General features: G+C 38.0%; 4 protein-coding genes across 6 annotated transcripts; 2 read left to right on the top strand and 2 right to left on the bottom strand.

The window, feature by feature from the left end:
• Window positions 1-2433: 2433 nt before the first annotated feature.
• LOC121373437 (talin rod domain-containing protein 1-like) lies at window positions 2434-9585 on the top strand. Of its 3 annotated transcripts, XM_041500094.1 has the most exons (5): window positions 2434-2569; window positions 4117-4313; window positions 4898-4957; window positions 5349-6190; window positions 8227-9585. In XM_041500094.1, exons 4-5 carry the CDS (start codon window positions 5380-5382, stop codon window positions 8472-8474), a joined length of 1059 nt encoding a protein of 352 aa, XP_041356028.1. In that variant the 5' UTR covers window positions 2434-2569; window positions 4117-4313; window positions 4898-4957; window positions 5349-5379; the 3' UTR covers window positions 8475-9585. The 3 variants fall into 3 exon arrangements, with proteins under 3 accessions (XP_041356028.1, XP_041356027.1, XP_041356026.1); XM_041500093.1 differs by having other exon boundaries at window positions 4117-4957; XM_041500092.1 differs by lacking the exon at window positions 2434-2569 and adding an exon at window positions 2664-2728 and having other exon boundaries at window positions 4117-6190.
• A 13998-nt stretch (window positions 9586-23583) lies between these two features.
• Window positions 23584-36700, bottom strand: LOC121373800 (leucine-rich melanocyte differentiation-associated protein-like). The gene is made up of 5 exons (XM_041500574.1): window positions 36396-36700; window positions 33406-33548; window positions 31432-31552; window positions 27390-27489; window positions 23584-24027 (listed from the first exon to the last, which is right to left on the bottom strand). Exons 1-5 carry the CDS (start codon window positions 36548-36550, stop codon window positions 23968-23970), a joined length of 579 nt encoding a protein of 192 aa, XP_041356508.1. The 5' UTR covers window positions 36551-36700; the 3' UTR covers window positions 23584-23967.
• Window positions 36701-36993: 293 nt separating this feature from the next.
• Window positions 36994-60479, top strand: LOC121373436 (WD40 repeat-containing protein SMU1). Its single transcript, XM_041500091.1, has 13 exons — window positions 36994-37106; window positions 38603-38669; window positions 40752-40895; window positions 45152-45304; window positions 46172-46322; window positions 48011-48099; window positions 50007-50147; window positions 51683-51778; window positions 52830-52957; window positions 55043-55144; window positions 56246-56438; window positions 57164-57316; window positions 58217-60479. Exons 1-13 carry the CDS (start codon window positions 37081-37083, stop codon window positions 58313-58315), a joined length of 1542 nt encoding a protein of 513 aa, XP_041356025.1. The 5' UTR covers window positions 36994-37080; the 3' UTR covers window positions 58316-60479.
• A 2199-nt stretch (window positions 60480-62678) lies between these two features.
• On the bottom strand, window positions 62679-89445 carry LOC121373498. Its single transcript, XM_041500168.1, has 8 exons — window positions 89386-89445; window positions 86342-86517; window positions 85324-85492; window positions 81767-81855; window positions 74775-75003; window positions 72424-72684; window positions 68444-68536; window positions 62679-64271 (listed from the first exon to the last, which is right to left on the bottom strand). The coding sequence occupies exons 1-8, from the start codon at window positions 89417-89419 to the stop codon at window positions 64117-64119; spliced, it is 1206 nt and encodes a 401-aa protein (XP_041356102.1). The 5' UTR covers window positions 89420-89445; the 3' UTR covers window positions 62679-64116.
• Window positions 89446-116091: the final 26646 nt, after the last annotated feature.

Raw genomic sequence — 116091 nt, 5'->3', positions numbered from 1 at the left:
GGGGTATTTAGTTTGTCGTGGGAAGATAACTGTCGCACGCGTAACAAAAGGTAAGTCAACCGGTCGTATTTCAAGTAATTATATGTAGGCAAAGAAGATCACAGTTCATTTGTATTACCTGAGATGTGTAAACTGACGACGAAAGGTATGTTTGTTTTGTTTAACGAAGCCACTAGAGCACATTGATTTATTAATCATCGGCTACTGAATGTGAAACATTTGATAATTTTAACCTGGAGTCTTACAGAGGAAACACGCTACACGGCATTAGTATAAAGGGATCTTTTATATGCACCATCTCACAGACAGGGTAGCACATACCGCAGCCTTTGATATACCAGTCGTGGTGCACTGGCTGGAGCAACAAAGATGACAGGTCGTATTTTAAGTAGGCAAAGAAGATTACAGTTAATTTTGTGTTGTCTGAGATGTATATATATATATATATAGCTTGAAAACGTCGTCAGTTTACACATCTCAGACAACACAAAATTAACTGTAATCTTCTTTGCCTACTTAAAATACGACCTGTCATCTTTGTTGCTCCAGCCAGTGCACCACGACTGGTATATCAAAGGCTGCGGTATGTGCTACCCTGTCTGTGAAATGGTGCATATAAAAGATCCCTTTATACTAATGCCGTGTAGCGTATATATACATACCTAAATAAATAAATGGATGTTGTTGTTCACTAAAATAGCGCAGTTTAAATTATAATAATAAATAAAAATTAAATAAAAAAGTGCGTTTTGCTTATAAAGATTTAGTGCCGCACACATCCCCCACCACACTCACACGCACGCATCCCCCCCCCCCCCCCCCATATGGATGCGCGGTTAACGTTGTCATATCACTGTCATATTTTGTTTGTTTGTTCATATATTAATTAGTGGTGTAACAATACATCGAACTATCGATATGTTGCGATAGTCAGTACCTCGATAGCAATGCATCGCTAGTTAATTTAACTATCGATAACTATCGCAATTGTTTACTCAACTATCGGTAGTTTCGATAGTATGCAGAGTGAAATCCTTTGATCTGGTAGAGTAAAAGTATCACATATATCTATCGTTATCCATCATTGGAAAGAAGTATCTCTGCATCCCTGCTACGTCGGTAAAATTACCAAATGTTTGACATCCAATAGCCGATGATTAATAAATCAATGTGTTCTAGTGATGTCGTTAAAAAAAGAAACTTTTTTTTTTTTTTAGCAGGACGCATGTCAGCTTTATTCCCGTTTTAACCACTGCTACATAACTAAGATATTAATTAAAGGGCGTGGTTTGTGATCTCTTTTAGAAAAGCAAGTTTGATATATTTGCGAGTTTCGTAATCTTAACGAGGAGATAATTAGATAGCTTCCTTATTATACCATATAAGGTCCATCTGGTGCCCCGCGACTAGTAAATCAAACTTTAAGGTCGTGGTATGTGCTGTCTTGTTTGTGAAAAAGTGCATATAATTTAAGGTCTTTTACTGCTAATGAAAAACGAGAGAGAGAGAGAGAGCGAGAGAGAGAGAGAGAGAGAGAGAGAGAGAGAGAGAGAGAGAGGAGGGAGGGGGGGGGAGGGAGAGAGAGAGAGGGAGAGGGGAGGGGAGAGAGGGGGGGAGGGAGAGAGAGAGAGAGAGAGAGAGAGAGAGAGAGAGAGAGAGAGGGGGAATTTTCTTTGAAGAATGGAACTTGTGTTTTAAAATTATGATATGTTTTATATCTAATACTCAAAGACGTGTTATTATTTTTTTTAGTACAGGGCCTTAGCTAGGATTTTTTGTTGGGAGGGGGAACCGAGTAGGAGTTTTTGTTTGGGGGGGGGGGGGGGGGGCAACTGAGTAGTTAATAGTCTAAAACTCCTTTTCTTTAAGTTTCTATAATGCTTTCCGAAAATTTTTCTTGCCCCGTTGCTAGCTACAGCCCTGTAGTAGTAGTAGTAATATATTTATAAATTACTTTTATTGTTAAACAAGACACGTTTACAAATTTTATTTAATCACGTGGGGTCGACAAACGATACCGTACTGCGTTTGTGTCAAAGTGTCTAGAGTAATATGTGTATATTGCTGTTTTCTTTGTATGCAAGGTCCATGATTTTTTTTACCTTAGTCCATTTTATTATTTTATAAATATAAGCCCATATGCTTTTATAAATTAATGTCCATATTATTTTATAAGTATATGTACAATAAATCTTCCTTGGGGAAGTATTATTTAAACGTTAACATATTTACCAAATTCTTAATTTTATGGCGGCTGGAAAAGTTTTTAATGCCCCTCTCAACTCTGTATTAAATTCTAGAACTGACCATAAAGTTGTACGACATTTTTTTTAACTCGTCGTGTAGGGAATCGCTTGACCTATTTGCATATTTATGTTAGAACTGTATCTCCGTGGAACGTTCCGCTTCAGTGTTTCTGGCTTTTGAATCAGTCACAAGGCTTTACCAGTCAATTTGCATATGGAGACCACACCCAAAGATAAACATGCCTAACCGTCAGCTTGCTTTTATCAAATATCTATAGCCCAGCCTATTCAATAATTCAAAATGTGAATCTTTATGTTTCAGAGTAAGTATTCTTTGCGCAAGAACAATCATTTTAGTTTTTGCACTGAAAAGGAATTGTTGTGGTTAGATCAAATATTTCAACCAATCGCGTTAGTTTTTAAGTTGGTTTGTTTTGCTCATTTGCATACTACACGTGCTTTGTCGGTTACGCAAACATAAGGTAACCATTTGCCAACGCTTTTTGTGGAGTTTCTGGTGTAGTTGAACTGTTTTTTGTTATAGTATTGTTTGATTATGAATCAGAATTTAATTCTTGATTTAGAATTTATACAATTTTTTTTTTTTTTTTGAAAATTACAACAGTTGACGTTTGGAGATTTTTATTTTCGATTTTGACGCGTAGTCTTGTCATTTGTCAGTGTGTGTGAGAGAGAGAGAGAGAGAGAGAGAGAGAGAGAGAGAGAGAGAGAGAGAGAGAGAGAGAGAGAGAATTTGAAAAATCTATATTACTCAGACTATAAAACTGTAGGAATTGTTTTTGTAGTGAAGCTATTTTATACTAACTGTGTAACTGTTATAACTTATATGTCAAACTCACAATTAATTTTTTTTAAATATAATTGTTGTCCAGTTCCCTGTTTAGGTGTGGAGCACACATGTTAGTGTGTGTGTGTGTGTGTGTGTGTGTGTGTGTGTGTGTGTGTGTTGTAAAGATTTTTTTCTGAAATTAATGATGAGTCAACATAATTATAATACCATTCTACAATTCAATTCAATTTACAATTCAATTCATTTATTTCCGTATATGAATTATACAGACATGAATAATAATATCAACGTCAAGAAAAAAGAAAAACAATACATGTTATAATGATTACAACATCCTAGCACAATTATAATTTATATACTAGTAACAATATTTAACAAGTGACAATATTCTAAACAAGAAAATGTATTAAATATAGATAATTTTGGCCCTTAAATAGACTGCTACATGGAAACATTCAATCTGATTAAAATTAGCTCTACTGGTCTCACCAGTAGATCTAACAGCATTGCGTGGACTCCCATGTCCAGGTGACATTTCATCTATAAATAACAATTTAAATATCGACCAATTACACTTCACCTTTTATAACGTTATTCGGGAGCATACAAATTCTAAAAATATCGGTTGAGACTATTTATGCAATAAGCGAACTTGTTGGTCTTTTTCAACAGTGAAAAAAACAGGGGGAAAAGTGAAGTAATAAACTCTGGATTGTATACTAGTATAAACAGATTTTATGGCTATACCATAACGTTTTTTTTTTTTTTTTGCCTTGTAACAAATTTTATATAAAATTTATATTGAAAGTAGTTTCCGGCATACTTCGTAATTCACCCAAATCATTTTGTATACCCTCGGCATAATCCCAAATGTTTTCAAATTCTTTTCAAATCACTGGCATGATTTTGCAAGTAAGGTTTTGATTGGTCGAATGAAAGGTCAACTGGACATGAGCGGGCTGCTGTTAGATTCACATGTAATAGTGGAGCTAATTTTAATTAGATTGGGAAACATTACAATGGCAGCAAACTCATGATTTGTGTATATTAATTTTTCAGGTTTGCTGTAATCACATGTTGGAATTCATAAACTGTAACCAGATTGAGATAATGACAACCAGTCAAGCATCATGGCGGAAAGCATGACATGTCTGTCACCATGACTCCAGTTCAACCAGAATTCTAGAGATTGACCTTGACCTTCATGGCTGATAATGATGAACTGGAAATACCCCTGATCTTCCAGGGCTTATTTTGTACTGAATAATCTTCAACAGTATCAAAGTTTTGCATTTAATATAACTCAAGAGAATTACTTTCATGGTTTAACACGATTTTCATGGTTTAAAATTAACATGACTTTCATTTTTTAACACGACTTTCATTTTTTAACACAACTTTAGTGTTTTGACACAACTTTCATGTTTTGACACACCTTTGTACAATAACGGGCAAAACATATCTGGTTTACGTTTATATCTTATTGTCTTTAAATTTAAAGAGTTTAGCATATGATATAGCTCAAGAGAATGACCTGTTAGTGATCGACTTTCGTGTTTGAACACATCGTTGCAGAAGAACTAAATGTAGCCAATTTCTATTAATTTGTGCTCTCAGTCTAATGCGAAATATGGCTGCTGTCTGCATATTAGCAGCTTAATATTAAAAATAGATGATTTCTAACTATATATCACACTTTTATACATGAATCACAGGTTAATGATAAAGAACTTTCTATGTAGCAATCACAGCTCTAATTTAAAGACCGTGTTTTTTATGTATTAAATGTGCAGTAACAAATTAATGCTAAATATAGCAAAATCCTTTGTACTTACTACAGCCCATGGTTTAATGCAAAATATTACTGATGTCTCAAGTATAAAACGCAGTTTTATCACAGGTTAGTGATCAATATAGACAGTTTCTGTGTATCAGTCACAGCTTTAAGACAGTTTTTTGTAACATATTAAATGCAACAGAAGCAGTTTAATACTAAATTTGGCTGAATTCTATATGTATGAACTGTAAACCCCAGTTTTATCGCAGGTTAATGATAAATATAGACAGTTTCTGTGTATCAGTCACATCTCTCAGCTTTAGACTAATTTGTTATATATTTTAATGATAAATACAGCTAATTGCTTTGTACTTACTACAGCCCATGGTTTAATGCTAAATATTGCTGACTTCTATGTCTTTCTCACAGTTTAAAACTAATTGTTTATATATTAAATGCAACAGTAACAGTTTAATGATAAATACAGCTAATAGCTTTGTACTACTACCTGTAGCCCATGGTTTAATGCTGAATCTAGCATTGGTATGCATCAGAAGACGGTAATGAACTCCGACTCATCGCGCCTAGTGGTGACCACTTGTGACCTGTGCCACTCTAAACTCCAGACAATCGCTGAAATACTCCTTTTATCGTGCGAAGCCCGGCCCATCGTCTGCGATGAAATTACGCCGTTTTCCAAATCGTACTCCCGCTGCCGTGACGACATCTTCGAGAGGCTGAAGGTTCTCTCGAACGTCGTCAAGGACCTGATGTCGCAGATCTACACCGTCACGGTCCGCTGGCAGGATATCACGGCAGGCGTCGTCGAGATGACGAACTTCGTCGCGAAACTCGTCGAATGCTGCGACAACATCGCCTACCTGGTCGCGATCAGCTTCCCGAACTGTTCTCCCGCGTTGCCGGGTGTCGTGGACAAATACCAGGTCTCGTTGGCAAACCTCGAACTCAAGCTGTACTGTTCGAGGCTGAAACGGTCGCGGTTGGACGATCTCAATCCGCAGATTTTAGTTGAGACGTGTTCCAGCATATCAAAGTCGTTGGCCGTGATGACGGAGATCTGTCGTCAGGCGAGCGAGCTAACACAGGACCACAACGACCAAGAACAGTTCAAGTTGTGCGTGAAGAGCGTGACATCGAGCGCCAGCTGTCTGATTTCCAGCATAAAGTCGTTCAAGTCGCGGCCGAACGCTGTCCATCTAGGACGGATCATTGCCTTCTGTGATCCTGTGATATCATCAAGCAGTGCAATGGCTTCATTCTCCACCGAGCAAGGTTTCATTGGCACGCCAGCGGAGCTGACGTCAGATGCGAAAGATATACACAAGTCAATATTAGGTAATTTTTACAACTGTGTATTGATGGTTGATTTTATTGTTGGGTATATAGTACCCTGGACGTGACGTTAGCTGAGCCGGCGTCAGATGCGAAAGATATACACAAGTCGATATTAGGTAATTTTTACAACTATGTATTGATGGTTGATTTTATTGTTGGGTCACGCACTGTAGGTTTTAACGCCGGCTCAGCTAACGTCACAGGCTAAAGATATACACAAGTCGATATTAGGTAATTTTACAACAATGTGTTGATGGTTGATTTTATTGTTGGGTCATGTACTGTAGGTTTTAACATCAGAGACTAAAGTCAATATTAGGTAAATTTACAACTGTGTAACTGGTTGATTTTATTGTGAATACCTGATGTTTCTCCCCCAAGTCTATTCACCATACAACTGTGTGATGGTAGATTTTATTGTTGGGTCAAATACTGTAGGTTTTAATATGGCTGAGTTAACATCGGAAGCAAAAGAAATACCCAAGTCCATATTATGTAATTTTTACAACTATGTGTTGCTGGTTGATTTTATTGTTGGGTCATGTACTGTAGGTTTTAACGCTAGCTCAGTAATGTCAGAGGCTTAATATATTAGGTAAATTTTACAACTGTTGCCGGTTTATTTTATTGTTGGGTCACGCACTGTAGGTTTTAACATGGGAGGCTAAAGAGATCCACAAGTCAATATTAGGTAATTTTACAACTGTTGAACGTTGTTTTTATTGTTGGAGGTTTTAACATCTCTCACTCTGTCTCTCTCTGCCTCTCTCTCTCTCTCTCTCTCTCTCTCTCTCTCTCTCTCTCTCTCTCTCTCTCTCTCTCTCTCCCCACATTCTCTCATAACCTTTCTTTCCAGTCCAAATGTCAAAATAACCTTAAATACATTGTATATTAGACAACTCAACAGCCATAGTTTAAAATGTGCTGAGTTAGTATCATTAAATAAATATTCCTTTCCTTTTCTAAGTTTTACGAGTCCCCTATCGGTCCAACCAGAGGGGGCTATATAGACCTGTTTTTTGTCCGTCCTTCTGTCTTCCTCTCCATCCATCTGTCTGTCCCTTGAAATAATGAGCAGAAATTTTGTGTATGGCTTTATCATGTACTGTTACCAGATCAAGTTTGACGGTAATTGTGAATTACCAATTTTTGTACAGAGTTATGGCCCTTGAACTTATGACAAACAAAAATTAGTTTTTCAGGCTATTTTTACAGTGCCTCAAGATATGAAGCTGCAATTTTGTTAATAGATTTATCATTTAGCATGTTCTGTTACAGATCAAGTTTGACTTTCATGGTGATTTACCCATTTTTCACAGAGTTATGGCCCTTGAATTTAGAAGATAAATAACCTTGTCCCCGGCAAGGGACATATATTGCTTTAGCAGTACTCTCAGAATGCTCGTTTTAATTTAAGGTGATAGTTACTATTTAGACCAAATGTCGAAAGTAACTTATAATAACCATATTATGGAAGACACTGTATACATATAAGTCTAGCTGTACTTTGAAATATGCTTAGGAAGGAAGGAAATGTTTTATTTAATGACGCACTCAACACATTTTATTTACGGTTATATGACATCAGACATATGGTTACGGACCACACATATATTGAGAGAGGAAACCCGCTGTCACTATTTCATGGACTACTCTTTTAAACGAGTAACAAGGGATCTTTTATATGCACCATCCCACAGACAGGATAGTACATACAACAGCCTTTGTTACCCCAGTTGTGGAGCACTGGCTAGAACGAGAAATAGCCCAGTGGGTCCACCGACGGGGATCGATCCTAGACCGACCGCGCATCGAGCGACCACTGGGCTACGTCCCACCCCTGGGCCCCGGCTTGTTTTAATTTAAGATGATACATGTAGTCTATATTTAGACCAAATGTAGAAATAACTTATAATAACCATATTATGGAAGACACTGTTTACATGTAATCCTATAGCTGTAGTTTGAAATATGCTCAGGTATCATAAAACAAATACTACTTTCTGTTCCTTAGTTTTATTTTTTTCTCATTCTAGGAGCGACTCTGAGCGTCATCTCGTCGTGTATTCAGATCTGTAAGTCTGTCCGCGACCTCGTGTATGACATCATGAATTCGCGACACCGCGACCGCGTCATCATGTGTGCCGAGACCATCGACCGCGCATCGGCCAAGCTCAGGGACATCCTCAGCTGCTACAACCTCGACGACACCTCATCAAACAGCAGCAGCACAGGCACATCGGTTTCGACAAAATCGTCAACGGTGTCATCAAATTCGAGATAAATTGCATTACATTAATAATTATTCAGGGTCATACCAGTGTGATGGGTGTATGCAGTGTTCAAAATGTTAATAAGCATTTGTCCGTTTGTTCTGACAAGTGAAAACGTGCTTGGACAATTTGTTTTCTTTTCTTTACATTAATGGTTGTCCTATAAACAAGTAAAAATGTTCAATGCAATTTCATTTTGAGCAGTGAAAAACATTGTCCTTGCACTTGAAGTGAAGGAAACCATTTATTTGGACAAGTGAAAATATTTGCGGATAAATAGATTTCTAGATCGACTTGTCTGGTGGACTAGTGAACAGCTTTGCTTATTTCTATCACTGTGTATGGCAGTAGGACCAATTTGACAAAATCACTGATATCTTGTCGAATTCTAGAAGAAAAAATAATAACATATTATCAGGTGTGGATCCAATGTTTTTTCTTAGGGGGATCTGTAATATTAAATTAAATGTAATTTATGTCAATGTTGATATTAATAATAAACAAGATTATTCACTTTTAATGCAAAATTGATTATGTGAACAAAAATGGGGAGGGGTGAGACCCGAACTAAAACTACACCTGATTAAAAAATACTGTATACTTGCGGGATGGGAGTAGAAGGCCTGTAGGAATGATATCTGGAGTGGGGCGGGGGGTGGGGGGGGGACACAATCTATAGTTGGGGAGCAAAAGTCTGATTTTTATGTTTCTATATATAGAATATGACAAAAAACTTTTACAGTTTCATCTTCATGGGGAGGTGGGAGGGCCTCAGCCCCCTCTGGTTCCTACGGGCCAGAATAGGGGTCTGTACAAGGCTGTTGTATGACACTACATATACTATGTAACTCTATGCTTTCTTGAATGTTATGTAAATTGAATGGGTTGGGTGTGCGAAAACGTCCATTTCAATAAAATCACCCATTTAATGATTTATTACTCTCATTTCTGTTATCGTAAAAAACACCAAGTGTATTTGTTTAGTTTAGGGAGAGGCCTTTATAGAGGCATTATTTATAGCTGCATAAATTTGTTAGCCAATCCCAAACTGCTGTATTTCATTTGTGGAAATAATTTTTTTTTTTTTTTTTTTTTTAAATATTGCTTAAACCAACAAAATTATCAAATCTAGTCAGACCCTAAATGAAGTATTTTACTTTATTTGTACCATACCTAGTAGGGAAGACATTGAGGGGGTTTCTTTAATTTATAAGTTACCCCCCCCCCCCCCACCACTCCCTTTGATCTCTGTATGTACCCTATTTTAATTTTTACTGGCCCCCCATTATTTTAGGGTAGACATGGCCCTGATTATTTCACTTTATTTGGGCCATACCTTGTAGGGAAAACAAAGATGGGGGGGGGGGGGGGGGGGGGCTCTTTAATTTATAAGTTCCCCTTTTTGGTCTCTGGAGAAGATCCAAAATTGCTGTTTGATGAGAAGATCCAAAATTGCTGTGTGCTATTTTGATTTCCCCCCCCCCCCCCCCCCCCCCCCCCCATTATTTTAGAGTAGATATGGCCCTGATTATTTTACTATCATGAGGTATCTGCAGTGGCGTGGCGTGGGCTGGGCCACTGGGGACGTTGTCCTGAGCGCAAAATTCTGAACTGGTTGGGACTCTGGGAGTGCTAATGGTCCACTGATTAGGGGGGGGCACAATACTTGCCTTGCCCCCAGGCTCCTTGTCCCGGGGGCTGGCAACTCACGCTACACCACTGGGTATCTGATAACAGCAAGCCTGAGAGGATTAAACAGTTTGCGTAACCCAAATATGGGTCATGTAGGATGTACAGTTGTCGTATAAATGTAGGGTGTACAATTCTCAAGTGGGTTGTACATTTCCTGTGCAGAATGTTCAATTCCCATGTTTGATGTACAATTCCCATGTTTGATGTACAATCTTCATGTTTGATGTACAATCCCCATGTTTGATGTACAGTTCCCAGGTTTGATGTACAGTTCCCATGTAGGATGTATAATTCCCATGTAGGATGTACAATTCCCATGTTTGATGTACAGTTCTCAGGTTTGATGTACAATCCCCAGGTTTGATGTACAGTTCCCATGTTGGATGTAAAATTCCCATGTTTGATGTACAATTCCCAGGTTTGATGTACAATTCCCATGTTGGATGTACAATTCCCAGGTTTGATGTACAATTCCCAGGTTTGATGTACAATTCCCAGGTAGTATGTACAATTCCCAGGTAGTATGTACAATTCCCAGGTAGTATGTACAATTCCCATGTTGGATGTACAATTCCCAGGTAGTATGTACGATTCCCAGGTAGTATGTAAAATTCTCAGGAAAGGTGTGCACCTCTCATGTAGGGCAAGCAATTCTCATGATGTAAATTGTTGTGTAGGCTGGATAAAAAATGATTATATGTATGATGAACAATTCTCGTAGAATGTAATATTTTCATGCTGAATGTACCATTCTCAGGCAGGGTGTACAATTCTCAATTAGGATGTATTATTATGCTATTCTCATGTAGAATATACAATTCACATGCAGGATGTACTATTCTTGTGCAGGATTTACAGTTCTATAGGATGTACTATCCTCATGTAGGATGTAGAATTCTCATGTAGGATGTACTATTCTCATGTAGGATGTACTATTCTCATGTAGGATATACAATTCTAATGCAGGATGTACAATTCTAATGTAGGATGTACAATTCTCATGTGGGATGTACAATTCTCATGTAGGATGTACATTTCTAATGTAGGATGTGAAACTAACAACCTTAAACATGTATTTTGTCCACTCCGTCTGGTAAATAGGGCACAACCAATCATTCCTCATTAAACTCTCAGGTACATCAAAAAACTGAGCACATTTACTAACATCACCATTGTACTAGGATCACCTTGTTGATGTAGAAGCTAAAATTGCAGTCTCGCCTCATCCAGACATCGAAATCAGTTGAGAACAGTCATTAGGCCACCAGGTTAGGGATTTTCGAAGTTATCTTTGCACTACAAAATCATAAAAACCATCATGGGCTATGACGTCACTACTGCACATGCCATAATGACGTCATAGCTAGGGCTTCTAGATTATGGTAGCCTCCCCCCACCCCACTCCCATGGCTAGTGGTATTCATATTTTGTCGTTCAGTTACTGAAGCAAGTACATTTATTTTTATTTCAAGTATTTTTTTGGTCTTTAATTGAAAAATAAATGCCTTGAAAATGGTGAAAATGTCCCAATAATGTTTAGTCTGCCATGCGTAAGCCCTTGTCAAATTCCTAGGGGAAAACACTGAGTGAGCTGAGTGAATAACAATGTATCGGTCTGTCTGTGACGAGATTTTACATTAATAATAATGGAAATAAAAAATATGTCATAATCTATAGGTTACCAGGGCCCGTGCTTATAAAACTTAAAGTCTAGACTTTAATAAAGTCCAGACTTCAACGTCATGGCAACGCCATTAAAATAGCATTACGTTAAAGTTTGGACTTTATTAAAGTCTAGACTTTAAGTTTTATAAGCACGGGCCCAAGTCTGTGTTTTGTGGTAAGCTGTTCATGGGTTGCTTGTTTCGATACCTGGATGCTGGACCAGGTAGCTACATAATATGAACACGCACAGCTACGTTTTTAATCATCTTGTGTTATTGTTATCATCACACCCTTCATACGTGTAGACATACAACAGGGTTCATTTGGGTCGTGGAAAGTCATGGAATTTGCCACTCATTTTCTAGGCCTGGAAAGTCTTGGAATTTGCCAGTGATGATTTTCTAGGCCTGGAAAGTCTTGGAATTTGCCACTGTTATTTTCTAGGCCTGGAAAGTCTTGGAATTTGCCAGTGTCATTTTCTAGGCCTGGAAAGTCTTGGAATTTATTGATGTCATTTTCTAGGCCTGGAAAGTCTTGGAACTTTGATGTGTCATGGAAAAAGAAAATTGTATGAAAATTATTTCTTTCATTTAAAAATAACACGAAAAAGAGTGCATAGAAACAGTTTAATATCATGTTGATGATTGCATAAAAATCCCTGAACATCCTAGAAATGGTAAATACTTTTTTTAAATTCTCATGTAGGCTGACCATGTCTCATAGGATGTAATATTTTCATTGCCTTGAACATCCTAAAAATGGTTGTTAAAAATGTCTATAAAAAGACAGAATTTAGTTGATAAGGAAGTGTATGAACCCTGTTCAAATCGGTCGACATTTTTGTCAGATATATTGACCATTTTAAATGGTTTGAGCCAGTCTGTTTACTGAATTAATTGGATCAAGAAAAAATATATGTATTAAAATATTTTTATTTCTTTTTGTTGTTTAGTAAATGTTTTAACACAAACTAGTGAAATAGCAGTCCTCTCAGATTTAAAATGATTCTTTGGAAAGCAGTACACTTCTTGTAGACAAACCATTTTAAAGTGACAATCCTGAGTTTGCTGCAATGTGTAAGATGTTATTGACTAACACAGAGACTTTTTAACGACTGTTATTACATATCAAATATATTTTTCTGCATAAAATATTAGTGGCTGTATCGTTCTAATATTTGTACTAGGTTAAATTTCATTTTATTTCCTAAAAATTATTTTTCATACGTGCGAAATTATTTGAAGACAAAATCCAGTTTGGGCTTCTTAGAAATATATTAAGACGACCAGAAACACATTGAATAGACAGACACTGATATTCTAAACAAGAAAATATATTTAATATGTAAGTTTAATTGTAGAAATATTTTATTAGTCGGAAACATCTTACAATGCAGAAAACTCAGGAATGTCGCTCTAAAGGTATGTTGAAGGATATTACAATTTAGGGAAGGGCAGGCCACTCTATGTGGCTGTTTTATGTACACTGGAGTTGGAGCATTGATACTGGCATATTTTATGATTAGACATAATATCACGTTGGTCTCTTAAAGGTGCAATCTTAAAGTTGTAATGTTTTCAATGGGCTTATAGCTTACCATATATATTTTTTCTTATTAGTTGTATATGTTATATGTTGAGTACCATAATTTCAAGCCCTGAACATTTAAAAAAAAAAATTATTGAATGATTTATATGTTGACCCATGGAAAATGATCTAAAATTGGGAAACATTTTGTTTTTAAAATTTTGATCAGCAACATATCTGGTCAGTTGAAAATTTATTAGAAACTACTTTTTAATGTTTTAAAATTGTGTAGCAATCTCTGAAACTAGCGTAGCAAATCGCGACGCGATACCGAACTAAATGTTCCCTGAAAATATTAAAATATTTCATATTTCAGCAAAGAAGAAGCATGAATATGCAATATTTGAACAAAAGAGAATTATTTAACACTTTGCACATCAGTATCCCATTTAATGCAGACATTTCAAAGGAAAAGCTGCAACATTACACAGCTGTGGGTGGGGGTATTTTTTTGGCATGCTTCCATCACAGAACTGTTCAAGCACGCCTGTCGTGGGCACAACCTCTGACTTCGCCAGAGTGTTCTGTCCACGACAGGCTTACACAGCTTTGAGACAGCACCTTTAATACCTTTAAGGAACAAACTATGGGCTAGTCTACTTTATGGATAGGGTGAATTAGATAGCACCTTTAATACCTGTAAGGACCTTTAATACCTTTAAGGAACAAACTATGGGTAAGTCTACTTTATGGATAGGGTGAATTAGATAACACCTTTAATACCTTTAAGGAACAAACTATGGGTAAGTCTACTTTATGGATAGGGTGAATTAGATAACACCTTTAATACCTGTAAGGACCTTTAATACCTTTAAGGAACAAACTGGGTAAGTCTACTTTATGGATAGGGTGAAATAGATAACTCCTTTAATACCTGTAAGGACCTTTAATACCTTTAAGGAACAAACTATGGGTAAGTCTACTTTATGGATAGGGTGAATTAGATAACACCTTTAATACCTTTAAGGAACAAACCATGGGTTAGTCTACTTTATGGATAGGTTGAATACTGAACCTCAAGTCACTGGGCAGGTTCAGCTTGACATGTTTTTTTAAATTATTTTTTATCGATTGTCGGTTACCATTGACTGTTTATTTTCATAGCAATTATTACATGTATTACCATATTATAATATTATAGTCATAATAATATAATTATTGTAATCATACATATCCTATCATATTTTACTACAATTGTTGAGAAAAATATATAATGTTATGTGTTAATACTTTTACTCTTGTTCTCTGTTGATAGTTTTTTGTTTTGCTTCGCTTCCAATAATGGAAGGAGATTTAGTTCAGTGTATTTATTGTTTAGGGGTGTTCAACAGTGGATCATATGGTGGAAGGGTGCAGGGGTGTGGAAGACATTTAAAAAAAATATAAATGTTATACTCTCCACCCACAGAATAAAATTTTCAAAAATTTCCTACCTGCCCCCTTTTTCTTTTGCAGTACATAGCTAATCATCATGGCTAATCATGGGAATTTCCCTATTAACTCAGTTGGCAGAGTGTTGGGCTCAGATTTTCAAAGCCGTCTTTAGCTCTACGATATACAGAAGGTCCATGGTTCAAATCCTCGCAGTGTAAGTTACCTTTCTGTTACATTATATCATAAAACTGCTGTATGCTATAGCATTTGATGTGTAATCATTGTGCTAACATAGCTTCGAAAATCTTTGGCCTGGACTAGCTCCCATACAGAAGGTCATTGGTTCAAATCACCACAGTGTAAGTTGAGTTATCTGTTACATTATAATACATGTGTATCATAAAACTGCTGTATGCTATGATGTTCGACGTATAATCATAGCGCTAACATAGCTTTGAAAAACTGTAGCCTGGGCTCCCATACAGAAGTTCCATAGTTCAAATCCCCACGGTTCATTTCCCTACAGTGCAAGTTAACTTCTGTTACATTATATCTTAAAACTGCTGTATGTTATGGCGTTTGACGTATAATCATAGTACTAACATAGCTTCGAAAATCTGTAGCCTGGACTAGCTCCCATACAGAAGGTCCATAGTTCAAATCCCCACGGTAAGTTAAGTTAACTTCTGTTACATTATGATCCTAATTCTAACATAGCTTCGAAAATCTGTAGGTAGACTCCCATACAGAAGGTTGTTGGTTCAAATCCCCAAAGTGGAGATTGACGTATCCTTTACATTATGATGCCTTCCCTTTCCACCATGTGATCCATTTGTGATGAATAAATTAAACATGAACAATATTGCACTTGAAATCTCATTTTACCCTCTTCCGATTATTTTTGTTTTGTCTGTTAGCATGTCCAGCAATATATTCCATATACTGTATACAGTACTTAAAAAAATATCTGGACCCCGTTCCATTAAGCGATCTTACCGCTAAGATCGTCTTAAGTGCATAAGATAGTTATGCACTGAAGATGATCGTAGGGCTAAGATCGCTTTGTGGAACAGGGCCCTGGACTGTTCTGTAATTTATCACATTGGGGAATAAATAAGGAGGCAATCTTTCTTTTTTCAAGTTAAAAAAAAAAATTAGAATACCAATTACCCCAAAAAATACAATTTTACTATCGAGTATAGGTATGCATGGGGGGGGGGGGGGGGGGGGATTTATCTCAGTTGATAAATTCCGTACCAGTTGCTGGGTCGTGGGATCAAATTGCTTTGGTGAACCCATTTTCTGACTAGGATTTTTTTCCCCAACCACCAAGTGCCCTGTGACCGGTATATCAAATGCCATGGTATGTGCTGTCCTGTATGGGAAAAGTACATGCAAAAGATCCTTTGCTGTTAATGGAAAGATGTTGCGGGTTTGCACTGAAGACTTGTACTGGTAAATGTGTTGGAATTACCAAATATTTGACATCCAATAGTCGATTGTTACTCGGTGTGTTCTAGTCGTGTTGTTAAAACAAACTTTAACCTTTAGGTATGCAATGCATAGTGGGGAATTTTTTTGTACCATACCGATGAAACATGAAACATCCCATTTCCCCCCTTTGTGATAAATTATGGAACAGCCCTAAGTGAAAATGATGCTAGTCAGTAGAGTGAGTCCAGTCTGGTTTTTGTCCCTTTAATCTGTTGTTAAAGATGCACTCTCCTCTTAGTCAATCAAGATTTATGTCCCTTTAATCTGTTAAAGGTACATTCTCCTTTGTTGATCAAGAATTACATCCCTTTAATTATCTTGTTCAAGCTGCGGTCGTCTCTTAGTTGATCAACATAAAGTACAATATTACTACACATATATTATGTATATTCTAGTAGCTTATCTTAATATGTCAATGAGTCTGTCCTGTTTTTGCTACCATCGTTAACATGTTTCTGACTAGCTACATGGTCTCATGGCAGAACATTCTTGGGCACTATCTGATAATAAACTCGTGCAATAAATAACATGGCAAAATAACTGGTATGTGGTTCTGTCCATGTATTTAATATTATTTTAGTTATTAAAAAGGCTTGGTTAGGCGGAAACATGATAACAGTGGGAGTAAACTCTCTTTTAACATAATCAGGGATGTGATTTTTCAGATTTTTATTTTTTAACAGACTAACTTTCACAAATTAGATTAAGATTTGTTCTGAAAATGTCAAAAATTACCTTTATTTACATAGAGATTTCAGTATAGAGATGTCAGCTTAGAGATTTCAGTATAGATTTGAGCTTTTTAGAGATCATTTCAGCTGTTTTCAGAAACAGTATCGCATCCTTGTATAATGATAACCCTGTATTTGGCCTGGTGCTTGTAACACTTTTAGAGTCTAGACATAGCGCCATACAAATTGTATGCATGTGATGACATAGAATGAGTCTAGTCTAATGTCATGACAACACCATACAAATTGTATGCATGTGATGACATTAGAGATTGAGTCTGGACTCTTAATGCCATGACAACGCCATACAAATTGTATGCATGTGATGACATTAGAGATTGTGTCTAGACTCTAATGCCATGACAACGCCATACAAATTCTATGCGTGTGATGACATTAGAGATTGTGTCTAGACTAATGCCATGACAATGCGATACAAATTCTATGCGTGTGATGACATTAGAGATTGAGTCTGGACTCTTAATGCCATGACAATGCGATACAAATTCTATGCGTGTGATAACATTAGAGATTGTGTCTAGACTCTTAACGGTATTATAAGCATGTGCCCTGTCTACATGTTGTGCCAAGTGAACAGACGTTCACACGATAAAATGTTCTGTATGTTCACCATTGTGTACGTTGCCATGCATTTGTGGTGATCTGCACTCAATGACTGCCAAGTCAAAAGTTATGCCCAGGATGAATATGGACATGTGAAATTTTGTTTTGTTTTTTGATTTGCCATTGGATGAGGTCATAATAAAATAAATGCTACATTTTCATTCTTGCTCACCGCATGTATAAAAAGCAACCCCCATATATATATTTTTTTAATTATTATTAAAAACATTTTGCATCTCCTTCAAGGCCTGCGTCAGGAATTTCAGCAGGGACAGGTCTAGAAAGTGTTGAGTGAGAAAATATATTGATAAGATGAAAATTTGCTTGAGCAAGGAGTGGCTTAGACCCATGAAACCATCCCTTGCATTTGTGCCTGCCCCACCCCCATTTTTTGCTTAGTGTGCCGCATTTCCAATATTCTAAAAGTTTAGCCATTTCTTATTACAAACCAAGATTGGATAAAAATCTAGCATCTATTTTATTATGGCCCAATTATTAAGTTGTTGTTTTCTTGCATGCTCGTCTGTTTTTACAATATTATGACATTCTACTTGCCACTGTATATAAAATTATAACAATAAACAAAATTATTATGGTTTGAAAGACTTGGTTTATTGTTTTGTATATGACATTGTATACATACATAATAAAATTAAGTGAAAACCCTAAAACCCAGACCCTCTGTAAACCGGATTTCTATCATAAATGGAAATTTTTCATGGCCTTTTTAAATATAAGTACATATAACAAAACCTCTCTAACTTCTCTAAAGCTTGTGACAACTAACAATTATTTCACTCGGGATAAACATGATACGAAATGGTAGCGAGTTCAATATCCTATAAACCTCGCCCTTTTACTTCATAAACTATAAAGTCACAGACTCTAGTTTCAAGTCGTAAAAATGGACATTAAGTTTGATTAATTTACAAACCTGTAACACATTTGGATAATTTTACAACAGAGTGCAAGAAGAATCTGTGACGTTAAAACCGGGAAATATCCTTAAAAACATAGACTAGAATTCGAATCAATAACCGCCATTTCTCAAACGCGCGTACATTTTTAAAAATATGAAAAATGCATTTTGTGGTATTAGAAACACCAGAATGACTAGAAACACTTTGGTGTACGGAAATGGATAATCTAAACAACAAGATATATAAGTAATGTTTGATTTCAGTGATCATAAACGGTTCTAATTGTGAAAAATATGCCTTAGTGTTTAAATACTAGGGTCTGTCCCTTTAAAGACAAGACAAAAATGAGACATTAGTTTGAAATTTGAAAACGTTCTTCTTTGCAAACAACTTCTTTCTCCTCCATGTTTTGTGGTATATCCCATGATATTTTCTCCCTCCAAGAGCAGTATGTAATTGCTGAACAACTTATAATATGTATCCTGCAATCACTATGCAGGCAATGAATTTGGGGATTTTGATTTTAGGACTCCCATTAGAATCGTATAATTTCACACTTTCGAACCAAAATGTGGTATTCACAGGGGATTCGTCGCAAGTGTTTTTTTAATACTAGTACGGAAAATATCAACCGAGTCTATGTTAATCAGTATTTGTTGAGGCTCTGCCGAGACAAATACCGATTAACTAGATGAGGTTTATATTTTACATATTAAAAAACCATGAGTAGTGGATTCTATTTATCCTATAACACTTCTAAATAACATTTTAATTCGATATTTAGTAAATTACAGTATGAAGTTGCCTCCATCGGTAATATGACGTCATCGCGATTAGCACAAATTAGTTTGAAATCACGTATTTTTAACTCTTATGAAAACGTTACACTCCGGTATACAGGTCTTGTTGGCTTGTAAACAAATGACCCATTGACAGCAACACATTATTACCTTGACCTTGTAAATTTGGATATACCTTTAAATTTGCATACCATTATTAACTGGGTTAATACATAGATAATAATACATACATGTAAGTGGCCACTGGATACAATTTATCTCTCAACGAGTTGTTTTAAAATGTATCTAACGAGTGAAAGCGAATTTGATATGTTTTTAAACAATGAGTTGTGACATAAATGGTATCTTAACGGACACAAATGTATTATTCTATTTCTTACATATCCTCAAAAATCAGGTTTTAAGCAAATTTTAACATCTTTTTCGACTAAAAGTTATTTACAGCCGTTGCACTTTTAACTGACTTACGTGTCACAGACACATGAATGTCTGGTTAACTATACGTTCCAGTCTAATCAATTTCCACCGCGCTGTTTTTTTATTGGTGGTATGGCATTGGTGACCTGGTCATCACCTAGAAGCAGCCAGTCATATGTCTTGAAATTGTTAACACATGTTCATGTGTTAACATGTATGTGTTATCATAAATAACACATGGTGTTCTCACTAACGGGTGTGTGAGAAACTATTATCACATGGGTTTATGACATGGATATCATGGATAAGTAATAGAATAAATAGAATTACGCTAAATTTGCCACCTGCTACATGTATGTATATTAGCAAGATGTGATGACCAGATAAATTTCTACACTTCCGTTCACCAACCACATGTATTTTTACCCTGATTGTAATCCGTAAAGAAATGTTGACCTTTGACACTACAATGTACAGAAAGCATTTGATGTTAAAATATAATAGTAAACAAGCATTCTGAGAGTACTGCTAAAGCCTACCGCAGATGAAGAAGGAAATGTACCTCTGAGAAGTAATGGAAAGGAAGGAAGGAAATGTTTTATTTAATGATGCACCCAACACATTTTATTTATGGTTATATGGATTCGGACATATGGTTAAGGACCACACATATTGAGAGAGGAAACCCGCTGTCGCCACTTCATGAGCTACTCTTTTTCAATTAGCAGCAAAGGATCTTTTATATGCACCATCCCACAGATAGGATAACACATACCACAGCATTTGTTACACCAGTCGTGGTGCACAGGCTGGAGTGAGAAATAGCTCAATGGGCCCATCGACCCGAGACCAATCACGCATCAAGTGAACCCTTTACCGCTGGGCTACATCCCGCCCCAGTGAGCTAATCGGCTGATGCACGGTCGGTTTGGGATCGATCCCCGTCGGTGGGCCCATTGGGCTAATTCTTGCTCCAGCCAGTGCACCACGACTGGTACACCAAAGGTCGTGGTATGTGCTATCCTGTCTATGGGGTGGTGCATATAAAAGATCCCTTGCTGCTAATCAAAAAAAAAGTAGCTCATGAAGTGGCGACAGCGGGTTTCCTCTCTCAATATCTGTGTGGTCCTTAACCATATGTCTGACGCCATATAACCGTAAATAAAATGTGTTGACTGCGTCGTTAAATAAAACATTTCCTTTCTTCCTTGCTCAGCTGTTAACTCATACTAATTTCACCGCACACGATGAGCTATGTGCTGAGCTAGTTTGCTTACGACTGTCACAACAGGGCTAGCTCAGAGTGAGCAAAACATTTCGCCAAATTATCTCAAAAAATGCAAAACCCAGAGTTATTTTCCAACAAAACGGCAATTATTACAAATTAAAATAAAATTCGCCAATTGTTTCTAAAATTCGCAACTGGCGAATTTGGCGAATGGCAGAGCTAGCCCTGCAAATTGACGTCACTCTGACGCAAGTTTCGTATTTCCATGTAAATTCAGTTCAGCTGATAAGTCAAGTAACCCGCACATGGTGAGATTTTTACCACAATAGATAAGTTTCTCACGATGTTACGAGGCGAAAAACTCAGTAAAACTGCCCGCACATTAGAGCTATCAAAAGAGTTTGTTTTGTTTAATAACAACACTAGAGCACATTGTTTTATTAATCATCAGCTGTTGGATGTGAAATATTTCATAATTCGGACATATAATCTGAGAGAGGAAACCTGCTACATTTTTCCATTAGTAGCAACAGATCTTTTATATGCACCATCCCACAGACAGGATAGCACATACCACGGCCTTGTGTAGAGCTATCAATTCAGCAAAAAGTCACAAGTAACGTTTTGCTCAGCTGATAGCTCTCGTGTGCGGTAGGCTTTAACCAATACATGTCCCCCATATGGACTCAACAGATTTTCATATCTCCTAGGTTCAAGGGCCATAACTCTGTGAAAAATGGGTAAATCGTCATGACAGTAAAACATGATCTGTAAAAGTAAATGATAAAGATATATACAAAATTTCATGACAGTAAAACATGATCTGTAAAAGTAAATGATAAAGATATATACAAAATTTCATCTCAGTATCTTCTAACATTTTGGAGAAAAAAACAAGTTTGAAAAATAAATCTTCACATCTCCTAAGTTCAAGGGCCATAACTCTTGTCAACAGTGGGTAAATCATCATGAAAGTCAAACTTGATCAGTAACAGTACATAAAAAAGCTATACACAAAATCATATGTGGACAAACGGATGGACAGACAGACAGACAGACAGACGGATGGAGATGAAACCTATAGACCCCTCCGGTTGGACGGATAGGAGACTAATAACTTAATTATAAGATATTAATATTATTATATTTTATAGAGCAATCAATTCAACGTTACTCATTTCACTAGGTGGTAAAGTTACATAAAAATGGTATTACAGGCAAGCTAGTTTAGTTTTTTATTTATTACAAACCAACTGGAAACAAGCCGCAACGCAGAAGGAAGCAGATATTGAGACCTGCTACAGGTTATCTTTCTACGAAATGGGTCAGCAAGTGATCTACGTCACATGTAAACTTAAATGACGTCACAGTGAGCAATGAGACGTCATCAAGGTACAATTTAGATTTTGGCGTGAAGCTTACATTAATTGTTAGTTAATGAGTTTTTGAAATTCACAATAATGACTGAATTGTTGATTGGACAAGCAAAGATTGAACCGAGTTAATGGGATTGACTAGATGCGACGTTGACATTTTATACATAGGGTCGTAAAGAAGAGTAGCAGGTCGACAAAATTGTTTTGGCCTCGTACACAATAGGCCCAAATATAATGGCCTATCTTATCGCACTTTCATAATGGTACACTTTTAAATTACACTATTTTGTACAAACATGGTTAGATACATTAATAATCTGAACAAAACATTTTCAACAGCAATTTTGCACTCAATGTTTTCTAGCATTCGGAAAAAAGGACGCGTCATGCAACCAGTTTATTTTACTGCAGGGAGATGCAAAGTGACGTCATTCGAATACCGATGTCATTCATTATTCTGCAAGTCTGTGCGTGCCTACATTACAGTAGTTAGATATTGAGCAATTGTTATGACACGAGTAATATCTTACACTGGTGTGTAATAAGGCCTATTATTGCTGTGTGATATAAATAATGCATGATATTCTCATCAATAGTGTGTAAGAAATGTCTTCATCGATGCGTAACGGTCACAAACTGTATAATATAGCATGACATAGTGAAGCAGTTTTTTTAACTTTTATCACTTATACTTTGATAAATTCAAAACAATTACAAACAATTCTTATAATTACGAACACAACTTATTCAGTTAAAAATACACCTAAATTAGTTTCTAATGTACATTCTATGACCTGCTTTATGGTTGCACTATACCAATTAATTTCCGGCTGGGTCGAAGTTCGAGGTGTACCGAACTTTTGATAGAGAAGTTAACACCTCAAGTCCTGTGATTGGTTATAAAGGTGTGTGTGTTGGTTGTAAAAAAAATTAGTTTCATCTGGGCTAAAAATGTATGCAATTTTATTTGATGTAGTACCACCGTGTCAAGTAGCCTTGTGCTTGGAACATGTATGGGGTACCTGTAAAAAAAAAGTACTAAAATTTTGTGCGAAACTAGGGGTGTTGCAGAAACATCTGGTTATACCGAAAATGAGCCATGAAAGGTACCATTTTCTGCAGTTAATACTTTGAGGTAGGGGTTGTAGTACTGATATTTATGGGTCACAGTTTGGTTGATATATTGCATATAGTGTTTCTAAACACAAACGTTAACATGGTCGCCTATGGGATTTGAATTGGTATAGTCCAACCTTATGTAATTATACATGTATCTCATTTGATGTCATTTTCTGAGGTTTATCGAAGCATAACAATTTTTTTTAGCAACGTCGTCCCATCAAAATAGAGTTAATTGTATAACAGCTGCGGCCTAATTCACAACAGTCTCTTAGGCTCTGCTAGACAACAAAACATCCTCTTTGTAAGTCTTTTAGCACTGCACTCCGAGATCGCAAAGTTGCGAGAGTTTAGTGAATTAGGCCCCAGGTTTGTAACTATAACAAAATGTAATATACATGTATATACACTAAATTAATAACTTATAAATGTGCGAATGTACAGTAACAAAATGCAAACTCGTGTCCACGGCCAGAGTTATCTTTCTTCTTTTCTCTTCTTCTTATTTCCACTGGATACTTTTTTAGTTCGCCTCACCTGAAAAAATAATGACAGTTTAAGTTTATATTGTTTAACAACACCACTAGAGCACACTGATTTATTTGGTCATTGGCTATTGGATGTCAATCATTTGGTAATTTGACATATAGTCTCCGAAAGGACACCCATTGAAATTTTCCTTTAGTAGCAAGTCATCTTTTATATGCACCATCCCACAGACGATAGCACATACCACTGCCTTTGATAAATACCAGTCGTGGTGCACTGGCTGGAACAGGAAATAGCCCAATGGGCCCACCAATTGGGATTTACTAACAGGGCTTCTAGATTATGGTAGCTCCACTCCCATGGCTAGTGATATTCAATGTTGGGCTAGTAAATAACTACAATTGCCATGCCCGACGGCCAGTGAAATATTTCGGTCAAATGATGCAGTTATGTCTATTATCTAAATATGAATATCCTAGCCCCTAGCCCCCACCCCTACCCCCAATGTTAGTGTTTTAAGCTATATCTCTCTCTTTAGGTGACATATCTAGTGGCTAGTGGATTTTATAAAAATTCTAGAAGCTCTAACTAATGACAGAGATATGATGTCACAAAATAGGTCAGAGGCTGAGATAGCCAGACATAACATGCATGTGCATGTATATATCACTAAAAATTGTTTAGCATTTAACAAAATTAAATTTAAAAATATAATTTAAGTGTTTCACTCTAAAATGCATTAAAAAAATACTTGTCAGATATCATGTTCTGGAAGACAAAAAAATTAACAAGAAGCTGGCAGCAAATACTGCTCACAATGAAGAAGCTGGCAGCAAATACTGCTCACAATGAAGAAGCTGGCAGCAAATACTGCTCAAAATGCAAATGCTTTCTATTAGTTTTTGTGTGTGAATTTATATATAACAGACACATATTGTATAAAATCGCGTAGCTACTTCTATCAATACAGCAGCAAAGGATATTTATATGCACTCTGCCATAGACAGGACAGTACATACCACAAACTTTGAGAGAGATTGATCCTACAACCCACCACATCTCATGCAAGCATTCTACCACTGAGCTACATGTACATCCCACCTAGAACAAATATTTCTGTCTGCGTAAAGCTATGTTTCGTATCTATTTTTTAATTACTGTAAATTAGGAACTATTTCTGTCTGCGTAAAGCTATGTTTCGTATCTATATTTTAATTACTGTAAATTAGGAAATGTTTCTGTCTGCGTAAAGCTATGTTTCGTATCTATTTTTTAATTACTGTAAATTAGGAAATGTTTCTGTCTGCGTAAAGCTATGTTTCATATCTATTTTTTAATTACTGTAAATTAGGAACTATTTCTGTCTGCGTAAAGCTATGTTTCATATCTATTTTTTAATTACTGTAAATTAGGAAATATTTCTGTCTGCGTAAAGCTATGTTTCATATCTATTTTGTAATTACTGTAAATTAGGAAATGTTAGCAATCCTAACATTTTAACGCATTTAGCAAGATCATACAAGATGCTAATACTTGATGACGCCAAATTTAAAGAGACATTCAGCAGACTGCTCCAAAAATAATTTGTATGACTGCTTTGTGATTAACTGAACACACAACAGTGGTTAAATGTTATTGATTAAAACAAAAGAATAGTAAACAACAAAAATTAGTTAGCATGCACATTGCTGCAATTTTCTACCAAATGTAAGTTGTCCGTAAGCTGCATAATGTCAAATATTATGCAAAAACATCATTTCAATGCATCCCACATCTTAAGCATATTCTTTCTTTTTTATCAGTTTCTGCTATGACGTCGAACGCTAAAGTTTTATGTCGCTACCATGTTGATTATTTGGATTTCGCTAAATTTTGAGATCACTAGTATTTTATGATTTACAGAATTTGTCTAGTTTATATTTATTTCATGTTCAGTGGCTTTACTAATAAAGAAATATAGCTTTACAGAGACAAATACGTTCGGTCTACACCCTGCCTCATTTAACCAACCCCTGCAATTAAGAAAATGTCCACGGCAAAAAAACCCTCAATATAGTCCAAGGCTAAAAAGTGTGATTGAGAACTAAAAACTGCATGTCAATCTCTACGGCATTACCAACAGGGCTCAAACCTAGCGACGACACTGACAGCAATTGCCGTCGTTGAGATATAAATTACCGCAGGTAGAGAGCATCATCAATGGCACTTTTGTGCCGTCGGTAAACCTCCTCACCAATGGCGAAATGTATACACCTAGTGTACATTATCTGTCAATATTTAACATCTGCACATTTAAAAGATGTCTACATACAATAAGATAGCATTTCAGTCAGGTTTATTTGCTGCAAATGTCACTTTTAACCCTTTAATGCCCGTGACAAAACTAGCATGAATTCAGATAAAATATTGGCATAAACATAGCATCATTTAAAAACATGTTTGAGTATATTTGAAATCAATATTTATTTTTTATTTGTTTTTAAATGTACTCATATGAGTACATCGGGCTGAGTATAAAAGTAATTATGACATCAGATTTTAAAAATATTTATTGCTATCCGAGAAAAAACATCAAATTCATTTAACACACCATTAGAACAAAGTAGCAGATCTATAAGTGCAGATAAAAGACTACAAGATAAACATGTTGCCGTAGGTCCCTATTGTACTCAAACGAGTACACATTTAAATGTTTGGCTCTGTTCAAATATAACTTTAATCATTCAAGTAAATTGTACTCATTTTGAGGATATTAGACATATATGGAAATTCTCAGTATTTATTCATTAGAAATATTTCATTTTTGCAAATAGTGTTTGTGCTTATAAAGTGTGCACTCATTTGAGTACACTGGGCTTTAAAGGGTTAAAAAGATTGCCATAGGCAGGTTCAAAATTGCCATCGGTGGACTGTTTCACCCACTTCAATTTTTTTTAAAATTGCTGTGGCAGACAAATTCGTATGTTCAAGCCCTGTACCGATTGCCGTGGGCAATTGCAGGGATTGTTTAACTTACTTTTTTTTCTTTCTTTTTTTTATCTGGCAACTCCTCCTATCTTTCAACTTCTTTCGCTGTCCACCTCCACATCCCAGTCCTTATCTCCCCAACCGCGACAGGTGCTTGTCTCTTATGGCTATCTGTGACACACACCTGCTTTTAGCTGTGGGCTTAGTCTGACCACTTCGGGAAGTGTTCAGTAGTTACTTCTGGCATTGTTAAGAGGCACTTGTAACCACCTACTATGCACCCCTACTACCGGCGGTCATTAGTGCCGTGGGTCAGACCAGCTTTATTAGCGGCAGAGGACGAGGTGCAGGGAAATACACAGAGACTGCACCCGTGGAGGAAGTTGAGACAGGTAAGCGATGGTGTGGACAGCCCAGAAGACAGAGTCAGTTGTTTAACTTACCGGCATCCTGTAAATCCGTTCTGCCTCGGACCGTTCTTCAGGTGAGACTGGTTTGTCATCCAGCACCTGGAGATACGCAAGTTTACTGATAACAAAATATCTGAAACAGAAAGAAATACAAAGTTACACTTTGTATTGTTTTACGACACCACCACAACCCACTGATTAACTGATTGGAAGGAAATAGTTTATTTAACGATTCCCTCAAAACCAGACATTTTTAAGGGTCTCCTTTTAAAAAAAGAAAGAAAGAAATGTTTTATTTAACGATGCACTCAACACATTTTATTTACAGTGATATGGTGTCGGACATATGGTTAAAGGTAGGGTCAACTCAAACAAGAGCCGTGTGTGTTAGAAAGATGCATACCCGGACCACCAAAAAAACCGCGTAATTTTAGAGTTAATAAAAAACAATGATTATTCCTGCTAACTAGGGGCAGCCATTTTGTTTCATTCTTGTGACGTCCGGTGGGATAGCTTGGGGCGAAGTGACGTAAGCTCCTGACCATCTCCTGTATGTACAGTGTAAACAGAAGCAGTAATTTTCGACAAGGCGCTTCTCTTTTATCAACCTGACTTGTAAAACAGCATAAATGACGTAATAATATAATAAACTATTTAACTAAATAAATTTCAAGTTGCATTAACGGAACAAAATGGGGTTATAGTATTTTTCTCTGTTAAATAATCCAAAGGAAAAATGTACACTATTAGGCCTATTGATATGCTATGTTGGAGCAAAAACGACAACCCACGATACCCAAGTGATAATTTTCTTTTCTTTGGGACTACGTAATTGGTCAGTTCTGTGGTTTTAGATGGAAAAGTCTACTTAATCAATAGTTTTACAGAACTATTTACAGTAATAAACCATGTCCATTACAATTTTAGGGGCGACAGGTAATATTCCACAATACCGGTATATATTTTTGTGTCTAGACAGCGTCAATTAATTGGCTCGCCTGGTTACCAATTAAATACACACCTGCCAATCAGGAATTACAGGTAGAAGCAACTAACAGCATAGACCAATTAACTAAGAAAACACTCCGTGTATCATTTCAGTACATAGGTTAATGCATGGGCAAAACATTGTTAATTGTTTCGACTTGTTGTGTAGCCACTTTGACAATGGTATTTTATTTTGTATTGAAAAATAATATATATAGTGCTGGATATACTTATTTCTGGCTTACTGGGATGTGTATTATTACAGAACATTGCAATGTATGACTATTTATCATCCCGTAAAAAACAGGTAGATTGTGTTTCTCGTTACGCGTTATGTATTACGTAACCACCAGCTCGCCAGAGGGCGTACTCACTGAGATGGTACAAAATGGCTGCACCTATTATATATAATAGCTGTCATATTTAACCGTTTTATTAATTAACTATACGATTATATGTGTTGATACGTGCATTATATATCGTTGAATATGCATACCAGGCCAAATGCCATAATTGTCCTCTCCTTTAAGGACCACACAGATATTGAGGAAGGAAACCTGCTGTCGCCACTTCATGGGCTACTCTTAGCAGCAAGGGATCTTTTATATGAACCATCCCATAGACAGGATAACACATACCACAGCCTTTGATGATTAACTGATTGGCTGCTGATGTCAAACTTTTAATAATTCTGCCATTATATAGTCTTAAAGGGACATTCCTGAGTTTGCTGCATTGTAAGATATTTCCGACTAATAAAATATTTCTACGATTAAACTTACATATTAAATATATTTTGTTTAGAATATCAGTGTCTGTATACTCAATGTGTTTCTGGTCATCTTACTATTAGTAAGAAGCCCAAACTGGATTTTGTCTTAAAATAATTTTGTACATAAAAAAAATATATATATTTTAAGAAATAAAATGAAATTTAACCTAGTACAAATATTAGAACGATCAGAAACAGGTTTAATATACAGCCACTAATATATGTTTGATATGAAATTACAACCTTTGAAAAGTCTCTGTTAGTCGATAACATCATAAAAATTGCAGCAAACTCAGGAATGTCCCTTTAAAGGGACAGACCACAGTTTCAACCCGTGAAATTTAACACTAAGTTTAGTTAAAGGGACGGACCCTAGTTTCAACCTGTGAAATTTAACACTAAGTTTAGTTAAAGGGACGGACCCTAGTTTCAACCTGTGAAATTTAACACTAAGTTTAGTTAAAGGGACAGACCACAGTTTCAACCTGTGAAATTTAACACTAAGTTTAGTTAAAGGGACAGACCCTAGTTTCAACCCGTGAAATTTAACACTAAGTTTAGTTAAAGGGACAGACCCTAGTTTCAACCCGTGAAATTTAACACTAAGTTTAGTTAAAGGGACAGACCCTAGTTTCAACCCGTGAAAATTAACACTAAGTTTAGTTAAAGGGACAGACCCTAGTTTCAACCCGTGAAAATTAACACTAAGTTTAGTTCATCTAAAAACCTGTAACACATCTGGATACAGTTACAATCGAGTGAAACACGAGTCTGTGACTTTGAAATGGTGGAACCAGCCTCAGTGGCATCGTGGTTAGGCCATTGGTCTACAGGCTGGTAGGTACTTAGCCCGAGTACTCTGACTGTAAGAGAGCTAGACGGACATTTGGACATAAATACGCTCTCATTACAGTCAGAGACCAACCTATGTATTTTTTTGGCAATTCCTGACAACCAAAAAGTTGGCAAAGATTCCCGCTCCAATACCACACCAATCCTATGTTTGACGTCAAATACCTTTACATCGATCATTTTCCAGTTAACTGATAAAAAAAATCCACATATTAATCACTAATACACATACTACAGAAAGACATCCGACAGCACCCACATTCAGCTACGCTTCGGCAAACTCCGGACAGCAGAATTCTAAGTTCACCGACCTATATCGTGACGTTGCGTCACATGATCGCCCACTCAGCCATTCCGTCTACTAGGTGGAATAGCCCAGTGGGCGATCACGTGATCTACGTCTCGAAATAGGTCGCCGAGCTTTGTAATTATGGCGACGGAGTGTATTTATGTCCAAATGTCCGTCTAGCTCTCTTACAGTCAGAGTACTCGGGCTAGTAGGTACTGGGCTCGGATCCCAGTCGAGGCATGGGATTCTTAATCCAGATACTGACTCCAAACCCTGAGCGAGTGCTCCGCAAGGCTCAATGGGTAGGTGTAAACCACTTGCACCGACCAGTGATCCATAACTGGTCCAACAAAGGCCATGGTTTGTGCTATCCTGCCTGTGGGAAGCGCAAATAAAAGATCCCTTGCTGCTAATCGGAAAGAGTAGCCCTTGTAGTGGCGACAGCGGGTTTCCTCTCAAATTCTGTGTGGTCCTTAACCATATGTCTGATGCCATATAACCGTAAAATAAAATGTGTTGAGTGTGTCGTTAAATAAAACATTTCTTTCTTTCTTTCTTTTCCTTTCTGCTAATGGAAAAATGTTGTGGGTTTCCTCAAATCTTGGAAATTAGTGGATACATTTTTATAATATTTAGAAAGATTATAGTATGAGAAATGCCGTTTAAAATTTGTCAAAAAAAAACACGAAAGGCAATTTCCTATTTCAAAAGATTTCAAACCCATAACCACCTAGTAGGGTCACTTATGATCTGTTTTGTTTTTATTATGTACCCTCAAATTATTTTCTGGCAGAGAGGTTCTGTATTTAAAAGTAGACTAGGGTGGGATGTAACCCAGTGGTACAGCGTTCACTCGATGTGGGATCGGTGGGCCCATTGAGCTATTTCTCGTTCCAGCCGGTGCACCACGACTGGTATATCAAAGGCCATGGTATGTACCACCGTCTGTGGGATGGTGCATATAAAAGATCCCTTGCTGCTAATCGAAAAGAGTAGCCCATGAAGTGGTGACAGCGGGTTTCCTCTCTCAATATCTGTATGGTCCATAACCATATGTCTGATGCCATATAACCGTAAATAAAATGTGTTGAGTGCGTTGTTAAACAAAACATTTTTTTCTTTCTTTTTTAAAAGGAGACCCTTAAAAATGTCTCGTTTTGAGGGCATGCCCTTACCTAAAGTCGACATACTGCTGGTAAGAACCGCCATTAAAGTAGCTGGGAGCAGCTTCGTTGTTCATCATGGAGAGAAACCGGAGGTTTGGACATGTTTTTGCTATCGTCGATATAAACATACCTGAAAATAAAATTCATTTATTCATGTGGGTTTTTTTTTTTTTTTAATACAGACAATGGTGGACCAAGATGGAGTTATCGGGGCAAGGCCATACCTAGCTTAAAATAGGTTGGGTGGCAAAAACAAGTCTTATGGAACCCATTTATTGGTTACACAACAGCGTTCGAAATAAGCACTTGTCCGTTTGTCCTGACAAGTGAAAATCTGCTCGGACAAGCAAAATGTACCTCGGTGGTTATCCGGTGGACAAATAAAAATGTCCAGTGCAGTTTCATTTTGAGCAATCAAGAACATTGTCCTTGCACTTGAATAAAACAAATCATTTATTTGGACAAGTGAAATTATAGGTGGACAAGTAGATTTTTAGATGTACTTGTCTGGTGGAGTAGTGAAATTTTCTGCTTATTTCCATCACTGCACAATTTTTTCTTTTTAATTCAGATAACCCAGTTCATTCTGATATACCCCATCATGACCCAGGAATTTTTTTTTGGCTTAACCAATTTTCTGATTTATAAGGTATGTCCTTGCAAATTATTAAAATGCGGCCAATATAAGAAAACTTTTATTAGCCAAAGACTAAAGATTGTAGCCACTTTGAATACAAATTAGCAATAGACAGGATGAGCCTTAGTGACCACGTAAATATGTCACCACCACCCCCCACCCCACAGACACAAGACAGATAGACAGACATACAGACGGAAATAGTAGATATAGAAAGATAGACAGAGACAGATACCAGGGTTTCTGCCAGAGGGTAAAACGGGTGTTCACCACTGGGCTATGTCACCCCCCCCCACCCCACAGATACAAGACAGATAGACAGACATACAGACGGAAATAGTAGATATAGATAGATAGACAGAGACAGATACCAGGGTTTCTGCCAGAGGGTAAAACGGGTGTTCACCACTGGGCTATGTCACCCCCCCCCCCCCCACACCCCACAGACACAAGACAGATAGACGGAAATAGTAGATATAGATAGATAGACAGAGACAGATACCAGGGTTTCTGCCACAGGGTAAAACGGGTGTTCACCACTGGGCTACGTCAGTTCACCACTGGGCCCCCCCCCCCCCACCCCACAGACACAAGACAGATAGACAGACGGAAATAGTAGATATAGATAGATAGACAGAGACAGATACCAGGGTTTCCGCCAGAGGGTAAAACGGGTGTTCACCACTGGGCTACGTCACCCCCCCCCCCCACCCCACAGACACAAGACAGACATACAGACGGAAATAGTAGATATAGATAGATAGACAGAGACAGATACCAGGCTTTCTGTCAGAGGGTAAAACGGGTGTGGTGCCATACCTAAATGTTTCGGCAGATTTTATTTTTTTAAGTTAAGTTTTTGACAAAATTAATTACTCTTTATCATTACTGTATGATTTTCTTAACTTTAACCCTAAACTTAGCCCATTTTCTTTCTGGGGGAGGCCCCCCCATACCCCACTGTTGACTGTGGTTGGATTCAATTACATAGCGCCATACCCAAACATTTCTTTCTGACAGAAACATTGTCCTTAATTTGAGATATGAATGAAAAATGGATTACAAATCTAAACATGTCACATGATGTGAGAACAATGCACTGATGAATCAACTGTTTTCGCAAATTTCAGAGGTCAACATTAAAAAACAAACAAAAAAACAAACCCCAGTACAATTTAATTCTAGCACGGTAACAGACTAGAGAGTAAAGGATTTGTCATGTTATTTCCAATAAACTTGCCCTTTATATCATTTGGAAACATGTGACTGACAGATATATGCAACATTCATAGTGTAAACATTTTATAATGCATACTAGTAAACCTTAGGGTTAGTGGCTTTAAAACTTACCGAGATTTTTATTTTGTTGTGATTCAACCACAGAGTGTGAAGCTGTGGCATGGGCGGTAACTTCACTTGGGAGTGGATGAGGTTGTGATCGAGAATTAGAGTGCAAAGTTTTGGGAAATCGTACAGAAATCGTAAATCTCTAACAACACCGTCAAGGAAAATACACATGTAAAAGTATATATATATATTTAATACCCCAGCGGTCACTCATACAGGGAAAATATTTTCCATATTTTCTCAGTGAGAAATATTCTGCATTGGTCTAACGAACAATACTATTGGACAATTTGACGCTTACAAACCAATGACTTTGTCGGTACTAAATATGACGTCATCACGATTTGACAAACACACAAAATGACGTCATGTAGTTTAAAGAGTTTGTCTTTACGGGTCTCTGTTTTTGGTGTTAAATTAATAACAAAATGTCATTTTAATGCAATTCATTATAGATTTGGAAGCAGAATAAAGAGAACTTGTGTTTTTTTTAATTATCTATGAACGTGATTAAATTACAACGTTATAGTAATTTTCAGAACAGTGCGTAAAGTGGTTTACATCATTCCTATACAGGTTGGCCTTCGTGCATGTGCGTCGAAAATAAAGGCTTTTAGAGAAAAAATAGCTGAGGTAATAAATAGAATAACAAACTCGGTACCAGTTATTATCAAATTTATGTCCCTCGTGAAATAATTTTCATTTGTCACTCGCTAAAGCTCGTGACAACTGAAAATTATTTCACTCGGGACATAAATTTGATAATAACTGATAACTCGTTTATTATCCTCTATATATGCATGCTTTTAAACTGTCATTATGCAAGCAGAACTAACCATAACCAATCAGAACAAAATGAATATCATGTCAGTACATTTTAAATTACAGCTATTTTGTATCTAGTTCGAATGAGATGTAGAAAATGGGTGACTTTTGGATCAATCCACCTTGGGCTGTCATAAGCAAGTCAATTTTGAGATGAAAAACATGAACTTGCTCTGTGACAGTACATGATATAGCTATACACAAAATGTAGCTCAATGTGAAAAAAGTACCAGAAAACTAATTTTCGTATCTCCAAAGTTCAAGGGCCATAACTCTGTCAAAAATGGGTAAATTGCCACGAAAGTCAAGATTAATCTGCAACAGTACTTAATAAAGCTATGTACAATATTTCAACTCAGTATCATGAGGCATTGTGCAAACCAACATCCAGAAAACTATAAGTGGGACAGACGGACAGATGGACATTCTAGCTGATAAATGACATAGCTCATCACACTGATTCTCTTATTGACATTTTTCTTGTCACAACCAGTTTCCTACAACTGATATATCAACAGCAGGGGTTTCTCCAGAGGTATATGGTGTAGGGGGCCACTACACCTTAGGTGTGTAAGTAAGCACTTTGGCACCAGCCTCGGTGGCGGTGGCAGGCCATCGGTCTACAGGCTCGTAGGTACTGGGTTCGGATCCCAGTCGAGGCATGGAATTTTTAATCCAGATACCGATTCCAAACCCTGAGTGAGTGCTCCGCAAGGCTCAATGGGTAGGTGTAAACCACTTGCAGCGACCAGTGATCCATAACTGGTTCAACAAAGGCCATGGTTTGTGCTATCCTGCCTGTGGGAAGCGCAAATAAAAGATCCCTTGCTGCCTGTCGTAAAAGAGTAGCCTATATGGCGACAGCGGGTTTCCTCTAAAAAATAAATCTGTGTGGTCCTTAACCATATGTCTGACGCCATATAACCGTAAATAAAATGTGTTGAGTGCGTCGTTAAATAAAACACTTCTTTCTTTCTTTCTTTCTAAGCACTTTGGCATCATATAAGGGTCTTAAATCAATTGCCTCTATGCTTTAATCGGCTATAAGTGACAATCAACTGTTGGTTGTAACAACTATTAAAACTTTCCAGTACACAAATATTCACACTTCTAATCTAGGTGAAACATGTTCTTCATGCCTAAATAAGTTTACAGCCCTCGGCACCCTTTCGTTTAACAACAGGTGATTACTAACTGTCACAGACAACAAATCTGGCACTTGAATTTGCGTTAAACTGATAGTGAAAATGTAAGCACTTTAAAAATATCCTGGGGAAAGGTCTGGTATGTGCTGTGCTGTCCTGTCTGTGAGAAAATGCATATAAAAGATCCATTGCTGCTGCTGAAAATATGTAGCCAGTTTCCACTAAGGAGTCCTTCAAATATTACATAACACTTGAAATATATGTCCAAAAGTTAGGTAGCGTAATAGGGGGTGAGTGGGTGTACTGAACAGTGTTACTCAACACACTTTTTTTATTATTAAAGGCAAGACGTAGTCCAGTGGTACAGCACTCACTCGATGTGCGGTCAGTGTGAGATCGATCGGTGGGCCCATAGGACTATTTCTCATTCCAGTCAGTGCACCAAGACTGGTATATCAAAGGCTGTGGTATGTACTTGTAATATCTTCAAGTTAAATACAATTAGCTACTCTTTCGGTTGTACAAGAAAGTCTCCCGAGATCACGTGTTAATTCATTCTTGTAGTGATTGTTTTACGTCTGTGTCATGTCATGTTGTGCTGTTGCCAGAATATATATATTTGTCAAGTGTAAGGGTTATTTTTGTATGTCTGTCTGTGGACGATGTTAAAAATTGGCGACGAGGATGAGATTTTGTGCATTAAAATAATTTTTGACTTTCTTCGACTAACTTGAAGATATTACAGTACTACTCTGTCTGTGGGATGGTGCATATAAAAGATCCCTTGCTGCTAATCGAAAAGAGTAGTCCATGAAGTGGCGACAGCAGGTTTCCTCTGTCAATATCTGTGTGCCCTGGGACAAAACGACACAGGCAAATCTGGATAAGGGCGAAATGACCTGATACCGATTTCACACATCAATTTTCTACCAACACTGTAACAGAACAGCACATACCATGACATTTGGCATAACATTCTGTTATGGGACAAACAATACTTGGTTCATTTTAAAGGATACGAAACTTTGTTATTACTGAGATCCAACTCTTCAATTAGACTCCCGTATTTCTCAGCTAAATCACGTGGTACCTCTGCCAAATCTAAATAGGCCAAAGTACATCTTCTTTTGGGACTTTCGGAACCTCTCCCGCCATCTTCTGCCATTTCCGCCATTTAGATCGGGTTAGACGATAATAAATAATATGGCTCCAATGACAACATTACATTTCAGAAGTTTTAAAACCACAAGCAATAACTTAGTTTAAACAACATCTTTCTTTTCAAAATGAGTTTGTTGTTATTTAGCAGCTGGTGTCACGTGAAAACACGGAAAATCCACTACACTGAACGGATAGTGCCGGAAACTAACGAGACGATAATGTTTCATTCGGGAAATATCGGCTTACTGCAATTTGGAAATCCCGATATTATTTCTAAAACGATTTGTGGTATTATACACAAGACAGTGTTCACTGGATATTATTAAAAGTCGTAATGACATATGCACTCTCACTGTTTAATATTTTCAATGATTCCAATATTACGGACTGATGATTCGAATGTCAAAATGTCCGAGTTGTTACGAATGACAGTGGCGTGTTTGTAGACTGATATTCGTTTAGGAAATAAAAGCCAGTTAAAACCTCGATTGTAAAAATCTGAAATGAATTTATTAATCGATACATACTAGCATCGGTGAAAAGATGGCGGTCGAAATCGAATCTGCAGAGTGGGTATTTTTTGTTTTAGGTGCAGGGACGAATGGCGGATAATTTACTTTAGGGAGGGATTTTAAAAGGGCACTTACATCATTCAGGAAGGGGGTGCAATGTTTAATAAAGGTAGCTACAGTTTTTAATAGTTCACTAACATTATTTATAAATCACAGGGTACGGCAATTTGCACAAGCTGAAAAATAGAAACATCAACTCGACTTCTCAGTTACCAGCAACTGCCGATTTTTAAACAAACAATATATTGGTAGGACTTTCCTTTGGCACTGTCTCGTATAAAGAACATTATAAGAACTGATCATAAATCGAGTTATGGTTAGGGTTAGTGACACTGACAGTGCCAAACTTGCCAAAGGAAAGTCCTTCCCTATATTGAATTTTTTTTGCAAATTTCCATGTTACCAGATTGTATTTTGACTAAATATTTTTAGGGATATGGCACGTAGCCCAGTGGTAAAGTGCTAGGTTGATGCACAGTTAATCTGGGATCAATCGGATCCCTATCGGATGATCGGTGGGTCCATTGACATGATTGGGCTATTTCTGCCTCCAACCAGTGCGTCAGGACTGGCATATCAAAAGTTGTGGTATATGCTATCATGGGATAGTGCATATAAAAGATCCCTTTAATTACTGATGGGAAAATGGGAGTAGCAGGGTTCCTTTCTTAGACTATGTCAAAATTACCAAATGTTTGACATCTAATAGCCGATGATTAATAAATCAATGTGCTCTAGTTGTGTTGTTAAACAAAACAGAATTTGAATATGTTTTAGCCACATGTTACTGCTAACAAGTTGTTTCTCCCTTCTTACTAGTTCACCCATTTGCCATCATTTTTATTTTGTTAATGAAGTACATATATCCATTGATTTTTAGATTTCACACATTGCGATCTGTATTGCATATTTATATTTACAGATAAAAATAGTGTTATAATTCTATTTATTACCAATACCATTTACTCAAGCCACATACACAAAATACGTTCAGACCTTAGATAATATACAGACAATGTATTCACATTAATAATTAATTCATGAACAGTCACACTACATACTACTGATGTGCTGTGGTTTCTTATTAAATATACTATATACCCAGCTGAGGTTCAAATGCTGAGTACGGTATGTTGATTTCGCCCAGCTTCAGCTGACAGGAAGTAAACAGCTGACAAGATATTAATATCCAAAGGCAGAAAACTACCTAATATTTCGTAATGAATAATAAATAAACGGAAGAAAAAAAAGACTCCAAAACTATAATAAATATATTTATTTTGGGGAACGAAATGACTCAATACGAATGAAATTTAGGGCAAACCAACCCTGGGTGAATATGACTAAGGGCGAAAAAATGCAGGGTTCGAAATAGTTTTAGGGCAAAACAACCCGGAATCCGTGTTACTATGTCGTCTATGGGATTTGATATTGTGGTATACGCCCTGCAGGTATGTGTATATTTCTGATTGATGTTCGCATTTGTTTTACAGTGTTGTGAGACTGATTGAACAATACCTGAAAGAAAACAACTTGCTGAGGACTTTATCCACACTACAGGTAAAACATGAATTACAAACCTTTTCTCTTAAGTCCAGAGGGACGTAGTTAGTTTGGTTCTTACTACGTCCGGATCTTGTTACATACCCTATATATAGCTGGTATTCAAAACTTGTGACACCATGTTTCAACCGTTTCTCAACCGAAATAGTGCAACAAATGGACACAAAAAACAAAAATTTATAACCTGCCATACTCACTAAATCCTGTTTCAAGTACTTACATCATTATTAACAAAATAAATCTTACAACAACAGCATACAACATTTCTGCGTCATTTCAAATTTGTTACATAGCCATGCACGTTAAGAAAAGTATTGCCTTAATGTGCCCTGTGCACTATTTTCTCTCTTGAGTGCGAGTGCAAATAATTTTTACATGCTCATATACCACTAGAGTTTCGAGCATGTCCGTCCCGGGGCCTGCCTCTGGATAGCCAGTGACTTGCTCCGGGACAGAAAAAATTAAGCGGACAATTTTGAAATTTACATCCAAAAATTAAATAGTGGGCCTTTAAAATTTTGATGTGCATCTCTAATTGATAAAATTAATAATAAAATCTACTCATTAAATTTGGTCGCTAGATTAGATTGGGCGGTCAAAAAGAAATTAGATAGATAGATAACTAGTTTAACGGGGGGGGGGGGGTGTGAATGGACAGAATTTTGAAATTAGCAATTAGTAACAGAAATTAGTAGGGTTAAAAAAAATAAAAATTTACAAGCCAAAAATAAAATGAATTGACTGCGACCGAATATTTATATAATTTAGAGAATTTTTGAAGGACAGCCCAAAAATAAATAAGAGAAAGAAGAGAGGATCGGACTATTTAATAATATATTTAAAAAAAAAAAAAGGTTAATTTCGACATAAAATTTTGAACGAAGGTCTAAAAGTTTAAAGTCCGATCTATGTGTCCACGTGAGTGGTCTCGTTAGGGGAGAGGTAGGCGACTACGGCGAGCCGATGGGATGAGTTGCTTCTTAGAGAGCAGATCTCTGATGACCATGCGGTAACCGGTGCCGCAAATCGTCTTGACAATCCTGTGGATTGTTGAACTGTCCATCTCATAGAGGAGGATCGCTTGTCGGTAGGTCTGCTGGTGCCGGTGTGTCACGATGAGTCCCGTCGCTGAGCTTTGGAGCCAAATGTTGTGGAGCTCGTAGTGGCAGCGGTCTCCAGTCTTGGTTGCAAAACCGGCCCCTCAGCTTCGCCATATCGGTCGTGTCGCCCTGTACGTAGTCCCGGTACTGAGCCTTAAGTTTCTCCAAGGCCAGTTGCCAGGTATCTACGTCCTCCTCCGGGGGTGTCGGACAGGCTGGCTTGCAGGAGATGTTGCTTTCCTCTTGACGGCCGCCGTCGCCTCAACAACAGCAGGGCGCTTCTCAACGGGAGCGGTCTGTATAGTCGACCGCTTCACTGGAGGCGCTGGAGTGGAAGTGTATCGAGGCGGCTGCGACTGGGCCATAGCAGTATCCAACAGGTCGCTCGTCGATTCCGCCGGTGGCGTCTTCTTCCTCTTCGGTGGTGAAGCTTTGGCTAGTTCCCTATATGTATTGTACAGTGATACCTCTCAAAACTGGACCCGCTATAAACCAAAATTCCCTCAAAGCCGGACGTTTTTCGTGTTCTCTTTTTAAATATCTGTGCAGAAGAGAACCTCTCTAAACCAGATACCTCTTAAAACAGGACATATTACTTGGTCCTGAGGGTGTCCGGTTTAGAAGAGTTTTCACTGTAGTAATAGGGTTGCTAAATTCCACTAGCCCAGACCAAAATTCCACTAGCCCAGACCAGAATTCCACTAGCCCAGACCAAAATTCCACTAGCCCAGACCAGAATTTCACTAGCCCAGACCAAAATTTCGCTAGCCGGGACAGAGGGTTAGTGGATTTATCAGTCCCTGAAAATGCAAAAACCTAGAGCCATTTTGTAACGAAATATTAATTTTTACCCATTTTTGTTTTTTCCAAATTAAAATAAAATTTATCAATTGTTCTTAAAATTCGCAATTGGAGAATTTGTCGAGTGGCAGAGCTTGCCCTAAATCTTGACGAATACATGTTTAATTTAATATTTCAGGAGGAGAGTGGGATTTCGCTGAACACGGTCGACTCCGTTGATGGGTTTATCAGCGACATTAACAGTGGCCACTGGGACACAGTCCTGCAGGCTATACAGACCCTCAAGTTACCTGACAATAAACTCATAGATCTGTATGAACAGGTAAATTATACACAATACTACATACAGACTCTCAAGTTACCTGACAATAAACTCATAGATCTGTATGAACAGGTAAATTATACACAATACTACGTACAGACCCTAAAGTTACCCGAGATAAACTCATAGATCTGTATGAACAGGTAAGTTATACACAATACTTTACGTACAGACCCTCAAGTTACCTGATCTCTATGAACAGGTACACAATACTACGTTAAATACTGAGATAAACTCATAGATCTCTATGAACAGGTAAATTATACTGAATACTTTATGAGCAGCCCTTAAAGTTTGTTTACGTTTTTTTGATACCATAACCAGAGTATGACAAATATTTTGAAAAGTCACTAGCCACAGGGCTAGTGGGTTTGTGAAAACCACTAGCCCACCAAGATAAACCACTAGCCCAAATTCCTGATCAATTATAACTGGATTTTTATATAATTTTTGTAACATTACACATTTACGAGTATAACAGTAAAATAAAACAAACACTTAAATCATGTTGTAACTTTCAGTTTTTTGTCGTGTCGTACGTTTTGTCTTTTGTCAAGTGTGATCCATCGTCATTGTCCCGTTTTTGTTTTTGCCCCCCCGGGGAAAATTACTTGAGCAAACTCTTGGTTGGTATCTAAAAACAATATCAAAATAATTAAATTTAAATGAGGGTACGACAGTGTCGCCAGGAACAGTGATGCCAAATACAGGGCATTATTCCGTGTCAGACCGATATCAAAAGAATATAACGGCGACATCTAATCCGTTGTTAATTGATGAACAAAAAAGGTATTATCTTGTATCGGCAGCTATGACGTTTTATCCAAACCGCTACACGTAATAGGCCAAGCAGAGTCATTGCATATGCGGTTACCATTAAAGTAAATGGTTTTCCTGATTGCCGATAACCACATGTTAGCGAAGTGTTAAATTAGAAAACAATAGGTAAATAAAACAAACACTGAAATTCAAAGCATGGCTGGGGTTTACTTGATTGAGTATAACCTGTCGTCGCGATTGGTGATTTCCAAGTTCTTAGCCTAAAACATGTGCGAGATTAACGACCACGTGACGTCTTTAACCAATCAAAACACGCATGTCATTAGACTTTATTTCCTGTGCCAGAAACTTGAAAGGGAAAGGTAAACAATGCATGCTGTAACTGTGACGATGTAGAGATAGCATGTTACTGCAGTTTGCAGACCTAGCTCAAGTGGATTATTATTATATACTCATTGCGTTGTTGATATTATTCGAAGACAAACGTCACAATCAAATTTATTAAACGAAATTTCAGCCGAGAGAAAAAGAAAGAAAGAAAACAAAAAACCCACGATCGAGCGATGACGAGAGGAGGGGGGAAACCACTAGCCCGCAGGGGCTAGTGGTTTTGCGTTTCTCACTAGCCCGAACTTAAAAACCACTAGCCACGGGCGTCGGGCTAGCGGATTTGTCGAACTCTGCCATAACAAAGGAAATATAATGTAATTTTAATAAATAAAACCATTTTCAGAATTTATTATTCACCTACAGGTCCAACTGGAGGGGATTATAGGTTTCGACTCCGTCCATCTTTCGGCGAGGGATTTAGTTCAATCGGTTGAGTGCTTGTGTCGCAGGATCAAACCACCTCGGTGGATCCATTCATCTGATTGTTTTTTCTCTCATTCTAACCAGTGTACCACAATTGGACAAAGGCCGTGGTATGTGTTTTCCTGTCTGTGCGAAAGTGCATATATAAAAGATCCCTTGCTGCATTAGAACAAATGTAACGGGTTTCCTCTGGTGACTACGAGTCGGAATTACCAAATGCTTGGCATCCAATAGCCGATGATTAATTAATCGATGCGCTCCAATGGTGTCGTTAAACAAAACAAACTTTGTCCATCCATCTTTGGGACGTGTATTGCATTGGTAGTACTCTCAGAATGCTTGTTAACCATTTAAATGTAACCAGCTTTATCCTATAACTTACCCATGATATCCATGTCATAAACCCATGTGATAATTTACTTTATTAACTCGGTTAATAATGGTATGCAAATTTGCAAGGTCTCTAGGTAATGTGTTGCTGGTGATGGGTCATTTGGTTACATGCCAACAAGACCCGTGTACCTGAGCGTAGCGTTTTCAAAGATTTGTTTAAAATGCGTGACGTCAAACTAATCTGTGCTAATCATGATGGTGTCATATTAGCAATGGTGGAGTCTTTAGTACTGTGATTTACTAACAAAATTAATTAAAATGTTATTTTAGAAGTGCTATAGGATAAATAGAATTCGCTACTCATGTTTTTTAATATGTAAAATATCAACCTCATCAAGTTAATCGGTATTTGTCTCGGCAGAGCCTTGACAAATACCGATTAACATAGACTCGGTTGATATTTTCCATAATAAAAAATACTCGTGACGAATCCTCTATTTATTTGTTAACCCTCAATATAATTATACTATAATGCTCACCATTTGCTTTGACACAAAGATAAGTTTGTCTAATATCGGTGTAAAGATCACTTTTGGACATTGGCTTTATTAGCGACATCAACAACAGTGGACACTGGGACATGGTCCTGCAGGCTATCATCATATACCTCTGTGGGGCGGGACGTAGCCAAGTGGTAAAGCGCTCGCTTGATGCATGGTCAGTCTAGGATTGGTCCCCCCCCTCAGTGTGTCTATTTTCTAATTCCAGTCAGTACACCACGACTGGTATATTAACGGTCATGGTATGTGCTGTCCTGTCTGTGGGATGGTGCATATAAACGGTCTTTTTCTCTAGCCAGTGTCCCACGACTGGTATATCAAAGCCCATGGTATGTGCTGTCCTGTCTGTGGGATGGTGCATATAAAAGATCTTTCTCTCTAGCCAGTGTCCCACGACTGGTATATCAAAGGCCATGGTATGTGCTGTCCTGTCTGTGGGATGGTGCATATAAAAGATCTTTCTCTCTAGCCAGTGTCCCACGACTGGTATATCAAAGGCCATGGTATGTGCTGTCCTGTCGGTGGGATGGTGCATATAAAAGATCTTTCTCTCTAGCCAGTGTCCCACGACTGGTATATCAAAGGCCATGGTATATGCTGTCCTGTCTGGGAGGGTGCATATAAAAGATCTTTCTCTCTAGCCAGTGTCCCACGACTGGTATATCAAAGGCTATGGTATGTGCTGTCCTGTGTGGGAGGGTGCATATAAAAGATCTTTAGCTCTGGCCAGTGTCCCATGACTGATATATCAAAGGCCATGGTATATGCTGTCCTGTCTGGGAGGGTGCATATAAAAGATCTTTCTCTCTAGCCAGTGTCCCACGACTGGTATATCAAAGGCCATGGTATATGCTGTCCTGTCTGGGAGGGTGCATATAAAAGATCTTTCTCTCTAGCCAGTGTCCCACGACTGGTATATCAAAGGCCATGGTATATGCTGTCCTGTCTGGGAGGGTGCATATAAAAGATCTTTCTCTCTAGCCAGTGTCCCACGACTGGTATATCAAAGGCCATGGTATATGCTGTCCTGTCTGAGAGGGTGCATATAAACGGCAATTTGCTGCTAATACAAAAATGTGGATTTCCTCTCTAAGACTATATGTCAGATTTACCAAATGTTTGATTTAATAAATCAGTATACTATACTCTAATCGTGTCATTAAACAAAATAAACTAATTATACGATTTTTATTTTAAAGGGACATTATCATATCATATCATAAAGTAAGTCTGGGAAAATGGTTTAAGGTGGTTTGGAAAAGGTGTGTAAAAAGTATAGAAATTAGTTTTGAAAAAGGTGCATGAACCTTGTTACCATGTTTGACACCCAAATAGCCGATCTCTAGTTTTATGCTGCGGTGTCGTTAAGCATTCATTCATTCCCATTAAAGGGGCGGGATGTAGCCCAGTGGTACAGCACTCGCTCGATGTGTGGTCAGTGTGGGATCAATCCCCGTTGGTGGGCCCATTGGACTATTTCTCACTCCAGCCAGTGCACCACGACTGGTGACTGGTATAGCCAAGGCCATGGTATGTACTACCCTGTCTTTGGGATGGTGCATATAAAAGATCCCTTGCTGCTAATCGAAAAGAGTAGCCCATGAAGTGGCGACAGTGGGTTTCCTCCCTCAATATCTGTGTCGTCCTTAACCATATGTCTGATGCCATATAACCGTGAATGCGCCGTTAAATAAAATATTTCTTTTTTCTTTGATTACCAATAGTTGATGTGCTATTCAGTGATTCATTCATTCGTTCCGTTGTTTACAGATTGTTTTGGAGCTTATTGAGTTGCGAGAACTGGGAGCTGCTCGTTCTCTGTTGCGTCAGACAGACCCGATGATAATGTTAAAACACAACCAGCCAGACCGCTACATCCATCTGGAGAACATGTTAGCACGGTCGTACTTCGATCCCAGAGAGGTAAGTTATAAATGATTAGAAGCCCATTTTACTAAACATCATAAGGTTACATTTCCTACTAGCAGTTATACCGGTCATACACGTGTTTGGCATCAATTTCACGCAGCAAATTACATCATTACGGAAGCTGGAGCATTTTAAAGACAAAAGAAAATGAAATATCTGTTCTTCTAACTATATTTGTTGTACTATAATAGTAATAAGAATTGTGGTTTAGTCGTAGATTTACATTTACGTGCAAAACTAGGCTTACGATGTTTACTGAAATTGGGCCCTGGGGATCAGTCAGACCGCTACATATATTCACATGATGATAGCCAGTTTGTACAGTGATCCAAGAGGGGTAAATTGTTATTAATGATCTGTGGATAATAATAAAACAAAACCAGACCACCAACTGTACATCCATCTTGAGAATATGTTAGCCAGTATCCCTCGACTACTACATCAAATGCCATGATATGCATGGTCTACTCTACTGTCTGTGGAAAAGTGCTTTTGACGTAATGACATTATTTTGTGAGTGGGCGGGAAGTAGCCCAGTGGTAAAGTGCTTGCTTAATGCACGGTCAGTCCAGGATTGATCTTCCTCAATGGGCCCATTGGGCTATTTCTCATTCCAGCCAGTGCACCATGACTGGTATACCAAAGGCCATGGTATGTACTACCCTGTCTGTGGGATGGAGCATAATAATAAAATATCCCTTACTGCTAATTGAAAAGAGTAGCCCATGAAGTGGCATCAACAGGTTTCCTATCTCAATATCTGTGTTGTTGGGTTCGGGTTGGGGGTGATTTTTGTGATTTAACAGTCTTGTTAAGCCAGTTTGTGTTAATAAAGATATAACATTGTTATTAAAATTGCAGGCTTATCCTGAAGGACAGACAAAAGAGAAACGAAGGAACGCCATAGCGACAGCGTTGTCAGGGGAGGTGAACGTGGTCCCCCCGTCTCGTCTTCTCGCCTTGCTGGGACAGGCCCTGAAGTGGCAGCAGCATCAAGGACTATTACCCCCAGGTTTGTGCTTCCATTTTACAAAGAGGTGGGGGTGGGGGTGGGGGGGTGGCGGCGTAGCTAGGGCCTCCACGAGTCCAAGATATTGGACTTGAGTACTTATTCTAGATAATAATGAGACTAATGAATAAAGTGAAACAGCATTATGCTCAGGGTTGAAAAAAATCATGATTTAAAAAAAAAAAAAAAAATCGGATTTTTAAAATTTAAATCGGATGTTTTTTATTTAAATCAGATTTTTTTTTTTTTTTACTTTAATTTGGAACTTCTGAATTGTATACTTGCTCCCTATTAAATACACGATTTGGAAGTGTTACTGCATTCTGAAAGGAAATACCTCGAACATCTAGTAATGAGGCAACAAAATGCATTTTGGGGATTATTGAGTTAATGTTTAAGTACTTGGTGTTTAGCCAGGATGGCTATATAAGGTGATTTGACATCTGTTACATCTGACTCTAGAGCATCCCCAAATTCGTCTAATTTACCACATTGAAGCAGAGTGGCTTCACTTGACACCTTCTATTGTTTTGATCTCCCAGGATCATCCCAACCATAGATTTGGGGGAATTGTCACTGATCAGTATGACTTGTTAGACTACATGGTGTTGAAATCAATGATTTTTTTAAATCAAACAACTCTGATTATGCCTCTTAATTCCAATGCTGAACATGAATGCCAAATCATGCCATTGTATTGCATTCCACACATTTGAGTTTGGATCCCAATCGAGGCATGGGATTTTTAAACCAGATACGAACTCCAAACCCTGATTGAGTGCTCTGCAAGGCTCAATGGGTAGGTGTAAACCACTAGCACCGACCAGTGATCCTGGTTCAACAAAGGCCATGGTTTGCGCTGTCCTGTCTGTCCTGCCTGTGAGAAGCACAAATAAAAGATCCATTGCTGCCTGTCGTAAAAGAGTAGCTTATGTGGCGACAGATGGTTTCCTCTCAAAAACAGTGTCAGAATGACCATATGTTTAACGTCCAATAGCCGATGATAAGATAAAAAATCAATGTGTTCTAGTGGCGTCGTTAAATAAAACAAACTTTACTCTTTTTTCACACATTTGACTTGTTTTCCCTTCATATCTCATATAATAGTCCTATAATGTAACCGGTGGTAAGCATATGGCAAAATGATGTTAAAAAATATACCTAAATTAGAGTGTTCTTCTTTGCACGTGCCGGTTTACAGAGGTTCTCTTCTGAACAGATATTTAAAAAGAGACCATGAAAAATGTCCGGTTTTGAGGGAATTCCGATTTACAGAGGGTCTGGTTTTGAGATGTTTCACTGTATTTGTTTTCTGTAAAGTCATATCCACAGTGATCTCTCCAGTATTCAGAAAAGGGATGGAGGGAATCGTTAGAGCTGGTTCCACTTAAAAGAAGGGATGGTACCTAAGATTTTCAGGGTACAAGTACTTCAAAAATGTCTTGTAAACGACGATGAAACTGATTACTCTGGTAGTTCAAGACAATGGCATGACTTGTGATTTTAGATGGCGGTCCAAAATAAACAGATGGCGGAATTTACTGTTGCTGCCCATTGATGCGGGCGTATTGAAAATAAGTCTTAAGAAATGTCGGGCCCACCATCGCTTATGACATGTAGCAAGACCCCTGATCCAGGAACAGTAACTTTAAATTTTAAAAATATTGTATTTTTTTTTTTTTTTTGGCTAGGTACGACAATTGATGTTTTCCGTGGTAAGGCTGCCGTCAAGGAGCAGGAGGAGGAGAAGTACCCCACCCAGTTGAGTAAGACCATCAAGGTGAGAGTAAACACTTGTTCAGGGGGCAGGTGAGACGTAGCCCAGTGGTACAGCGCTCGCTCGATACGCGGTCAGTGTGGAATCGATCCCCGTCGGTGGGTCCATTTGGCTATTTCTCGTTCTACCCAGTGCACCACAACTGGCACATCAAAGGCTGTGGTATGTACTACCCTGTTTGTGGGATGGTGCATATAAACGATCCCTTGCTGCTAATCCAAAAGTGTAGCCAATGAAGTGGCGACAGCAGATTTCCTCTATCAATATCTGTGTGATCTGTAACCATATATTTGACGCCATATAACCGTAAATACAATGTGTTGAGTGCGTTGTAAATAAAACATTTCTTTCTTTGTTCAGGGGTGGGAATTCTTCTCGGATCCGTGGTTTTCCTCTCGTGGAACATTGCGTTTCCTCGCATTTTAATCGTCCTTTCCACGGGGAAGAAAAAGAAAATCGGTCGTGTAAACTTCTGGGCTCATATTTTTGAAGCTATCTTAGCACTACGATATCTTAAAACTGTCCTAAATGATGATGTTACACATCAAATTACATTGTGACGTCATTCAGAATCTAAATGCAGCCACGTTTCTTACTTGGTTCCATTTGCAAAGGGAGCGAGTAAGCTTTAGCCGGCGTCGCACTGCAGCATGGGATATCTGAAGTAAAAATTGCAGTCAGGACACCTCTAGATTTCCTCTTTTTTACAGTTCACCAATTCCCACCCCTGCTTGTTACAGGTTATTTTACATTTTTTTCTTAGCTTTGATTGATATCAAATTGCCCAATGGTGCTAACTGTGGCACTTTCAATTTGCCTAAAATTTGGTATTTGAGCTTATTGTGTTGGGAAAAGCTCAAAATCTAATTATTAGCTCAAAATTGAGGTTCAAGATATGAGTTAACAAATTCTGGCATTTTCCACAAAATTGGCATCATGGGCTAATTTTCAAATGACCATAACTCGGTAACAACTAGGGGACATATACAAAAGCATACAGAGGGTATAGAAATCCATAAACCCCTCGTGATGCTTCTACAATGAATTTATCTTGGCGACATGTTTAACTAGTCAGCAATAATTATTAACAATAACAAAATAACTCCAAACTGTAAGGACTACTAACCGTCATTTATGTAATAAAAACATGACTACGCGGAAATGACAGTCACTTTTCGTACCCTTGTTTTGGCTTTGTGCACAATCTTACCGTAATTTCACTTGAAATCCATATTTCGTCAAAGGTACAATTTTTTTTATCACACATTAAGGTGCATTAGTAATGTTAACATTAGTAAAAAATTCAATAGCAATTTTACATTGGAATGTTTTCACACAATGTTTCGCTACATTAAAATAAAAACTGTTTTATTTACATTGGTAACCGACAAATTTCTGCATGGCACATTAATACAATAACAACAGTCCGATGTTACAGGTGAAGTATAAGAGATGTGACTCTGCCCACATGGTCTCGCTCCAGCCAGTGCACCACGACTGGTACATCAAAGGCCGTGGTATGTGCTATCCTGTCTATGGGATGGTGCAGATAAAAGATCCCTTGCTGCCAATCGAAAAGAGTAGCCCATGAAGTGGCGACAGCGGGTTTCCTCCTTCAATATCTGTGTGGTCCTTAACCATATGTCTGACGCCATATAACCGTAAATAAAATGTGTTGAGTGCGTCTTTAAATATAACACTTTCCTTCCTTCCTTCCACTCACATAGGGTTTACGGGTTTTGTCCAAGGCTAAATAATCAATGAAATTCAAGTATTTTATTTGAAAGGCGAGATAATAATACTTATTAATTTCCTTTTGTAGCTATTTTACAAAGTGTGTTATTTGTGTGTTTATCTCTGGATATTTTCTAGACTGTGGTAAAGTAAATCGTGATGTTTTATTTTGACAGTTTGGTCAGAAGGCCCACGTGGAATGTGCTCGGTTCTCCCCGGACGGTCAGTACCTGGTGACGGGATCGGTCGACGGGTTTATCGAGGTGTGGAACTTCACAACGGGCAAGATTAGAAAGGATCTTCGATACCAAGCCCAGGTAATATATAGACGATTCATCACGAGTGTTTTTTAATATGGAAAATATCAACCGAGTCTATGTTAATCGGTATTTGTCGAGGCTCTGCCGAGACAAATACCGATTAACTAGACGAAGTTGATATTTTACATATTAAAAAACGTGAGTAGCGAATTCTATTTATCCTATAACACTTCTAAAATATTTTTTTTTTTTTTTTTTTTTGTAAATAACAGTACTAAAGTCGCCGCCATCAATAATATGACATCATCACGATTAGCACAGATTAGTTACGGTCAGGTACACGGTTCTTGTTGGCTTGTAAGCAAATGGCCCAGCAACACATTACCTAGAGACCTTGCAAATTTGCATACCATTATTACCCTCGTGTATTTGGGTATCGTCAATATCATATATTAGGAATAAAAATTGTATTATGCGTCATTTTGGATGTCCTTACATCAAAATAAAGTTATGCCTAACGTTTTTTGTTTTCTGAACGCTGGACAGCTTTTAGTGTCAAATTACCATTGAAATGTTTTTATTTGATGACTATGAATGCATACGTCAATCATGGAGTGTCACCCAAGTACGTTTGCTTAAATGTCAATAAACCTAGTGTCGAGACCTCGACTAATTTACATCTAATTTGCAAAGTTATCAAATTCTTAAAGTATGGGATCTGAAAAATATCACATCCTTTGATTGCACTGAAAATGTAAGATATTATATGATAACGTAAATTATCACATGGGTTTATGACATGGATAGCATGGGTAAGTCATAGAATAAATAGAGGATTCGTCACAAGTGTCTTTTAATGTGGGTGGTGGGACACAGTCACTCTAGGATCAATCCCCGTCGGTGGACCCATTGGGCTATTTCTCGTTCCAGCCAGTGCACCACGACTGGTGTATCGAACGCTGTGGTATGTGCTATCTTGTCTGTAGGATGGTGCATATAAAAGATCCTTTGCTACTAATGGAAAAATATAATGGGTTTCCTCTCTAAGACTATATATCGAAATTACCAAATGTTTGACATCCAATAGCCGATGATTAATAAATCCATGTGCTCTAGTTAAACAAAACAAACTTTAAACTGTATTATCATCCATTATAGGTTTTTGTAGGAGATATTGCTGGCACTATAATTTGCGATATCTCCTGCGATATTCTACTAGGAGATACTGCTTCTTTAGTTATGTCACTGTGTCTGTTTCAGCACTAAACCTATCACTAGTGACGTCACGCCACTGTCGTTCTGCTAGTTAACGAGTCTACCGCTGCTAAATAAAGTGACATTCAACCCACATTACTGACATTGTTTACAGTTGTCGCAAATGAAAAGAATGATAATGGATTATAAAAAAGAATACCCCCCTTGTGTCTTGTGATATCGTAATTTATCAGCACTCGTTGTTAAAAGTATAAAAATCCTCGGCAAGCCTCGGATTTCATACTTTTATCAACTCGTGCTGATAAATTATGATACCACAAGACACTCAGGGAGTATCCTCTATTTAAATTTTTAAAATATTTTTGTTTGTATTACAGGACAACTTTATGCTAATGGATGATGCCGTTCTCTGTATGGCATTCAGTAGAGACTCGGAAATGTTGGCCACCGGTGCTCAGGATGGCAAGATAAAGGTTTGTCAAAGATTATTTACAATCATTCATATGATGGAGGGGCGGGATGTAGCCCAGTGGTAAAGCGCTTGCTTGATGCGCTGTCCGTCTGGGATCGATCCCCGTCAGTGGGCCCATTGGGCTGTTTCTCGCTCCATCCAGTGCACCACGACTGGTACACCAAAGGCCGTGGTATGTACTATCCTGTCTGTGGGATGGTGCATATAAAAGATCCCTTGCTGCTAATCGGAAAGAGTAGCCCATGTAGTGGCGACAGTGGGTTTCCTCTCAATATCTGTGTGGTCCTTAACCATATGTCTGACGCCATATAACCGTAAATAAAATGTGTTGAGTGCGTTTTTAAATAAAACACTTCCTTCCTTTTTCCTTTATATGTCATTTTCTGAGACTGGAAAGTCGTGGAATTTTGTTTGCTTAATCTTGGAAATTTACAGAAAATGAAAATTTGTTGGTAATAGAATTGTTTATTTGGGTTACAGAAAATTAATAGAACATAATAAATCTTTTTATTCCTAACCTAACCTTGGGACTATAGTCGGGTTAAGTAGGAAAAGGAAAAGTTAAAAAGAAGAGGAAGATAAACTTATTTTTGTTTCAGATTTTCTAGATATTTTTGTTGAGGAGCAGGGCTTCCAGATTATGGTAGCTCCATTCCCATGGCTAGTGATATATTATATTTGGCTAGTAAATAACTAATAATGCCATGCCCGACAGCTAGCAAAAAACCAAATAGTCAAATGTTGCAAGTTAAGTCTATTTTGTAAATATGAATATCCTGTCCCCACCCAAACCCCCAATGTTAGTATTTTTAAGTTCTATCTCCCTCTTTAGGCGACATATCTGATTATTACTATTATTTAGTAAAATTGTATTAACTTAAGTAAAATGGCGCTGGTGAATTTCTAATTGTGGCTAGTAAATCGATGATCCCATGTCTAGTTGATTTTATAAAAATTCTACAAGTCCTGGAGGAGTGATTTTGATTTTTTTAAGTTGATGAGCACCGTGATCATTAAACTCACCTTCCTTTCTTTTTCCTTTTTCATTCCAGATATGGAAGATCATCACAGGCCAGTGTTTGCGGAAGTTTGAGAAATCTCACAGCAAGGGCGTCACGTGTATCACGTTCGCTAAAGATAACAGCCAGCTGCTGAGTGCATCCTTCGACCAAACCATCAGGTGAAATATATAGAGGATTCGTCACGAGTGGAAAATATCAACCAAGTCTATGTTAATTGGTATTTGCCGAGTCTTTGCCGAGACAAATACAGATTAACTAGACAAGGTTTATATTTTACATATTAAAAAACACGAGTAGCGAATTCTATTTATCCTATAACACTTCTAAAATAACAATTTAATTAATTTTTTAGTAAATCACAGCACTAAAGTCGCCACCATCAATGATATGACGTCATCACGATTAGCACAGATTAGTTTGACGTCACGCATTTTAAATAAATCTTTAAAAACGTTACACTCAAGTACACGAGTCTTGATGGCTAGTAAGCAAATGACCCATCCACGACAACACATTATCTCGAGACCGTGCAAATTTGCATACCATTATTAATCAGGTTAATAAAGTAAATTATCAAATGAGTTTATGACATGGATATCATGGGTAAGTTATAGGATAAAAGAATTGTTCATCATTTTTTGCAAATTTATCTACGGCTACATGTAAAAATGTACCAAATGTTTGATATCCCACAGTTCGAATTTCACCATGGCATCGACAGCAATTGCCATTGGTGCCCTCTTTACTTGCCATTATGCCCCTAAACTCTTATGGGTTTGACGGCAAGAAAAATGCTGTGCTGCCTTATCTGGGTGGCCACTGTGCCCTTTGCAATATTTTATTTTCTTAAAACCCAGCATTTTATTATTTAGAAATGACAAAATCACATCTAGCAAAGAGACACGAAGTGACAGGTCAGTTATAGCAGGATGTAAAACAAAATGTGCTAAAATGCCCATAAAAATAACGTTATTTACTGCAGTTTAAGTTGACAACATTTATAAATATATTCTTTGTGACTTACACATTAATATCATATTAACCAATATATCTTTTCGACCTGGCAAGATGATTGGGGACGAACAAACTTCATTCTGTTACGTTAATCCTGAGAGTGGCAGTCTTCCTGCAGGAATGATGAAATATATTAAAAATAGGGTTGTGCTGTGCCCGCATATTTAATGCATTCATTTATTTTATTTTAAACCTCTAGTGCCCAAGTACTCAAAATAAATATAAAAAATCATCATATTCATTCAACTTACAGATGTTAGTGTACATTGAACACTTCCATGTTGATTTTTGAATTTTAATAAATTTGTGTATACTTTTACATTTGTATATACATTGGGCATTTAATGAAAATGTTTCATATATGCTACATGTTATTAATGTTGTAAAATACATTATTATGGCATATATCTGTATCAAAAATAAACATTAGTCTAAGACTATAAGGTGAATTAATTTTTGTCTCAGAAATTTGATAGAAAATAAGTTGCCTTCATGCCCCTCTTTTGAAGGAAAAGTTTGCCTACGTGCCCCACCAATTTGCCTTGATGCCTTGATTTTAGTTGTTAAAACGAAGGCAACACTTGCTGTGCCCCCCAAAAATAGAAATTTGACACCGGACATCCAATAGTCGATGATGAATTAATCAATGTACCTTAAGTCTCCCAACCAACCAGTGCACTGCGACTGGTATATCAAAGGCTGTGGTATGTGCTGTCCTGTCTGAAAAAAATGCATTTAAAAGATCACTTGCTGCTAATGGCAAAATATAGCTGGTTTCATCCAAGGCTACATGTACGTGTCAAGATTTACCAAATGTTTGACATAGTAGCGTTGTTAAACAAAACAAATAAACTAGAACTGGTAATCTACAAAGCTATGGTTTTGAGAAAAACTTCTTTTTTATATTTACTGCATGTATATCTCCAAAGGCAAAAACAAAAACATTAAAAAAGGAAAAAACTATGGTAAACAGTGTTAGGTAAACAGTGTCAGGTAAACAGCGTCAGGTAAACATCGTCAGGTAAAAACAGCGTCAGGTAAACAGCGTCAGGTAAAAACAGCGTCAGGTAAAACAGCGTCAGGTAAAACAGCGTCAGGTAAACAGCGTCAGGTAAAACAGCGTCAGGTAAACAGTGTCAGGTAAACAGTTTGTTCCGGCGTCATTATAACGACGAATAAATCTCAGTCGAGTGCATCATTAAAAATAAACGAGTTCTTCCTGTTTTCAGAATTCACGGACTAAAGTCTGGGAAAACGCTGAAAGAATTCCGAGGTCACACTTCATTTGTGAATGACTCCATTTTTACACAAGATGGCCACCATGTTATCAGGTATGTTATTTTTATCTTCTTTGTTAAAGAGACGTGCCTGAGTTTGCTGCATTGTAACGTGTTTCCGACTAATAAAATATTTCTATGAGTAAACTTACATATTAAATATATTTTCTTGTTTAGAATAACAGTGTCTGTATATTCATTGTGTTTGGGGTTGTCTTAATATTTGTAAGTAGCCCAAACTGGATTTTGTCTTCAAATAATTTCGTATGTATGAAAAAAAAACAAATTTTAGGAAATAAAATAATCAGAAACACATTTAATATACAGCCACTAATATTTTAGGCAGCAAAATATATTTGATATGTAATTACATTTGTTGTTAGTCAATAACATCAATATAATTGAAATGTAATTACAATCTATGTTAGTCAATAACGTGTTAAAAATTGCAGCAAACTCAGGAATGTCCCTTTAATGGGCTCGATATTGTTTGGTAGTAGAGCTATCAACTAAGGCACAATGGGTTCGCATGGTTGATCAGTTTCAAGTCTTTTAATCAAAGGTCATGTACTGTCTTATCTGTGGATAAGTACGTATAATCATGTTAGTGGGTTTCCTCGCTTTCTATCGAATAAATGCTGAAATAACCACATAGACACCAAATAGCTGTTTAAAATGTTTTTCAACTTTCTGTGAATCTCACCGTCTTTTTTTAATTTCTTTTCTCTCTCTCTCTCACTCTCTCTCTCTCTCTCTCTCTCTCTCTCTCTCTCTCTCTCTCTCTCTCTCTCTCTCTCTCTCTCTCTCTCTCTCTCTCTCTCTCTCTCTCTCTCTCTCTGTCTCTGCCTCTATATGTGTGTCTCTCTGTCTGTCACTCTCTCTGTCTATCTCTCTTCTCTCTGTCTTTCTGTGTCTCTCTGTCTTTCTGTGTCTGTCTCTGTATCTCTCTCTCTCTCTCTCTCTCTCTCTCTCTCTCTCTCTCTCTCTCTCTCTCCCTCTCCCTCTCCCTCTCCCTCTCCCTCTCCCTCTCCCTCTCCCTCTCCCTCTCCCCCTCCCACCCTGCCTGCCTGCCTGCCTGCCTGCCGTTCTCTCACATAGCTGTAGTTTAAAATGTTGTGTGTGCGTGTTAAACAAATACAACTCCCGTTGTTTCAGTGCCAGTTCGGACGGCACCATAAAGATCTGGAACGTGAAGAGTACGGAATGTCAGAGCACGTTCAAGTCGCTGGGCGGTCAGGCAGGGACGGACATCACAGTTCATAGCGTCCACTTGTTGCCGAGAAACGTGGAGCAGTTTGTTGTGTGTAACCGATCTAACACCATCGTCATTATGAACCTCCAGGGCCAGGTCAGTACACAGCACAGGGGTGTGTGTTATGGGGAGGTGGGTTGACATTACTTCACAATGTTCATTTGTTACCGAGAAATGTGGAGCAGGTTCTCATGTGTAACCATCTAACACCATCGTCATTATGAACCTCCAGGGACAGGTCAGTACACAGCACGGGGGTAGGGGGAGGTGGATGTGGGTTGACATTACAGTTCACAATGTTCATTTGTTACCGAGAAATGTAGAGCAGGTTCTCATGTGTAACCATCTAACACCATCGTCATTATGAACCTCCAGGGTCAGGTCAGTATATAGCACAGGGGGGTGGGGGGAGGTGGATATGGGTTAACATTACAGTTCACAATGTTCATTTGTTACTGAGAAATGTGGAGCAGGTTCTCATGTGTAACCATCTAACACCATCGTCATTATGAACCTCCAGGGCCAGGTCAGTACACAGCACAGGGGGGTTCGGGGAGGTGGATGTGGGTTGACATTAAAGTTTACAATGTTCATTTGTTAACAAGAAATGTGGAGCAGGTTCTCATGTGTAATTATCTAACACCATCATCATTATGAACCTCCAGGGTCAGGTCAGTACACAGCACAGGGGGGTTGGGGGGAGGGGGGTTGATATCACAGTTCACAATGTACTGAGGTGATGTTAAATGGCTGTAATTTAAAATGTACTGAGATAACATTCAACAAACATTCCTTTCCTTCATGTCTATGTTTGTTTACAGATTGTTCGTAGTTTCTCCAGTGGTAAGAGAGAGGGTGGAGATTTCGTGTGCGCGACAGTGTCTACACGAGGGGAGTGGATCTACTGTGTCGGGGAGGACATGGTGTTGTACTGTTTCAGTGTGTCCACGGGCAAGCTAGAGAGAACGTTAACGGTATGTGTAGTCAGGTGCAGATCTAGGGGAGGATACATGCACATATGCAGACACAGATTTTTATGTGTCCTGAAAAATATTTTATATGTGTTGCTCCCATCCCTAAATACTAGGTTGCCATTCTTAAACATTGCATCGCCTCCCTGAAGACATCTTATATCTTTATTTTCATTAAACCACCCTTCCGTCCACCACCACCCTTCTGTCCGCCAGTCCATTCATTAAACCACCCTTCCATCCCCCAATCCATCCATTCATTCAACCACCCTTCCATCTACCAATTCATTTATTAAACCACCCTTCCATCCACCAATCCCTTCATTAAACCACCCTTCCGTCCACCAATCCATTTATTAAACCACCCTTCCACCCACCAATCCCTTCATTAAACCACCCTTCCACCCACCAATCTCTTCATTAAACCACCCTTCCATCTACCAATCCATTCATTAAACCACCCTTCCATACACCAATCCATTCATTAAACCACCCTTCCATCCACCAATCCCTTCATTAAACCACCCTTCCATCCACCAATCCCTTCATTAAACCACCCTTCCATCCCCCAATCCTTTCATTAAACCACCCTTCCGTCCACCAATCCATTCATTAAACCACCCTTCCGTCCACCAATCCCTTCATTAAACCACCCTACTGTCCACCAATCCATTCATTAAACCACCCTGCCGTCCACCAATCCTTTCATTAAACCACCCTTCCGTCCACCAATCCCTTCATTAAACCACCCTTCCATCCACCAATCCTTTTATTAAACCACCCTTCTGTCCCCACCCCCCTCAATCCCTTCATTCATCCATTCTTCCATGCACCAATTCATTCATTCATACCTTGTTCCATCCATCCATCCATTCATTCGTTTATTTTTATTTATTTATTCAGGTTCATGAGAAAGAAGTGATAGGGATCGCCCAACATCCGCACCAGAACCTCCTCGCGACGTACTCTGAAGACGGATTCTTAAAACTGTGGAAACCTTAAACAAAACAAATCATCTTTGCTCATCCATGAAACATGGAGCGATCTTCATTTGCAGTTTCATTGTTGAAGACACTGTCAGTGTGCTGCCATTGTTAAGTTGTGTTTTGACTAACGGAACCTTTTTAACAGCTAAAATTACAAATTAAATACATTTTGTTTGGAATATCAGTTGCTTTGATTTATCAATTTATGTTAAGTCCTCTATAAAACACAAACATTTAATTTTGTAGCTGAAAATTATATAATCATTTCTTTAGGTGTTCTGTTTAATTTCATGTTTGAACACAACCACCACCCCGAAAAAATAAAATAAAATAAAATAAATAATAATAATTATTATTATAAAAAATAAAAAATCTTAATAAATAAAATTACATTTGAGTTGTTAGAAACCAGAAACACATTGAATATACAGACACTGATATTCCAAACAAGAAAATATACTTGTGTTAGAAACGCTTTTATAGTCAGAAACATCTTTCAATAACATCCAACTCGGAACAGTGTCTTTAATGGAAATCGCAGACCCCTCCGGCAATTTTATGGTGGCTAAAGATTTGAACATAAAATTATCTAATTTTCTGAGCAGGGGTCTGCTTTCTATCCAACACCCAAGAAACGAATCTGTTTAAATAAAACAGTGGAAGAATCATACCCCAATATATTCCAGTTATCCAATGTTCTTCGACATTACAAGAGAGAAGAAAAAACATGGTGTATGATGAAATAATTTTTATTTTGTGTATCGACATTTGACTGTATTAAAACAAACAAGTTTTACCGTAATGTTGTTTTGCGTGTTTTTTTAATTTATTTCATGTCAATACACCACACCAGTTTCGCCTTTTTGTATGGTATTCAGTGGGGGATCTAAGGGGGGCCCCAGGGGCCGTTTCCCCCCTCCCCCCAAAGAAAAACATGTTTTTGCAACAGTTATATTTTATTTATTTCATTTTTTTTTTTTACGGAACATTTGTGGTCTTGGACCACGTCATTGCTTCCTCCCTCCCATGGATTTTCTGGATCTGCCACTGGTATTCATCCTGCAAATATGCCAGACTAGTGGAATATTTCAAGTGTTGTGAGTTTGGGTATGTAGGATCGGGTTTGTGGGGAAATTCTTATAAAAGATCCCAGTCTTTGAGGACTAAATGTACCAATAACCATGTTGAACACTAGACAACAGTTTATAGGTACAGTACAGCAAACATCCGGTCAACGTTCAATGTAAGGTCATATGTCTGCCATTGATGAAATGTGACAAGACTTGCTGTCATAAGATGTTTCATCTGGCCGGTAAATTGTAGTGATTTAATAAGGTTGACAACAGTAATTTTTGGCACCCATTTTTTTTGGCTTAGTACACAATAAATAAAACTTAAACAGCGTTGTTTGCTTGTGTTCAGTTGTTACTTCTGGCATTGTTAAGAGGCACTTGTAGCTACCCACTATGCTCCCCTACTATCGGGCAATAAAATATGAAGAAACTATTAGAAAGTTCTAACAAAATACTCAAAACAGATATCGTGGATAGTGTGTTTTTTTAATGTCAAAAGCATATCAAATACAAAGGTTAGCTGCATTGTACAATATGGCACAATAACTAATGAAACGAGCAATATATTTACATCACATAATACACATATATAAACTAACACGTAAGTAGATCCAGGGGGATTCCTGGAAACCATTTTACCTACATGACTTCACAGGAAAGGCATGCTTGAACATTTTAATGAAAGAAGGTGGGTTTTTTTAGCAGGTTTTCTCTCTTTCCTAACCCCGTGTAAAATTAACCATATATTACAACACCAAACAGTAGTTTAAAATGCTGACATGACAATTTTTTTTTGTAAAAGTAGCACAGCAAATTGCAGACTCCCCGCACCACCACCCTCATATATCTGGCCCAAGAATCCCTCCAGATGTACGTTAAAATAAACCACTGTATTAAATAAATTTGTATTCTTATTAAAGCTACATACAAGTAAAAAAAACACAAAATTAAATAAAAAATATACACAGATCTCAATGAAAAGCCTCTAATACACGAGATACCGTATTCTTCCATAAATAGACCAATACTGTACAGTGGCGTAGGAAGGTGCCAAAAAGTGGTTGGGGGGGGGGGGGGGGGGGGCACACTTTTATATTTACACTTTTACACTATTATAAAGCAAATGAAAAGAAAAATATCTGAAAAGTGTGGCACTTCCTACGCCAGATTGCACAACCAATTAGCTTTTGAGAATCACAACCACACACACACGAAAGTCTTTAGTTCCTGCCTACAGTTTAGTTTGTGAAGCAAAACTTAAAGCGACGGACCCAAGTTTTTAATACTAGAGAATATTTTCCCCTTCTCTTATATAAGCCGTTTTCGATAGCTGAAGTCAGACATTTCTTATGTTTTTATTGCTTAGACTATCAATTTCCGTGCATCAGAGGTGTTTCTGGTCATCCAGCCCTAAAATCAGCCAGTTAACGTTTCGCAAACTGGTTCCCGACGTGACCATTTGGTTTACCTTGAAGCACACATAAACCAGTCCAGCGCAAACGTTTTTCTGCTCAGTCTGGCTGAACTCGGCCCTGGCGTTTCCATTTCGGATTTTATTTTTAAACGGGTATCACAGCCCCTGGTCATAACTCAGTATCACTGGAGACACCTAACCCATGATCAAAAATGTTTTAAAACAGATCTCCGATTAGAATACATCGGGAGACTAATAAACTAAGCTGTATATCAACGGTGCACAAGAGAAAGTCAAGCAGTTAATTGTATATACTTATTATATATACTTATTATATATAGTGTAGTGGAACTCCTCTAAACCGGACACCCTTAGGACCAAGTAAAAAGCCCGGTTTTAAGGGGTATCCGGTTTGGAGGTTCTCTTCTGTACAGATATTTAAAAAGAGACCATGAAAAATGTCCGGTTTTGAGGGAATTCCAGTTTACTGAGGGTCCATTTTTGAGAGGTTATACTGTATATACACATGTATGCCTGAATAGTAATAGATATAGGCATCATCAGACTGTTGAACTTAGTAAGCGTGCAGATATTAACATGCTATATACACATGTATGTCTGAACCGTAAGAGATATAGGCATCATAAGACTACTCAACTTGAGTAAGAGTGCAGATATTAACATGCTATATACACATGTATGTCTGAACCGTAAGAGATATAGGCATCATAAGACTACTTAACTTGAGTAAGAGTGCAGATATTAACATGCTATATACACATGTATGTCTGAACCGTAAGAGATATAGGCATCATAAGACTACTTAACTTGAGTAAGAGTGCAGATATTAACATGCTATATACACATGTATGTCTGAACCGTAAGAGATATAGGCATCATAAGACTACTTAACTTGAGTAAGAGTGCAGATATTAACATGCTATATACACATGTATGTCTGAACCGTAAGAGATATAGGCATCATAAGACTACTTAACTTGAGTAAGCGTGCAGATATTAACATGTTATATACACATGTACTCTGAACCATAAGAGATATAGGCATCATAAGACTATTTAACTTGAGTAAGAGTGCAGATATTAACATGTTATATACACATGTATGTCTGAATAGTAATGGATACAGGCATATACATAGGCATCATTAGACTGATTAACTTAGTACGAGTGCAGATATTAACATGTATGTCTGAACCATAATGGATATAGGCATCATCAGACTGTTGAACTTAGTAAGAGCTATCAAACACAAGGCTGGTAGGTACAGGGTTCGCAGTCCGGTACCAGTTCCCACCCAGAGCGAGTTTTAACGACTCGGTGGGTAGGTGTAAGACCACTACACCCTGTTCTATCTCACGAACCACTAACCCACTGTCCTGGACAGACAGCCTAGATAGCTGAAGTGTGTACCCAGGAGAGCGTGCTTGAGCCGTAATTGGATATAAGAATGAAAATCATTTTAAGAAAGAGAAGTCAACATTGAAAAGAAGTAAATGAATTCTACATTTTCACATTGAATAAAAGCCAGTCTCTGACCTTATCAATACTAGTCCCATCTTCATGATTTTCAAGTTAGGAAAACTCTGTGTGTGTGTGTGTGTGTGTGTGTGTGTGTGTGTGTGTGTGTGTGTTTTTTAAAGGAACAGACACTAGTTTTTAAACACTACAGCATATTTTTCACTTTTAGAGCCGTTTATGATCACTGAAATCAAACATTACTTATATTTTATTGTTTAGATTATCCATTTCCAAAGTGTTTCTGGTCATCCTGTTGCTTCTAATATCACAAAGTGCATTTTTCATATTTCTAAAAACAGACGTGCGTCTGAGAAGTAGCGGTTATTGATTCGAGTTCTAGTCTATTTTTTTAAAGATATTTCAACGTTTCAGGGTCACAGACTCTTGTTTTCACTCCATTGTAACTTTATCCAAATGAGTTACAGGTTGGTAAATTAACTAAACTTAAGTGTCCATTTTTACGAGTTGAAACTAGGGCCTGCACATTTAAATTCCATTATATTCAATGGTTTTCATGTATATTATTTTAAAATTATTACTGGACAAACCAAAATATTTGTTAATGTTTGGTTTTAGAAATTAGCATTACTGCTATCCCAAATCACTTTTCCAGATAAAACAATGTTTAGCTGGTTTCTTTTCTTTGTTTGTTATTAAAAGTTTAATAATAGGCCTGCTTCTGATATGGTCATTATGTTGTAGCAAACAGAAAGATGTCGGTACCAAAATTTTTTACTAAAATCTTTCCCCTAGAAAATAAAAACTGCAAAAAGATGTACAAATGCAATCATTTAACCACAACCTTCCTCTCTCAAAATTAAAACATAAAGAAAATCTTTGTAAATATAAATATTTTACCAAAATCTTTCCCCTATGAAATCATCTCAAAAAGATGTGTAAATTATAAAAAACCCATTTTAATTTACTAAATTAACAGACGTGTACATAAATATTTATAGCAAACAAACCCCAACAATGGAATAAAACAAAATTAATATTAACTCTCAAGTACAATCATGATTTTAGTAAGTAAAAAATATGGCCCTTAATCAAATGAGCAAAACATTTGAGATCTCCCCTCATATACATGTTGTCAACCAATGAAACTGCAGATTTCTGATCACATGACTGTAATTATCAAATCAAATTGCAGTTTTTCCAATCTCACCATTGCAATCATCCAATCAAACAACAAATGTTTAATCACATGATTTCAATTACCCAATCAAAAAGGCATAATTTTAAATTCAAACTGCAGATTTCGAAATTTTACGAATGCAATCATCCATTCAGACAGAAGAGGTTTTAATCCCATGACATTTAATCAGCCAGCTGTTCATCCAATAAAACGGAAGATGTCAATTCAAAGAGTGGCAGAGGTCACTCTGCCCATAGACAATTACAAAATCATGTACAAAGTGGATATATCTTGTACATGTATATGGTTAATAAAACTGTTTAAATTAACCACTATACAACAATTTTGAAGAAAAAATTCTACAAAAGTGAACATTCGTTACAACAAAATTCATTCCAGTATATTCCTTACTAAAGATATTTTTTTTAATATCACAAATTACAATCATCCAATCACATAGCAAAGTTTTAACCAAATGATTGCAATCAACCAATCAAAACAACAGATTTTTAATCACATGACTGCAATCATTCAACTACAAACTGGAGATTTTCAACTCAGATTGCATTCTATCCACTCATACCATTTACAATCATACAACCAAAAGTAAGACTCTGTCAATGTAATGGATGATGCCGTTGGATTCCTGTTGATCACATGACCACGTCGGTGTCGTCGCTGGGAGACAGCAGAAGTTCCCGGTTGTTGTACGGCTGCCTCTGTTTCCTTCTCACCAAGAAAATCACCACTAACACAATCGCCAACAGAACCACACCTCCAGTCACACTGCCAGCGATGATGGCCAGTTCTATACAAAGAAAACAGAAAACACAATTAGTAATTAAAAGATGAATGTATTAATTTCATTAGTTTAAAATTGATATATGTAACACTGCCAGCAATGATAGCCAGTTCTTTACAAAGAAAACAGAAAACACAATTATTAATTAAAATACAAATATATTTAGTAATTAAAAAATGAATGTATTAATTTTATTTGTTTAAAATTGGTATATATACATATGGAAATTAATTAAGCAACACCCAATTTGCTCAGACTGAGCAACTTTAATGAACTGGTGCATGAAATGTGTCAAAGATTTCCATACCTTATGAAATTTTCAGTGAACAGAAAGGGATGAGGAGAAACATAGCCAATAATACCATGACATAATGTGGTTTATTTCAAGATGGTACAGATTTGGAAAATGACTTCATTTCATTCAAAAACATTACGAATTTCACTGTTGTTGCACAGACTTAACTGTCAGTACCATGCACACATCTGGTTCATGAAATTGAAGAATAATGTCTGTCAAGTCCAAATATTGACTTTCCATCAGTATCTCGTGTGACCTCCCTGCACACGAACAACTGCTTCAAGACACCTCCTCATTCCTTGGATCAATCTCTGGATTTGATTTTGAGGAATCCGTTCCAATTATCATGCAAAGCAGCAGTCAATTCATTGAGAGTCTGGACAGGTGGGTCTCTCTGTCAAACACAACGGCCTAAAATGCCCCACAGGTGCTCAATGGGATTGAGATCTGGACTCATGGCTGGCGATGGAATGGTCTCAACAGCATTCTGTTGCAAGAACTGGGTGACAGCATGTGCTCTGTGAGGCCTGGCATTGTCATGCATGAAGATGGGTCCTGTGGCTAGAGGATGATTATCAAAATGGGGGACAACAGCTCTCTCAAGAATCTCCTGTTGACACTGAGGCCCATTAAGGTTACCACGAATGGTGATGAGGTCCATCTTGCAACCCAAGGAAATGCGCCCGCATACCATGACTGACCCTCCCCCAAAGGGAACCGTCTCCTGTATATTGCGGGGAACCATGGCTGTGTTCCTTTGTCTCCAGACACGTGTACGACCATCCACCATATGTAATAAGAAATGACTCTCATCGGAAAAGTGAACCCTCTGACATGATGCAATGTTTCAGCGAACATGTTGATTACACCAGGCAAGTCGTGCTGCTTTGTGAGCTGGAGACAGTTTTATACGCTTGATGGTTCTTCTGGCCCTGTATCAGCTGATTCCTGACGGTCCTGTAGGAAATGGCTCTCCCTGGTAACCACTGTTGTTTTAAAGATGTGCTTGAGTCCCATGAATGATGCCTAACAAGTCTCAACAATGCTCTATCCTCTCTTATTGTTGTCTTACGGGGTCTGCCAGGTCTTGGACAATCTTTAACATCATTGGTAGCCCTGTGTTTGTTCAACAGTCTTGAAATGATGGAAATATTGCGCCCAAGTTAAGGTCCAATTTGTCTGAGGGACATTCCTGCATTTCTCATGCCAATAATTTGCCACCTATATTTCTGACAATTTACGACGTGCCATGACAATTATGGTACTGAATATTCAATGCAAATTGACAGGAGAGAGTGTGACATGTAATCATTACAAACTTGATTTCAACACTGTTAAGGGTATGACATTTCACGTGCATTGTTTGTCGTTGCACATGCATTGAATATCTCCACTAAAGTCATGCTATTCAGCAAGATGCCACATGTAAATATATCATTCAGGAAAATGCTGTTTTCTTAATTCACAGAATTATAGGTCTATAAATTGGGTGTTGCTTAATTTATTTCCATATGTATATAACAACACTGCCAATGATGATGGGCAGTTCTTTAAAAAAAATCCAGAAAACACAATTAATTAAGATACAAATATATTAATTTCATCAGTTTAAAAGTGATATATAAAACACTGCCAACAAACGATGATGGCCAGTTCTTTACAAATAAAACAGAAAACACAATTATTATCTAAAAGATAAATGTGCTAATTTCATTAGTTTCAAAGTGATACAGGTAACACTGCCTTGCTGTAAGGTCATCTTCTAATGTAGGCTTAAATAGAGGATATTATATGAATTTCCACGACAGACGATGTTTATGACACGAGTGCTTAAATTATCATATTACCCGAGCAAGGGTTGACCTCCGAAAACTGCAACTGATTTATTTTTGTTCGAACAAGACTAGGTTTGCATAACCCATTTTCCATTCACACATCAAATATAGGACATCATTTATACAGCCATGACTGGTTCAGCACAAATGAAATGGGTTATTCGAATTATTTTTTGCATAACTCATAATTAACAAAAATTCTCGGAGGCCTAAAAAGCTAATGTAAAAGGCTTTACGACTTTTTCTATGTCCTGACTTGTTTTTCCGTTACTCTGCAGAACGCCACGGTTGTTCGCGTTTAGTCTCTACATGTCCGAGCTTGTCCTAGCAGCACTGGAAGATTGACCGCCCCACTCTAAGAAGAAATAGGAAGGCCCCTACTACTATTTTCTAGACTTTACTTTGTTTTATATTGATACCACCTCGTATCCTCCGGATTCGGGCCCATCTGCACCACTATGCCAACCCATGATGACTGGACTACACCTTAGTCTGATACTCTCTCTCTTTCAAATGGATCTGGCTTCTCAAGATCTGTATTTCAGGACAGCACTACACCTTCAACGTCTAATCCCTACAAGCTGTACACCCTAACGGCCTTAACGATGCCACTCACGTGAACATATAGATCGGACTTTAAACTTTTAGACCTTCGTTCAAAATTTTATGTCGAAATTACTTTCTTTTTTTAATATTATTAAATAGATCCTCTCTTCTTTCTCTTCTTTATTTTTGGACTGTCCTTCTAAAATGCTCCACATTATATAAATATTCGGCCGAGCAGTCAATTTTTTTTTTTTTGGCTTGTAACTTTTTATTAAATTTTTTGTTTAATTCTATTAACTTTTTTAGTAATTACTATTTTGACAATTCTGCCCATTTTCAACTCTATCCCCTCCCTCCCCCCATCCCGAGTCAGGCCACTGATCTTATCAGAGGCCGGACTCTGGATGGGTGTGTTCGAAACCCTAGTGGTATATGGGCATGTTAAACTAGTTATCTAGATCTATCTACATTAAAAACCCAAACTTATTTTGCCACATTCCATGCAAACTTTTTTTTTCTTCTTTTTTTTGTTATTACAAACATGGATGATGATGAGATGAATGGTGAAGCCGCAGTATTTCCATTTCGGTATGGGACTACTTGACAGGTCCGTGCTCCACGCTTGCTGTCAGTTGAGCTAACTCAGGGTACATGGAACCTGCGGTGCATGCCGGGTAATCGTCCTCCATGTGAGGTCATAACCTCGAGAGACACACCCATAATCGCACCCATGAAGTGGGTGAAACTCGGTGTATGTGGCCTTACACCTACCCATTGAGCCCAGCTGTGCACTCACTATAGTTTGGAGCTGGTACTGGCATGAAACATTCCTCATTGCCTCAGGTGGGATATGAACCCAGTACCTACCGGCCCCAAGTCCCTGGGTTGGAGCTGGTACTAGCATGAAAAATCTGCCATTTCCTTAGGTGGAATACGAACCTAGTACCTACCAGCTCTAAGTCCCTGAATTGGAGACGGTACTAGCATGAAAAATCTGCCATCGACTTAAGTGGGATACGAACCCAGTACCTACCTGCCTTAAAGGGACATACCCTAGTTTTTAAACACTAAGGCATATTGTTCACTATTAGAGCCGTTTATGATCACTGAAATCAAACATTACTTATATTTTATTGTTTAGATTATCCATTTCCTTACAAACAAACTGTTTCTGAGTATTCTGGTGTTCCTAATACCACAAAATGCATTTTTCATATTTTTAAAAACACATGTGCGTCTGAGAAGTAAAATGTTACGGAATCGCGTCTTAGTTTATTTTTAAGGGTATTTCAACGTCACAGACTCTTGTTTCACTCTGTTGTATCCAAGTTTGTTACAGGTTTGTACATTAATCAAACTCAGTGTCCATTTTTACTGGTTGAAACTAGAGTCTAGGTGAAAATTATGCCTTAGTGTTTAAAAACTAGGGTCCGTCCCTTTAAGTCCGATTGCATAACCACACTACACCACTGAGGCCGGTTCACACCGTGTGTACTTACTGTTCTTCTTCTCGGGCGCCTTCCCACTGACGTGAGCGTGCCGATTGGTAGCAGGTCTGGGAATTACATCCGGGCGGAACGTCAGCTTTTCACCTGAAAGTGAAAACAACACGTTGACAATTAAAAAAGAAAAGAAAGAAAAACCAAACAGTAAAGCAACAATCAATCATCAAAATTTATCACAGAACATGTTCACAAAAAGATGAAAGTGGCTTACCGAAAAAAAGGATAAAGAAGAAGAAATCTTGAAATTTTAATATTAGTGGTGAGGAACAGAGATTTGCATATCAGTCTAAAATCACGACACCCATTCATAATATAAGTAAAGCACAAAGCGAAACCATATTGTAAGTTTTGGACAGAGAGGAAATGTTTTATTTAACGAAACACTCAACACATTATATTGACGGTTATATGGCATCTGACATATGGTTACGGACCACACAGATATTGAGGGAGGAAACCCACTGTCACCACTTCATGGGCTACTCTTTTCGATTAGCAGCAAGGGATCTTTTATATGCACCATCCCAGAGACAGGATAGTACATACCACAGCCTTTCTTACACCAGTTGTGGAGCAAGGATGGAACGAGAAATAGTCCAATGAGCCCAGCGACAGGGATTGATCCTAGATCAATCATGCATCAGGCGAGCGCTGTACCACTGAGCTATGTCTCGCTCCGTTTTGGACGGAGAATATGGAACAGGCGAGCGCTGTACCACTGAGCTATGTCTCGCTCCGTTTTGGACGGAGAATATGGAACAGGCGAGCGCTGTACCACTGAGCTATGTCTCGCTCCGTTTTGGACGGAGAATATGGAACAGGCGAGCGTTGTACCACTGAGCTATGTCTCGCTCCGTTTTGGACGGAGAATATGGAACAGGCGAGCGCTGTACCACTGAGCTATGTCTCGCTCCGTTTTGGACGGAGAATATGGAACAGGCGAGCGCTGTACCACTGAGCTATGTCTCGCTCCGTTTTGGACGGAGAATATGGAACATTTTGGACAAATAACGCAAAAATCCTGAAACACCTGGACAAACATCCGGAATTTTAGATAAAGTGAAAAACATTTGACCTCTGTATACATAGACACATGGGACAATGAGTGCTGTGTTCACCACTCTATGGTTTTGCTATCGGTAAGCATTTTGCCAACAGCAAAAACATTTAAAAATTGCCGCAGCCTAGGTAAAAAATTCTTAACTTCGAGCCCTGCATTATATACATTATTTAGAATTATTACACACCCATTGGTGAGAAAATCATGTGTTATTTTTGATAATGCATGGTTGTTTACACATGTACATGTGTTAACAATTTCAAGACATACGACTGGCTGCTCCTAGGTGATGACCAGGCCACCAATGCCATACGTCCAATCAAAAAACAGCATAGTGGAGATCGATTACACTGTGACGTATTGTTAAACTGGCAATCATGTGTCTGTGACACGTAAGTCAGCTACAAGTGCAATGGATTATAAATATATTTTAGTCGATAAAGATGTTAAAATGTGGTTTTTGAGGATATGGTAAGAAAAATAAACTTGTTTAAAAACGTATCAAACTCATTTTCACTCATTAGATACATTTTAAAACAACTTGTTGCGAGATACATGTAAATAGCAATCTAATTAAAATTAGCTCCACTATTACATGTGGATCTAACAGCACCCTGTTGGAGCTAATGTCCAGTTGACCTTTCATTTGACCAATCAAAACCTCACTTGCAAAATCATGCCAGTGATTTGAAAAGAATTTGAAAACATTTGGGATTATGCCAAGGGTATACGAAATGATTCGGGTGAATTACGAAGTATGCCGGAAACTAATTTCAATATAAATTATATATAAAATTCTTTCAAAATGGAAAAAAATGTGATGGTATAGCCATAAAATCTGTTATACTACTATACAATCCAGAGTTTATTACTGCACTCTTCCCCCTGTTTTTTCAATGTTGAAATAGACCAACAAGTTCGCCTATTGCATAAATAGTCTCGTTATTTTTAGAATTTGTATGCTCCCGAATAACGCTATAAAAGGCGAAGTGTAATTGGTCGATATTTAAATTGTTATTTATAGATGAAATGTCACCTGGACATGGGAGTCTACGCAATGCTGTTAGATCTACTGGTAGACCAGTAGAGCTAATTTTAATCAGATTGGATAAATAGTATCTAATGGCCACTCATGTATTATTCTCTATTTATTTCCTAGGTGAAATAGAAAAACAAAAACTACACAAAAAACCCCCAGAAACAACCAACCCCACTGCTCTAGATGGTTGACTCTTGTAGTTGCATCATGGCAGGACGCACTCAACATATTATATTTACGGTTATATGGTGTCGGACAGATGGTTAAGAACCACACATATATTGAGAGGAAACCCACTGTCGCCACTTCATGGGCAACATTTTACAATTAGCAGCAAGGGATCTTTTATATGCACCATTCCACAGACAGGATAGTACATACCACAGCCTTTCACACACCAGTTGTGGAACAAGGACGGAACGAGAAATAGTCCAATGGGCCCACAGATGGGAATTGATCCTAGATCGATCGCACATCAGGCGAGCGTTGTACCACTGAACTATGTCTCGCTCCGTTTTGGACGGAGAATATGGAACGGACGAGCGCTGTACCACTGAGCTATGTCTCGCTCCATTTTGGATGGAGAATGGAACATTTTGGCCAAATAACGCAAAAATCCTGAAACACCTGGACAAACATCCGGAATTTTAGATAAAGTGAAAAACATTTGATCTCTGTATACATAGACACATGGGACAATGAGCGCTCTATTCGCCACTCTATGGTTTTGCCAACAGCAAAAACATTAAAAAATTGCCGTAGCCTAGGTACCAAATTCTTAACTGCGAGTCCTGCATTATATACATTATTTAGAATTATTACACACCCATTGGTGAGAAAATCATGTGTTATTTTTGGTAACACATAGTTGTTTACACACATACATGTGTTAACAATTTCAAGACATACGACTGGATGCTCCTAGGTGATGACCAGGCCACCAATGCCATACGTCCAATCAAAAAACAGCAGAGATATATAGCTGACTCATCAGTTGCATCACGTACTGCAGGCTGGCTCTGGCACTCGTCAAATTCGCCAATTGCGACTTTAAAAAACAATTGGCGAATGTTATTTTAATTTGGCGAAATAATTTCATGTAATAAATGATATTTTGTTACAAAATATCTGGGTTTCTTCTATTTTTGAAGTTCAATAGATAATTTGGCGAACATTTCTGCTGACCCAGAGCTATTGTGCAAACCAAATTGTTAACAACTACAAAAAATTACTCTCCTACCTTTGATTGCTGTTAGATTTCCTCCAAAGTTTGTCCAGACACAAATCGCAAAAAAACCCACTACAAATATACAGATTCCACACACGAGACTGCAACAATGTCGCCGATATTGTCTTTGCTGAGATTGCATAGGAAAAAATACATGCAGTTTTCTGCTGTCTGCCATGTTGCTTGTTTATGGAATACTCTTCAAGAGGGGTGCAAGCCTCCAAAGTATGTGACACAATTAATATGAAATCGATGATCTCTAGTGGTATCATTAAAATAATAATAATAATAATAAAAAATAATAATATGACGTCATCACATTTGCTTTTATATCATAACATGTTATGATGTTGTTAGATTAAGTCCTATCCTTTCACCCTCTTGAAGAATATTCCATAAAAAGTCAAAATGGCAGATGATACAAAATTACATGCTTTTTTCAATATGCACTCTCAGCGAAGTCGATATCGGTGACATGGTTATCATCTGGTATGTGGAATCTGTGTCATTGTAATGTTTTTTTCAAGATTTGTGTCTGGACAAACTTTGGAGGAAATCTAACGGCAATTAAAGGTAGGAGAGTAATTTTTCGTAGTTGTTAACAATTTGGTTCGGACAATAGGCCTGTAACTGTAAAAGTGACGTACCTTCTGAATAGAAGAGTTTACAAAGCTGGTATTCGCTGTTGAATCGGTAGCCGGCGGAGCAAGAGCACTTCGACGAAGTGCACACCTCATTGGCCTCCTTGTTACAGTCGTTGTCATGGCTACAGGATGCTCCGAAGTTGGATGGTGAATGGCAGCGGCCGTTTTTGAATGTGTACTCCATTTGACATATACAGGTGTTATTAGAGCAGACTTCCCACCTGCCACAATGCTGGGTGTCGTTGCAGTACTTTTTGTGGGTTACTACAACAAGATCGAAAGGATTATTAATTTGGTACTTTATCTGACATGCACATAATAGGGACTCCTCAAATACATTTCCTCACATGGTACAAATTTGTTGATTATCACAGTGGTTTTTTTTAGGTTGCTACATTGAACTTTACGATAACTTTAGGAGAGGTATCTTTCCTTCAGGTAACGATACGTAAGATAAGCACATTTTGAGAGACAGGGAGAAAGAGGGGGGGGGGGGGGGGAGAGAGAGAGAGAGAGAGAGAGAGAGAGAGAGAGAGAGAGAGAGAGAGAGAGAGAGAGAGAGAGAGAGAGAGAGAGAGAGAGAGAGAGAGAGAGAGAGAGAGAGAGACAGAGAGAGAGAGAGAGAGAGAGAGAGAGAGAGAGAGAGAGAGAGAGAGAGAGAGAGAGAGAGAGAGAGAGAGAGAGAGAGAGAGAGACAGAGAGAGACAGAGAGACAGAGACAGACAGAGACATAGACAGAGAGAGAGAGAGAGAGAGAGAGAGAGAGAGAGAGAGAGAGAGAGAGAGAGAGAGAGAGAGAGAGAGAGAGAGAGAGAGAGAGAGAGAGAGAGAGAGAGAGACTGAAAGATAAACAGAGGAAAGCTGTTACTGCCACACAGGTTACTCTGTTAAAAACAAAAGCAAAGAATATTACACATTTACATAAAGGAATATTTACATATTCACCTGACAGGACTGTACATACCATGGCAACTGATGTACCAGTGGTGGGTCACTTGTTTGAACATGAAAAAAGTCATTGAGAGCCTTAGGGGCTCATGGAGTTTGAAAATTGTATTTTCACAATGTCCTTTTAGTCTACATACATAGCATACAGAACAAATAAATTCACAAAAAACTGACAAACAATTCTTAAATAAATGGTTGGGCTACCATCAAAATGACCTCTTACCAGTGGTAAAGTGATTGCTTGATGCGCGGTCGGTCTACGATTGATCCCTGTCGGTGGGCCCATTGGGCTATTTCTCGTTCCAGTCAGTGCACCACGACTGGTATATCAAAGGCTGTAATATATACTATCCTGTCTATGGGATGGTGCATATTAAAAGATCCTTTGCTACCAATTGAAAAATGTCGCGGGTTTCCTCTCTAAGAATAATTGTCAAAATTACCAAATGTTTGACACCCAACAGCCGATGATTAACAACTCAATGTGCTCAAATGGTGTCGTTATATAAAACAAAAGAAAGAAAGAAATGTTTTATTTAAAGACGCACTCAACACATTTTATTTATGGTTATATGGTGTCAGACATATGGTTAAGGACCACATAGATTTTGAGAGGAAACCCGCTGTCGACACTTCATGATCTACTCTTTCCGATTAGCAGCAAGGGATCTTTTATTTGCGCTTCCCACAGGCAGGATAGCACAAACCATGGCCTTTGTTGAACAAGTTATGGATCACTGGTCGGTGCAAGTGGTTTACACCTACCCATTGACCCTTGCGGAGCACTCACTCAGGGTTTGGAGTCGGTATCTGGATTAAAAATCCCATACCTTGACTGGGATCCGAACCCAGTACCTACCAGCCTGTTGACCGATGGCCTAACCACGCCCGCCACCGAGGCTGGTTTATATAAAACAAGTAAAGTTTGTTTTATTTAACGACGCCACTAGAGCACATTGATTTTTTTATCTTATCATCGGCTATTGGACGTCAAACATATGGTCATTCTGACACCTATCTTTAAGAGGAAACCTGCTGTCGCCACATAGGCTACTCTTTTACGACAGGTAGCAAGGGATCTTTTATTTGCGCTTCCCACAGGCAGGATAGCACAAACCATGGCCTTTATTGAACCAGTTATGGATCAGTGGTCGGTGCAAGTGGTTTACACCTACCCACTGAGCCTTGCGGAGCACTCACTCAGGGTTTGGAGTCGGTATCTGGATTAAAAATCCCATGCCTCGACTGGGATCCGAACCTAGTAACTACCAGCCTGTAGACCGATGGCCTAACCACGACGCCGGTCAAATGTTTGTTTAACGACACCTCAGTACAACAGCCGATGATAAACAAATCAATATGCTCTAGTGGTGTCGATAAACAAAACAAAACAAACTTTAACTTACCCGACTGGGCTATGGTGCTGACGACCGGACTTCCCTTGGGAACTGCGGTGGTGGGGAGTGGCACCCAGCGGGGGGGCCTGCACTGCCTGAAGACCTGGGGGGCAGACGTCCCGCGGGTAGTGTCGGGACAGGAGGGGACAGGGATCTGCTCCTGTGGAACAATCACTTTCTGTAGGTGGTCCGGCCAGAACGACGCTCCCAATGACGTGATTCGCAGCTTGCACGTAATCTGGAGCGGCAAAACAAATGAAAGGAATGTTTGGAGAAAACATTAGGTGTTTTCTCTTTCGAAAATACTTCACCTGGCCTTAAAACAAAGGCATATTTCCCCTAAGGATAGTAGTCTGGTCCGAACAACCTAGCAGCAAGGACCCGGTAGATGAATTTTAGGCCATCCCATTGACTGTTGGAATGTTCGGACCAGACTACTATCCTTAGTGGAATATGCATTTGTTTTGAGGCCAGGTTAAGTAGAAAAGAAATCATAATGATATCCCAGCACATTGATTAATCCGAATGCAAAATTCAAACACCAATACATTTTATAAATGTTTTTTGATGGCAAGGTAGGGCTTCTAGAATTTTTATAAATTCCACTAGCCTTTGGATCAGTGATTTCACAAATTTACTAGCCATGATTAAAAATTCACTAGCCCTACTTTACATAAGTTAATACCATTTTACTAAATAATAGTAATAATCAGATAATTCACCCAACGAGGGATATAGAGCTTAAAATACTAACACTGGGGGGTTGGGGTAGGAGCAGGATATTGATATTTAGGGCAATTCCACAAAAAATGATACCTCTGGTGTGAATTTGTTTTCCACTGTTATGCCTTTATTTTTCACATAGAATTATTTGTTGATAATCAATAAACCATAAAATACTCAGGTTTTAATTCAAAACTGTGTCATGTGACCTGGCGGCCATCTTTAATTTGTGCTATTTCCTCCTAAGAATAGAACCCAAATTGCACTGAAATCTTTTCTTAAAAAATGTCATTAAAATTGGATGAATATGATTGTGACGGAACATGCTCTTAAATTTGTTTTCGCCTGTGGCGATTTTAATTGTGTTAGAGGGCCGTGTGCAGTTTAATTGCACTTAGCTAGCTGGGCAACTTGTTACGTAATACTTCGCGCGATCGGGCATTCCAATATGCACTTAGTCCAGCTGTGGAGGCCATGTGGCGAGTAGTTACGTAATACCTCTGCGAGTGCGGTTTTTACAACCGTGATTTGGCGACGATGGCGTCAGTAAGTCTGACGATCAGAGAGAAATATACCGACGCTAGTAGATTCTGATTTTATAATAAATAGCTAGTTTTTAGAGATATCGAGGAGAACGAAAAGGAAGCTCCCAGGGAACGTAGTCCGTTGGACTTTGGTAAATATCATTTCTGCTCTGTGTATAACCTTGATGTGATTGATGTGACTTTAAATATTTTAATACTGTATTATACCAATATTCTTTAGACAGTGTCTTCGGTCATCTGACGAAGTAAATCGTACACTTTTTGTTCTAACATTATACAAGTATTTGGTAATATAAAGCTTAGCCAGTCATCCTAGACGACCTAGGTAAACTGTAGGTTATTGTCTTTATTGTGATAGGTACCAGTATTAATTCTGTGTTACAAGATTACTAAAAGAGTAGTTAAGGGTTAATTAAAAATTAACCCATTAGGAATAGAGCTGTAATTCCTTTATTAATTAAGTTCCCCAAGAAGCGTTTCTCAATTATCACACGTTACTGAACGAGTAGTAAGGGTTAACTAAAAATTAACCAGTTAGGAATGGTGTTGTAATTCCTTTATTAATTAACTTCTCCTGGAAGCGTTTCTCAATTATCACACGTGTGGGTGTGGTGTAACGTTGAAGTGATTCACATATTGTGTAACTAGACACCTAGAGATTAACTAATTAAGTGATCAGTTCTGGGTTGTTATTATTGCTGTTATTAATTAACTACTACAGCTGTACATTTGTCAGCGTAGATTAATACAGATTCCAAAGTGTATTGTGTTTTTTTTGTGTTTCTAGAGAACTAACGTGCTATATTTATATATACTTTATATAAGATCGTATCTCTGATCATACCTAGAGACGAGCCATACTAGGGTTTAACCGCCTGTTACAGAGAGATCTAATAGATATACAGTTAGGAGAGATATTTTGATAATCGTGTTTTATTCAGTTACGGGAATTATAGAATTCCCGTGACAATGATAAAGGTAAGTATTGCATTTTGTTTCTAAGATCTTAATGGTAATTCCCAAACAACACAAATTAATAAATTTGGAATAGATTTTTATGAATAAAAACTTGAACTTATAGCATGACCTTGTTGTGTCAGTTACCTTTTGAAGCTTAATTTTAATACTGACCTCCTACAGTGCTACCATATATTATATATTTTTTATATTCTCTTAGTTGTGCCATGGTTACACAACATGGCAACATAATAATCTAAGTGGGCACACCAAAAATTAAAATTTATTGGTAACTGACGTAACTCCCCAGTCAGTAACTGACGCAACACATACATTATTTTCCATTGTTATATTTCTTGGAGGCATAATGTAAGATTGTGAAATGTGCTATAAAAAAAATTACAATAAGTTTAAGAATTTTCTTGACCTTTGCACTTGTAAGTTTTATAATTTCTTTATTATCACATCTGTGTAAAACCATAAAAATAGTTTTCAAGAACTGCAAATACTGTCACTCCTTAGAAGTTAATCTAAAGATGTCTATTTCACTCAAATAAAATAATCATGACTCGGTTAACACTGTTTTTAAATAGATACATGTATGTAGATGATAGCAGTTTCACAAGCATCAATGCATATACCCTTATACTTCAAGATATACTTGCATGTGATGGCAGAGGTAGACATTGTTTCATTAGCTTAGATTAATATATGTACAGCACCGTTTATTGTAAACAGTATCTATAATGTTCAATAATAAATACCGTTAACACAAATTTAAAATTGCAGTTTCATACATGTAGTGGCAAGTCACTTACTTTGCTATTTTTACATTTATTTATGATAAATAACTACACATTAGATGATTTCATGCATAATCTTTCATAATTAACTCAGAAAAATAAATTAACATTACACTTACTGCCACAGTGGTTTCCCATGAATTCTTAGCTAAAATTGTAAAGTACAGTCGAACTTGTATATAACAACCACTCAAGGGACCAACAGAAAGTGGCCATTATGGACAGGTGGCCTTTATATAGAGGTCCCAAAATAATCAATCGAAACCCTAATTTATCTCTCTATAAAATCTTATTATTAACTGTTGTAACAGTTTGAGTTCCTTTGTTAATTCCAATACCCTCAAGAAAAGAAAAACAACATAAAACAATAAAAGTACATGTAATTGTATTTATTAAAACATTTTGCACGTTTGCCTCCATATCATTTAATATAATAAAATAAGCAATTTTCAATCGATTACGTCGCGAACCGCAAACAAAACAATTTTGGTAAACAAAGGTCGCGATTTGCCAAAGCATACTGGCTTAACTAAATCCATTAATGTTTGCCGCTTGGTGCAAACTGCTTGTGAACAACAATCATGACCAGTTAACGGTAGGAACTACTCGGACACCTGGATTATAAATGCCTTTGATAATACCGCAACAACGTAGATACTGTAATACATTCTGCTTTCGTAGGCTACAGCCAATGAGAAGTCGCCTTGTTATCGAGTAACGATTGAGCTGAACTAACAAATGCGCCGGAACCGAACAGCTGTTGACATTTACCAAATTAACAAAAGGATTAAAATAATGCTTAGTATTAGTAAACGTATATTTGTTTACGACAATAACATCATATGATAACATCAAAATAATTTATTATTTGTTGAGTCGAATCAAATCGCCAAACTTTCCGGTCACGTGACACAACAATGGCAGCACTGCAGAAAACGATAGGATTTATCGGGAACTAAATCGCTGTACTATTATATATGGTGGGAAGAATTTGAAAAAAAATGGGGGGGGGGGAATATTTTGGCCGCTAATGCAGGTTCAGACATAATTTTTGCTGAAAAATAGTGGCTGCTGGCCGCGTTGGACAGGTGGCCGCTCTAGAGAGGTCAAATAAAGAAAGAAATGCATTGGGGGGGTTTCTGGGTGGCTGTTATGGGCAGGTGGCCGTTATATAGAGGTGCCCGTTAGACCAAGTTCGACTGTACATAAACAGTTTGCATTAGTTGTTCAACAAAACAACCAGTCCTTTGTCATTGTGCAATTGCAACTCAAATTCAAACTGTGATTTCACGCAATTAACTGTTGGGTCACATGAAATTAATTTTGCAATGATATAATTCTTTTTTACCTGTAAATGAAGTTATTTGGTTGTAATGTTTTATGGGCATGTAACTTAATTCAAGAATAATCTTTACATTTCAAAAGATAAATAAAATAATAATAATAAATTTTTGGAAATATATTATGCAACTATTAGATTGCCCCTTTAATAGTTCTAAATAGCAAATGTCCTCTCCTAAAAATATCCCAAGTTGCTGATGTTTTTAGTAGAATACCTCCCAAGACAGCAACCTAGAAAATGAACGAGAATCAAGCACATTTGAATGAAGGCAGAAAGAGGTTGGAGAGGGAAAAGAACAGAGAATAGTGAAAAATGGAGCAAGATAAATTAAAATCAAACAAGAAAAACAAAGGAGACAGGACAGCATGCTGAGAATAAAAAACCCATATTTTAAAGAAAGAATATGGGCTATTTACAATATCTGCCTTATTCCCATCGATTTCTTACGAAATATTGGGTTCGGTTCAGTCGTATGGTAATGTCATAAGAAAGTGAATGCAGTATATATACTTGGAAATTGCAAAAAACCCAAATCATTACACTTCGAATCAAGATGTACATGTAGACGTAAGCTGTTGTCTCATTGTTGAGGCATGTGTGCAAAACTTTTTGAAGGGAGTGGAGGTTTAGACTGGCTGGCATTGAGGGTGCAACTGCCTAAGTTACTGGGGGGGGGGGGGGGGGGGGGGGAGAGAAATTGTGAGAACCTGATGACTTAAAATGCAATTTCTTGCATTCTACAAGTAAAATTCATCATGACAAATGCATGTATATGCATATTAAAATAATAATAATAATTTGCTTTGAGCAGGGATAGGGTTGGGAAATGGGGGTTGACCACCCAACCCACCACCCTGAACATGACCCTATTGTTAATTTTTTTAATTCCCTTTAAGATTTATGTATTTCTTACAATTTAGATGCACCAGTTGCCAAAGACAAATATTTTATTTTTAAAATATGTTCTTATTAGTTTTTAGGATTTGCAAATGTTGCGTCAGTTACTTTTAGTGTTATGTCAGTTACCCATTAATAAAAAAGTTAATAAAAAATTCCTTGTAGAAAAGTTAGTTCTCTTGTTCTAGTGATCATAGATTACCTGTGCACTACACATTTCTATATCTACCTGAAAACTTGATGCTTCAGATTCAGAGAATTTTGACAAGTTCAAAGACATGTCAAATACAAGTTACTTTTTTTGTTGCGTCAGTTACCCATACTTCATTTCTGATTGTAGTTGCGCTAAGATTGTATGCAATGACATTTTCTTTTGAAATGACTTTGTCACAACATATTTATTTCAATCAAAAACATTCTTAAGAATTTTATTGAATACTTTAAAAAAAATAAAAAAATATCAAGATGTTAAAAAATGTCTGAATGTTGCGTCAGTTACCGTGGAATTGCCCGTTACAAAATAGACTTAACTACAACATTTTATCCAAAAACATTCACTAGCCATCGGGCATGGCAATAGTAGTTATTTACTAGCCCATCATTGAATATCACTAGCCATGGGAGTGGGGCTACCATAATCTAGAAGCCCTGCTAGCCGTTGGGCAAGGCAATAGTTATTATTTACTAGCCCAACGCTGAATATCACTAGCCATGGGAGTGGGGCTATCATAATCTAGAAGCCCTGTCTGGCATGGCAATAGTAGTTATTTACTAGCCCAACATTGAATATCACTAGCCATGGGAGTGGGGCTACCATAATCTAGAAGCCCTGCTAGCCGTTGGGCAAGGCAATAGTAGTTATTTACTAGCCCAGTGCTGAATATCACTAGCCATGGGAGTGGGGCTATCATAATCTAGAAGCCCCGTCTGGCATGGCAATAGTAGTTATTTATATGCCCAACACTGAATATCACTAGCCATGGGAGTGGGGCTACCATAATCTAGAAGCCCTGTCTGGCATGGCAATAGTAGTTATTTACTAGCCCAACATTGAATATCACTAGCCATGGGAGTGGGGACCACCATAATCTAGAAGCCCTGTCTGCCAGGGCAATAGTAGTTATTTACTAGCCCAACACTGAATATCACTAGCCATGGGAGTGGGGCTACCATAATCTAGAAGCCCTGTCGGGCATGGCAATAGTAGTTATTTACTAGCCCAACACTGAATATCACTAGCCATGGGAATGGGGCTACCATAATCTAGAAGCACTGTCGGGCATGGCAATAGTAGTTATTTACTAGCCCAACACTGAATATCACTAGCCATGGGAGTGGGGCTACCATAATCTAGAAGTCCTGTCTGGCAAGGCAATGGTAGTTATTTACTAGCCCATCACTGAATATCACTAGCCATGGGAGTGGGGCTACCATAATCTAGAATCCCTGTCTGGCATGGCAATGGTAGTTATTTACTAGCCCAACACTGAATATCACTAGCCATGGGAGTGGGGCTACCATAATCAAGAAGCCCTGTCTGGCATGGCAATGGTAGTTATTTACTAGCCCAACACTGAATATCACTAGCCATGGGAGTGGGGCTACCATAATCTAGAAGCCCTGTATGGCAAGGCAATAGTAGTTATTTACTAGCCCAACGCTGAATATCGCTAGCCATGGGAGTGGGGCTACCATAATGTAGAAGCTCTGCAAGGTGTGAAAAAGGAAACTTACAGACAGCGTTAGTTTGTTTCCAACTCTGACCATATGAAAATGGAGGAACACATCAACCGTGCCAAAATCTCCGTATGAAAATGTCAAACCTGCAAAGAACAACAAAAAAAAGAAGAAGAAGTCAAAAGGGTGTTAACAACACCTCTAAAACACATTGGGTAATTCATTATCAATTACTGTATATCAAACATTTGATAATTTAAAAAAATAATGTTTAGCTTTTGGATGTCAAAATTTTGATAATTCTGATAGTTAATCCAGGGTTCATAGCCTTAAAGACCAAAGACTTTCAAAGACTTTTACCTACCATTTTCAAAGACTTTTACCTGCCATTTTCAGACTTTTACCTATCATTTTCAAAGACTTTTACCTATCATTTTCAAAGACTTTTACCTGCCATTTTCAAAGACTTTTACCTGCCATTTTCAAAGACTTTTACCTATCATTTTCAAAGACTTTTACCTGCCATTTTCAAAGACTTTTACCTATCATTTTCAAAGACTTTTACCTATCATTTTCAAAGACTTTTACCTGCCATTTTCAAAGACTTTTACCTACCTTTGACTTTTACCTACTATTTTCAAAGACTTTTACCTGCCATTTTCAAAGACTTTTACCTGCCATTTTCAAAGACATTTACCTGCCATTTTCAAAGACTTTTACCTGCCATTTTCAAAGACATTTACCTGCCATTTTCAAAGACTTTTACCTACCTTTGACTTTTACCTACTATTTTCAAAGACTTTTACCTACTATTTTCAAAGACATTTACCTACCATTTTCAAAGACATTTACCTGCCATTTTCAAAGACATTTACCTGCCATTTTCAAAGACTTTTACCTGCCATTTTCAAAAACATTTACCTACCATTTTCAAAGACTTTCACCTGCCATTTTCAAAGACATTCACCTACCATTTTCAAAGACTTTTACCTGCCATTTTCAAAGACATTCACCTGCCATTTTCAAAGACTTTCACCTGCCATTTTCAAAGACATTCACCTGCCATTTTCAAAGACTTTTACCTACCTGCCATTTTCAAAGACTTTCACCTGCCATTTTCAAAGACGTTTACCTACCATTTTCAAAGACTTTCACCTACCATTTTCAAAGACATTCACCTGCCATTTTCAAAGACTTTCACCTGCCATTTTCAAAGATATTTACCTACCATTTTCAAAGACTTTTACCTACCATTTTCAAAGACTTTACCTACCATTTTCAAAGACATTTACCTACCATTTTCAAAGACTTTTACCTACCATTTTCAAAGACTTTTATACAGTGGTCAAAGACAACAGAATGCAATAAAAAAAATACCAAAATCAGTTCGTTTACATTGCTGTCCATGGCAACAAATTGTTTCTTTTTTTACATGTATCATGACAGGTTAAACCTTGTAACTGGAAAATATCAACTGCATCCAGCTGTAAAAGATACCATCATTGCTTTGGCTATGATTTGTGAGAATTTAAAGACTTTTAAAGACTTTTATTACAATTCAAAGACTTTCAACGACCTAAAAATATTTTGTTCAAATTCAAAGACTTTCAGGTAATTTAAAGACCACTACAAACACTGTTAATCATTAGCTATTGGATGTCAAACAATAATTCTTTTCATTACCCCAGCTGGAACTCATAATGGGGAAAATAAAAATCATAATTTCTCAAATGATTTGTTTAACATACACTACTATTGGACGATTTGACGCCAACAAACCAATCACCGTGCCGATACTAAATATGATGTTATCACGATTTGACAAAGCACACACAATGACGTCACGTAGTTAAAAGCATTTTCGTCTTTCTGGTTTCAGTGTTATACTCGTGATAAAATGGTAGTTTAACGCAATTCATTAAAGATTTTGTTTTACAGAATATATAGAACTTTGGGGTTTGAAAATTATCTGTAAACTGTGAATAAAAAATAAAGTTAAAGCAATACCCAGAACAGTAAAGTAGTTTACGTCGTTTCTATATACATGGACGTGTAGCCGATTGGGGGTTATAAACAGAATAACAAACTCGGTACCAGTTATTATAAAATTTATGTCCAGAGTGAAATAATTTTCACTTGTCACAAGGTTTAGCAAGTGACAAGTGAAAATTATTTCACTCTGGACATAAATTTTATAATAACTGGTAACTCATTTATTATCCTCTATTAATGAAACATCAGTTAAAATCTGTGCCATCTAACACATTTTGAAAAAAAGGGCAATTAAAATGCGTGGAAACGCAATGTTCCATGACAGGAAAACAGCTGATCCGAGGAGAATTCCCACCCCTGATCCATACACAATTAAACCTCAAGTTTATTTTGTATTTGTGCAACGATAATATTTTAAAAACATATTAATCTAACAAAGGGTTCAAACAAGCATTCGGGAAGTACAGCTAAAGCAAGGCATGTCTCCTACCGAGCGCAACACATTTTTATATATCTTAATTTTAAACTTAAAGGCCATAACTCTGTGAAAAATTAGTAAGTTGCCATGAAAGTCAAACTTGATCTGTAACAATACGTGAAAAAGTTATACATAAAATTTTAGCTCAATATCTAGAGGCATTGTAAAAAAAAAAAGTCTTTAGAAAACAAATTTACGTATCCCATAAGTTCAAGGGAAATAACTCTGTTAAAAATGGGTAAATCACCATGAAAGTTTGTTTTGTTTAATGACACCATTGGGGCACATTGATTAATTAATCATTGGCTATTGGATGTCAAACATTTGGTAATTCTGACACATAGTTATCAGAGGAAACCCGCTATATTATTTTTCCTAATGCAGCAAGGGATCTTTTATACACACTTTCCCACAGACAGGAAAGCACATACCATGGCCTTTGTTCAGCTGTGTGATGGACTGGTTGGAACGATTAAAAACCCAATCAGTTCAATGGATTCACCAAGGTGGTTCGATCAATATCGAAATTTCAATACCGGCCAGCTCTAGTTGTACACAAAATTCAACAGTCAATATCTAGAGGTATTGATGGAAAGACCTCCAGAAAACAAATTTACATGTCCCATAGATGTAAGTTCAAGGGACATAACTCTGTTAAAAATGGGTAAATCACCATGAAAGTGAAAAATGAATCTGTAACATTACCAGATAAAGTTATACACAAAATTTCAAATCAGTATATCTTGAGGCATTGTGAAAAAACAAGTCGGAAAAACTAATGTGGGGGAAGGAAATGTTTTATTTAATGATGCACTCAACACATTTTATTTACAGTTATATGGTGTCGGACATATGGTTAAGGACCACACAGATACTGATAGAGGAAACAGACAGATAGATGGACATACAAACAGACAGACAGGAGGAGAGACAGCAAGAAAGCGACAAAATCTACTGTCCCCTCCGATAGGACCGGTATGGTACTTACTACTGATATACTTTGAACATTTGTTTTCAATAATTTTAATGAATGAATAGGCACTCTTAAATATTTGTCATTTAATTAGTTGCATATGAATCACCCCCCCCCCTTGCAAAACATTCTAGATCTGCGCCTGACAACAGGTATACTTTGAAGACGAACCTGGAACCTGGAGCTGTGTGTCGTGTGACACTCGTCGCTGGTACGAGACATTCTTGGCGGGAACCTGCAGGTAGATGTCGATGGACACTGGATTGTCGCAGTGGTTGAGGGTCATGCCAAAACAGTAGTCCACCTCAAACCCAGTCATGTCGATCGGCAGCACCCACGACTGTTTCCAAGAACAAAAGAAACAAGGTATGCTTTGTTTAATGACATCACTAGAAGTAGAACACATTATCAATTAATCATCAGCTATTGGACGTTGAATATATGTCAAAATTACCAAATGTTTGACACCCAACAGCCGATGATTAACAACTCAATGTGCTCCAATGGTGTCATTATATAAAACAAGTAAAGTTTGTTTTATTTAACGACGCCACTAGAGCACATTGATTTTTTATCTTATCATCGGCTATTGGACGTCAAACATATGGTCATTCTGACACTGTTTTTAAGAGGGCGCTGTCGCCACATAAGCTACTCTTTTACAACAGGCAGCAAGGGATCTTTTATTTGCACTTCCCACAGGCAGGATAGCACAAACCATGGCCTTTGTTGAACCAGTTATGGATCACTGGTCATTGGTGTTGTTAAACAAAACAAACCTTAACAAATGTGCCTGGGCCAACCTTTCCGCCAAACCTCCTTGGTCCTAAATTTAACTGAATTAATTGTTAATATAATTTATAAATAATTGTTTAGATTAGCCCATCAAAATTCGCACCATTTATTCAAAATTGTTATTTTAGTATAATTTGTTTTTAATTTATTTATTTACAGGCGTAGTCAAAAATTTAAACCCCCCCTCCCCCATTTAATTTTGGGACTTAATCAAAATTTCTAAATAAAATTTAAGTAAGTAATTCCTGTCCCAAGTCAGGCCCCCGATCATGTGCAGTGTAGACTGGTGCAGGGGTCGGTGGAGTTGGCATGACACTACATACCATATACTTGTACATCCCTGTGCAGTGTAGACTGGTACAGGGGTCAGTGGAGTAGGCATCACACTACATACCGTATACATGTACGTTCCCGTGCAGTGTAGACTGGTGCAGGGGTCAGTCGTGTTTGAGTAACATGTCATCTCGTTTGCTTTCTGGTGAGACAGCTGTTGGGCCATCTGCTTCCACAGTGCGCAGGCCGACTCATCCTCACTGCTCTGTTGTCCTGATGAAGTAACTCCCAGGATTGCTGGAGAAAAAAATAATCAAATGTGTAATTAATGCAGTAGTTTTGGGAATTGGTGGATGGGGGGTCTATAGGCAGGTAGATACTGGGTTCGGATCCCAGTGGAGGCATGGGATTTTGTCCGACGTCATATAACCGTAAATAAAATGTGTTGAGTGTGTCGTTAAATAAAACATTTCTTTCTTTCTTTTTGGTGGATGGGGATTACCTTTTTACTTTAAAAATGTATGTGGTCTTGCCAGGAGACTTTTGAATCAAAATATATACCAAAACAGTGAACATTTTGCTAAACACGTTTCAGAGATGGCTAAACAAACATTAAACGATAGTTGCTAATCAATTTTTAACTGACTAGAAATATCGCAAATCAAGGTTTTGAAAACAAATGTTCCCTGCAAGATGTCTCTGTGTACATACTAAAGTTCTTGATTTTTATATCATTTATAAATTAGATACAAGGATGGTTTTTGATTCGGTCGTTGTTTGTAAATGAGTTATTGCTTTTTGTTTCTCTTCTACATTAATTGTTACTAACCACTGTTCAAGTTTTTTTGCTGTAAGAAGTAAATACAAATTTAGGTCTAACTTGAGGAAGATCATAGTCACCGACTTTTAGATATTTCATTATCACTACTATATGTGTGACCACCTGCCAATTGTCATGTGACAGTCTAATGTAAACATTCATTGCAAGACTTGATTAATGATACAAGTAGAGCACATTCATTTATTAATCATCAGCTATTGGATGTCAAACATTTGGTAATTTTGACATATAGTCTTAGAAAAGAAACTCACTAAATTTTTCCATTAGTAGCAAGAGTTATTTTAAATGCACCATCCCACAGACAGGATAGCACATACAACGGCTTTTGATACACCAGTTGTGGTGCACTGGCTGGAATAACAAATAGCCTAATGGGTCCACCGACAGGGATCGATACCAGACTGACCACTCATCTGCCAAACGCTTTACCACTGGCCTCCTATGTGCAACCCCTAACAAGAAAGTATCCATATCAGTCTACGCCAGGAAAGGCGAGTGATGACTCCCACTCCCCTCCAAACTCGCCTGGAAGGTTTTAGGAGAGTGGCAAACTGATCGCCTCTCACTAAAATTTTTAATACATTTTATTTGACACTTCAATAGATCACTCGCCTAGCACAATTTCAGGAGTCATCTTCAGCTCGCCTTGATTTTACTCATGGCGAAGACTGCATATTGTTGGAGTGTTTGTTTTTTTGGTGGGCAGGGTGGGTTTTTTTAATGTTTAATTCAAAATGTGGTAACAGGTTGTTTCGCCCTTATTACTAGTTCACCCGAGTCGTTTTGAGCAGGGTTGATTCGTACCTCCAACCGTGTCGTTTCATCCTCATTTTTATTTTGTTAATAAAGTACATTTATTCACTGATTTGTCCTATATCCATCGATTTTTACATGTCAGCCATTGCGATCTATATTGCATGTTTATATTTACAAATAAATACAATATTATAATTTTATTTATTTCCAATGTCATTTACTCAAGCCATATACATGAAATACGTACAGGCCTTAGATAATATACAGACAATGTATTCACATTAATAATTAATTTATGAACAGCCACACTGCATACTACTGATGTGCTGTGGGTTTTTTATTAAATATACTTAGTGATTTCCCAAGAAATTTGGCAAGGCATGGTAGACCAAACACTTTTGGGGCATTTTCACCATTTTCGGGCACTTGTTTTTCATTAAAAATACACAAAAAGTAATTGAAATAAACATTAATGTAATTTATGTGCTTGCTTTAATAAATGAATGGAAAAAGATATAAAAGGCATATTTTATTAATTGATAATACCTTTTTGGGTGTTTTATAAAGGCAATTTTAGAATTAATTACTGAAAAAGGCTTGTTTAATCTCAGGGCAGCATGGTGCTGATTAAGGCAAGATGGCACTAGACTATTGAGGCATGGTGCTGCACCATGCTAAAACAAGCTAGGGAAAACACTAATACTACATACCAAGCTGAGGTATGTTGATTTTGCCTAGCTTCAGTTGACATAAAGTAAACAGCTGATAAGGCATTAATATCCAAAGACAGAAAATTACCTAACATTTGGAAATGAATAATGAATAAACAGAAGGAAAAAAATACTTCAAAACTATAATAAATATATTTATTTTGGGGGCGAAACGACTCGGTACAAATGAGATTTAGGGCAAACCAACCCTGGATGAATGGGACTAAGGGCGAAACAACGCAGTGTGCGAAATTGTTTTAGGGCAAAACGAACCCGGATTCTCAAAATGCTGGTTCATTCCAAATGCGGGCAGAGGAGGAAGAATTGAAAAATAAAATGTATTCTAATGTAATAGAAAGTGTAAAAGTGGCATATATTTGTGCATTTCAAGTTATTCAACATTTATTTTTTGGAATTGCAACCAAAAGCAACAGTCATGCACAGAATAACTGAGAATTAATTTTCTAGTGGAATTTCACTTCCTGGTATCATACAACTTCGCTGAACTTGTGGTCAACTCAACTTATTAACATTTAGTGTTAAACTTTACTTATTTCATCATTTATATTTAAATTCTGCAACCACAAAGCTGCTACTGATTAAGTAAAATATTTATGTTTTTAAGTCAGTAAGAGTAAGAAAATTCTGAGCCCTGTCCATCCAACAGGCCGTTTGGCCTTGGACGCTTGATTAGATTTCTATATTCAGGAAATTACAAAAATGGGTTTTTTTGCTTCGTCAACAAAATTTCATAATCTAGTCAGCATGCATCTATTAAGTAATAAGCATTTCGCCGTAAAACCAGACGGCGAGTATGGTTTGTAGTCCGTATGTGTGTGCTACTGTGACAATTCTTACCGAAAACAACAAAACTGAATATTTTTGATGCCATCTTTTCTTGTTATTGTATTCTGCAGTGAATATTTTAAGTCGCACTACTGGCTGATATTAAGTGCTGATAAATTAAAGAAATACAAAAGAAAATATCCAGTATTATAATTAAAAATATATTTGTCCTACTAGTGTACTAAATTATTCCGCATCCAACAAAAAAATATAATAACAAGAAACACTACAAATCTGAAAAATTAATAATGTCAAACATAATTTTATAGCATTACGTCATAGGCCTACTCGTGATGTGCCACTTTCGAAGGCGCGTGTGTGTGTGTGTGTGTGGGGGGGGGGGGGGGGGGGGGGGCGAGAAGCCACAATAGATCTAACGTGTTGCGTTGAAAGGATCTAAATATTATTGTGTACTTGACTGATTGTTTTTTTTATTATTATTATTATTTTTTTTTTTTTTGGACTCAAAACATTTCACAAAATGTTTGTTTTGTTTAACGACACCACTAGAGCACATTAATTTATTAATCATTGGCTATTGGCCCATTGGGTTATTTTTCGTTCCATCCAGTGCACCACGACTAGTATACCAAATACCGTGGTATGTGCTATCCGGTCTGGGATTGATCCCCATCGGGCGAACACTTTACCACTGGGTTACCACACATACACACGCACGCACGATAGTTTACAATAGTGTAGGCTAGCTCATATATACTCTGCGTAAAACTAAAGTATTTGATGTTTAAACGAAGACATAGCGTCTATAAATAACTAGAGCTTATCTCGATAGCCGTTACTTCTCAGACGAATGTGCGCTTTCGGAATTATGAAAAATGCATTTATTGGTATTGCTAAAACGTGGATGTCCGGAATCACGTCAGCTGTACAAAAATGAATATTCTAAATAATAAAATTTAAGTACTTATAATTAACATTTTCAAAAACGGCTTTAATAGTGAAAAAAAATCGTCTTAGTGTCTAAAAACTAGATTTTGTCACTTCCATATAATGTGCGACATACAAAAGATATTCTCTTTCGATCGACCGTTCAAAATTGCGCCAAACTTCCTTAATCCAAAATTGCGCATTTTTTCTCTGTGGCATTATTCTTTGTTCCTTCAAAATTCCATAGCACCATTACCCCACACACATACACACCCACAGACCCCCCCCCCCCCCCCGCTTGTTACCGACCACGGTCGGGCTGCTGGTGCTCCCTTGCACCTGCCAGTGCAGCCGGTCCCTCCTCCTACCCACCCCACCTTTTCTGTCCTGGACGGGAGTGCTCAGGACAGGCGTGCGCTACAACAGCTTACTCTGAATGTGCACGTAAAGCCCAATGACCTGACCTGACCTGACCTGCACTACGTAACCCGGGGGCGGGATTTAGCTCAGTCGGTTGAATGCTCGCTTGAGGTGCTTGCGTCACAGGATCGAACCACCTCAGTGGATCCATTCATCTGATAGCTTTTTTTCTCGTTCCAACCAGAGCACCACAACTGGTCAAATGTGTTTTCCTGCCTGTGGGAAAGTGCATATAAAAGATCCCTTGCTGCATTAGGAAAAATGTATTGGGTTTCTTTTGATCACTACGGGTCAGAATTGTTTACATCCAATAGCCGATGATTAATTAATCAATGTGCTCCAGTGGTGTCGTTAAACAAAACAAAGTCTTTTTATACGACTGTTGTTGGGAGTCGGTAATGGTCTGAGGTGGGTTGGTAAAACCAATCTCCGTGTAATGCTTGGATAAACAATATGACAGGTGTTCATGACAGGGAAGGAAGGAAGGAAATGTTTTATTTAACGATGCACTCAACACATTTACTTTACGGTTATATGGCTTCAGACATATGGTTAAGGACTACACAGATTTTGAGGGAGTAAACCCGCTATCGCCACTCTTTCCCTTGCTGCTAATCGAAAAGAGTAGCCCATGAAGTGGCGACAGCGGGTTTCCTCTCTCAGTATCTGTGTGGTCCTTAACCATATGTCTGATGCCATATAACCGTAAATAAAATGTGTTTAGTGCGTCGTTAAATAAAACATTTCATTGTTGTTTAAAAACGTATCGCTCGTTAGATACATTGTAAAATAATAGATAAATGGTATCTAACGGGTATTTATGTATTAATCTCTATGTAAACAGTGGCCAGCTCGGTCTCCGGACCTTAATCCAATTGAACACATGCGACATATGCTACTGGTAACCATTCAGGGCCGTAGCTAGCGGGGGGGGGGGGGGTGGGGGGGGGGGGGGGGGGGGGGGGGGGGAGAAAAACAAAATCTGGTGGAGAAAAACAAAATCTGGTAAAAATAATAGAAACTTACTGGTTATTGGTTTTGACGTTTTAAGTATGCAATCTTCCTGAAATGGCTGCAAAATGGTATTTCAGAGCCTCTAGATTTAAATATTTCCGGGTTGGGCATGCCCATGGACTCACTGGTGTCATGCGCCTTGAATGCTCGTTCGATCCAAGAATTCATCTGCCCCCAACCCCCCCCCCCCCCCCCCCCCCCCAAAAAAAAGCAAACAAACAAACAAACAAAAAACAAACAACAACAACAACAAAACAACAACAATACAAACCCATCCTAGCTACGGCCATCCCATTTCACACCATCAGATCCAGCCACAGATTCTGCGTGACCCAGGAGTTGCAGTTTTGGTGGACTGAAACAAACTTACTAGGGTCTCCACGAGTACTCGAGTACGGGTCGAGTCTAGCAAGACTTGAGTCCATTCACAGGAACTCGAGTACCCGTACAAGGTGGAATACAATGATCAACTATAATACATTGGACAATGTAGGACACTAATTTCAGCAGTAGATAATCAACGATATAAGTTACACAATAATTATAAGATCATGCGCTAGTTTCTCTTTTTAAACTGGCCGTCCATACATCACAACACTTGACATATCAACTGGTTTTTAAATGCAATACAATGGCATGATTTGGCATTCATGTTCAGCGCTGGAATTAAGATGCATAATGCTATTTTACTGTATTCCTTAAAGGGACACACCCTAGTTACGGCTAGTTGTTAACCATTACGGCGTTATTTTTCGCTATTAAACCCATTTTTTCACAAATAAAATTGCACTTTACTTACCGTTTATTATTTAGAATATACATTTCCATTCACCTGAAGTGTTTTTTTTTGTAATCCTGGTGTTTGTAATACCACAAAATGCATTTTTCGTATTTCTGAAAAACGGGCGCACGTTTGAGAAAAAACCGTTGAGCAGACGAGGTCTAATCTATTTTTAGACGGGATATTTCCATTTCAATGTCACAGACGTTGGTATACCACGTGACCGTTATCATTTTGGTTCGGTTTGTTTTCTCGTGCACGGTTCGCGCGATCAACATCATTTGTTGTTGTTCATTTGTGAGATTTTTCTTCACAGTTCGTGAACATTTTCAGTAACAATAAAGTTCAGACAAGTAAGTATCTCAATACAAAACGTTACAAACCCTTAAAACCAATAATTTTGCTAAGTCCTACGATATCTGGAGAGGGGATACAACCAGGACAGAACAGTTGGAACATGTCCAGGAGAGGTGAAAAGAACGCACCCCAAGTCTGTGAAATTTGTCGTGACGTAGGCATTGTTGTGCTTCGAGCGACATCTACCGGTGACATCAGAATACAAACTTTCAAAATTATTTCAAGCAATTGGGACATGGGGATGCCCATGGTATTTATCGATATAAAACCTGCTTTTTCACTCCATTTGATAAAAACGTGATCTAAGTGTGTTACAGGTTTGTAGATTAACCAAATTATAATTTATTTTCGCTGGATGGAACTAGGGTGTGCGGCTTTAATCTCATCAACATCTAGTGTAAGTGTCGGATACTCGTGTCCGGGTCGCGTTTGACCCTCGAGTACTCGAGTCCAATATTTTGGACTCGTGGAGGCCCCAAAACCTACACAGAAACACGCTTAAAGCCTGGTTAGGAGAATATAGGAGAATAAGACGGTTATACCAGGCTGTTAAATTGTACGAAAGGGCGGGATGTAGCCCAGTGGTAAAACGCTCGCTTGATGCGCGGTCGGTCTAGGATCGATTCCCGTCGTTGGGCCCATTGGGCTATTTATCGTTATAGCCAGTGTACAACGACTGTTATATCAAAGATCGTGGTATGTGATATCCTAACTGTGGGATGGTGCATATAAAATATCCTTTTGCTGCTAATGGAAAAATGTAGCGGGTTTCCTCTCTAAGACTATGTATGTCAAAATTATCGTGGTAAGATATTCTCACACACTATATATTAACATCGTTGTGCATCAGTCAGAGAGAACCGGCATCGGTGGCGTCGTGGTTAGGCCATCGGTCTACAGGCTGGTAGGTACTGGGTTCGGATCCCAGTCGAGGCATGGGATTTTTAAACCAGATACCGACTCCAAATCCTGAGTGAGTGCTCCGCAAGGCTCAATGGGTAGGTGTAAACCACTTGCACCGACCAAAAACCCCCAACAACAACAGTGTCAGAATGACCATATGTTTGACGTCCAATAGCCGATGATAAGATAAAAAAAATCAATATCCTCTAAAACAAACTTTACTTTACTTTACAGTCAGAGAGATTCCATTGTTGTTCCTCATTTGTATCAATCCTCACTTAAATCTAAAAAAGAATACAGTTTTCAGGGGTGCGTTCATCCCATATATATCCATCTTCATAAATCAAGGCTAATATTCGTTCCTCGTATTCAGCCTTGATACATGTAGTCAAGAAATCGTGCCACAAAATGCTTAAATTTCATTGGATGCGATGAGATCTGATTGCAACGAATCGCAACGCTCCTTATAGATTCCCTTGTTATTGTAAACAAAGATGGCAGCGTCAGCGTCCGGCGGTTAATTTTTTATATTACTTTCAAGATTGTCACGTTACCGATGCTGTCATTGGTCAGCGATGTCATCATGTAAGGGACATAATCGGTGTTACAAATTTTCTTCCAACAGAGGGCGCTAGTAGTAGATATCAGTAATCTTGACTACATGTATCAAGGCTGAATACGAGGAACGAATATTAGCCTTGATTTATGAAGATGATATATACCCTGTGGCTCATTTTCTTATCTCTTTAGGTTGCATAGTACCAAAGAAGAGAGTACCGTGTCAAAGTTCGACGTGCACCAAATATTTACGGAGTAAAGGCAGCTGTGGGTGTGATTGGTAGTAATATGTGACATTGACTATTTGTGCAAATACTATTATCCATTGACAATAAATAAATACACTTTTATTTGTTATACAGTTGTTATGCAGTATATACCAGAGGTTGAAACTAATGCGGGGTACCCCCAAAAATGGAACTGCAATTTTCAGCAAAAATGACGGTTGGTATTAAAAACATAAATTAAATCTCTTAAATGATACGTGACCCCCCCCCCCCCCCCCCCCCATTTTCTTGCAGCTAGATTAGATGTGAGGTGCCACCCTTTCTATTGCTGTACTTCCTGGGTGTGTTGAAACGCTGCTTATATCAGTTTTATTAGTAAACGTTAACATTATCGGCAATAGGAATTGATTTGGTCTAATGGAACCTTTAAATGGACGATCTCGTGCACGTTTCCATTCATTAAACATTTAACTGTTGCACATTAGTATTATTTTGCTGCCCGGTGGTTAATTTAGGATACATTAATGCTAAAGATCTGAAATTTATGATCCTTTCCAAACTTTGAGTTGCACAATTTAATTAATTAATTAATTTTAAACAAAACAAAATTAAACTCTTTTTAACGCTGTCTTTTTTTTATCTACTTTCGAATGATTTTTTTAAACCAAATTTTCGTCCTGGAACACAAACACACAGACACATACACGCACACTGCACCACTGCACGCACACACACTCACAGACACACGATCACTCATACGAAACGCTCATCTACCACAGGAAAAACCCAACAAAAACAAAGAAACAAACCGCTCGGCAGTGTTCGCCTGAGGTGCATAGCTTGAAGGATTAAAACCCTTCGACGGAACGATAAAGCGTGTGGTGTGGTGTGTGGTGTGTAAGTTTTAGCATGCTTCCACCAAAGAACGGTTCAAGCCTCTGACTTCGCCAGAGAGTTCTGTTCAAGACAGGTACGATAATGCAACAAAGGACCTTTTTATATATCAGTGTGAAGGCTTCACGAAAAATAGAAACAAATAAAAACATTTATCCATAATATACACTGAAGGCGAGGACCCAGGGAGGAATCGGGGGTCTTGATCCCACCGCTTTCGATTTAAAAACTATATGTTTGCCCATTTTAAAGTGCTAATACGTATAAGCGCAAAACGTTTTCCAAATTTTTTTTTTTCATGTATAAGTAATTTGATACAAAATCCTTTATCCGTTTTGTTTTTCTCTACCTATCCACCAACGAAATAGTTGTATGTTAGATGCTAAATGCCGTAGTTTGTGTGAAATATATTGTGTGAAACTGTCATTCTAGAGAGAGAATTTAACTACAGCAAATTTAACACATTTTAAACTACAGTAATTTGGCAGACAGACAGACAGAAACAGACGGATAGACAGACAGACAGAGAGAGAGAGAGAGAGAGAGAGAGAGAGAGAGAGAGAGAGAGAGAGAGAGAGAGAGAGAGAGACAGAGACAGAGATAGACAGAGACAGAGAGAGAAAGACGGAGTTTTATATGCACCACCGACAGAATAGCCTTTGATATACCAGTCGTGGTACACTGGCTAGAACGAGAAATAGCCCAATGGGCCACCGACGGGGATCAATCCCAGACGGACAGCGCATCAGACAAGCATTTGGCTACGTCCCGTCCCAACTATGGGTAAGTGAATATAAATTTCATTTCAACTTATTTTTGTGATTACCTCCAAGTAAGGTTCAAGCACGCTGTCCTGGGCACACACTTCAGCTATATGGGCTGTCTGTCCACGACAGTGGATTGGTTGTTAATTGGTTAGTGTAGTGGTCTTACACCTACCCATTGAGCCCGTAAGAACTCGCTCTGGGTTGGTGTCTTTTTATATTTATCATGGGAGATAACTCGTCAGTGAATACTTTTGTTCGCACACGTTGAATGTGGTGTGAATGCTAGCTTTGTTCGCACACGTTTATTAAAAACGAAGAATTACACCGTCATATCAAAAGTATTTTCCGTAAGCTTTCGGAAAAAAACGGAAGTGATCAGAGCCGACTCTTTCTTTGGAGTAAGGGGGCTTTTCAGAGCCCAACAAACTGTGCGGCGGGAGATCGGGATTATCTTTTTTTCGGTTTTAAAAGGCTGTATTGCAAAAGAAAAGATTGGACACCAAAGATAATTATTTTTTCACCTTCTTTGGCATCCAAATGTATTAATTCTACGACTTGCTTTCATGTCTAATCAATCCCAAGAAATTAAGGCTTCTTTTGGCATCCAAATGTATTAATTCTACGACTTGCTTTCATGTCTCCAAGATTCGCAAAATATGAAGCTGAAACATCCTAACTGGGATATTTATACGAAAGTGTCTTTTTATCGACTGATATTGTATTTTGTTGGAAAAAAGTTGGTTTTATTTAACGACGCCACTAGAGCACTTTGATTTTTTTTTATCTTATCATAGGCTATTAGACGTCAGACATATGGTAATTCTGACACTGTTTTTTTTAGAGGAAACCCGCTATCGCCACATAGGCTACTCTTTTATGACAGGCAGCAAGGGATCTTTAATTTGCACTTCCCACAGGCAGGATAGCACAAACCATGGCCTTTGTTGAACCAGTTATGGATCACTGGTCGGTGCAAATGGTTTACACCTACCCACTGAGCCTTGCGGAGCACTCACTCAGGGTTCGGAGTCGGTATCTTGATTAAAAATCCCATGTCTTTACTGGAATCCGAACCCAGTACCTACCAGCCTGTAGACCGATGGCCTAACCACGACGCCGGTTTTGTTGGAAAGAAAAGGAATTGTTTTATTTCAACGACGCACTCAACACATTTTATTTACAGTTATATGACGTCAGATATATGGTTACGGACCACACAGATATTGAGAGAGGAAACCCGCTGTCGCCACTTCATGGGTTACTCTTTTCGATTAGCAGCAAGGGATCTTTTATATGCACCATCCCACAGACAGGATAGTACATACCACGACCTTTGTTACACCAGTTGTGGAGCACCGGCTGGAACGAGTAATAGCCCAACGGATCCACCGACGGCGATCGATCCTGGACCGACTGCGCATCAAGCGAACGCTTTACCTCTACGTCCCGCCCCTGTATTTGTTGGATTCCCAGTAACATTGGCATCAGGGGTAATGAAAAGGCAGGCACAGCTTTTCAAATCTGCCTCATTTCAGAATCGGTGTGCCTTGTACTGACCTTGGGGCGGGACGTAGCCCAGTGGTAAAGCCATCGCTTGATGCGCGGTCGGTCTGGGATCGATCCCCGTCGGTGGGCCAACTGGACTATGTCTCGCTCCAACCAGTGCACCACGACTGGTATATCAAAGCCCGTAGTATGTGCTATCCTGTCTGTGGGATGGTGCATATAAAAGATCCCTTGCTACAAAATGTAGCGGATTTCCTCTCTAAGACTATAAGTCGAAATTACCAAACGTTTGACATTCAGTAGTCGATGATTAATAAATCAATGTGCTCTAGCGGTGTCGTTAAGCAAAACAAACTTCTTTTGTATATGATATATATATATATATTAACCAATACATTTTTTTTTTCAACTTGACAAGATGATTGGGGTTGCGAACAAGCTTCTTTCTGTCAAGCCAGTCCTATGAAAGTGGCAGTCATCCTACAGGCGGTGCAGGAAGGATGAAATGGTCTTGTGTGGTGTTCGCATCGGTCATATCTACTTGACCCATTCATTTATTTTGAAGAAACACCGGCCTCGGTGGCGTCGTGGTTAGGCCATCGGTCTACAGGCTGGTAGGTACTGGGTTCGGATCCTAGTCGAGGCCTGGGATTTATAATCCAGATACCGACTCCCAGAGCCTTCAAAAGTACCCGGTCTCCGGCGGCAAATCGCCGCCTAAAACAGCTTTTGCCGCCGCCTACTTTTCGTTGATGGTTAAAAAAAAAAGTGCTTTCTCTTCTTTAATAAAGTCTCAGAGGTTCGATTTTTCAAATGTTTCTGGGGGATGGCCCCCAGACCCCCCCGCTTTGCCCCCTGCTATCATCACTGTTGTAGCCTGCTACTTCTTAAACTATTGAGGGCGCTGGACTCCAAACCCTGAGTGAGTGCTCCGCAAGGCTCAATGAGTAGGTGTAAACCACTTGCACTGACCAGTGATCCATAACTGGTTCAACAAAGGCCACGGTTTGTGCTATCCTGCCTGTGGGAAGCGCAAATAAAAAAAACCTTGCTGCTAATCGGAAAGCGTAGCCCATGTAGTGGCGACAGAGGGTTTCCTCTGAAAATCTGTGTGGTCCTTAACCATATGTCTGACGCCATATAACCATAAATAAAATGTGTTGAGTGCGTCGTTAAATGAAACATTTCTTTTTTTTGAAGAAGAAGGATCCAAGACCTCGGTGTGAGCACTTTAGGAAGGAAGAAAATGGTTTATTTAACGACGCACTCAACACTCCCACTGGGCCCACCGACGGGGATCAAGCAAGCGCTTTACCACTGGTGAGCACTTTAGAGGTATTCTGATGGTACGCCACACGGAACAAAAGACATATTTGACAAAAACGGCATGGATGAATGATATCCATATCATCCTGAGTTTGAGTTATACGAATAGAAAACCCTTCTGTGTTGCTGGCACCTCTCCTGTAAAGTAGCAAGGGGGCTTGAGATATAAAGAAAAAGTCAGAAGCTCCTTTAAAAGTGATATATCCTTCTTTAATAAAAAATTTGCCTGTTCAGGCTTCATCAGGGAAATTTTAAAACTGAGGTAAAAGAAGTCGAACCATACTGCATGAAAACATCAGTAATCAGTGTGTAAGACTCGAAGTGCCAGACAAGTCTGGGCTTTATCATTCGTTCCACGGTTCCATGGTTTTATAGATTCAACATGTAAAAGCAATAAAGCGATAACTACAAGGCTTAAAAATAATATATATATAATTTTTTTGTTTTTATCCCACTGCCCCCTTTCCTTTCTTTCCTTTGAATTCCATCTTATTTCTTCCTGATCTGGCAACTCCTCCTATCTTTCAACTTCTTTCGCTGTCCATCTCCACATCCCAGTCCTTGTCTCTCCAAACGCGACATGTGCTTGCGGCTATCTGTGCCACACACCTGCCATTCCCCATCAGCTTTTAGCTGTGGGCTTAGTCTGACCACTTCGGGGAGTGTTCAGTAGTTACTTCTGGCATTCTTAAAGGGGCATTCCTGAGTTTGCTGCAATTTTAAAGATGTTATTGACTAACAGAGACTTTTTGACGATGGTAATTACATATCAAATATATTTTTTGGCATAAAATATTAGTGGCTGTATATTAAACGTGTTTCTGATCGTTCTAATATTTATACTACGTTAAATTTCATTTTATTTCCTAAAACATCTTTTTTCGTACGTATGAAATTATATGAAGACAAAATCCAGTTTGTGTTTTTTTACAAATATTAAGAAGACATGAAACACACTGAATATACAGACACTGATATTCTAAACAAGAAAATATATTTAATAAGTAAGTTTAATCGTAGATATATTTTATTAGTCGGACACATCTTACAATGCAGCAAACTCGGGAATGTCCCTTTAAGAGGCACTTGTAACCACGTACTATGCACCCCTACTACCGGCGGTCGTTAGTGCGGTGGGTCAGGCTTAAAAAATATTAATAATAACTGCTTTCTTCCAATCAGAAGGAAAGTCACCAGAAAACCAGATTTTATCAACACATTCTCTGCATACCACAGCATGCTCAGATGAAAAGTGTTTCAGCTTTATTTCTAACAAACCAAAAGACATTTGTACTAATAGTAGAAGATACACTATGTGAAAAGGTGCCTGACAATGCATTGGCAATGTCACGACGAGACATCTGTACCGTTGACAGATAAATGAATGATGAACAGTGTTACAGGCCTTCGTTTTTGACGGGCGCGAACGCTGACACGCCCGTGAACCCCCGTCAACTCAATCTGACGGGCGCGAAATAACGCGCACCTAAATTGAACAAATCACGCTTGTATTTTTATTTTTTTTAACTCTGCAATTTTAATTGTTTATTGAATCCTATCCACAACGCCACAAACATTTGCATTCTCTTCACAATGAACATCCTTGAATACTTTTTATAAATTGAAACACGATTGGTTGGTTATCTTTACACTGAGCCAATCAGCTAGGAGTTCATTTATTATTAAGATCTGGCCTCAGATTACAGTTATCTTCCCATTTGGTTGTCCAAAATCCGGAAGAATGACCGCGCAAGTAGTCTGCTGTTTGACTGTGATTATTTCATGGCAGACAGCTATGAAGTGGCAACTGTTTGACTGAAGTGACAGGGGATAGCATGTAGTTTGTAAACATGTGTAACTTGTTGACATTGAAGACTTGTTTGTGGTAATTCCGGCCCATGCAAAAGTAGTGCTTTTTGTGTAAAATGGGTGTACTCCGGCCTGGTTTAGAGGGTGTGTCTGTTTAAACCAATATGCTGGGAGAAAGAGCTGGACAACAGGGGTTGTCCTTTTCAGGGTATGTGTCCCCCATGCAGGCAAAGGTACATACAAAACTTCACGGGCCTGCTGATATTAATAAAAATGTTATAGCCACTAAGGCTATATAGAAACATATAGCGAAATTAATTGTGGTCTGAGGCCATCTCGTCGGTTTTGTTTAATTTAGTACAATGCAGGTAATGATCGCGAAAATTATTTTACACTGTCGTCGTTTTGATCAGGTACAAAAAAAATAATAATAGGTGCGTTGTCCAATAATTCTATGATGTCTATAATGTTTATACATGTTCATATCACAGTAAATGCGTACACCAACAAAACTAATTTAGTAATTGTTTTCGTTAATAGCATTGCGACGTACTCGCAGACATTTCTACTTTCTGTTTCACGTGATTTAAAGCCAAACACATTGACCTTGGTAGTCAGATTTCTAGTGATCGGTTGACGGGCACCTGAAACAAATAGACATCGATTTAATTTCAACTCAGTAATTCGAATTTACGGAGTGTAAAACATGTATATTTTAAAATTAAATTTACATTAGGGTGGTTTTGTTGCGGTTGTTATTTTATTTTTGTTTTTGTTTTTTTGTAGTTTTTTTGGGTTTGTTTTATGGGTTGCTATGATTCGTGTTAGTTGTATAATAAATGATGTGTTAACTACAGTACACCGATAATGAAAGTTAATCCTGTTTGTAAAATATATATTTATAAAAATTGTAGTATTATATATTTGGGTAGAAAACAATAGATGTTGACATTTTCTCTGTTATGACATTATTATTGGGTTTTTTAAATAGAGAATTTGCAGGTACATAACATGTATGTAACATGTATGTTATGATATGATAAATGTGATAACCCTGTGCCATGTGGTTGTTACACTGTTAATTTCTTTTTAGTTTAAATGCTTTACAAATAAGCCTACTGACATTATTTTTTGTGAGAGTTTTATTTGACATTTTACAGTTAGAATTCTTAATAACAATACCATAGTTGTTACAATGTCAATTCACATTCAGTTCACAGGTTTGTGTCCATGGAGAAATCATATCATTCTGCGATGAAGACTAAAATTATTGTACTTGTTTTCTATAAAACAGAATAAGCACAAACAAATCAGTTTTAATTATTTATTCATAAATCGATTATCATGATTCAGAATTTTAATGCAACGTGATATGCATATAATACATAAGAAATCGATAAATGTTGTGTTCATGGTGTTTCTTCTGTGTTTTTTTTTGTGTGTAAGAATGCAATGGCCCATTCCTTCATCTTTGAGAACAACCATCATATTAGTTAAATTAAGATATTTATTTTGAAAACACAAAACATTAACTCTTAAGATATTTAATTTAGAAATTATTACTCCTCAAACTTAATCATGTTCATGGGTGTAATTCCTCTCGGTCTCTTGCCTCTAAATCTGATTATTTTGAGGGGTGCGATTTTTCCCTCCTCTGCATTTTTAGGAGTGTGATTTCCATCCCCCTTGTAAGCATGTTTAGGAGTGCGATTTTTAGCACTCCTGGGTTTTTCAAAAACGAAGGTCTGGTGTTACTGGATTGTTTTCCTTTGATTTTATGGATCCTATTCCAGACAGATTTTATAGATGTTCGAGAAAGTAGATTGGAGATATACTTTCTCCAAGATGATTTCTTACTCTTATTTGTCTACAAGCGTTAGACCTAGCAATGCATTCAGGTTATTCACGTTTGAAAATATCAAGGATCCTGTTTCACTGTTTGACTGCATCTTTGCAAGTAATTTACTGAAACGTTTTGGCTACTGCTGAAGTCTTAGGAATAGTTTCATCTACAATGTCCCTCAAAATGGAACAAAGTGAACAAAGACATGGGAACATCAGCATCTTCTATGGCAGATTGATTGCAAACATATTTTATTGTACAAAGAACAAAAGAACTGGGCACAAGTTTGACAACTTACGAGGCCCTCTTCTGTATTCTTTATTGTTGCAGGTGAGTGCTGCACAGATGCTGAAACCGACCCCAATCTGCCTTCCCCAGCTTCCACCTCTGGACCCTTTCAAGGTATTGTGGTCCATCATTTTGCTAAATAACTGAAACATGGTCACTACCACAAGGTGTGGACCTCTCCAGATGAAATCAACCAAACGTGATGGGCTACAAATCGTTAAATCGATGGAAATGAATGAACCGCTTGCAGAATGAACGAAAATATGTTTGACCTTTTTTTTTATTAAATAAAATTAAGTAATGTTTTAAGCATTAAGTCTTCCAATTGTTTAACTATGATATTTACATTCTCGCATCCAGCCCAGTGGTAAATCGCTCGCTCGATACGCGATTGGTCTGTGATAGATCCCCGTCGGTGGGCTCATTTGGCTATTTCTCGTTCCAGCCAGTACACCACGACTGGCATGTCAAAGGACGTGGTATGTCCTACCCTGTCTGTGGGATAGTGCATATAAAAGATCCCTTTGCTGTTAATCGAAAAGAGTAGCCCATGAAGTGGCGACAACGTGTTTCCTCTCTCAATATCTGTGTGGTCCTTAACCATATGTCTGACGCCATATAACCATAAATAAAATGTGTTGAGTGCGTCGTTAAATAAAACATTTCCTTCCTTCCTCATCTTTTCCTTTAGCTGCGGTTGCGGTTTTTGCGATGGTGAGACAATTTGAGATGAATCATCCATCTCGCCAGTCACGTCCTTATCCAGAGGATCATAAGAATTGCTGATCGGAAATGAACGCATTTCTATTTTCTTCAACCAAGAAGAACAATCCCCACTTGATTTCTTACCTGTTTTAGGAACACCACTAGGGCCTGGCACCGTTGCATTCGTCCAACTTGGTAGATTCTGTGAATCTAAAAATACCGGAGGCACATTCGTAGATACCTTGTGTTTCTGTGCAGATTCTGTTTTGCTGTTGCCTTGTCTGTCTGTTTTGAAGCTTTTTCAGCATCTGAAAGCTTTTTTATATATATATTTAGCTTCATCGTATTGCCACTAAGGTCAGTAGTTATAGAAATGCTTCTTGTGGCGACATTGACTGACGCAGCGTAGGATTTCCCTAATACGACAGATACTTCTGTCTCCACCAATTTCCTAGCATCAGGAAAAACCAAACGCTTCTCAAACTTGACCTGATGTACTTTTTTCCCTCCAAATGACATCTAGCACATTCTCATGAATATGCAAAATGGTTTCCTTTGCAATTCAGGCATAAGAAGTCATTTGCACATTAGTTTACTGTCATGGACAAACTGACCACAACGAGCATATCAGTTTGTTTTGGCATGTAGATTGGCCATGGCCAAACTTGGTATTTGAAACATCTTAAGGATTTGGTATTCTTCTTCAGCGTTCGATTGGTTGTATTATATCCTTTGTCCCGTGAGAGTTGCAAAAAGGGTTGTCAGGTGTAGATCTTCTGCATAGCCCTACAGCTTGGCATCCATCGTAGTACTCACAGGCCAGATGTTTTGCCTCTCTGTGTTATAGAGTAGACTGGACTGCAGGAAGTGTTATGGTGTTTTGGTCATCTTTTTCCACAATTATAGAGAGCCGAGGGAACGACACAACAGGTATACTGAGATACCCGGCCTTTACGGATTCAGGAAGAGTTGGTTTGTTACAAAAGTCAATATTAACGTATTCGTTGGAACTAATTCATTATTCTGACGAATTTTTATTCTCTTTACAGAGTTCAAACACTGTGGAGACCGGTTTTGTAATTTCATCTTCACTGACGCCTTCCACATCTCTTGACCGGATCCTCCTCTTACGCGAGTTTAAGGATGCACCCTACATTGCTTTGATTGGAACATTACACAAGGTAGTCGACTTGAGAAAGCAACAAAAGTATTTCACGGTCGAATATTCTACCAACATTAACCCATTTTTAATTTTCTTTTTAACAGTCTTTACTCGCCAACCAAGCCTACAAGCTCCTTCTGAACCGCAATCGGTGATATTTTGCTCAAAGTTCCCTCAACAGAATCAACTCATTACCAGAAACCTTGGCCAGGATTCAGAAGATACATCTATTGACTTTTTTTTACATTAAAGGGACATTCCTGAGTTTGCTGCATTGTAAGATGTTCCCGACTAATAAAATATTTCTACGATTAAACTTACATATTAAATATATTTTCTTGTTTAGAATATCAGTGTCTGTATATTCAATGTGCTTCTGCTCGTCTTAATATTTGTAAGAAGCCCAAACTGTCTTCAAATAATTTCGTACGTACGAAAAAAAACATTTTTAGGAAATAAAATGAAATTTAACCCATTACAAATATTAGAACGATCAGAATGTTTAATAGACAGCCACTAATACTTGATGCAGAAAAATATATTTGATATTTAATTACAATCGTTAAAAAATCTCTTAGTCGATAATATCTTAAACATTGCAGCAAACTCAGGAATGTCCCTTTAACAGAAGACATGGGTTCTTTCCTCGCAGTGTTTCTGCCAGAAGGACATTTTTGGGTATGGCGCTATGGAATTAAATGCTACCACAGTCAGCAGGGCATGGGGGGGGGGGGGGGGGGGGGGGGGGGCATCCCACAGAATGAAAAAGGGTTAAGTTTAGGGTTGGTGTTATACAGAAATAATAACAGTAATTTATTTTGTGAAAAAGTTAACTTACAAAAAAAAAAAAAATGGGTACGGCGCCATACCCGTTTTACCCTCTGACAGAAACCCTGCCTCAGATAGGGAGGAATGCGCAACTTCGATGTGGACCAATTCCAGGGTCCCATTAAGAAAGGTAGTATTATTTGTAGCCCAATCTAATTAAAATTAGCTCCACTATTACATATGGATCTAACAGCAGCCCGTTGGAGCTCATGTCCAGTTGACCTTTCATTCAACCAATCAAAACCTTACTTGCAAAATCATGCCAGTGATTTGAAGGAATTTGAAAACATTCGGGATTATGCCGAAGGTATACGAAATAATTCGGGTGAATTACGAAGTATGCCGGAAACTAATTTAAATATAAATTTTTATATAAAATTCGTTTCAAGACGAACAAAAATAACCGTGATGGTACAGCCATAAAATCTATTTATACTAGTATACTATCCAGAGTTTATTACTGCATTTCCCCCCATGTTTTTTCAATGTTGAAATAGACCAACAATTTCGCCTATTGCATAAATAGTCTCGACCGATATTTTTAGAATTTGTATGCTCTCGAATAACGTTATAAAAGGCGAAGTGTAATTGGTCGGTTTTTAAATTATTTATAGATGAAATGTCACCTGGACATGGGAGTCCATGCAATGTTGTTAGATCTACTGGTGAGACCAGTAGAGCTAATTTTAATCAGATTGGTTTGTAGTCTTAATATAGTTCAGAAAATGCATCAACTATGGCCCCACCCACCACGGAGTCCAACAAGGAGACATGAAGCTGCGGATAACCACCAGACAATCATGCCAGGGATACATGGTTGATATGTATATAATACATGACTTCTACCTACTATACTTCCTTTTATATTTCAGCGAACCGTTCAAAATTTAGCCCAATTCCTTCATAGAAAGTGCGCAACCTTTTCCTGTGCATTCAATCCTACGGGATATTCAAAATTCCAAAGTATCAACAACCCCCCTTTTTTTTTTACTCCAGAAAATAGCATACACATCTCAGGGTTTAATTTGTATAGTGTTTCATTTGTTTATAAAAAGTAGTACCCCCTCCCCCCGGATTTTGATCAGGGTACGGCCCTAATGTATACGAAAGTATTAAATGGTATAGGGTACTACATGAGATGCTCTACGTAGGCCTACATTTTGCAGGTAGTTACAGGCAACATGGTTGCCCTTGTATTGTGACGTCGACATGACTGTGGCTATATTTAGAATATGCTAATACCTTGGTCAGTATAAACCAGTTCAAACCAAGATGCCTGCCTGTACACGAGGGTTTTACGTGCTATTGTAAATACTATTGTTTGCGGGAAGATCAATATAACCAAATATAACTGTTCTTAACTTTAGTGAAAATTAATCAAAGTGATTAAAATACACTTATGAACTTACATGCAAAACATGTATTATATATATGAAGTAACAATAAGTTTATTTAGTTTATTATTGTCGCAATTAAGTCCTATGTAGGTAATTAACACATTATTTGGGCATTTTAACAAAAATCATGATTAATTAACAAGGTGTCAATAAAATTAGCTACTGGATATGGAAAACCGAACTTTATCTTTCTATTTCGTGTAATATGGCTGACCGACTTATTTATACAAAGAAGTAGCCACATAAATTTACACAATTCCACAAATATGTTTACAATTTTAATTATATGCATTGTTTTTTTGAGGTAACAGTCTATGGCCCCACCCGCTAGAATAAACAAAAGTTCTCATGCCAATTGACAATGTATTGTAACCCATATTTAGGTCGCTCGGGCGAGTTTGTATCCGACAGACACTGGCAGCCGCCATTTAACACTACCCTGGCTAGCATATATCGGTAATTATACTCTATGTATAATCCCCAACGAAACTTCGTATATCAGTTCTAATGTCCGTATGTAGTTACGTTATTAACAAAGTCTCAAAACGTGTTAATGACGGAATATTAAGGTTGGAATTGAGCCGAGGAAAGCGAGACGAACCCCGCTAGTCAGCGCGCAGTATGGCCGACATAGTTACTCTATCGACAACACGACCCGTCATGCTGTTATACAGTAGCTTGGCCGGTGGTGTCTGCGGAGATTGTTAGAAATATAGAAAACTCGCAGAAGCTCGCGATTTCGCGCAACGCTCGAGAAATAACAGACTGGCAAAGTGTGCATTAGTCGGTAGAGGGGGGTAGTAGTGTACGGGCTATGAACGGGCTAGGTGAACCGGCAGAAGGCACTGAAATGTCGATAGCGGCAGCCATATTGAAATAATTGTTGTAGTGCACAAAGCGACGACATTTTATTTTAAAACAGCCATGAAACTGGGCGCCCAGGAAATCGTCGCCTGTAATGGTTTTGTGCTACAGACATACTTAAGATTTAGAAAATTTCGTTACAAATCAATTGAGCTGCCTTTATTCGTCTGGGTATCTGACGCAGTTACACAAAGATTGCGAGCAAAATAACACGTCTGCGAAACGAGTCTGAATATTCGTTCATCTTTCTTTTTGCAAAAACAAAATTCCACCATCCTATAATTGCACAGATGATAAAAAGGTAAGGGCATTTCTTAAACTTTGTGTATTTTACATGATACATATTTCCAGCAGACAGTTCAGCGATCAGTAAATATCGCTGTTATTCAACGTGCTTCAAGGACATGGTGGCCACGTCAGTTGTAGCTGGCTCATGATCACGTGATATATGGCGGGAAAATACGATATTTGATTGTGCGACTTTGAGAAAGAATATAATATGTGATACACTGCAAAGAAAGGAAGGAAAGAGTTCGACCCGTACCCCTCTATATCAAAGGCTCTAAAGACTAACCCTAACCGTTACCTTATCCCTAAAACCACCCAAACCATTGAAAGTGGGTACGGGTCGAACTCATACCCGCTTGAGGTGATTACGTCGCAGGGTCAAACCACTTCGGTGGATCCATCCAACTGATTGTTTTTTTTTTCGCGTTCCAACCAGTGTACCGCAACTGGTCAAAGGCCGTGGTATGTGTTTTCCTGTCTGTGAAAGAGTGCATATAAAAGATTCCTTGCTACTAATAGAAAAATGTAGCGGGTTTCCTCACTTAAGACTATATGTAAAAATTACCAAATGTTTGACATCCAATAGCCGATTATTAATAAATCAATGTACTCTAGTGGTGTTGTTAAAAAAAATGGTGTAGCAGTCATAGTGAAATCCCCCCACCCCACGCACACATGCTAAATTTCCTGCACACCCAGCTGCAAACGCATCGTTGGCCTTGTATTGGTATGTTGAAGTCAAGCCCATTAAGGCTATTTTGATGCTGGGTTCGAATCCCAGTATCTGCTCCAATGTCGCTCGGTATGGTAATTTCAAAAAAAAAATCACTGGATATTGCATGTCAAACATTTGGTAATTGTGACATGTAGTCTTAGAGAGAAAATCAGTCACATTTTTCCATTAGTAGCAAGGGATCTTTTGTATGCACCATCCCAGACAGGATAGTACATACCACGGTATTTAGTATACCAGTCGCGGTGCACTGGCTAAAATGAGAAATAGTCCAATGGGCCCACCGACAGGCATCGCGTATACAAACGGTGTATACACCGAGTGCTTTACCATTCGGCTATTTCCCTCTCCCGGTAATTTTTTAAGTGGCTCCCCATAATCTTAAGTTAGGGGAGCAATTAATCACCCACTCAAAATTTCTTTTCATGCCGGAGACGGCTGCTTTTATTCAGCTGATGGCAGATATATGGAACTAAATTTTAATCCAGAAAATATACTAGTACATACATGTATTTCATTTTGAATTCGCCAAAAAATCCATCATTTTATCTGGCTCATTTTTTAGACGGACTATCCTGAGTTTGTTGCCATTGTAACGTGTTTGCGATATACATCGCCTTTTTGATGACTAAAATGACGTATTACAGATATTTACTTGTTTCCGTACTGTATACTATACTGCATACGAAATGTAGTATTATACTATAATATACGGAATGGTATATCGGCTTGGGAAGATGATATATCCAGGGCCGTAGCTAGGATTTTTTTTGGGGGTCGGTTGGGGGTGGTGCTGGTGCAACTGAGTAGTTAATAGTCTAAAACTCCTTAAACAGTTGAGAAGAGAATATTCTTTAAGTTTCTATAATGCTTTTCGGGGGGGGGGGGGGGGGGGGGGGGGGGGGGGGGGGGGGGGGGGGGGATTCCACTAGCTACGGCCCTGATATCTGCAGTCAAAAGTTGAAAAGAATTTGAAATCTGACGGCAGATTTATTGGACCACTATTATTATGATCAACCACTAAAAACGAACCCATATCTTGGACTGACAATCTAGATGTGTGCCCAGGACAGCGTGCTTAAACTTTGTCAGGCTCGCTCGTAGGAATATAAACTGAAGTGAGGGGCACAGTCTGTGTGTGGGGTGGGGGGGGGGGGGGTGGAGGTGTGCACATGGAAGATTTGCATCTGTATGTAGAAGACAAAAACTTAACAGTTTTGCGTAATCACTCGCACTTACTTGGCGCGTGTGCAGGAATTTCATTGGGGTGTATGTGTAGACTGGGGAGCGAAGTTTATTGGGGGATCGAAATATACTACCCTGAAAATATTGCGGAGAGGTGGTGTAGGGGTTCGAACCTGCATCTGGATACACCTACACGAACCTAAAGACACCACAATTTAATTGGGCTACGCGTATCTTTTTCATACGCTAAGGCGCTAATGCCATACTTATGGTTCAATACTTATGGTTCAGATTCCATGTCCGTTAATTAAATCAATCAATAAGTTAATAAATACAATAAATAAATAAAATAAATAAATCGCTTGGAAGAAATCACTGTACATCATAATATAATCATTGCCTTTTAGTAGTTATTATAAAATATCAGTAGTAACAACTATGGACACATATAACTACTGGCGCCTACTTTTTAATATTTCCAGGCATGCTCCTTCGGCTTAGTAGATACAGCTTTCTACTGCCGCAAAAGTTTGTTTTGTTTAACGACATCACTAGAACACATTGATTAATTAATCATCGGCTATTGGATGTCAAACGTTTGATAATTCTGACACGTAGTCATCAGAGGAAACCCGCTACAGTTTTCCTAATGCAGCAAGGGATCTTTTATATGCACTTTCCCACAGACAGGAAAACACATACCACGGCCTTTTATCAGTTGTGGTGCACTGCTTGGAACGAGAAAAAAATCCCTATCAGTTGAATGGTCTACTGATGCAAATAGATATCCTGACACACTCCTAAAAAGAGCACCTTTTAGTAAGGCTTAAAAGATTTTAAAAAAACAAAAGAACAAAGCAAAAACAACAATCGTCCAAGAATTTCTTCCTCCTCCCCCCACCAAAAAAAAAAAATAAAAAAAATAATATATATATATAAACAAAACCCCCCACAATAAAACGCAAAACAAAAACAAATAACAAAACAAAAGTAAAAAAAACCCACCACCAACAAAACAAAACTAACAACAAATAAAGTACATATTTGTCGCTTTTAAAGTTACGTTAAAACCCATTAAAAACCCAAAATAGTTATTTACATTGCATTTGGGTTTTATTTTAAAGGTGAACGTTAATTTTTTTCACGGAGTAGGGTACAAGTCCCAAATATCCACCACTGATTCTGCCTGTGATGTTGTTGCATACTGGTATACAAAAGAAATCAAAGGAATGCTTATATTAACGTCGTCAGCATTTTTTAAACTATGGCTATTTGTTGCTTATTTTGATACTTGGTCCAGATAGTGGAAAGGAATGTTTATATTACTTCATCTCAGCACATTTTAAACTACGGCAATTTTGTAAAGAAAATGAATGTTTATATTAACGTCTTCTTGGCACATTATAAACTACGGCTATTTGGTGATTATTTTGAAGCTTGGTCCAGAGAGTTTGAAAAAGGAAAGGAATGCTGGCTATACCTTTTGCTGGGCAGATTTGGTGTTTCATCATATTTCATTCTTCAATACTTGAGATTGAGAGAGCAGAGAAGGGGGAGGGGGTGGGGCTAAGAGAAAGAAAGAGAGGGAGAGAGAGAGGGGGGGGGGGGAGAGAGATACAGACAGAGAGAGAGAGAGACATAGAGAGATAGAGAGAGACAGAGAGAAATGGAGAGATGGACAACACAAGAGAGAGAGAGAGAGACAGACAGAAATATATATATATATATATATATATATATATATAGAGAGAGAGAGAGAGAGAGAGAGAGAGACGGACAGAGGCAGATAAATACAAATGAGAGAGAGAGAGAGAGAGAGAGAGAGAGAGAGAGAGAGAGAGAGAGAGAGAGAGAGAGAGAGAGAGAGAGAGAGAGAGAGAGAGAGAGAGAGAGAGAGACGGAGACGGAGACGGAGACGGACGGGTTACGGGTTACTCCTTTCGAACAACAGCATATCGTATACAGACTATTACAGTGAACACCGCATATAAAATGCGCGCATTCCGTGTGTTTGTGTGTGCCTGTGCGTGCGTGTGGGCGCCTGTTTGTATGTATCCATGTATCATGCATACATACAAACATAAATACATGATGCATATCGATATGTATATGTCTGTCAGTCTGTATATTATATGTATGTATGTATGTATGTATGTTATGCTGATAAACAGATGTCTACACCCGAACACCAACCCTACAAACTCCATAAGATAATACAGAATTAAAAAATACACAGGAATAATAAACTCGTACGAAAATCAACATGGTTGCTATATATAATTATAGTCTTGCTCAATTTGCACAAGATTTTTTTAAATTATATATATATATATATATATATATATATATATATATATATATATATAATGTGTGTGTATATATATGTTATGTAGGTACATATATGTGTATGTATATATATGAAGGCGAGGAGTATAGTTATTAGTATACTAAAATATATATATATATATATATATATATATATATATATATATATATATATATATATATATATATATATATATATATATATATATATATATACACACGCACACACACACACACACACACACATACACACACACACACACACCGACTAGCGGAAAGTGTGCAGGGGGTTCTAAACACTGGCGAGCGAAATTGTTGGTGGGTTCACATGTGTTGATACGCCATATAACCGTAAATACAATGTGTTGAGTGCGTCGTTAAATAAAACATTTCCATCCATTCGTCAATATTTGGAGCTTTATAGTAAGAGCCATGAACAAAGAAATAACAATAACAACAAAATAGATTGAAACGGGTTGCGGTAGGGTGGGTTGGGCGAGTCATATTTAATTTCCATATAAACTCATAAAATAGACAAGTTAATCGTGGCATAAAAAGTGCTATCTGTACTCCCCGCTAGGGTCTCCACGAGTACTCGGTAACGGGTCGAGTCTAGCATGACTCGAGTCCGTTCACAGGAACTCGAGTACCCGTACAAGGTGGAATACAATGATCAACTATAATACACTGGACAATGTAGGACAATAATTTCAGGATTAGATAATCAACGATTTAAGTGACACAATAACTATAAAATCATGCGCTAGTTTCTTTTTTTAAACTGGCCGTCCATCCATCATAACACTAAATATATCAACCGGTTTCTAAATGCAATACAATGACATGATTTGGCATCCATGTTCAGCCCTGGAATTAAAATGCATAATTCTGTTTAACTTTATTCTTTAATCTCATCATCATCTAGTGTAAGTGTTGGGTTCTCGGGTCCTGGTCGAGTTTGACCCTCGAGTACTCGAGTCCAATATTTTGGACTCGTGGATGCCCTACTCCCCCCCCCCCCCCCCCCCCCCACACACACACATCTTTCCACCCTTGCGCTTCACCATACACTCACTCTCGCACATCAGTGAGCTTAATTTGTCTGTTTTTTAAGAAGTGGTAACGAACATATAATACATGGGATATAACGTGTATATCAAATAACTTGCTGCTTTAGAATGAATGGGACTGGACACATGTATTACACCAGTAGTGCTACAGCACTTGGCTTACAAACAATGGGTTGTAGGATCGACTGCTGTTGATGGACTCGGGATTTTCGCCATCCCTACACCTATTCCACGACTGGTATACCAAAGACTAGTATGGACTGTCTGTCTATGTGAAAGTGCATACAAAAGACACATTGTTGCTTATTCCGTAGGAATAACCTATGTGGCGGCAGGCAGATGTGACGGGTTTCCTCTTTCTCTCGACCCAGTGTCGAAATAATCATACACACTAATTAGCTGTAGTTTAACATGTGCTGAGGTAATGTTGACAAACATTCCTTTCTTTTTCGTTAGAAAGATTTAACGGGATCTCTATGCTAATCAATAACAACCCTTCGCTTGACGTTTACCACGTGGAGCCAATGTTTTGATGTAACACGTGACAGTCATGTGCTCATTTGTAGATCAGTTCGGCAGATTCCACAGTTCGGTGAATTGTCGCATGGTTTAAGCGGGGTAAGATTTTTTTTCTCTCTCGCTTTGTCATTTGGCTTTTTGCAAGTCGATTATCTAGAAGTTACCCGAAGTTTGTTTTATTGTCAAATAAAACTCTCGTTTAAGCAATAGTTATTGCAAAAGGTACCATATGTACCCTTTGTTGTATATAACAATAAATAAATAAATTAATTAATAAAATAGAAAATTAAATAAATAAATTCATTAATAAAATAGAAAGTTAAATAAATTAATTCATTAATAAATTCATTAATAAAATAGAACGTTAAATACATTTATTAATAAATAAATAAATAAAACGAAAAGAAAGTTGATTCTTGATGTCGGTAGATGCCAGCAACAGTAGAGAATAGTAATTATGTCTTCTCCTTTTTACTGGGGGTGGCGTAGGGTTATAAGAAAAGCCGTGGTATGAGCTGTTCTGTCTGTAGAAAAGTACAAATAATAGCCCCTTGCTGCTTGCTAATGAAAAAAGACAGTGGGTTTTCTCAGGGCCGGATTTAGACCTTGGGAATGAATGAATGAATGGATGTTTAACGACACCCCAGCACGAAACATACATCGGCTGTTGGGTGTCAAACTATGGTAATGCAAACAAATAAAGTGATGATCAATATAAGAATTCAAGATTTAAATAAAAACAGTGTAAAGAACTGTGCAAAAATACAAACATCACAGACAGACTTTTACTCAAAATTTAAATTTTGTGCTGTATTGGCCATTCTCAAAGAGAATGTTACAGCCCTGTACCACCGTGAGGTTACAGCACGAGCAGGGGCAGACCTTGGGAGGCCCGGGGCAGGGGCTCGGGGCACTTCAGGTTCTGGGGCCCCTCAACCAGTCATATGTCCGATGGCTTAACCACGACGCCACCGAGAGTGGTATGAACCTCCAAGATCTCTTCTGGTTGACTTCGGTTGCCGATTTGTATTTTTTTGCTGAGGTGTCATAATTCATTCATTCATTTATTCATTCTTATATTCATTCTTATATTCATTCCGTAGCGCAGTGGTAAAGCGCTCGCTCGTGATGTGCGGTCAGTCTGGGATCAATCCTAGTCGGTGGGCCCATTGGGCTATTTTTCGTTCCAGCCAGTGCACCACGACTGGTATATCAAAGGCCGTAGTATGTACTACTCTGTCTGTGGGATGGTGCATATAAAAAAAACCTTGCTGCTAATCGAAAAGAGTAGCCCATGAAGTGGCGACAGCGGGTTTCCTCAATATCTGTGTGGTCCTTAACCATGTCTGACGCCATATAACCGTAAATAAAATGTTTTGGGTGCGTCGTTAAATAAAACATTTCTTTCTTTCTTTCTTTCTTTCTTTCATTCACTCATTGATTCCAATCTGCAGGGCTTCTATAAAAAAAATTAATACACTAGCCATGGGATTAGCGATTTTTTAAATTTACTAGCCACGATTGAAAATTAACTAGCCCTACTTTACATAAAGTTAATATATTTTTACTAAATAATAGTTATAATCAGATATGTTACCTAAAGATGAGGATAGAAATTAAAAACACTAACATTGGGGGTTGGGGGGGGGGGGGGCGCAGCATTAAAACAAAAATCATTAGCCGTCGGGCATGATAATAGTATTTACTAGCCCAACAGTAACTATCACTAGCCATGGGTGTGGGGATACCATAATCTAGAAGTCTTGCAATCTGTGTGGGGTGTTCCTCGGTGATACAACGCTCACTTGGAGAGTGTTGGGTTACAGGATCGAATACCACCGAATTTCTTCCGTTCCGACCATTGTATCCAAGGCCCTGTTTATGGTAAAGTGTGTGTATATTTTCCGTGCTGTTTCGTACGACTAACCAGTGGGGTTTTTCTCTCAATATTTGGGGGCGGGGCGTAGCTAAGACGTAAAGCGCTCGCCTGATGAGAGGTTGGTCTGGGATCGATCCTAGTAGGTGGGCCCATTGGGCTATTTATGGCTGGTATAGCAAAGG

Source organism: Gigantopelta aegis, chromosome 5 (assembly GCF_016097555.1).
Source record: "Gigantopelta aegis isolate Gae_Host chromosome 5, Gae_host_genome, whole genome shotgun sequence".
In the NCBI taxonomy this organism is placed as follows: Eukaryota; Metazoa; Mollusca; class Gastropoda; order Neomphalida; family Peltospiridae; genus Gigantopelta; species Gigantopelta aegis.
The sequence above is the reverse complement of the archived record's forward strand: the minus strand, read 5'-3'. Positions and strand labels throughout refer to the sequence as shown.

What these genes read in the sequence shown, in the direction of transcription:
- LOC121373437 (XM_041500094.1), top strand. Translation starts at nt 5,380, where the DNA reads ATGCATCAGAAGACGGTAATGAACTCCGACTCATCGCGCCTAGTGGTG. An exon ending in TATACACAAGTCAATATTAG is followed by an intron (nt 6,191 to 8,226) that starts GTAATTTTTACA and finishes TTCTCATTCTAG; the next exon opens with GAGCGACTCTGAGCGTCATC.
- LOC121373800 (XM_041500574.1), bottom strand. Translation starts at nt 36,550, where the DNA reads ATGGCGGAAATGGCAGAAGATGGCGGGAGAGGTTCCGAAAGTCCCAAA. An exon ending in CAAAATAAAAATCTCGGTAA is followed by an intron (nt 31,553 to 33,405) that starts GTTTTAAAGCCA and finishes TTTTATTTTCAG; the next exon opens with GTATGTTTATATCGACGATA. An exon ending in AACGGATTTACAGGATGCCG is followed by an intron (nt 24,028 to 27,389) that starts GTAAGTTAAACA and finishes TTATTTTTTCAG; the next exon opens with GTGAGGCGAACTAAAAAAGT.
- LOC121373436 (XM_041500091.1), top strand. Translation starts at nt 37,081, where the DNA reads ATGGCGGTCGAAATCGAATCTGCAGA. An exon ending in GGACTTTATCCACACTACAG is followed by an intron (nt 38,670 to 40,751) that starts GTAAAACATGAA and finishes TTAATATTTCAG; the next exon opens with GAGGAGAGTGGGATTTCGCT. An exon ending in CGTACTTCGATCCCAGAGAG is followed by an intron (nt 45,305 to 46,171) that starts GTAAGTTATAAA and finishes TTAAAATTGCAG; the next exon opens with GCTTATCCTGAAGGACAGAC.
- LOC121373498 (XM_041500168.1), bottom strand. Translation starts at nt 89,419, where the DNA reads ATGGCATCAAAAATATTCAGTTTTGTTGTTTTCG. An exon ending in ATTCAGTTTTGTTGTTTTCG is followed by an intron (nt 86,518 to 89,385) that starts GTAAGAATTGTC and finishes TTTTTTCTCCAG; the next exon opens with CAATCCTGGGAGTTACTTCA. An exon ending in GAAACAAACTAACGCTGTCT is followed by an intron (nt 75,004 to 81,766) that starts GTAAGTTTCCTT and finishes TTGCCGCTCCAG; the next exon opens with ATTACGTGCAAGCTGCGAAT.